This window comes from Melopsittacus undulatus, chromosome 7 (genome assembly GCF_012275295.1).
Source record: "Melopsittacus undulatus isolate bMelUnd1 chromosome 7, bMelUnd1.mat.Z, whole genome shotgun sequence".
Lineage (NCBI taxonomy): Eukaryota > Metazoa > Chordata > Aves > Psittaciformes > Psittaculidae > Melopsittacus > Melopsittacus undulatus.
Window position 1 is genome coordinate 1,887,653 of NC_047533.1, and position 141,869 is coordinate 2,029,521.

At 48.5% G+C, this 141,869-nt stretch overlaps 2 protein-coding genes and 1 long non-coding RNA gene across 4 annotated transcripts; all 3 read left to right on the plus strand.

Annotated features, from left to right (window-relative positions):
• Positions 1 to 2,429: 2,429 nt before the first annotated feature.
• LOC117436540 (uncharacterized) lies at positions 2,430 to 17,692 on the plus strand. The gene is made up of 3 exons (XR_004549876.1): positions 2,430 to 2,470; positions 15,953 to 16,148; positions 17,411 to 17,692. It is a non-coding gene; the product is annotated as an uncharacterized lncRNA (long non-coding RNA).
• Positions 17,693 to 29,628: 11,936 nt separating this feature from the next.
• Positions 29,629 to 63,986, plus strand: ALMS1 (ALMS1 centrosome and basal body associated protein). 2 transcript variants are annotated; one of them, XM_034065052.1, is made up of 13 exons: positions 29,629 to 30,234; positions 31,033 to 31,163; positions 38,384 to 40,115; positions 40,575 to 40,700; positions 42,822 to 42,989; positions 47,470 to 48,437; positions 50,714 to 50,825; positions 51,942 to 52,196; positions 53,797 to 54,041; positions 55,210 to 55,393; positions 55,591 to 55,654; positions 58,998 to 59,097; positions 63,531 to 63,986. In XM_034065052.1, exons 1-13 carry the CDS (start codon positions 29,670 to 29,672, stop codon positions 63,573 to 63,575), a joined length of 4,695 nt encoding a protein of 1,564 aa, XP_033920943.1. In that variant the 5' UTR covers positions 29,629 to 29,669; the 3' UTR covers positions 63,576 to 63,986. The 2 variants fall into 2 exon arrangements, with proteins under 2 accessions (XP_033920943.1, XP_033920942.1); XM_034065051.1 differs by having other exon boundaries at positions 29,630 to 30,234; positions 47,470 to 48,647.
• Positions 63,987 to 71,156: 7,170 nt separating this feature from the next.
• On the plus strand, positions 71,157 to 100,544 carry ADAM33 (ADAM metallopeptidase domain 33). The gene is made up of 24 exons (XM_034064955.1): positions 71,157 to 71,314; positions 73,883 to 73,965; positions 80,358 to 80,428; positions 83,000 to 83,075; positions 83,709 to 83,785; positions 84,108 to 84,294; positions 84,656 to 84,721; positions 84,826 to 84,897; positions 85,654 to 85,820; positions 85,933 to 86,017; positions 86,685 to 86,827; positions 89,072 to 89,249; positions 89,580 to 89,669; positions 89,851 to 90,046; positions 90,951 to 91,059; positions 91,546 to 91,750; positions 93,005 to 93,082; positions 94,266 to 94,374; positions 94,694 to 94,841; positions 95,561 to 95,651; positions 96,629 to 96,859; positions 97,144 to 97,307; positions 98,002 to 98,019; positions 99,410 to 100,544. Exons 1-24 carry the CDS (start codon positions 71,194 to 71,196, stop codon positions 99,459 to 99,461), a joined length of 2,817 nt encoding a protein of 938 aa, XP_033920846.1. The 5' UTR covers positions 71,157 to 71,193; the 3' UTR covers positions 99,462 to 100,544.
• Positions 100,545 to 141,869: the final 41,325 nt, after the last annotated feature.

Consider the following 141,869-nt stretch of genomic DNA (forward strand, 5'->3'; position numbering starts at 1 on the left):
GAATGACTGAATTCCTGTATTGTGTGACAAGAGGGGCCCTTCAGTCACTCGCAGCTGAGAAAGGCTAATGTCACAGATGACATTTGGGACTGTTATTAGTGCTACGGGCTCAATCCTGCTCCCTGCGCTGCTGTAATGAGGGAGAAATGGCAGTGAAATCAAGCAGGCTATTCCTTGTGTTTCCCAGGGAAAGCAAACATGGAATCTCTGCTTCTTGCAGCGATATTTCCTTTCCCATTCCTCTTCCTCACCCCATCACCCAGGCACACACCCCCTATGTGCTTCTTTCTTAAGCCTCACTCCTGAGTTATGAGGTGTTGATTTTGAGGCTGTGCATAAACCATCAGTCTAATTCCAACACATTTAATTGCATCTGTAACAGGAGATGGGTTTGGATCTGAAGCTGCATTTTCTTGTCAGAGCTTTAATTATTTGAAGGAATGTTTTGCCTTGACGTACTTCAGCATTCCCATGTATCCACTGTGGAATTAACACCCCATTCAGTGTGGAATTAATGCAGACAAAAATGAACATGCACGCTGCCTTTTGGGAGATGTTACGTTGGATACATGGCTGATAACAGCTACGAGGGGAATAAATAACTCCAGAGCCAGAAAACGTTATGGAGGAGCTTTTATTTGTTAGTGTGCTTCAGCTTCTCCCTTTTTCATTGGCTTCTATGGACAGTCTGGAGCTATATCCACATGGACAGCTGGACGTATTGCTCATGCCAACCGCACAGAAGCTTAATTGCTTTTGAGAAGGAGCTCAATAACTTTATGAATGATTAAATGGCATCCTGCCTGTGCAACACAGGTTGTGAAGCTGCAGTACCTGACCATGGGGACTCCTCTCACTCCTCTGTAGCTCTTGAGGTGTAGGGAAGGACTGTCAGCTCCCCACCAGATCAATGAGCTGCATCTTGTGCTGCTCCAGCTTCGACTGTCACCAGCTCTTAGTGCTGTAGAGGAAGGTAAGTACATCAAATACAGCTGGAAGGTTGTGGTTTTAAGGGGAATTCCTTCCTCACCCTTGTTGACAGGTAGTGAAACATAAAGCGTTAGCACTGAATGCCACGGAGGGGGCATTATGGCTGTGTTAGGGGAAAAGCAGAGCTCCTCCTTCCTCCATGGCACCCAAAGGGAAGCAGTGGATGAGTGCAGGGTGTCCAGACCCAGGCATAAAGGGGTCCTTCAGAGGCTCATCTCATCCCCAAAACTGGGGCCTGCCCTTTGCCAGTCCAACTGGGAAAACAGTCCCTGGCAAAGCAGCACTGACAGAACACCAGTGTGGTGGAGAGGTCTGAGTAAGGTGAATGGGCTTCTCACTGGGAATTGCACAGTATTCCTTGGTAATGCCAACACTATAGAATCCCAGACCAGTTCAGGCTGGAAGGGACCTTAAAGCTCATCCAGTTCCATGGCCACGGACCCCTTCCACTGGAGCGGCTGCTCCAAGCCCCTGTGTCCAACCTGGCCTTGAGCACTGCCAGGGATGGGGCAGCCACAGCTTCTCTGGGCACCCTGTGCCAGCGCCTCAGCACCCTCACAGGGAACAGCTTCTGCCCTTTATCTAAGGATAAGACCCTGCAGAAGGAGCACTTCCCTTCATCAGGGTTACAAGATAGGACAATGGGTAATGGGTTATGGCGTAAATGGGACAGATTCATGTCCGATCTAAGGAAGTTCTTCCCTGTGAGGGTACTGAGGTGCTGGCACACGTTGGAACTGGATGATCTTACGGTCCTTTCCAACCCAAACCCATCTAGGACCCTGTGCTCACCTCACTATCGCCAGGTATATCCCCTCCATGAGCACACCGGCACGCAGGAGCAGGGAACACCACCCTTTACCACAGCAAAAGCACGCAGCCATCACACCCCTTTGAAACCCCTTTGAAACCCCTTATTCACATCCATCCCCGCTCACTGCGCAGCCGCTTCCACATCACCCTGACCCAGCGGATAGCTCCGAGGCCGGCTTCGGTGTGGAGACCCCATTCCCATTCCCATTCCCATTCCTATCCCCATTCCCATTCCCATTCCCATCCCCATCCCCATTCCTATTCCCATTCCCATTCCCATTTCCATTTCCATTCCCATTCCTATCCCCATTCCCATTCCCGTCCTATTCCTATTCTATTCTATTCCATCCCCATCCCCATCCCCATCCCCATCCCCATCCCCATTCCCCTCACGCTCCGCTGAACATCCGGGCACTCTCCCCCCCTTTGCGCGCCAAAATGAAGCCCCGCCCCCCCCTCAGCCCCGCCCCATCCACCAACTGCCGCTCGGGGCGCCACTGCGCATGCGCGGGGGCGGGAGGGGAACAGGGACCCGGCAGTGAGTCCCTAACAACGGGGCGCGTTGCTAGGGTGGCGGCGCATGCGCGCAAGGGCGGGGCGGGCTCGGCGTGAGGAGAGCCAGGGCGGGCGGGTTGAGGCTATGGAGGCCCGGGAGGAGCGGGTGCCTGTGAGTATGGAGGCCGAGGAGGGCATGGGGCAGGCGGGGTTCGGGGGTAACGTGTCAGAGAGGTGCTGGCAGCTCTGAGGAGCCCTTCACGCCGTGTCTGGCCTGGAGGAGTGGAGGGGTTCAGTTGTGTTTATGCTCTCAGCGGGAGTGTGGTGGAAATTGAGCAGGTTGTGCTGTGGGAAGGGGCTGTGGATGGTGGTTGTTGCGCCTCACAGAAGGGGATGAAACTGACCAGAGCCCTCTTCTTATCTGCTGGAGAAAAGGAGGGAAGTGACCGGCTGGATTCCTAGCCATTCCCTGTGTTATCCTCTGGGAGAAGGGTGGATGTAACCGGTCTGCTTCCTTATCTCCTCATGGGAGGAGGGGGTGTGTGGCTGTCCTGTTTCCTTTGTGCCTTATTCTGCCCTGGAGAGGGTTAGAGACCAAGGCAGGGGTGCAGCAGGCTTGGTCTGTAACCCTGTTGGCAACTCGGAGCCACTGGGACTGGAGTGCCTCGGTGGAGCCATTTATCTCCTAAGGCTCATACCTGCCTGTGCTGGAGATGGGGAAGAGGACAGCCATGGTGAGCCTGTGTGTCCCAGTGCATCCTACCGCGTCCTCGAGTTAGTGTCTTCCTGACTTTGTCCCTTCTGAAAGCAGTGGGAAGCTTCTTCCCTGTGGTGTTTCACTGTTCTGGCATCTGCAGTGTGCTGCTTTTCTCATGGTGGTTTCCAGAGGTGCACAGGGCTTGTAGCAGCTGCACAAGTTCTCACTCTTGCTCAGGCTGAGAGAGCTGGGCTGGGGCAGCCTGGACAAGAGAAGGCTCCTGAAGGGGAGAGCCCAGAGCAGCTCCAGTGCCTAAAGGGGCTGCAGGAAAGCTGGAGAGGGGCTTGGGACAAGGGCCTGTAGGGACAGGCCAAGGGGAATGGCTTGAACCTGCCCAAGAGAGGGGAGACTGAGCTGAACTCTTAGGCAGAAGCTGTTCCCTGGGAGGGTGCTGAGGCGCTGGCACAGGGTGCCCAGAGAAGCTGTGGCTGCCCCATCCCTGGCAGTGCTCAAGGCCAGGTTGGACACAGGGGCTTGGAGCAGCTGCTCCAGTGGAAGGGGTCCCTGCCCGTGGCAGGGGTTGGAGCTGGAGGAGCTTTAAGCTCCCTTCCAACCCAAACCAATCTGGGATTCTATGAAGCTGTTGGGAAGCATATTTGTGCAGGGTATTTTAAGAGCTGGTGATGGACACTTGGGTCTGGAGATGTTTATGGGTGTCAGTTCTGCATTAGGAAGCGTGTAAGAGGAGAACCCAGAATGAGTAGTTATGAGATGGTGCTCACTCCAAACCTCCCTCTCAGAGCTCGGAACTTGGATGCACGACAGCCACGTGGTAACCCTTGGTAGATGCCATATCAGCCTTTATTTATGTTCCTGGGAAAAACCATGGATGGCTGCAGGCTTCAATCTTAACAGGAAAAATAATAGAAACTGAACCAAAGAATGGAAACAGACATGTGAGTAAATATGACATGTTAAAGGCAAGTCTGGAAATAATGAATGTGTGAATGTGGGAACTCTGAGTAGTCTTAGTTCAGTTTCCAAAAGTCTTCTGCTGAAGGACCTTCACCATGTGTTTTCAGGCAGGCTGATTTGCAGGGAATAGAAGGCCAGGCTCTTTTGCTAATGTGTGTATTTTGTATCTAAGTGGAAAATAAGTTGATTTGAGTGCTGACATACAGGCCAGTTTCACACTTCATGTTTCAAAGTTGTATATGATGTTATAGACTGGTGTCTTTGCCTCTTGCTTCTTACCTTAAAGCTCATCCAGTTCCAACCCCCTGCCGCGGGCAGGGACACCTTCCACTAGACCAGTTGCTCCAAGCCCCATCCAGCCTGGCCTTGAACGCTGCCAGGGATGGGGTATCTATCACAGGCCTGTTGTTTTGATCCTTTTTAGGTGTCAGTTTGGCTGTTTCACAGTGGCCGTTGGTTGCTTCCTTGTCTGTGTTTTGTGCTGTGGTTAATTGCTGCTCTGACAACCAGAGCTCAGCTCTGGGAATACCCGATGGAGCTGAGCCAAGCTTGCTGCTGATGTGCTGCTGTTCTTCTGGGTCAAGGGGATGCAGGTGCAGACAGATAGTAGGCCAAACAGTCTTATTCCTGTTGTAGTATGGCTCCTCTTACACCTTTAGTGCCTATTTCTACTGCAAGAGACTATTTTAGCTCTAATTTCAATTGAGAAAGAGAGAATAACACTGAAACATGATGTTTGTATTTTGTGCCATGCAATGCTGTGGTTTCATGAGTGCCTCATAAATCAGTGAACCTCAGCTCACCTGTGGAAAGATGTGACCTGTGTGCTGTGCTTGGCTAAGATGTTATTGCCTCTGTGTAGTTTTGTCACATATTACAACAGCTAGGCCATGGACTGTGTAATTATGCTTAAAATTGCCTTAAGAAACATCTACTTAACTCTTACCTCAAGTTTGTGCTTACTGAAAAGAGACTGGGATATCTTCCTGCCAAAGTGCCATTGATGATAACTTAGAGGCATTATGGAACTTATGGCATCAGAGTGAAAAGTAATTCTTTAACCAGCACAGTGATACTTTGCACTGTGTGTGCTCTTTCTTGTTTTATCAGTGAAAATACTTTGTCTGTTCCCTCTTTCAGGTTATTTTTGATTACGAGGATGACAGGAGTCCTGTAAACTTAATGATCCTGCATTTAGCTAAGCATTAAGTATTACAAATAAGATACAAGAGGATCAAGGCTTTGGTTCCCATTCTTCAATGCTGCAAATTGCCATCTGCATCCCAGGAAGTCAATAATAGAACTTTTTCTATCTCCTTTTTCTTTTTCAAAGCTAAGTAGAAGCATCAAAGTATGTACTGACAGAGGCACCTTTTATTTCAGTGCTAGTTTAGTGTGGAGAAGAGAAAGGAATGAGCATTTTCTTAAAGCTCAGAGGACAGCACAACACAATTACAGCTCTTGGAACTAGGATCAAAACAAACTAACAAAAAATGATTCAAAATCTGCTTTTCCAGTGGCCCAAACATGAGCATGTAAAGGAGTAGCTGACCTTCTCATTACATAAAGCGCTCAGGAGCACTGTTAAGTGCTTCTGTTGGAGTTAGGATTTGGACAGCAAGCAATTAAGGGTTCTTTTTGCCCAGGAATGGGAAAAAAATGGCCAAGCTACCTTATGTGAAGCTGAATTTTGTCTTTATTTGCAATAAGCAGAGAAGAGCTTGTTGCCTGTGGGAAAGTGAAGTTGTCATTATTAGCTGTTAGGCTGCTGAGGTGGCTGTAGCAGTGGTTGCACGTTGGGAATTTAGTATGTTCTTGTAACTGCAAATTAGGCTTTCATCTACACTGCCTTTCCCAGGAGAGACTGGGCTAGATGATCTGTGAGGTCCCCTCTGACTGAGCTGCTCTACGAAACCCAAACTAATTAGTTCTGAATTAACAGCAAGAGTTACCAGGAAATAGGATAAACCTGTAGTTTCATTTTGATCTTCCTCTTTACTCTGCATGCCTGGTAGAAGAGCTTGTAGGTGAGTAGTGCCTAGTGTGGTGGAAGCTTATGGAAGTGGCTGTTTAGGTAAGATGGACATACATAACCCATATGGCTGGATGGGATGTATCTGATGGAGTGGTTGAGCTGGCTGGTGGCCCCTTTCTATCATCTTTGGAAGGTTGTGATGACTGGGAGGAGGTTGTAATAACTGCAGGAAGGTTGATGTTATACCCTTTTTCAAGAAGGGCAGGTAAGAGGACCTGAAGAACTACTGTCCAGTTTGACCAGTCAGATGATCAAAATCCAACTGGTGGTGTTCCTCTGGAGGTCAGTCCTTAGGCTAATGCTGTGTCACATCACCACTGGTGTCCTTGGTGGATGGGGGATGCACTCAGTGGATGACACCACATTGGAGGGAGTGGATGATACATTGGAGGGTGGTGCTGCCATGCAGAGGGACCTTGGCAAGATGGATTAATGGCCCAGGAGCAATCTCATGAGGTTCAGCTATGAAAAAATACAGAGGATTTTTCCCATGAAAGAGCATCCCTGGACATCAGCACTGACTGGTGGCCCTTTAGAGAAGAGCCTGAAGGTCTGTGGGCAGCAAGTTGAATGTTAGGTGACAGAGCACTCTACAATGAAAGCTATCCATGCATTGGACTGCATTAATGGAAGCATAATTAACAGCTGAGGGAACTGAATATTCCCTCCTCTGGGCCACAGCTGGATCTTCTCTCTTCTTCTGGGCTGCCAGTACAAGCAAGAGGTCAGCACTGTGGATTGAGACTGGTGGAGGCCACCAAGATGGTCAGGCTGGAGCATGTGGTGTGTGAAGAGAAGCTGCAGAGGTTGGGTTTGTCTGTCTGGAAGGAGGAGGATGAAGGTGAGGGTCTGGTAATGGTGCTTTTCTGATGGAAGAGGGATTTAGGAGAGGCAAAGGACTCTTGGAGATGCACAGTGACAGGACAAGCAGCACTGGCGATGTGTTACAGTAAGGAGAAGTTCTAACTGGAGATAGGGAAATTCTTTTATATGAAGAAGATGGTGAAGTGCTGGACCAGGACTCCACAAAGGTGATGGAGCCTTCATGCTTAGAAATAGAAGCTGAGAGGATGAGGCCAGAGGAATCTGATCTAGCCTGGAAGTTAGTCCTGCCTTGAGGAGCAGGTTGGCTTAGGTGACATCCAGAGGTCCCTTAACTTCAGTTATACCCTGATTACCTGAATAAAACTTCTGATTCAGGCATTAGTATGTATTACAGTAATCAGCTTTCAGATTGCGTTCAGTGCCCATGGCTGGGGTGTGGCTGAACAGAGTGCTGCCAGCCTTGGTAGCCCTGCATTCTTGGGAGAGTCATTGCAGATCAGCAGTGATGAATTTTCCATGTGTTTTGAGACATTCCATAGAGGTAATCCCAGAGTGGTTTGGGTGGGAATGGACCTTAAAGCTCATCCAGTTCTAACCCCTGCCAGGGGCAGGGACCCCTTCCACTGGAGCAGCTGCTCCAAGCCCCTGTGTCCAACCTGGCCTTGAGCACTGCCAGGGATGGGGCAGCTACAGCTTCTCTGGGCACCCTGTGCCAGCACCTCAGCACCCTCCCAGGGAGGAGTTTCTGCCTAAGAGCTCAGCTCAATCTATTGATGTTAGAAAGTTGACAGTGGAAACTACTATTTTTGATAGATTCCAAGTTGTGTGACAGCAGCATTTGCACTGTCAGTGTCTATTGTGTAAATATAAATTCAGTGTTTATTGTGTAACAAAGCAACCAAACCCAAAAACTAAATTTTATTGTCTAAAATCACCTTTCTAGAATGATTTCAGCCTACCCCACACAGTTTATTGTGTGCTGAAGCAGGGTTGATTCAGACTATAAAGCTACGATACATGGAGTTGTTGGGTTATTGTGAGATGCAGTTGCACTGATGTAGCATGAAGGGAATTCTGAGCCTGCATATAGCCTCTGAAATGCCTTTTTTTGCACAGCATTCACTTTGCTTTTCCTCAGCCCTTCATTACAAGCCAATAAGTGCTCCATGAAATGAGCAGGTGGATATAAAACTGTGACCTACATTGTCTCTGTTCTGGCACAATAGTTCCTTTAATCCTCAGGGACAGGGTGGCTGACTCCATGGTTTAGCTGTAAAGATGCACTTGTTTCTCCCTATTTGCTCTTCCTCTGCATTGGGGCAGTCATTGCCCTGCAGTGTTGCTGACTCCAAGTGGCATGAGGCTCACACTGCACTGTCAGTACATGCAGGTGAGAGTGCAAGCTCACACCTTGGCTTCCTTCTTCCTCAGCCTTCCCACATTGGGGTAAGACCCACGATACAGGCTGAAAACCTTAATTTAGGTTTTGTGACAGCTTTTATAGCTTTTAAAAAGTCATTATCCAGTAATGTTTGAACATAAGCCAATGGACAAAGCAAAACTAGAACCATTTGGAGGGTAGTATGAGTTGTATAGCTCCGAAGGAACCTCTAGTGAGAGGATTTCAGTGGTACATCCTTTGGGTCCAGTTACAAGCAAATGTGCCTGGGATTTGTAGGATGGAGACTTCTCTGTGTCTGTATTTAATTGTACATACAGACAATCAAATTCATCCTTGTCTGAAATAGAAGTTTAATTATTCATTAATTGTGGGTTTTCTGTTGTATGCTTCTTTATCCACTAGGAGTAGAACATGAAAGCTCAGAAATGGAAGGATTTAGAACAAACTATTTGAAAACACTTGAAATAGAGAAAGAAAATACCCAGCGGGACTGTTACAAACAGCTTAATTCAAGCCTGGTTTATGGCCACCTTTGAGAGTCAGTGATCCAGTAGCTGAAGAGGTGGTGAAGTATGATGGTATCATGGCCTCACAAGTGTTTTTGATCTTGGGATGAACTAAGAAAATACGCAGCATGTTTGGAAGGCATTTCAGGTGCAGCTTTTGATGATTTTTCCTGGCTTCTTCCTGTTACGTGATTCATCAATGGAAATACTTGGTTAGTAGATGGTGAGACCTAATGAATAAGTCAATAAAGCTGTGCTAAATGGTCAGAATGGGGATTGTTCTTAGCAGATGGGGAAAAATAAGTCCTGGAGTTAGCAAGATGAAATGCAGCAAAGGCAAGATCGGAGTAGGATCCACCTGCATTGTTAGTGATCACCTTAATTTGATACAAGTGCTTCCTAAGGTGTAAAGAGTTGGTCCTGAGCTCTGCTGCCTGTTTTCCAGCTGCATGTTCAGATGGGTAAGGGAAGTGAAACACTGATTTATACTGAATTAGCCATGAACCTCAGATTTTTATTATTTTGTTTTAGGAGGGAGAAATGAGACAAAATGAAGTATTTGAAAGAAATTAGTGTATTTCATAGAATCCCAGACTGGTTTGTGTTGGAAGGGACCTTAAATCCCATCCAGCTCCAACCCCTGCCACGGGCAGGGACCCCTTCCACTGGAGCAGCTGCTCCAAGCCCCTGTGTCCAACCTGGCCTTGAGCACTGCCAGGGATGGGGCAGCCACAGCTTCTCTGGGCACCCTGTGCCAGCGCCTCAGCACCCTCCCAGGGAACAGCTTCTGCCTAAGAGCTCAGCTCAGTCTCCCCTCTCTTGGGCAGGTTAAAACCATTCCCCTTGGCCTGTCCCTACATCCCCAAATGTATGATGTTTTGAGAAGGTCACACTTTTAGAACTGTTTATCTAGGGAGTTCTTTCCCATATTGGGGCTGTTCAGCCTGGAGAAGAGAAGCTGCGTGGAGACCTTATAGCAGCCTTCCAGTATCTGAAGGGGGCTGACAGGGATGCTGGGGAGGGACTATTCATTAGGGACTGTAGTGACAGGACAAGGGGTAATGGGTTGAAACTTAATCAGGGGAAGTTTAGATTGGATATAAGGAAGAAATTCTTTACTGTGAGGGTGCTGAGGCACTGGAATGGGTTGCCCAGGGAAGTTGTGAATGCAGCATCCCTGGCAGTGTTCAAGGCCAGGTTGGACAGAGCCTTGGGCACCATGGTTTAGTGTGAGCCCGCCCATGATGGGGAGGCTGGAACTGGATGATCTTAAGGTCCTTTCCAACCCTAACTCTTCTATGATTCTGTGATTGATTCTATATAATGGGACTTTCATGGTTGGACCTGATAATCTTAAAGGTTTTTACTAACCTAGTTGACTCTATGATTTGTATCTCTCTAGATCTTTTTCTTTGTGGTTAGAATCACAGGCTGGTTTGGGTTGTAAGGGACCTTCCAAGATCATCCAGTTCCATCCCCCTGCCACAGGCAGGGACACCTTTCACTAGACCAGGTTGCTCAACACAAGACCTGTCTTTTTGTTGTGCTGCCTTTCCTTATGTGACATTTTAACTATGATATTTCCATTGCTGCGTGGGTCAGAACACAGTAAGGAACGCTGAGTCTGGCTACTCACGTTTCAAACCTGAGAAGCATTCCTCTTTCTTTCTATGAAATGTAGCATCAATTAATACCCAACAGGAATTGCTGTTGCTACCATTTAAGTTAATAGCACTGTGTTGTGTGGGGGTGGTTGTAGTTGTTCAGCTTTATTTTTGTCTTTTCCTCTCATTATGGATTTAGCAGCAAAATCTATCTTTGATATATTGGATCTCAGGAAGAAAAACCTTGGTAAATGTTCTTCATTTGAGTTTAATTACATGGAAGCCCTCAGAGATGATTATACTAATTTACTAAACCCTAACGTGTTGCTTGCAACTGCTTTATGTACCATGGTGCACACAGTCCTAATATGTAGTAGATTTCTTCCTTTATGCTGATTCCTTAATACTGCTCTTTGCTATGAGGATTAAGCAGGAAATAACGAAGCTGAACATGCTGCTGTTTGTTTGCTTCCTTCCCCTGCAAACCCCCAGGTCCCAGTGGCTTGGTTCTCTTGGAAAAGGAGAGATTCTTTCTGGTGTTTGGTTAATGTGCATCAGGTTCATTTCAAGAGCAATGCTAAATCCATGAGGAAGCAGGAGAAGCTGCCGCTGAGGAGTGTGTGGGCCTGAAGCACTGCCACTTCTGGGGCATTTGTTATGTGAAAACGTAAACCAAACTTGGGTGGTAGCAGGAGAATCTGACTTGTGTGGGAAGTATTTGACTTCAGGAACCGATCATCTTTCCGTAAGGTCCTCCTGTTACCTGGGTAGCTCAAGCTGCACCAGCACCTCACCAACCTCACAGGGAAGAGCTTCTCAATCTCCCTTTTGATAGGGGTCTATAGGGACAGACCAAGGGGAATGGCTTGAACCTGCTCGAGGGGAGATTAAGATGAGCTCTTAGGCAGAAGCTCTTCCCTGGGAGGGTGCTGAGTGCCCAGAGAAGCTGTGGCTGCCCCATCCCTGGCAGTGTTCAAGGCCAGGTTGGACACAGGGGCTTGGAGCAGCTGCTCCAGTGGAAGGGGTCCCTGCCCATGGCAGGGGTTGGAGCTGGATGAGCTTTAATGTCCCTTCCAGCGCAAACCATTCTATTATCTGATTTCATGCTCTCATTCATGCTTTAATCTCCTTGGCTCATGATGCTGTAGTTGTTCTTTTTGACGTTCTCTCACAACTTGCAGGCAAAGACAGATGAGATTTTAGAGCATCAAGTAAGACACGTGCCACTATGGGCTGATCGGAGTACTCAGCGGATGAGCTGTGCTGCTGATCTGCTGTGTTGTTGAACACTAGGGGAACTTGGTGTACAACAGGAAGATAAATATTTATCAGGCACACTCTAAAGTCATGGTGTGAATCAGTGCTGATAAAACATTTTGGGGCCTTTGCATGGAAGGTGCTACTTGAATGATCTCAGCAATAGTAGTAGTACTACAATTCCTTCCTGCTCTTTTGGGCGACCGAGTATCTCAGCCTTTGGTAGCACTGGATATAACTGTACTCTGAATCTTCTGGAATGTTGCTATTTGTAGTAATTGCATCATAACTCATTAGAATTCCTTCTGGATAATTCTGCATATGGTACACTTCTGGCTCTGTTCCCCCAAATAAGTCTTGTCAAACCTATTTGAAATTCTAATGGGAGATTAGAATGGGAGATTTAGTGTGAGGTGTCCCTGCCCATGGCAAGGGGTTTGGAACTGGATGATCTTAAGGTCCTTTCCAACCTTAATTATTCTATGATTCTATGAATGGGGTTTAAACACTGAGTGTTCAGGGAGTATTGGGGAGGGGGAAGTACTTCTGGGATGAAAACTTCCCCAGAGTGGAGCTCACTTGGACTTTATCCTTCTGTACCCCCCTTGGAGCCCCATTTGCCTAAGGCTTGGGGAACCCTCCAAGGAATTTTCTTTCTGACTCCAGCTGAGAGTGAATTGTGCTTTTCTTATTCATTCTATCATCAAAGATTTTGGTAAAAGATTAACATATGAAGCTACAGGTAGAACGAATCTGTTCAGATGATATATTTTTCATGTTATTTGAATATACCATACCAGATGCATTGAAACTGTATGAAAAAAAAGGGTCAAATGGAAAGCTTGGCTTTAAGGTTTAATGATATTATTATCTTTAGGTAGCCGGTTTCTCTCTGAAAGCAGATTAATCAGGAAACTTTGGGAACTGAGGAATTCTCTTCATGCCAAGTGCTCCTCTCCATGCTGGTGGCTAGAGTGAGGGAATGCTGTGATGCCAGTGCTGCAGCACAGAAAAGGGATTATAACTGAAGTGGTTGACAGGTACACGAGTAACTAAATGCTTTGGAGAGAAATATCTGACCACAGGCTGAAGAAGGTCGATATAAAAAGGGGAGACTGAAGAGTAACCTGCACATAACATGCACAGTTGGCTTGTGTAGTGTTTTGTTCATTGTGTGCATCTTGAATGCTGTCATTACTCATCCCTTCTGATACCCTCTACACCACCCACTCCATCAGCTCGGCTCAGTGTATCTAAATACAATCAGTACCTGTTTTTGGAATGGCTTTTCTAATCACACCCAGTCCTTTACCCAACTGTTCATTTCCAGCTGGATTAATAAAATTGCCCTTTTCTGAAGATGCACATTGTAAATCCAAATATTCTATAACAGGCCTTAATTAAATTACCAAACAGCTACTGGAAAGCTTTTACCTTTCGAGCTATTGTCACACATATTTTAGTGCTCCTTCTTTTAGTTGATTAGTGTGAACAACAGGAGCCAGGGGAATGCAAGAGGGATTGAATATATGCATACAGGCTGCCATTATTATGTTGAGTCCCTCTACAAAGCCCAAACAAACTTATTTTGTGCAGGGAATTAATTGAGATGAGTAGGTTCTGCCTGGTTGAGCCCCAGTTTCACCGGTGTGATTTGTACAGGATCAATAATGAACATTTTCCTTTTGAGTGCTACAGCTCTTCTCAACTTGGACAAAAATACTCATGAATTCCAGGTAATGTACTTGACATTGACCTCTATGAACAGTTCTGTTGTGTGCTTGTTTCAGTGATGCTGTTTGGTGGAAGGATTTATGGTGGCAAATGGTGCTGAAATTCTGGAAGTTTGGGTGAGCAGCAGCTTAGGGAGGGGATCCTGCCCCTCTGCTGTGCTCTGGGGAGACCCCCCCTGCAGCCCTCCTCCAGCTCTGGGGCAGCAGCACAAGAGGGACGTGGAGCTGCTGGAGAGAGGCCAGAGGAGGCCATGGAGCTGCTGCGAGGGCTGGAGCAGCTCTGCTCTGGAGCCATGCTGAGAGAGCTGGGCTGGGGCAGCCTGGACAAGAGAAGGCTCCTGAAGGGGAGAGCCCAGGGCAGCTCCAGTGCCTAAAGGGGCTGCAGGAAAGCTGGAGAGGGGCTTGGGACAAGGGCCTGGAGGGACAGGCCAAGGGGAATGGCTTTAAACTGAGAGGAGATTATGTAATCCATTCTGTGATTCTATGAAAACTGAATCCCCAGTTGTTCAATGATTGTTTTTTGTTGTTTTTCTGTTTTCAGGCTATAATCCTCAGATATACACTAGTATAAACCTAGTGTAGTATTTTCATCACAACACTATCTTTGAGCTAGTTTCCATTTGTAATTTGCTGTAACCCTGGTCCTGCTACTGCCTCTTAAGAGTTTTCAGATCTGTCTACTTCAAAATAGAATCATAGAATGGTTTGGGTTGGAAAAGACTTTAAGATCATCCAGTTCCAGCCCCCAATTTGGATGTTAGTACAGAGTTATGCTCTAATCTGTGTGAGCTCTGATTCCTTTCAGACCTTGGTTTTAATGACGTGTTCAGTGTGTGATTAAGGAAATCTGTACTTGCCTCAGGATACAGTCATAGAATCATAGAATCATAGAATAGTTAGGATTGGAAAGCAACTTAAGATCATCCAGTTCCAACCCCCCTGCCATGGGCAGGGACACCCCACACTAAACCATATCACCCAAGGCTTCATCCAACCTGGTCTTGAACACTGCCAGGGATGAAATCAGCTAGATTGCAAAAGACCTTTAAGATCATCAAGTCCAACCATAGTCACACTTCTGTCTGCTGGATGTGCTGCCAAGTATTTGATTACCCTGAGAATTGCATAAGATCACAATTGTTTTGAAAGAACTTAATTGATAAAAACTTGTATTTCCAAATTGTCGTGGTTTAAGCCCAGTCAGCCATGCAGCTCACTCCCCCCTCTTCTACCCCCCCACCCTGCTCCCAGAGAGATGGGGAGGAGAATCAAAAGGATGTAACTCCCATGGGTTGAGATAAGAACAGTCCAGTAACTAAGGTATAACTCAAACCACTGCTGCTACCACCAATAATGACAATGATAGGGGAAATAACAAGGGAAGAGAATACAGCTGCTCGCCACCCGCCGACCGATACCCAGCCCGAACGAGCAGTGATCTGACCCTTCCTTGTAACTGTCCCCAGTTTCTATACCAGGCATGACGTGCTATGGTATGGAATACCTCTTTGGCTAGTTTGGGTCAGGTGTCCTGTCTCTGCTTCCTCCTGGCTTCCCCTCCTCTCTGGTAGAGCATGAGACTCAAAGTCTTTGGTCTGACTAAACATGACTTAGCAACAACTAAAACCATTGGTGTTATCAGCGCTGTTCCCAGGCTGAAAGTCAAAACCACAGCACTGCACTGCTACTAAGGAGAAGAATGACTGCTGCTGTTGAACCCAGGACACAAAATGATGAGAAGAATCTTGTGCAAAACATATGGTTCATATCAAGTTTCTGATGTGAAAAGTAACATTTGGTAACTTAATGGTGCTTTAAAAGGTAGAAAAGCTTGCAGCTATTAAGTAGCAATGATGCTGTACTACTATCAACTCAGTGGGATGCTTTCTTGCTTATATTAGCATATAATTATAGATACTGATAATGATGGGTTGTTTTATTGATCTTCTCAATTCTCTGCACTGAAAGCTGGTCTGTGCCTCTTCTGTAATTAAAGTTTAGCTGGTTTAATTACTTCCCAGTGATCCCAATGCTAATTCTTTAATGAATAATGTGAACCAAAGATGCTCCTTTCCATTTGAGCATGAACTGGAAGTCTGTCTTTAAATATAGTAACCAATTGGCTTGGATTCTTGAGCATTGTTTGTGTGAACTCAGTATCCTGTAACTAGAAACTTCACTTAGAGACAAATCAAACTCTTGTGCATGTTAATCCCCATTTGTACAATGCAAACCATCTTTACCAGTTAGTGTCTGGAGCTGGACTGAACCAGTAACCTGCTGAAGTGTTTGTCCGGGTCAGGATTCCTCTTTCTAAGTGGGAGATTTCATTCTATTTTGGCACAAGTCATCTGCAGTGGCAGGATCTGGAGCTTGAGTTTCAAAGTGATGGGAGGCTAGTGGTCAGATAGTGGCAACTCGGGTGGTAGTGGGAACTGAGTCTGGACTTCAGCAGTTCATAGTGCATCATATTCTTTTGCATTAAAATCTGAGTATATATGAAATAAAATATGATTTAGAAGCAATACTTCCATTGTTTCACAACTTCATCCTTTGGAAATGTGTCTTATAAAGCTTTCTTCATGCCTGAGCACTTCTGTTTTCTCCTACCTGTCCTTAGGGAATTGAGTCATGGTATCAGCTCCCTGCAGAAGTGGATGTCAGCCGGTTAACTGCTGCCTCAGAGACCAAGCTTGGCCTGACTGGTGATAGAAACGACTTGACAGAGTTCCCTACCCTGGAGGAAGGAGTGTTGCCTTCAGCAGAAGTATCTAGAAGGCAGTCTCCTGGAGATACAGCACATGGCTTACAAATGGGTATGGTCAAAGCTGCCTTGGTTTAACTGCTGAATGATTAGGATTATACTATTAAATCAGTCCCTAACATGGATTTGGCTTGTTTTAGTGAGAACTGGTGATGACAAAACGTATTCTGTGTAATTTGGGTGGGGGCAGTCCCAGGCACAGCTACAGGTTGGGCAGAGAAGTGATTCATAGCAGCCTGAGGAGAAGGACTTACGGGTGCTGGGTGGTAGAAAGCTCCCCATGACCTGGCTTCAGTGTGCACTTGAGCCCAGAACCCCCTCTGTGTGCTGGGCTGCACCCCCAGAGTGTGAGCAGCAGCTCAGGGAGGGGATTCTCCCATTTTGCTGGGCTCTGGGGAGACTCCATTTGCAACACTGTGTGCAATTCTGGTGTCCCCAACATAAGAAGGACATGGAACTGTTGGAGCAAGTCCAGAGGAGGCCATGAGGATGATTGGGGCTGGAGCAGCTCCTGTATGGAGACAGGCTGAGAGAGTTGGGGCTGTTCAGCCTGGAGAAGAGAAGCTGCATGGAGACCTCAGAGCAGCTTCCAGTGTCTGAAGGGGGCTGCAAGGATGCTGGGGAGGGACTGTTCATTAGGGACTGTAGTGATAGGACAAGGGGTGATGGGTTCAAACTGAAACAGGGGAAGTTCAGGTTGGAGATAAGGAAGATGTTGTTCCTGGGGAGGGTGCTGAGGCGCCTGCACAGGCTGCCCAGAGAAGCTGTGGCTGCCCCATCCCTGGCAGTGTTCAAGGCCAGGTTGGACACAGGGGCTTGGAGCAGCTGCTCCAGTGGAAGGGGTCCCTGCCCGTGGCAGGGGTTGGAGCTGGAGGAGCTTTAAGGTCCCTTCCAGCACAAACCAATAAAAATGCCTTGATATTTGTTAAGGTTTGTGTTTTAAATGCAACTGGAATTAAAGAGAGAGCAACAGGCTTTTTAATATGATACAAAGATGTAAGAACTTTCTCAACTGCTGCTATTTCATTTGTTGCTCTCTAGAGAGTGTGCCAATAGCTACAGGCTTTTTGTAGATGCGCTTAAAATTCTAGCTATGGGAGGCAAGGTGAGGGAAGGGAGAAACAGAAGCTATAATACTAATTTATTCCTTCTCCTCCTCAAAAGTGTTTTGAATTTCATTTGGGGGATGGAGGGGAGAGAATCATAATGACAGTTGTATCGGAATCGCTCCTGCTCTCCTGTGGAACAGATTGACAAAGCCAAGAAGGTTTTGTTTTTGTTTTGCCTTCCTTTTTTATCTCCCACAAATGGCAGCTTGACTCTGGCATTCAGACTTGTCAGCAGGCTGGAAGATGAAGTAGCATGCCCAGCTTTGCTTGTGCAGGGAATTCAACTGTGAGGAAGCTTCTGACCTTCAGAGCGACAGCGGGAAGAGTCACTGTTTTGACACGAGATGCTCGAGAAGTGCTGTACTGACGTCACTCGTTGCTTTAAGCATCCAGCACCTGCTTCTCTGCCTGCAAAACCTGGGTTATGTCTGAGCAAAATGAGCCCCTAAATCATAGAAAGCATCCAGAATGTGATAGCCCTGATCTTTCTGCCTCCTGAATAAAAGAAGTTATGGGAAACATGAGTTCGTGTGCTGTAAGAATCAAAAAAATGAGAGGATGTAGAGTATGTGATATGGTTGGAGTTGTATTTTAGAATGATAGAATCTATACTGGTTTGGGTTGGAAGGGAGCTTAAAGCTCCTCCAGCTCCAGCCCCTGCCCCGGGCAGTGACCCCTTCCACTGGAGCAGCTGCTCCAAGCCCCTGTGTCCAACCTGGCCTTGAGCACTGCCAGGGATGGGGCAGCCACAGCTTCTCTGGGCACCCTGTGCCAGCGCCTCAGCACCCTCCCAGGGAACAGCTTCTGCCTAAGAGCTCAGCTCAGTCTCCCCTCTCTTGGGCAGGTTCAAGCCATTCCCCTTGGCCTGTCCCTCCAGGCCCTTGTCCCAAGCCCCTCTCCAGCTTTCCTGCAGCCGTTTTAGGCACTGGAGCTGCTCTAAGGTCTCCTCAGGGCTGCTCTATCCAGTCTCCCCCAGCCTGTGTTTGTGCAGGGGGTTGCCCTGACCCAGAGGCAGGACCTTACTCTTGGCCCTGTTGAAGTCCAGAAGGTTCACATGGTCCCATCTCTCCCCCCTGTCCAGGTTCACTCTGGAATTTTCTATATATAAAAATATATATGTTATCTATTTTAAATATTGAATTCCATGAGGATGCTTTTTCAGGTCATCGCAGCGGAGGCAAGCTGGAAGAGAGGGTTTCCACTGAGGATGTGTCAGCAATGAACCTTGACTATTCCCTTCTTTTTTTTCTGTTCCCTTTTTTTCTCCTCACTCTTCTTTCTTGGCCTTGTCACTCATCTGCTGTTTCAAGGCAATGATTACACCCACAGTTCTCCAACTGGAAACCTCTGGGGAAGGCAGGCAACTGTCAGCCTGAGGCAGATTTGCATGGCAAAGCCAGAATGTTCTTTGGAGAAGCCAGGGGAGCAACCCTGCGTGGAGTGGAGGTTTGTCTCAGTCTATCTGAGGAGCTAAAATCTGCTACTGCAAGGAAGAGCCTGGCTTTGCCTTGTCCTGCAGACATACTCCTGCAGCAGCCCCTCTGCCAAACCCACTGTGAATCAGTGCAGTGGAATCAGCTTGCTGTTTCTGGGATCCCAGGCTGGTTTGGGTTGGAAAGGACCTTAAGATCATCATTTAGTTCTAACCTGCTGCCATAGGCGGGGACACCTTCCACTGTGCTGTGATTCCAGGTGAGAAAAGTGCCCTATGTCAATGGTCTGTGCAGTGAGACTGGCAAATATCAGCCTCATCCAGGTGTTTTCCCTGTAAGACCTCGGGAATTTCTGAAGTTTCCCATAGGGAAGAGCCAAGAGCACCCTTGAAGGGCCTCCCTAAATGCAGTGAGGATTTCCTGTTTATAATCCTACTTAAGGAATCATTTTTCATCTAGTTCAGTGCTGGGTTGACTTTTTTAACACAGATGCTGAGTGGTACTTATGTGTTTGTTGATAACATCTTTAGAGCATTGATTTATCAGCCAAATGGTGTGACTTCCATTGTGTGTGTGTCTATAAATGTGTGTGTGCACGTTTATTTCACCAATATATGTGGAGATGCATTAAATTCTTTAGCAAGATATATTCTGGATAGCATTTGACAGCTTTGTTTCAATTACATGTAGTTCCCTCCCTCAGTCTGTTTTGTTTCTTCATTTACAAAGGCAGCACCCCCAGAATTACTGTGTGGAAAAGCTTTTCCTTTAATCACTCCTGATTTAGTGTAGCTTTAAAGCACATTCTCATTCAGAGGGAAGAAGTTAAGCTGAAAATGAGCAAGGTTGATTTTCCCCTTCTATTACATGAATACAAGTGAGATACTGGTTCTGCAAACACAAAGGATAACATAGTGCGAGATGAAAAGTGTGATTTGATAACAGCCATTGCTGTTGCCTCTGTTCACTAATACCATCTGAACTGTAAAACCAGATCTGGGAGGGAAATAAAGTCCATCTGCCACAGTTAGGATAGTTTAGGTCCAGCTTTCTTAATGCTTCTTAAAATACGTGTTCTTGTGTCTCTCATGTGATTCTTTATCCAAGATGGATCTACTTGGTATTTTCAAGTGAAACATCAGAGAACTGTCTGAGTAAATGCACACTGAACAGAATAAGTGCATTGGAAATAGTCTGCTCCCAGTGCGTAGCTGGGAATAAGGAATGGAACGTGCAACCTTGATCTGGTTCTAGGTATCAGCCACTGGGAACAACCCTCTTTGTGTCCTGTGAAGTATGCATGAAATAACACTTGGATATAGCAGTGAATTAGATCAGTCTCTTCTTCCCTGATTTTAAATCCCGAGTTAAATTATGGTTAAAGGCACAGAAGTACCTGAGTCTGGTGCATTTGATCCCAATCTTGGTTGTGCTCCACAATATAACAGAGCCCTGAGGTGCTGTTAGATTATAAATGAGACATCTCTGACCTTGTTCCTTATTTTCTTGCCTCCCTCTATGCTGATGTTGCCATTTTCTCTACTTTTTTTACCCTTCCATGTATGTTAGAGTTATTTTTTCATCTAGCCTTACACAGATGCTTGTCAGTCTATACTTGAGCCTCTTCTGAATGGCTTCTCTTGTCAGAGAGTAGCTGTTTGTGCCTATTTCTTTAGATATATATCATTTCCTTTCCTATAACCTTGCAAAAAGCAGGTGGCTTTTATTACTTTTCACTCCTGTTTGGTATTGCAAATCCAGCCTGGTTTGTGTTGGAAGGGACTTTAAAGCTCCTCCAGCTCCAACCCCTGCCATGGGCAGGGACCCCTTCCACTGGAGCAGTTGCTCCAAGCCCCTGTGTCCAACCTGGCCTTGAGCACTGCCAGGGATGGGGCAGCCACAGCTTCTCTGGGCACCCTGTGCCAGCGCCTCAGCACCCTCCCAGGGAACAGCTTCTGCCTAAGAGCTCAGCTCAGTCTCCCCTCTCTTGGGCAGGTTCAAGCCATTCCCCTTGGCCTGTCCCTCCAGGCCCTTGTCCCAAGCCCCTCTCCAGCTTTCCTGCAGCCCCTTTAGGCACTGGAGCTGCTCTCAGGTCTCCCCAGAGCACAGCAGAGGGGCAGGATCCCCTCCCTGAGCTGCTGCTCACACTCTGGGGGTGCAGCCCAGCACATGGGGGGGTTCTGGGCTGGTTAAGATGGAAGTACAGTGCAGTGGTGACTGGTGCAGGCATTTATCTGGTAAACCGGGAGGAGATTTTGCCTTTAAAGAGGTGCTGGATAAACAAAGACTCCTCACTTCAGTTGCTGTAGCATGTTTGTGCCATCTGTACTACAGATGCTTCCTCTAGGATGCGTTAAGTTGACCATGTGGTGGAGACAGCTGCCGAGGTAGAAGGGGATCTCTGAAACTATAGCAGTCCTATTACTTTTGTAGCTGCTGCTGAGGTGGGAGTAGAGGACATCCAGATTTTGAGCCAGCTTTGCTGTGTGATGTAGGATTATTCCTATCTATGTAATTATTCTCTCACAACACAGTGATCTAAAGTCATTATGAAAACATTCATTGGAGATATTAAATTAAAAGTGAATCAGATATTTTGTCTTATGCTTGGGTACCACTCATCAGATGATGCAGTAGAGGCCGTAGAAAGCCTGAGGATAAAGCTGATGTGATGTAAACTTGATTTTTGTATGTAATAGTCTTATCTGATGTGATTATGGCTCTGTAAGTGATGCAGAGTATGGCTGGTCTGAGATGCTTGAAAACTAATGAACCTAAGTTAAATGAATGGAGATTCTGGTTCCCCAAGTCATATTCTTGACCACAAATAGCTTATTTTGCTTTAAAAATAAAGCTTAGTTAATAAAGTATTGGAGGTAATTTTCTTCTGCATCCATCAAGTGTGCCTGTAGGCATTTACACTGATCAGGTCCCCAGTTTATAGTTGCTTTTATTCTTGTGGTATAAAACACTTCCATTTATACACAGTGAACTGAAAGTGCCAGCTCCCTCCAGGAACAAGGGAATATGATAGAAACTAAGATTTATTGCTGGTGTGGTACTACTGTTATGGTGATGACTGAGTTTTATTATTTATGTCTTGAAACCCTAAAGAAAAAACCTTATGTAGCTTTTGCCATAATCAGAATCTATGGAAAAATGGAGACTGGGAAAGGCATTACTGGGGGTTCTTGGTTTTGAAAGCAGTGAGTGGGGTAGAAGCCCTGTGGCTGTAGAGTCTGCATGGAAATCCCCAGATGAGTGAGTGGAGAAGGACAGGGATGTGCACAAGGAGAAGTTTAAGGTTAAGAGAGTGAGTTGGAGATGTCAGTTTGAGACTAACAAGAAGAAACCTGAATTTGGTAAGAAAAAGCTGGATTTACTCTAGGAGGGAACATGCCTCAGTAGGGGATCTAAGCGATGGGATTACATCATTTTCACTGCACTTGGCACGGGTTTGGGTTCTGAAGGCTGGATTAGTTGGCAGAGCAGTTTAAAGAGGGATTGCCTGGCAAGCTTTTATTGCTGTGTCCTTGTTGTTTTGAACAGATACTCCGGGCACTCAGTTCTCTCCCTGTCTTCCACGGCTGACGTATTTAACACAAGGCCAAAGATGTTCAGGTGTGACACTTCTCCAGCAATCAGAAATGGATTTTATGCCCTTAAGGTAGGATAAAGTTACCTGGTGTCGTGCCCAAACACAAACCTTACTCCCTCAGGGGCCATAAATTTTCCTACACTTGATAAATAATTACAGTTTTATGGTTACACAAATAAGACAAACGTGGTTTACCCTTTGTGTAGAGAGGAGGCATTGTCAGACTTCAACTCATCATCTTATTTTGCCTTCAAGAGAGTTTGAACAAGGGAAAACCGAACTTGTCATCCTAAAGCATCTGATGAACATGGGAGAATGAGGAACTCCACCCCCAAAGGCATCTCTTTAGACTCTGATATAAACTTCATCACATCTTGCGAGCAAAAATCAGATAAAACTTGTATTTCCAACTATAAATATATGTAATGATATTGTGGTTTCTATATACCAGAGTAATTGATGTGATATGTAGTTGAAAATATATCTTTTTATATAAAATATGAGTACATAAAGAAATGGCTATATCACTAAAAGTCTTCATCCAAACCTTCACTTCAGGGTGTGACACATGATGCCTTTTGTGCAAGAAATCCTCTGCCTTTTATTAAAAAGAGGAAGAAAGGAATATATCTGTATAAACACACAGATTTCCAGTGTCACTGATGTTTAGGCTTCCTTCTATTTTCCTCTGGGCTGTGGCAGGAGACAGGTTCAGTTCCTAAAGTCATACCCTGTGACTTCACTTTGTGCATCAAAACTTGGTTCCACCTGAGCTGGTGATCTGCTTGCATGGAGAATTACCCATTTGAGTTTGATGTTCCTGTTCATATAAGATAACCATTAACTCAAAATCCACTATAGAAATAGTAGAAGTCTGTGTGCATCCAAGGCCTGGCTTGTTTTATGTCCTTCAAAGAACTCATTGATACAATGAAACTGAAGTACGTGATTTATATTAAATAGAAATTACACACAAACTGCTATCTGTGTGAGGAGCTCCTGTGTTTTATATAACCAATAAACATCCTGTTAAGCTTCAGTCCTTAATGGGTTGAAAGTATTAACGTACTAAGTAGAAACTGATGTTATTTTCAAGCCTTTGTTTTATATGGCAGCAGGGCTTTTGGATATTGTTTGGACTCTCTATGTTCCTTCCCATTTCAGCCTGTTGAGGGGATGTGTTTCTGTGTGTGTTGCTAAAGCCCAGTTATTCCAGTGAAGTTCTACTTTTGCCTCGTATTAAAACAGAGAATGTTGGATATTGAAGTGAAAAATATGATCAGAAATTCACTTACTCTTCTTGCCTCTTGCAGAGGAGTCCCTGATGTTTCTGGTGTGTCTGAGGAGCATTTAAAGCCATCCTACATCCTTGAAGCTCTGTCACTGATGGACACAGAATCCCCCTCCAATGCACCCAGTGACTGCTTCCCTCTATCTCAGCATCCTCTTCCACTTGAACACATGGAGCCTCATGATGACAGTTGTGGTGATGGTTTGGCTCAGGAAACCTCTTCTTCTGAACAACCACCTGTGAGCAAGGAGGCAAATGAAGATGTTAAACCTGGTACTCATGAGGAGGCATTGATGCCCCAAACAAGTTTAGCAAACTCCACTTCAAAGGTGATGCCAACAAAGGCAAATAGACTGCACCAAATGGCAGCTTCTCTTGCAGCTCAGATCTGCAGTATCTCTGTAAAAGAGGAACATTTCTCCCATGACAGCAATGCAGCAACTATTGGTTCGGAGCTTGCAGAGAAAGAAAAAGGGTTACTGAGGAATAATGAGCTCTCATCTTCAGAAAGCTCCTCTTGTAAAACAGCACTGACAAAGGACTCGGAAAAGAATGAGAGAGAGATGCAAAAAGATGAGGTAAAAAGGGCTGAGAGTGAGTCAGAAGGGTGCATGAGGCAGCTGCACAAAGAGGAGAAGGTTCCTGAGCTGAACTTATCTATTAATTTAGCTGATGATTTGAGGAAAGACAACTGTAAAAATTCAGATGCTCAACATGCTTGTTCTGCAAAGGCTTCTGAAGCAGGCAAAGGAATGTCAAAGGAAAATGGAGTGGAATTAAATGGCTCTGAAAGCTTGAAGGTAGTGGCTGTTACTGAGGAGCTCCAGGGAGCTCTCCTAAATCATCAGCAGAAGCAACCATCTCCTGCAGTGAGGTTTGAGAAAGAGGAGTTTATCCCTGCTGTGACAACCACCAGTGACTGTGCACCTGAACAGCTGCTTGTGACTGACACAGGAGCTGCTTCCCCATTCAGTGAGGAGGCCTCAGTGGAAGCAGAACCTGGAGGAAGCAGGAGTGCATTAACTGTCTCAGACTTCTCCATAGAGAGGGGCCATAAAGTAACAGACATTTCCCCTTCCTTTAACCTTGTGAGTGATGGCTCATTCTCTGTCCACCTTCCTCATCCAAGCTATCAATCTACTCCAGGGATACTTCTAAAGAAAAAAACGAAGGCAGAACTTGATGCCCTTATGATCAAGTCAGATATTCAGGTTTCTCCTTCCTGCTTAAATGAAGAAACTTCAGAGAACTCCTCTGCTGTCACACCTGCATCTGATGAGAAGCAACAGTCACTCCAGGGTGCTCAGAAAGCAAGCAGTGAACATTTGGAGTCCTTAAAACTGACACATCCGCACACTGGAAGGATTCAGGCTCTCCCACCACTTAGTTTCATGGAGAAGGTAGGGGCTTGGAACGTGAGCCAGCCAGAGGAAGCATCTGATGTGGTGACTTCATGTGAAGTTTCTCCAGGTGGAATTTCTCCCAGGAAAGCCTTCAGGGCAATTGCCAGTTCTTCAAACAGGATGTTATCAATGCAACGAAGTGATGGAGACCCCAAAGATGATGTTGCTGCTTCCTCCAGAGTGACAGGTTCCTTGGAAAGTTTGCATTTCCACACTAAAAACGTACTCCTTGCTTACCCTCTGACCAGGTCTCAGTCTGACAACGCAGTAAATGTGTCCAGCAGGAATGCATCCTTGGTTGAAGTTCCTCTTCCAGCAGACTCAAGAGAGGCAGTGCAGCCTCTAGAAGACAAAAGTAATGTTTTAGGAGTGTCTGAAAACAGTTTAGGAAGCTCCATGATCCAAAAGATTACAGCTGACATGGTTGATGGATCTAGCAGTAAAGATGCACAAGATAACAGTACAGAGCAAAGCTCAGACCCAGATGTTCTTACTTGCAGTGAAGGAGTTGCTCAGCTCCTTAGAGACAATGGTAACTCTTCAACTGATGACCACGAGAATTGTGATGCTCTGGAAAACCAGTCTCACAACTTAAATCTTCCTGTTGGCCATGTCAGTGTGGACAATTTGGGTGATATTTCCCCAGATAGCTTCAATCTTCCCATTAGTTCTGGGGAAGGGAGCTCCAGGGGCTCGGGCTCTGCAAGGAGCTCTTCAGGAGGTTCCAGGCACTTCTTCACCAGTGCAGATAATAACTTCATCCCTGTTGGAGCAACGTTGGAAACGCCTGAGGAAGAAGAGCTTAATATTGAGGAAAGGATCCCAGTAAGTTGGTTCCTAACAAAGAATTGTAACTCTTCTTTGCCTTTTGATTGTGAAGAGATCAACGTGCACTTGTCTGTCATAAAGTAGGACTTAAGTGTAGAGGTACCATAGGAACGTGACACAAGCATGCTTATGTATAGTTTGTGATGCTCATCAGGTTAGGAACTTGTCGTGGTTCATAGAGCCATGGTTTGTGTTGGAAGGGACCTTAAAGCTCATCCAGTTCCAACCCCCTTGCACTAGAGCAGGTTGCTCCAAGCCCTATCCAACCTGGCATAATGCAGGAGAAGTGTAGATTGGTGGTGAAGGGTGATGGAACACAAAGGACACAAGAACAAGACATGATAATCAAAAGTGCACTCTTTTGGATGAAACTCATCCAGGAATTGGTTATGACTCTTTTAGCAGAGCATTGATAAGCAATTTCTGGTCTTCCAGAGTCTTTCCAAAGCTCAGGTTATAATTATCCAGCCATGAGGTTGAGGCTCAACTGCTGACTAAGGAAACACTGGGCTGCAGAAGAGCTGAACTTCACCCACCCACGATCTGCAGTAATAGCAAACCCACCACAGGATCCTGGCAAATCAAACTGCTTTTTTCTTCTATAAATACTCCCTTTGCATGTTCACTTTGTTCCTGTATCCAAGGCATAAATTCCCGATCCTTTATATATTGCTTATAAAGGCTTTTGGAAGCCTCTGAATCCATTTCCTCCTTTAAATCTCACTTAATGAAGATTCCTTCCCTTCTTTTCCCATTTCATGCTGGTGGCTGGGATTGGAGGGCAGGTTCTGGGAGCCATGTGAACTGTGCTAATGGGTGCTGGGTGTTAGGGGAAAATGAGATGCAGATTTATGTTAATGATAAACGTGTAATTATCTTCTGAGTAAGTGGCTGTTGCTCTCACAAGATGACTCCTGTAATGATTAGGGCTTTGGAGCTGGGGTTTAGAGCACTCTTCACTTGGTTGTCTGGGCAAATATGTGGTGAAACAAATACAAATATTGTAGGGAGGATGCTGTCAGTAACATGGATGAGATATAAAGGTTGTCTGTTACCTTCTTTATGACAATAATCAGGCCTGTTCTCCAGCACTGGGTCTGAGGAATTCTGCTCTTAGAAATCACTGACCAGGTAAAGGAGATTGGGTCAATTGTATGGTTGTTATATGTAGGGTGTTATAAATAGTAAGAAATGAGACTCTGCATGCAGCATTGTGTGCAGTTCTGGTGGCCCCCACATAAAAAGGACATGGAACTGTTGGAACAAGTCCAGAGGAGGCCACGAGGATGCTCAGGGGCTGGAGCAGCTCCTGTATGAAGACAGGCTGAGAAAGTTGGGGCTGTTCAGCCTGGAGAAGAGAAGCTGCGTGGAGACCTCAGAGCAGCTTCCAGTGTCTGAAGGGGACTACAGGGATGCTGGTGAGGGACTGTTCATTAGGGACTGTAGTGACAAGACAAGGGGTAACAGGTTGAAACTGGAACAGGGGAAGTTTAGATGGGATATAAGGAAGAAATTCTTTACTGTGAGGGTGCTGAGGCACTGGAATGGGTTGCCCAGGGAGGTTGTGAATGCTCCATTCCTGACAGTGTTGAAGGCCAGGTTGGATGAAGCCTTGGGTGCCATGGTTTAGTGTGAGGTGTCCCTGCCCATGGCAGTGGGGTTGGAACTGGATCTTAAGGTCCTTTCCAACACAAACCATTCTATGATTCCATGTTTCTATGAAAGAACTGTTGGTGAGTGCAAGCACAAGCTATCCCCATCAGAGTACTTCTTACAACTTACGGCTGAACTGCTTTCAGACAGAACTGAATGAAGAATAGATACAGGATACATCAGTTATCTGCTGGGCTGCACAATGGTTTGTGACTTGTCTGCTAGGTAGACTTAGTCATATTAGGTAGAAAACAGGCAAGTTGTTTGCATTTGTGATGATGCAGAAAATATGCAGCTTCAGAATCTGATTTTCTGTCAAGAATGCCATTATCTCACTAATTTCTTCTTTTGCCAGATATATCTTCACAACCTTGGCATTCATCAGTCACCTGGAACTATACTGAGGCCATTTGTGCCCCGAGGGCCCATCAGGGAAGTTGAATTGTCCCCTTCAGAGCTTAGAACACTGAAGGACTCTACTGACACACTGGCATGGTCTGCTCCACAGCCACAAGGTATGGGGACGGAGGGACTTGCATTGTGCAAGGCTTTGAGAGCACAGAACTTCAGGCTCACGTGGGTCACGTGTGATGCTCTCTTTGATTCATACGAGTTGAGCTTCTCCCGTTGTGCATGGGAAGTGGTTGACGTTGGAAAAAGGAAGCATTAAAACCATGGGAAACACACCTGCTCTCTAAGGGCTCAAGGCTGTGTGTCATCTTCTAGCAATGTGGTGACATTTTATTGTGTTTTATCTTTATTTCTCTTTTATAAGAGTTCCTAAGAAGGAAATGGTTTCTCTTCAGCCCTCACAGCAGCTCCATGGCCTCCTCTGGCCTCTTTCCATCAGCTCCACGTCCCTCTGGTGCTGCTGCCCCAGAGCTGGAGCAGGGCTGCAGGGGGGGTCTCCCCAGAGCACAGCAGAGGGGCAGGATCCCCTCCCTGAGCTGCTGCTCACGCTCTGGGGGTGCAGCCCAGCACATGGGGGGGTTCTGGGCTCAAGCGCTCACTGAACTGGGTCATGGGGAGCTCGCTAACCAGTGATGGGAAAGAAGCTTATCCATAGCATGTCCTTCACCTGTTTTCAGAAGGATATATTGGGAATACTGCGCTTTTTTAATGCAAAAGCTCATTTGGACATTCAGGCACCACTATGTTATGTACCTGAGAGCATGTATTTAAAATATAGTCTAAGCATTTATTTAAAAGCAGGTTATCCAAGTCCTGTTCTGTAGTTCTCTTGATATTTATCCCAGGTAGTTTGAGAGATTTTCAGTAGCCAGTTGTCATGGAAGTCTTAGTTCATGTCTCATTCCAAAACCAGTTTCCTAAGTGTTTTCCAATGTGTGGATTCTTCCCTCCCTTTCCCATCCCTCCAGTACAAGATGATGTAGCTGTTTCTGGAGCCCCAAACTTACCGACTCTTGTGTTTCTCTGTAGGTAAATTGCTGTCAGCAGTTGAAATCACTCAGACAAGTTTCAGCTTCAGCACCTCCGCTCTCAGTGTGTCTGTACCAACGCATCCAGAGGTTGGCTTTGATGCTCTGTCACCCCGTGAACTCTCTCCCTGCTTCTCAGGATCTCTTGGAGACAGCCCAGTGAGTCAGTGCAGTGTTTCACGCCATCATCTGGAGACAATGGCTCCTGAGGCAGAGTCTTCGGCTGTCTCCAAAGCATCAGAAGCAAAGCAGGAGCTGCAGAGTGTTTCACCTCACTGCCATGCTGACAGGGAGAGTCCCAGCCTTGCTGCAGAGAGCATTCATGATCTGCTAGCTAAAAATGAGCCCAAAGATGCAAACAGCAACCCGCAGAGATGGGCTGCTGGTGCTTTGGCTGCACTTAAAGGGGAAGTGGAAGTTGACGGAGGATCACAAACATCAAGTGTAGGTAATAAGAGAAGTAAGGATCAAGAAGCTTGTCCTTTGATGGGATTGGCTGCATTTCAAGAAATACAGAAGCTTTTGGCAGAGGCAGAGGATATAGCTGGCAGGTGGAATGAGCCTGTCTTCTCCACTGGCTCTTGCAGAGAAACTGGGGAGTCCTCCCCAGTGCTCAACAGAAAGGAGGATGGCTCTGAAGATTCTAGGGTAGGGAAAGACAGAATCCCTGAGTTCCACAAGATACTGTCGCAGGATGAGGCTATGACCCAAAGAAGTAGTCCAGAAGAGGGGTTGGTAGTAAACCCTCTGGATTGTAACACATGTAATTCAAGATGGGAAAACTCTTTTGGTGTCAGTGTGCACAATAGTGAAGAGGTGATGAAGGAAATGACCACAATGCTTAAGACAGGAAAATCTGTTGGAAGATCTGAGCCTGAAGGCTGTAGCAGTGTAACAACAGACAGAAACCAGCCTGGGTTTGTGGGTCTTGCACAAAGCAGTGGAAGCAGTGAAGTCAGCACTGGAACAACTTCGGAATCAGGGAATCCTTCTTCCTCAGAGCCCCCAGACAGTGTCACTGATGCCCCAGGAGGGTTCCAGAGCACCCTGTCTAATGCTGGTGTAGCTGGAAGCAAGGCAGGAGGCACCCGAGGGAGTGAAGACAGCAGCAGTGGAGATTCCCTCGCTGCCCATGTCAGGAGCCTCCTGATGAGGAATCCTCCTTCCTCGGAGCCTTTAGGCAGCAGCACCAATGTCCCAGGAGGCTTCCAGAGCACGTTGTCCAGTGCTGGTACAGCTGGAAGCAAGGCAGGAGGCATGAGAGCGAGTGACAACAGCAGCAGTGGAGATTCCCTAGCTGCCCATGTCAAAAAGCTCCTGAGGAATGGATCACCTCTGACACAAACTGTGATGAGTGCAGATGAAGAGGAGCGGAAAGCACGAGGTAAGGAAATGTCTCAGTTGTGTTTTATCAAGTGTTATGTTTGAATGGCACATCTTTAGTTTGGTGCATGTTGAAGGGATGGCTTGGAAGTGGTTGCCCAGAGAAGCTGTGGCTGCCCCATCCCTGGCAGTGCTCAAGGCCAGGTTGGACACAGGGGCTTGGAGCAGCTGCTCCAGTGGAAGGGGTCCCTGCCCGTGCCAGGGCTTGGAGCTGGATGAGCTTGAAGGTCCCTTCCAACCCAAATCACTCTGTGAGACTGTGATGACTTTGAAGTGAAGGGGTATGGATGTAAGACAACTTGAATCTGTTCCCCTGATTTTAGAGGTACTTCTATTACATTTATTAATGATAAATTTAAAGGGACAGGGCTTAAATGATCGATGTTTTATAGTCATCTTGTGTAGTATGATGGAACTGGGGTAGAAGTGAACTCCTCCAGTTTGAATGCCTTCTTTTGCCTAACATTGGTGCAAAAGTGTTTTGTCCACATAGGTATCATCCATGTGCTATGTTACAGATTTGGGAAGGGACTGTGTGATAGAGTGGTGACTGGAGTCTGACACTGTAAAGAGGATGGAACCAGGTGATGGGTCCTGGATCCATCTTTCCAAAGAAATATTCAACAGACTCATTTAAAGTTGTATCCCTGGTCAGTCCATGAGCTCTATTCTTTGTTCCCTCAGGCATGCTAGCTATGAACACATAGCAAAGTTTGTGTTTTAAGGTATAGAACTGTTACCATACGTGATGTGACAGAATGGAAAGGGACCTGCTCTCTGTTTCCTGTTCTTTGTGTAGCCTGGGTGAAGCTAAAACTGGCCAGTCGCTCCCAGGAGTCTGTGGCAGACCTGAACCAAGAGGATCAGCAAAGGATCCAGGAAATAAAGGCAGAGCTGCTTCGGAGTGCCAGGAAATCTGCACGTGCCAAGGTACAAGCCAGCTGCTCTGGGGAAAACAGCTGAAGTGGGGGATAAATGCTGCTGTCGTGATGTGATCTTAAAATGATGAGTTATATCCCTGGAGTACTTTGGAGGATTGGTGTCTACAGAGGGAGGGGGGGATGCAAACACTTGAGAGCTCTGGTTAGTGGAGCTGCTTGTTTTGGCTTAGCCAGTTCCTATGTATGTTTTGGGACCAGCCATGGCACGTGTTTTCCCCCAGCTGATAGTTGGGGATCTTGGGTGAGGGGGTGGTTTGAGGTGTTGGAGGGTGACACACAACTAAGATGATCTGAAAGAAGGTGTGAAGGGCAGAGATGTGGTCAGGGATGGAGCAAGGCCAGAGGAGGCCATGGAGCTGCTGTGAGGGCTGGAGCAGCTCTGCTCTGGAGCCAGGCTGAGAGAGCTGGGCTGGGGCAGCCTGGACAAGAGAAGGCTCCTGAAGGGGAGACCTGAGAGCAGCTCCAGTGCCTAAAGGGGCTGCAGGAAAGCTGGAGAGGGGCTTGGGACAAGGGCCTGGAGGGACAGGCCAAGGGGAATGGCTTGAACCTGCCCAAGAGAGGGGAGACTGAGCTGAGCTCTTAGACAGAAGCTGTTCCCTGGGAGGGTGCTGAGGCGCTGGCACAGGGTGCCCAGAGAAGCTGTGGCTGCCCCATCCCTGGCAGTGCTCAAGGCCAGGTTGGACACAGGGGCTTGGAGCAGCTGCTCCAGTGGAAGGGGTCCCTGCCCGGGGCAGGGGTTGGAGCTGGAGGAGCTTTAAGCTCCCCTCCAACCCAAACCAGTCTGGGATGCTTTGGTGATGTGATGGGACCATTGGTGTTACTGAGGTTAGAAGGTGCACACAGCTCATTGCTCTTAGCAGGCCCACGTCCTTCTTTCTGAAATGAAGACTAGTGTTTTAGGAGCAGTCTGTGTTTGTGTTCATAGTTTCCTGGGCATGAATTGTCTTGGTCATAGAGACATCAACTTCCAAACACCGTCGGACCAAACTGCTCAGTTCTTCACAATTTGATGTATTATTTGACAGGGAAGCAGGCAGAAAGCCATATTTCAACAGTTCTGTTTAGTTTCAGAAATTCAGACAGAAAACCAAATCACAAATGCATTTTTGCTTCAATCTCCTTGTCAAAAACTAGAGGCCTGAAGCCATTTTTCCTCCCCAGCCTTTGTTAGATCACAGCTTTGTCCCTGACATGAACTTAAGACTGTTTTACCTTCATGTGATTGTGTCACATCTGAATTGCTTTATCCCAAATGAGAATAAGCAAATATCAATCAGAGTTTTGGACACCAAGATTCCAAGAAATGGCTTTAAGTCAACCACAACATTCTCTGCTTTGAGCTTGGAGATACATTTACTCTACAATGGCTTTGAGGTAAAGCGTGGGGTTGAATCTGTAGCATGAAGGTCTATGGGGTGTTTTTTTGGTAGACTTCAGCTAAATGTATTTATTTTCCTCCCTTTTTCCTCTCTTTTCCTGCATTTTCAGTTTCCTCTCAAGCCAAACAACACATCACAGCAAAATACACATTATTGACGACGATTTAAGGGGGTAAAAATTGCACCACTTTTGTTGCTGTCACAATCATTGCTGTTCATGTAATGGATCTTGTTCTGTACCATACCTGTTGAATTCACAGAGCAAACCCGTGCGCTGCCTTCAAACCCAGAACAAAGATGCTGGAACGATATTTCCCTTCTGCTAAATTAGAAAGGCTGAGGAAGACAAACTGTTCCCAAGCACTCGAGCAACCAATTCTTTCATCAGACCATCATCTTTATTTAGTGCTTCTGATGCAGGCATGAGATGAATGTTCTTTTTGGAAAGATTAGACTCTGCCTCTCATTTCTCTAGGTGACAACTCAAGGAATATAACGTACACTGCGAGATGTTCTTGTTTCCTGCAGGATGCATGTGAAGCTTCTCTCTTAAAGAAAGCCAAGGCACTGAAGGAGTAGGATAGTTTGGGAGGGTTCTTCTCGGTGATCTTCTGCGTTTCAAGGTTGTTCCATGTTTTGAGGTAGTCAAGGAGCTTCTTTGATAGATGTTTGTCACTGGGGATGTGTTAACAGATGCGCAGAAAGAGAAGCATCATAATGATTTCTCAACTTCTAGCTGAGTGTTTAAGGAGGTGATTGGGACATACGCACATAACTGGGCCCCAAACATGTACTGAAGGGCTCCGCTGAACAGCGGCCCAAAGTATTCACTAGGGAAACTGAATGTTGAAGGCTTTAAGATCTCAATTTTTAAGCTCCCCATGACCCAGCTTCAGTGAGTGCTGGAGCCCAGAACCCCCCCGTGTGCTGGGCTGCACCCCCAGAGCGTGAGCAGCAGCTCAGGGAGGGGATCCTGCCCCTCTGCTGTGCTCTGGGGAGACCCCCCCTGCAGCCCTGCTCCAGCTCTGGGGCAGCAGCACAAGAGGGACGTGGAGCTGCTGGAGAGAGGCCAGAGGAGGCCATGGAGCTGCTGCGAGGGCTGGAGCAGCTCTGCTCTGGAGCCAGGCTGAGGGAGCTGGGCTGGGGCAGCCTGGACAAGAGAAGGCTCCTGAAGGGGAGACCTGAGAGCAGCTCCAGTGCCTAAAGGGGCTGCAGGAAAGCTGGAGAGGGGCTTGGGACAAGGGCCTGTAGGGACAGGCCAAGGGGAATGGCTTGAACCTGCCCAAGAGAGGGGAGACTGAGCTGAGCTCTGAGGCAGAAGCTGTTCCCTGTGAGGGTGCTGAGGCGCTGGCACAGGGTGCCCAGAGAAGCTGTGGCTGCCCCATCCCTGGCAGTGCTCAAGGCCAGGTTGGACACAGGGGCTTGGAGCAGCTGCTCCAGTGGAAGGGGTCCCTGCCCGTGGCAGGGGTTGGAGCTGGAGAAGCTTTAAGGTCCCTCTAGCCCAAAACCAGTCTGGGATTCTATGGTTAATTAGTGGAAATGCTTTGTAAAGGGGCCTAAGAAATGTGACATTTCAGATTGGTCCATGAAGCTTAGGATGGACTGGTGGCTCTCTCCTGTAAACTTGTTTGTGATGGAGACAAAGGATTGCCAGGATGTTACTATAGACAGGTCACTGTTTGGTCAATAATTCTTACACCTGTGGTGATGCTGGTGTGGTTGTGGAGATCTGGTTTTGCCTGAGCAGGTAAGTTCCCAATACTTACTACCCTGATAGGCTGAGTAGTTTTACCATAGGGATGGCTGCTGCTTTCCAGAATGAGCCACGAACCACATACGATATTTGTTGGGACTTGAGGAAAAACAAATGAAAAGCCAATCCTAAGCTCCAGAACTCAGTCCTGTTGCTCTTCCATTGAAATCATGAGGCTCTTTCCAGATCAGAAGAACTTTTAGCATAACAGGGAAAAGCCAAAGACTTGTAGGTCTAATTTCCATTCCAGGAGCATTGTCTTTCACATTTAACCTTCTTCTTGTGCTGTGTACATTTGCTTTGGTCCCTAGTTAAGATTGAGGGGGTTTGAGTTGCTCTTAGAAGTAAATCCAGTTTCAAAGTGTTAAACCCATGAATTTTCCTTCTCAATAGAGGACCTTTTTCCTTCCCCTTTATTTTCATGGATGCCAAATAGCCACCTCTTGTCTGAGAGCATTCCGCCTTTGTCTACTGGATTCTCCCAGATTATGCTGTATTTTTCCACTCCTTGTACTTTCTCACTTTTTCAGGAAGTTCACTGAGTTGTAGCTCTAAATTTGCACTGCAATCTCTTGTGGATCATATGCCATATAGATCTTTTTTGGAAAGATGACACATAACAAGCACAATAAAACATGTGAAAGGCTTGGGAAGAGGAGTTTATAGCAACTTCTGTGCTTGCTCTCAGGAGTAGGAGTTGCTTGGTATTACTTAGAATCAGAATCATGGAATGGTTTGGGTTGGAAGGGACCTTAATGCTCATCCAGTCCCAACCTCCTGCCATGGGCAGGGACCCCTTCCACTGGAGCAGCTGCTCCAAGCCCCTGTGTCCAACCTGGCCTTGAGCACTGCCAGGGATGGGGCAGCCACAGCTTCTCTGGGCACCCTGTGCCAGCACCTCAGCACCCTCAAAGCTCACTCATGGCCTCACTACTTCAGGCCATCAAATTGGTGTGTGGGTTGGGGAAGAGAGCAGCCTTACCCTGGCACAGGCCTGCTCTGTGTTCTTCTACAGTCCCTTCTTGTCCCTCTTGCCTGGAGGAACCAAGGTATCTAAACTAGTTTAGTTCTGCCTCAACAAGGTAAGACTGTAGAAAAATACTGCTTGGGAATAATAACCCAGACCTTGCTGAAATCGTTCCCTACTAATGACATCTGGGATGTAAAAAGGATGGAAAATTGGTTGTGGAATACTTGTTTATACTTTGATTTACACCAAGAATGTTGTTGACTGAGTTTTCTATTTCCAAACTCCAACTAGCTGCTGAGCTATAATCATCCAAGGACCTGTGAAATATACTCTGCTGTTTCCACAGTTATTCCACTCAGTAGGAATATATAAATATAGCCAAGATTTGCATCCTTATCATTTTCCAAAGAAGCTTATCTGGCCCATCTCCATGGTACTGCATTTATCTGAGATTTGCTCTCTGCAATTCAAGTATCATGATTTTTAATGGCACTTACATTAAGGAAGGGCAGACAGTGATAAGTTAATGATGTCCATACTTAAATCCTCTCTAAAGAAGGCTGGTGGCTTGCAGTTTCACATTCACTAACACAAACTCTTATGATTTGAGTGTAAGGTTTGAATGCTGATAAATTGATTTGCCTTTTGTCCTGTCCATTCCCAGTGGTCACTAACAGTGATGCTGCTTCTGAAGCTAAACTGACACATCACAAAGAGTCGGGGTGGAATAACGTAAGAGGGAGCTGCTTCCTGCATGGTGTGGTTTGTGTCAGCACTGGGACTGTGTGAGACCTGGTTTAGTTAGTGCCCACCTAAGTGAGGGCCATCTCAGTGTGTACATAAATGTTCCCTTCCCTAGAATCAATACAGCTGCTTCTAAAGGTTTCAGCTCTCTTGTTCTTGCCCCTTGTTGGAGGTGCAGTGTTAAAGGACCAGGTGAGTAGTTGTCTTAATGTGCTTTAGGGTACAATCTGTTGCAGTTTACAGTGAATGGTAACTTCAGGTTTTCCTAGTTGTACTTGCAGGGCTTTCTCTTTGTGTTCTTAGAGTGACAGCTTTCTGCATGCACCTGGGAGTGTGGTGTTTTATTCACCTGTGGTTCATTCACTTGTTTGTGGTGTGATCTTTAATCTCTTAATCTTCTCTTCCAAACTACCTTTTCCATATGTGAGTCGGGTAAGTTGCTGCATGGATCAACTCTCAGCATTTGGAGCTTCTGATGTAATGAGAAAAGTCTTAGAAGCAAGGTCCTCTCCATCCCTACCACCTGATCCTTCCACATGCACAGGGAGTTGCAGAAAGTAGGGAAATCATGAAATCCCAACCTGGTTTGTGCTGAAGGGACCTTAAATCACATCCAGTTCCAACCCCTGCCACGGGCAGGGACCCCTTCCACTGGAGCAGCTGCTCCAAGCCCCTGTGTCCAACCTGGCCTTGAGCACTGCCAGGGATGGGGCAGCCACAGCTTCTCTGGACACCCTGTGCCAGCGCCTCAGCACCCTCACAGGGAAGAGCTTGTGCCTAAGAGCTCAGCTCAGTCTCCCCTCTCTTGGGCAGGTTCAAGCCATTCCCCTTGGCCTGTCCCTACAGGCCCTTGTCCCAAGCCCCTCTCCAGCTTTCTTGTAGCCTCTTTAGGCACTGGAGCTGCCCTAACGTCTCACTGGAGCCTCTCTCCAGAGCAGAACAGTTTAAGGCACAGCATTTAAACTGCTGTGTAAAACACATGCCAGAGATGCCTGAATCCGTGTAGTCAAATAGTGGAGTCCTTAATATAGTGATCCTGATACTGAAGGGATGATACAGATGTGGGACAATTTGTATGGTTGGACAGCCATGTAAATTTAGCCTAGTTTTAAAGAGCCTTTATGAACATAGACAACTGACAGTGAACTTCATTGGTTTTGTGGGATTAGTGTGTTATGTGGGACTTCTCTATAATACCTTCTCTTTCTTGCAGCATTGTCACCAGCACTGTGAGCAATAAAAATCCTCTTTGTGGCAAACATACCTGTTTTGATGGGAGAATGACATGATCTGGAAAGTTCTGACAAGTTCTCACTGACCTTAAAGAGCAAATCAAAGCTCTGATGATTTTCAGTCACTTTCTCATTACTGTCAGCAATGGGCTGGGACCATAAAAATAAAGAGGTTTATTGCAGCTATTGTCTAGGGGGGAAATTGGCTTCTTTCAAGGCAAAGAGAAATATCAGTTATGGGAAATGAAAGCTTTTCTAATTAAGTATTTTCTCATTAATATAAAGAGCAGCTTTCTTTTCTTCCCTGTTTCTCTCATATAACTGTGTTCCTTTCATTTTGTTCTCCTTCATAACCACTAAAGTCAAACAACTCAAATGCAAGGGAAACCCTTTCTCTCAAGTTGTGTTTCATACAGTGAGAGTTATGGCAAAGCAAAGTGTCAGCTGTAGAAGCATCTCCATAACCCTAAAATGTCCCATAAAGCAGCGCTTTAATAGTGTGGAGTTTGTTTGGATTCATCCCGACCAGAAGAGTTTTGGTGTGTGTCTGCTACCGGATGGCTTGGTGGTCACCAGAACTTAACATTATGTACTTAGTTAAGGTTTGAGTACTTACAACTGGAAGTAAACGTGGCTTTCTGTGTGTTTCTATGGAGCTGTGAAGGGGATTCTTTTCATCAGTAATGCATAGATCACAAGTAGTTGACTTGTATGTGAGTTCTCCATCCTTGGACATTTTTGACACTTGATGGGCAATCACCCTTGATGAGGGTGCTGAGGCACTGGCACAGGGTGCCCAGAGAAGCTGTGGCTGCCCCATCCCTGGCAGTGCTCAAGGCCAGGTTGGACACAGGGGCTTGGAGCAGCTGCTCTAGTGGAAGGGGTCCCTGCCCGTGGCAGGGGTTGGAGCTGGAGGAGCTTGAAGGTCCCTTCCAACCCAAACCTGCCTGGGATTCTATGATTCTATGCTCAGGTCCATTACCAGATGAGTTCCAGGGAAAGCGTGTGCTCACATGTGGTGACAGACTCTTGATTACTGACAGCACGAGTCCCCTGAATTCCACCATCCAGATGTGGGCAGGGGCAAGGAGTTACCCCCATAACCTACATGAATTCCTCTCTGTTTTTCAGGCTCCATGGGTCTGTGGTTTGGAAGCTGCTTCTGAGTACAGTCCTAATGGGGAACAGGACATTGAGCGTTTCAAAGTTCCAAGTGACAGAAGATTTCAGACTGACAAGCACAGACAATCCATCAGGACTGAGGAGCTTTTAGAGTCAAGCTTGCTGCAAGCTGTGCCATTGCATCAAGCTGATCCTTCTGATTGTTGCCTGCTGAAGGATACACACATTAAATCCTTGAGGATTGTTCAAACACCTGTCTTCAACCAACATCAAACAGGTCCAAGTGGTCATTCTGGTGCTGCTGCTGAGCTTCACCCACCATTGCAGATTGACACGTGTGCAATGAGGTCTGCAGCTGCTTTTGATGCACAAACAGAAGCCCATTTGCTGTCTCAGAAGAAGCTGTCAATGGAAAAGTGTTCTGAAGATCTGGCCAAGCAAATCACTTCTATCACCTTTTCATCCCGAAAACGTTTGCACTCACCATTGACTTCCATGGCACTCAGCAGCAGCTTTACTAGAGATGGTTTTGATGGGGTAATGCCTTTGGAGGTTGACTCTGCTGGCACTGAGGAGCACAGCCATGAGAAACAACACTGGGAGAGATCAAAGAGCTCTCCTCCAAGCCCAATGCTTGCTGGCTCAGTGTCTAGTAAGACTGCTTATACTGCTGAGAAAGACAGGATTCCTCATGTCTCTGCTGACAGTAACAGTGTTGGAGCTCCTCAAGAGACAGACTGGTTGTCAGATCAGGATTCAGAAAGCATCCATATTGATAAAAGACAGACCCTTAGTGCAAGGAATTCTGATGTTCTGCCTCAAGATGTGATTGACTCAGGCAGGCAAAGTTCCAGACTCCTTGGGCTTGGCTATGAGAGGAGATATGGTCAAGAAATGAATAGATTTAGTGAACCATGTTCCATAAGCTCTTACCAGGAGGAGAAAAGCAGCCCAGCTGGCCATGTCCAGTTCTATGAGAGCTTAAAAGGTTCAGGTCCAGCTCTACAAGCTGATCTGATGAAGGGCCGTGTTAAACTGTCAGCAGAAGAGAAGAGAAGTCCTTCTGATAAAGTACCCCTCATTCAGAAAGTGAGAGACCCAGTCGATGCATCTCACCACTCATCTACAGGTGAGATTATATCCACCACATCTGTATCTCCTTCCTCACCAACCAAGAAAGTATTGTCTTGTGTCCACATAACTCTTTCCTCAAAGTGTAATAACTTGGAGCTGCAAAGGGATGTAAATACTGAAAATGAGATAAGAGTATGGGATAAACCTGAAGTTAAGACTCAACAATTGTCTTTTAAAGCTCCAGAAGCTTCAGTAGAAGCTGTTTCTAAATTGTCATCTGCTGATCAAATATCTTCATCTTTCCCCATGCCTGTGTCTTCAGCAGATCCCTGCCTCATCCTCCCCTCTGTCACCAGCACAGCAGGGCAAGAGCTGCCTCCACAGGGCAGTGAGAGACCACAGGTCACTGTTCCAGGTTCAGGGCAATGTCATCTGAAGAATACCTTCAACTCTGTAGCTCCTGCAAGCACTGTGAAAAGCACTTGTGATGCTGCCACTCAGATAACAACAGAGAGTCCTGTAAAAACCACCTTTTCAGCAGAGATTTATGTTAATTCACAAGACAGTGGAAATGATGTTCACCAACCACCTCTCCAGAAAGAACATGAGCTTCCCAACAACGCAGCTTCATCTCTTGACAAGGTGTCCTCTTTTGCAAAGCAGGGTGGTGAGTACATGTGCCTTATGTAGATCTATCAAAGTCTGAGATATTGGAAGGGGCTTGGAGCAAGCTGCTCCAGTGGAAGGTGTCCCTGCCTGTGGAACTGAGAACTGGTTGGAACTGGATGAGCTTTAAGGTCCCTTCCAACCAAAACCATTCTGTGATTCTATGTTGGTACCTGAGTTGGTCCTTTTACATCAGTGTTTATCACCCTAGTCACAGATTGAACATTGAATAGGTCAGTAAGCTGGTTTTGATAGCAACAGTCAACCTTCTAACCACTGGGTGGGTATTAAATAATGAAATTAAATGAATTAAATAGCTAATAATGGCAATGTACTTTCCTAAAGAACAGGAGATTTCTTCAGCAGTCTCCTTGGGTCCTGATTAGTTGCTTTTATCTTCAGTTGCATTTAAGGATTAAAGCCTGACTTGTAGTAATAGCTTTGTCTCCCATGCCCACAGATCAGCCCTTATTGCTGCCATATAAACCTTCTGGAAGCACTGGGATGTATTACGTTCCTTATCTAAAGGCAGTATCCAAAATGTCTCCAGTTGGATCAGAAACCAGCATGGAGAGTTCTCACTCAGGTATGTGTTTCCTAGTATCATTTACCTGTAATTATCTTAAGTCTTCCAAGTGCAAACTGATGATCGTAGCTCCTGAATCAAAATACATCTATTTCATGTGCAGAAGTGTCTCAGTGGAGCTCAGAACTCCTCTGTCCTACCAGTTTAGAGTAAGTGCATTGATTTTAACAGCAGAATGTCTTTGTTCATGTTCACACTGCTTTATAACACAGAGCTCTACAAGTCCTGACTGGAGGCTATGGTTTCACTTGCTTTGATGAAAGGGATGGTAGTACTTCATTCTGGCACTGAAAAGAAACATGGCTTCATGTTCTACAGCTTGATAATTCTTTACTTTCTCCTGGGAATGACTATTCAGCTTGGACTCTTTCACATCTCTGCCAGTTCTTCTTTTTAGTTCCCTTATTTATGGGCATTTTCCTCCCTTTTTATTAATTTACCATGTGTGCTCTCTGAAATAGCTGCATAATACAATATGCATTTCAGAGAACAGCTCTCTCAGTACTGCATTTTCCCTCCCTGTTAGGGGATTTCAGTGTAGAAAGCTTTTCTACAAACAGTATAACTCATAACTGTGATTTCAGGTACACATTCACCTCTTCCCCACATCCTCCCAGTAAAAAGAACTTCTCTTTTACTGGAAGAAAGGGTACTCAGTGATTCATCAGCTTCTTTTGCTTTGCCTGCTGTCTGTTATTTGTCAGTTCTCTCCTATACATGCAGAATGCATCACTTGAGCATTATAGGTCTTACTTCCACGTTGCTTTCAGTCAGAGCTGTTTGACATCCAGACGTATTTATAGACAAAACTAATACTGCAGAGATACCCAGTTCCTGCCAGATGTGACCTAAAGAAGTAGCTTGATACCACAGTGACAGTAAGTGCACAGGTTAGCCATTATAACCACAAATTATGCTTGTAACTACATCTATCTCCTGTTTATGTTTATTATAGAATCACAGAATGGTTTGTGCTGGAAGGGCCCTTAGAGCTCATCCAGTTACAATCCCCCTGCCATGGCCAGTGACACCTTCCACTACACCAGGTTGCTCCAAGTGCCATCCAACCTGGCCTTGAACACTTGGACACCTGAACACTTTACCACTCCCTCTGTTGTGAGATGCTCAAAAATAAGAGAAACAAATGTGGTGTGAGTCTGTTGTTTTGCAGAAACTGTGCTGCTAGATGTAGAATTTCAATATGCATAAGAGGCAATGCAAGGTTCTAGAAAACATACAGCAGAATTTAAACATGTATTTTGTCTTTTAAACTCCCTGCTGCAGTTGGGATTCTCAGCTCATGACTGGTAGCTGATGGTAACTGAGTTAAGCTCACTGAAGTAGCCAGGTGGTGTTGACAAGGAGGATAAATCAGTTTGGGACCATTTTAGGAGACAGCAGTATGATAGTGAGAGCTCTGTTGCTGGTGGCTTGAATTCTTGTTTAGAGGTTATGCAGCCCTCCTGTAGTCTTCCACTTTTCCTCCATTGTTATTCTGAGCCCAGAAAATGGATATATACATCAGCCAGAGAAAATGTCTGGAATTTTAATGTGAGCAGGAGGGAATTTGGACATTTTAAGTCCTGTATCTGCTGTTCCAGCACACCGTCTAATACTCATTTTCTTGTGTTCTGTGCTCATCAATTGAACAGGTGAAATGTATCACCTCTTAGGAAAAAAACTTATAATAAATGGCTTGAATAATAGCATGGTTTGGGTTGGAAGAGACCTTAAAGCTCCTCCAGCTCCAACCCCTGCCATGGGCAGGGACCCCTTGGCTTGCTCCAAGCCCCTGTGTCCAACCTGGCCTTGAGCACTGCCAGGGATGGGGCAGCCACAGCTTCTCTGGGCACCCTGTGCCAGCGCCTCAGCACCCTCCCAGGGAACAGCTTCTGCCTAAGAGCTCAGCTCAGTCTCCCCTGGGGCAGGTTCAAGCTGTTGTCACAAAACACCATGGAAATCAGTGTGTCACAGTACCTGTTGCTTCTGTATTACTCACTAAGGATCACAACTGTTGGCTGGTGAACATCCTGGTGCTACTACTCGGATAACAGGCTCTATTAGACCATGTCTTTTTCCTGCTTCCTGTTTTTACTCACAGTCACTGCTCTTTCTCTGCAGGTTCAAATGATGCTCTTCCTCCAAGATTTCAGGCATGTGTGCTTGGTTTAAAGGATGATAATCCTGACACTATGGATCTCAATCATCAAGGAAGAATCTACAGTAAGAGGGCCAAGCCCAAGCTGGCCTGGGCTGAGGACCAAATGATGTCACCAGATGATCCCCCAGGTAGTTAAAGTGTGTTTAATGTTACATGTGTTTTCATATACATGAAAGAATGTAGAGCAGAAGAATTACATTTCATCATCCCTGACTGTATTCTCATGATATGCTGATGGTAGCCTAAAGATGCTGAATGTGACTCAGTTTTCTCTTCCCCAGCTTTCTGCTTCTCCCTGACTCCCCAAATATTTGGACATTAGTATTTGCAGGCATTCCTGTGGCCCCAGGGCTTACTGTGGCCTTTGTAAGACATTTTTGGGGTTTGGTGGGGTGTTGGCTGGTTCTTTTTTGGGTTGTAAAGAGCAGTCTGTTTAAAGTAAGTGTGAAAAGGACGCTTTTTTTAGGAAATAACAGGAATTCCCTGGTATATAAAACCAGGATATATATATATAGCATTTGTCTATCCTGTTTATAGGATAGATACAAAATTTCTATAGGATAGATAGGGTTTGTTTATCCTATTTGTAGGATATAGATAGGATTTGTCTGTGTATTGAATCACAGAACCATGGGATGGTTTGGATTGGAAGGGATCTTAAAGCTCCTCCAGCTCCAACCCCTGCCACGGGCAGGGACCCCTTCCACTGGAGCAGCTGCTCCAAGCCCCTGTGTCCAACCTGGCCTTGAGCACTGCCAGGGATGGGGCAGCCACAGCTTCTCTGGGCACCCTGTGCCAGCGCCTCAGCACCCTCCCAGGGAACAGCTTCTGCCTAAGAGCTCAGCTCAGTCTGCCCTCTCTGGGGCAGGTTCAAGCCATTCCCCTTGGCCTGTCCCTACAGGGTTGGGGTTGTGTTCTTGCCCACAAATACACTGATGTGATGTCTTGTAAAGTGTCTCTGTAATGTATTTAGCTGAGTTTTAATGTGATTTGTCTGATGTTTCTGTCTTCCTGTACTACATTGACCTCGTTGGATGGTGATCCTGATGGATGAAGGTCAGGGTTACTACGATAGTAGCCTACTTAAAGGCTTTACTTGTTAAGAATGCTGACAGAATGGAATCACATTGAGCTAACTGACGATGTGGACACTGTATCTCCTGAGAACAGCTGTAATTAGTCCTGATGGCTCCTTTTTTGTACAGAACCTCATTCCAGGATTGCGAGTGGCTGATAAACTTCCTTGAGTAGGGATGAGGACTGTGGTGTTTGAGAATTACCTCTTGTTCTTGGACAGAGGTAACTGTGAACTGAAGGTTGCTGAGTGGTTGATTCTCTCCTAAATGCAGTTATTAATTCCTCAGGGAAACTGTCTGTGGCATGATCCAGTGTTTCTGAGCATGTGCTGTAGTAAACAGGGAGCAAATTACGAGGAGGTAATACTACAACTGTGGCTTTATTGAGGGATGGGACTGAAACATGACCAGGGTAATGGGTTCTGGATTATGGAGTTCATGCTCTCTTCTATACAGTCACATACAAAGGGGTTTGGGGAGGCCATTTATTATTCTTAGCATCAGGTAAACTTATTACATGGAGAACACTGAATGAAACAGATTTTTACTGAGTGCCTCACTGTGGCTATTGTTGCCCTTTTAAAGCAGGTACCTCGATAGGTAAGGTCACTGCACCCATGTACTGATAGAGATTCCTTCTGATGGTTTGAATTCTTCCCTTTGAAAGGGGTTTTCTTTAAAGCTTTTCTCTTGAGAATGGAAAGATTTTAGTATTTCCAGCAAATAATGTAAAAAGACCAAAGTGAACTTCATTATTTTATGTTCATTTTGCTGTTTTGGTGAGTGTACCCGTCACCAACAGTTGAATTAGTGCGACGGTGAAGACAATATTGTTATAACCCAGGTTTTCTAATGGAAGAAATAATTCTCTGCGAGCACTTATAAAATACAAGGATACAGAAATCACAGAATCAGCTAGGTTGGAAAAGACCTTTCAGGCCATCAAGTCCAAGCATAAAATAAGTGGAATAAGGTACTAAAATGCAACAAGAATCCGCAACAACAAACAAAGCATCATGTTGGAGCACAGATCAATGGATACATCTCTCTAAATAGCCTGGATAAAAAAGAAAGGGGACCACAAGTGTTAATATAAGATCATCTAATAGTATTTTTCAGTAGCTGGGATGGTCCAAAGACACAGCCAAGAAAGGAACTGTGAGTAGAAGAGCCTTGTATTAAAGCAGCCTCTACAGTTGAAGTTTTAAGGAAGCTTTCTGAAGACTTGAGTGTCTAAAATCTTCCCTGACTTCTTCAACTGTATTTTTAGATGGTCTAATAAAAGATTACCTCTACCCACAGAGTTTGTCTGGAGCTTAAAATCCTGCAAGTTTATGGGGTTATTTTCATGTTTCTCCCTACAAACTTATTTTTATGTTTTGCCTCTTTGCATTCCTTCCATTTTGTTGGGAATGTTAAAAAAATAGAGAAATGGCAAAAATTCTGCAGAGTATTCCCAAGCCTGAGCTCATTTGTCAGGAGGCCATAGAGGAATCTTCTTTGCATCATTGTGTAAACACTGACCTTGTATGGGCAGACAAAGTCCTCCAGTTTCAGGGTTAGTGAGGCTGGGTCTGGTTATGCTCTTCATGATCTTGGCATTACACTAAAGTGTCTCTGTGTTGGGAAGGGAAAAGATGTTTAGAAATATAAGGAAACAAGTAATTGATCACAGAATCCCAGCCTGGTTTGGGTTGGAAGGGAGCTTAAATCCCATCCAGCTCCAACCCCTGCCATGGGCAGGGACCCCTTCCACTGGAGCAGCTGCTCCAAGCCCCTGTGTCCAACCTGGCCTTGAGCACTGCCAGGGATGGGGCAGCCACAGCTTCTCTGGGCACCCTGTGCCAGCGCCTCAGCACCCTCCCAGGGAACAGCTTGTGCCTAAGAGCTCAGCTCAGTCTCCCCTCTCTTGGGCAGGTTCAAGCCATTCCCCTTGGCCTGTCCCTACAGGCCCTTGTCCCAAGCCCCTCTCCAGCTTTCCTGCAGCCCCTTTAGGCACTGGAGCTGCTCTGGGCTCTCCCCTTGAGGAGCCTTCTCTTGTCCAGGCTGCCCCAGCCCAGCTCTCTCAGCCTGGCTCCAGAGCAGAGCTGCTCCAGCCCTCGCAGCAGCTCCATGGCCTCCTCTGGACCCACTCCACCAACTCCACATCCCTCTTGAGCATTCTGATGTTATTAAGTAAAAGGGCAGTGTATGAGGCAGTGTTAACAGTGTGCATTCACTCAGCTGCAGCCGTTCTCAGCTTTTCTTGTCTCACTTTCCCACGTGGCAATGAGGTTTTGTAAAACCATGGCTCCTGGTGAGGTAGGTTGGTCTTTTCCTTCTGGCTCCATGTGGGATTTGCCATCCTTCGGCTGAATCGGTGGCAGAGCTGTCTCAAATGAAAAGGTGCTTTCCATTTCTGTGTCATCAGTAGCTCACAGTCAGGGAAATAAGACTGTTTAAAACCTAACAGGGAAACAAACCTGGGAGGAAAGTTGGAGACCTGGATGAAAACCAGCGTGAGCGTGATCCCTGCCATTAATGGAGCCTGGTACACACTTGCTGACAGCTCTCATAACCTTGTCACTGCTGTTACCATTAGTAAATAGACTGCTCTTTGTATTAACTTTTCAATCTATAGTAAAGCTGTTAGTACTCTATGAAGCATCTTTAAATCACATACTTGGCTCAAATGGCATGGGATGTCTTTCAGTAAGCACAGAGACTTAGAAGTTCTGGTGGTAGCATCTATAATCTCTACTTTCTACCTGCATGGTTCACTATAGGGTTCAGTCCAGTATACAACAAACATAACTTAAAACATGTTTTTACCTTTTAAATGTGATTTTTAATAGTCTATTAGAAATTATTTCAGAATTATTTAGGAGTACATTCCTGTTAGCACATGCTGCATACTGATTTCATGTATATCTACTAGAAATGAGTTTATAATTGCATTTTCTTTCTTATTTCAGATAATAGCATATGCTGGGTGGATTTCACAGCTGCCTTGAGCTAGAATGCGTCCTCTGGGCTTGCAAGCAAAGCAGGGCTAGATCTTGGCATGTGTTGTCTGAAATGGTTCAAGGAGCTATGGAGGAAGTGGTATTGGTAGTACTCTATTTATAGTGCTTTACCAAGTTAGTCAAGAGAGAACATACAGGTGTAGCCTAAGAGGACATTGTGCTCCATGGGCATTTGTCTGAAAAGGGGCAGAATGAGCTGTGGCTGCCTGTCAGGAGTTCCCACAGATCAAGTTTTGGTCAAGGAAATTACCTGTGGTATAACTGGATTCCTCCTTCAGATTCAGTTGGATAGAATATTCTCTTGGATTCTGTGTTACAGGTGGTATAAAATATTGTTTATGTACTTCTAATAGTGCTGAAACTTCATTTCTAAGTTTGTTGCATTTGGGAATGGGTGCAGTGATCCCTGCTTTTATCCTTTGAAGTGACTGGGAATTGTTAGGATGAAAATCAGCCTGGTTAAGATTTGCCATTTGCTGTTTGCTTCACTGAAAAGAAACAGATTCAAGTGTTTTCTTCTCTTCTAGAGCACACAGAGCCTGTGAAAACCACTCATTCAGCCTCCAAATCTGCACGGTTCTACCTTCACCATCCAGTGCCCGCCTGTGAGAGCTACATCCTGTCTAACAGTGAGCTGTCAGAAGCCAGTTCTGGTGCTGGACCTGCCAGACCTTCCTCAAGTGCTGTCCTGCAGAAGAGGAGGAAACCACATGGTCATCACGGTGGTTTCTCTGCTCGTCATAAAAAAGATGGTGAACGTGAATTCTTTCCACTCACTGCAGAAGCAGATAACAGCAGGAATGAGGATCTAGACATTAGCACATCTTTGGGGAATGAGACATCATGGAGGGAGCTCCTTCACCGCACTAGAAGAGAAGCAGAGCAAAAAGCAGCTAGAACTTACCCTTTGCCACATAGCCAAACAACTCACCTCAATGAGGATAGGGAGAAAGACCTGGCACAGAGACAGAGAACCCATTCCAATGGTAGCTTAGATGAACTCTGGGTTAAGTTTTTGGAGTGCCAGAAGAGACATCAGCACCATAGTTCTAGGAGTAATGGTGAGCTGACCTTGGTGGAACGCCTGGATCGACTGGCCAGGGTCCTTCAGAATCCCCTCAAGCACACACTGATACCAGCAACATCCAACAAGAGTGTTTCTGAGAAGAGAATGAAGGGAAGAGAGCAGGAGAAAAGAAGAGTGGTGGAAAAAAGCATGTCTGAAAGTACCTCAGAGCCTGATGCAACACATGTTGAAGGAAGACCACGCATCACCCATGACAAAAATAGCTTTGTTGAGCTGAGGAAAAACAGGTCAGGAGAGAAAATCATCTGCCACATGAAGAACGCTTTGGAGCAGCAGTACTTGGAAACTCCAAGTGACACCTCCTCAGAAGCAAGGCTTAGTGGAGATCATGGCACCACGATCACTTCCACCACCTCAGAGGCAGATACAGTGACCCAAACAGAGATGGAGACTGTCACTCAGACTGAGGTGAGCAGCTCCATTTCCACCATCGATACCGCCAGGCTGATCAGGGCTTTTGGCCATGAAAGAGTTGAGGTGTCCCCAAGGCTCTCCCAGCTTTATCATACCATCAACCACCAGAGAAGTCGCTCTGAGAAGTGGGACAAGGGCAAAGCAGTGGGTGTGGAGTATCCAAAGGTGACTTCTGAGAGGCACAAGAAGAGGAAAGAGATCCAGGTATGTGGTCAAAAGACAATGTGAACTCATCTTTACATGAACTTCTCAACTGTTGTGTAGTGGGAGACTTGGTTATCTGGGGAGTTGTTTTAACTTCTCAGAGTGGTGTTTGTATCACAGCCTCCTATCTTTGGTCTAAGTAGCCCAAACAAGTCTTTCTGCCTTCCCAGGAGTGAAGTTGAGGTCAAACTATAGAATCCTAGAATAGTTTGTGTTGGAAAGGACCTTAAGATCATCCAGTTCCAATCCCCTGCCATGGGCAGGGACACCTCACATTAGCCTATGCTGGCCACACTGCCAGGGATGGAGCATTCACCACTTCTCTGGGCACCCTGTGTCAGCACCTCACCACCCTCACAGTAAAGAACATCTTCCTTCTATCTAACCCAAACTTGCCCTGTTTCAGTTTGAACCCATCACTCCTTGTCCTATCCCTACAGTCCCTGATGAAGAGTCTCTGTCCAGCATCCTTGTAGCCCCTTTCAGACACTGGAAGCTGCTCTGAGGTCTCCACTCAGCTTCTCCTCTCCAGGCTGAACAGCCCCAACTGTCCTAAACTCTTCTTTCTTTCCCTTGAAAGGTCCCTTTCAACCCAAAGCATTCTGTGATTCTGTGATGTTGGTGATTCCTGTGATGCTTGGCTCAACAGGAATCAATAGTTATTTAGTTGTAGTTACAAATATCCGTGATTAAAGATTGCTGTTTACTTCCACTGAAAGCTCATCTCATAGACCACTGTACCATTCTTTTAGGCAAATGCTGCATTTAGAGCTCAGTTTCTGACAGCCTATTGTCAGCTCAGCTTCCCAAAACCTCCGTTACAGCTTGCTTTATTTATAGATGCTGAACCCATCATCCCAGAAGGATTTTTATCTATTCCAGTTTCTGTTATTTCTAAAGCACTCTTCATGCTGCCATCTGGTAGCAGGTACAAAGCTAAAGGTTGAGCTATTCAACTGCTGAAGGGCTTTGAAAGCACTGTGCTGAATATCTGAGTCCAAATAGAATCTGTGTGTGTGTATTCAGCACTGAATGGCTGTTCAGATTTATTTCTGAGGGCTGATATGCATGTAAATAGGTTATCTGGGTGTGTTTTTCCATGCTTTCCTACTCTTTTTCCCTGTTGCTGAGCACGTACTCAAATGTGCTTCTGTTCTCAGAATGACACAGATCTACTACATCTGTCTAGTGCACCCTACTAGTGCTAGAACAGTTATCTGAAACTAAACCCCCTGTTCTTTACCAGGGCAGGAGAGGACAAATTGCCTCCTTTTAATGCTGAAACAAACCCCTGTGTAGCATTGAAGTGCTGCTAGCAGAGGTTCAATCAGAAGGTAATAAAAAAGGCCTCTGTTCATTTCCATGTGATGAGTTACTAACAGGATACTAATTGCTGTGCTCAAGGAATGGGAAAGTTAATCTGTTTCATAATTAAACCCTACATCCAGTGGAGTTGAAGAGGTGGGACTGTGCTGCACTGTTGGCTTTGGAGCCTGGGGCAGCACTCACAGTTAATGGCTGTTAATAAAACACTCTAAAACAGAGAACCAAAAAGCCTCTGGATTAGATTAGTATGGTGTTACCCATAGAGTTTGTTCCTTGTGAAATGGCTGTGAAGTGGGAACATGTCCCTGCTCATGGCAGGGGGGTTGGACGAGATGATCTTTGAAGGTCCCTTCCAACCCAAACTGTTCTATGATTCGATGTTATACAGTTTAAATTCATGTAATGGGTTTAAACTGAAACAGGGGAAATTCAGCTTGGATATAAGGAAGCTGTTCCCTGGGAGGGTGCTGAGGCGCTGGCACAGGGTGCCCAGAGAAGCTGTGGCTGCCCCATCCCTGGCAGTGCTCAAGGCCAGGTTGGACACAGGGGCTTGGAGCAGCTGCTCCAGTGGAAGGGGTCCCTGGCCATGGCAGGGGTTGGAACTGGATGAGCTTTAAGGGTTCCTTCCAACCCAAACCACTTTGTAATTCTATACTTCCTTTTGCTGTTTAAAACCCACTTTCTGTTCATTTTGGTTGATATTCCATCAATTCCTGTTCTCTTGCATGTTGTTTTTCTAGACTGCCATCTCCCTTTCATCAGATTCAACTTCTATAAGCAGCACGTGGGGACCCAGCGCTGCTCTTAGTAACAAGCGGCGGATACGGATGCTCAACAAAGGTATCCAAGCAGGTGAGTTGTTGAATTCCAGGCTTTTTGTACTTGCTTCTGCCTTTGATCTCTTTGGAAACCATCCTCCAGTGCCTGGTGCATGTTTCTGGTGATGGGTACGTACAAATACCATTCTTCAGGTGCCTTTAGAGAAAGATGTTGTGTTGTAATCTAAATAAGCCATTTCGTTTTATTCCCTGGGCTGCTTTAGTAGCCAGTTTTCTCACTTAGCAGTTTATTAACCCAAACTCCTGACCCATTTCAATAGCAAAGGTGGACCAAGTGTATGTTTTCTATATTATTTTCTCCACAAGACATCTGTTACACACAGAATGTGTTTGTGGGCATATGCTATTTCTGTAAGCAACTGCAGTGTTTCTTATTCTTCTTGGTGATATTTTAGTTGTTACATTCTATTTAAAACATAAACTGATCCTGGCCTGGTGCAGTGCTGCATTTGGGTGTTTCTGGTGGCAATTACCAGTTTCTTTGTTGCTTTCATTTACACACCAACATCCCGTCATCAGATTGAGCAATAGCTTTGTTCTATTCATCATACACATCCATTAGTGATTTATTACTGCTTCCTTTCCCCCATGTGCGTGTGGATTGAATCAGAAGAGTCTTTCCATGGCTTGTTTTCAAGATCGTGTTACAACATTTTCCATGTTAGTTGACACCTTTCCACTTTATATGCTTGTGTTAAGTATTTGTGGTGGTGTTTCTCTTCAATATTTGTAGTGCTGTGGGCAAACCAACCTTCTGTAGCTAAAACACAGTTTTGATGGGACACATTGGGTAAACTAATGCAGTTCTAATAGCCCAGAATACAGAGCTGCATGTTGACCTCCCACTGTGTCTTTGTGCAGCAGATGTGAAGTCGACTCATAGAGTCACAGAGTAGCTTGGGTTGGAGGGGACCTAAAGCTCGTGCAGGTCCAATCCCAACCCCCTGCTATGGGCAGGGACCCCTTCCACTGGAGCAGCTGCTCCAAGCCCCTGTGTCCAACCTGGCCTTGAGCACTGCCAGGGATGGGGCAGCCACAGCTGCTCTGGGCACCCTGTGCCAGCGCCTCAGCACCCTCCCAGGGAACAGCTTCTTAATATCTGACGTTTCTGTTTCATGTTCAACTACAGGGGACTTGGAGATCATCAGCAGCGCAACGAAGAAGAACACTCGCGATGTTGGGGTGACTTTTCCTACCCCGAGATCAAACCAGCCCAAAGAACAGCCGCAGGAACCCTGGCGCTGTGCTGATGGTAATTTGGGAGAGTCAGATGGTGTGGTCACAGCTCAGCAGGCAGCAGGAAGCAAGGGGAAGCAGAAGGGAGAGCCAGGCAATGTTTTCCTGGAGAAAAGGACAAAAAGGAGCAGGCAGCATTTACCACAAGGTCAGTCCAACATACACTGTATCTGCATGCTAGGAGAGTTGTACAGCTCAACAGCAACCAGCAAAAGCTGTGAGGCAGGGTAGTCTGTCCCTAGTACAGCCAGTCCTTATTCTGGTTTTATTAAACAACACCACTGTACCAAGTGCATTATTATAATGGTATTTTCAATCAAGCTGTTAGAGGCCACCTGGCCAGTAAAAGTAATAAAGAATGAGCAGTACCAAAGATAAGGAAAGATGAGTGAGATGGGAATCATGCAGATACTCAAGCTTGATTTTCAAGCTATAAAAGGTTCTATTAACCTCTGAGTAGTCATTTAGTGTTTCATGTCCTGAGGCTTCAAGGGACAAGCATGTTTTTGGAAGTACTTGAAGCAAGACTGTGGTACCAGAACTAGTCTCATCCCCCTGTTTCAGCTGGAGCTGCGTTTTCCGGCTGATGCTGTAGCCTCCTCATGGCTTTTTCTTCCTTTCCCCTTTTAAATTTACTGTCAGTTTTCACAATGTCATAACTAAATGTTTAAAAATATTTTCCTTAGTCATCACTGTTGTTGGTGTAGGGACAAATCATTCTCTTTCATACTGGTTTCATTTAGTACACTTAGAATATCCGCATGGAGTACAAGCTGGTGTATTCAAATCCCATTATGTGTGTAAACTGCGAGTAATCTAATTCTTGCATACACATTTAACATTTAGAAGATGTAAAGCATGTCATTTCCAAAAACACCTATAAAAACCCATAAGGCTTAGGGCAACAGAGAGGCTCTCAAAAATGTCTAATTGCTGATGAACAGCCTTTGTATAGAGAGCAACTTGCAAACTAAACCGTTTTGGGCTTTCCCAAAGTGGTGTTTTCTGGCACTTGGCAAAGGAATGCTTTTCAAACTGCCCAAGTTGTCTGTTACAGAGTCCCACTGTTGTTAAGCTGAAGTACTCACTGCAGTAGTGTTAGGCACTGACTGGATTTAGCTAAAACCTTGGCTGTTGTGGTTTAAACCCAGCCAGTAGCTTAAGTACCACAAAGCTACTTATTCACTGTCCCCCTGGTGGGATGGGGCAGAGAATCAGAAGAGTAAAAGTGAGAAAACTCACCAGCTGAAATAAAGACTGTTTCATAAGCAAAGCAAACCATGGAATGCATTCACTGCTTCCCATCACAGGCAGGTGTGCAGCCATCCTCAGGACAGAAGGGCTTCATCACCTATAATGGTAACTTGGGAACACAAACAGCATCACTCCTAACATCCCACTGTTCCTCCTTCTTCCCCCAGCTTTATATGCTGAGCATGATGCCATATGATCTAAATATCCCTTGGGTCATGGCTGTGTTGCCTCCCAACTCTTTGTGTCCCCCCAGCCTACTTGCTGGTGATGGGGAGTGAGGAACAGAAAAGGCCTTGACCCTGTGTAAGGCTGCTCAGCAATAACTAAAACATCCCTGGGTTATCAACACTGTTTCCAGCACAAATCCAACACACAGCTCCCATACTAACTACTGGGAAGGAAATTAATTGTACTCCAGCCAAACCAGGTAGGGATGGAAAATAGGCACATGTATTGTCCACAAAGCTTTATTCTCTTCTGTGGTCTTTCAACAGGGATTTCATGGTTTGTCCAGGCAGGAGACTTGAAATCTGACTCTAGGAAAGAAAACTATTCCAATCACTTTGCTGGTCCTGGTCCATCCTGGTTTGAGCCATTCACCAGCACAAAGCCTTGGAGAGAGCCTCTCCGTGAGAAGAACTGGCAAGAGCAACAGCAGAGCAATGTGGTTCAGGCAGGAATTCCAGGAGGAGACCCTCAGAACAGGTCCACATGGCCCTATGTGAAGCTTACTCTGCAGGTAAAGGCACCACACTGGAAAGATGCTGGGATCTCAGTGGGATTTCAGGAGTTAGGCTGAATCTTGTGGAAACACTTGGTGTCCCTGCCCCTGCAAGGGGTTTGGAACTGGATGAGCTTTAAGGTCTCTTCCAACCCAAACCCTCCTGTTATTCTATGATGCTTTTTTAATTATTTCACCATTAAAATAATTTATACCCATTGGAAAATCAAGATATTCATAAGTCCTTTTTGCCAGTGGTAATCTGGCTTTCTGGAATATACTGTTGGAGCCATGGAGCTGCTGCGAGGGCTGGAGCAGCTCTGCTCTGGAGCCAGGCTGAGAGAGCTGGGCTGGGGCAGCCTGGACAAGAGAAGGCTCCTCAAGGGGAGAGCCCAGAGCAGCTCCAGTGCCTAAAGGGGCTGCAGGAAAGCTGGAGAGGGGCTTGGGACAAGGGCCTGTAGGGACAGGCCAAGGGGAATGGCTTGAACCTGCCCAAGAGAGGGGAGACTGAGCTGAGCTCTGAGGCAGAAGCTGTTCCCTGGGAGGGTGCTGAGGCGCTGGCACAGGGTGCCCAGAGAAGCTGTGGCTGCCCCATCCCTGGCAGTGCTCAAGGCCAGGTTGGACACAGGGGCTTGGAGCAGCTGCTCCAGTGGAAGGGGTCCCTGCCCGTGGCAGGGGTTGCAGCTGAATGAGCTTTAAGGTCCCTTCCAAGCCAAACCATTCTATGGTCTGTTCATGTGCTTAGAAACTGCCCTGTGAGGGAAACTGAAGTGTGGCAAACAGAGATATGGGGAGATTGCTTTCAGAAGCCCCCTTCTGATCCAAACCAAATTGCTAATGTTGATTTGCCACTGATTTAGTACTGATTTCAGTAATAAGTTACTGAATCTCCTGTCCTGGGGGATTAACTTTGAGGGTTTTTTGAGAGGAGGTTTGAGTCCCTTTTATTGATTATTTTAGCATTTTCTCTTCTTTCTGCCTAGTTCTTTGTCAATAGGCAGAAAATGAGTTTGTTAAAGGTCTCTGAGGATCTACCCAGCATTAGAGCTACAAGTTTATTGTGTTTTATAGCAGATAACACTTCGTTAGGCTTTTTCTCCATGCTTTGGTGATGGTGTTAGATACCTTCCAGCTTTGAGGTGACATCTGCCCACCTGAGGCTTTCCCTTGTCTCATGCCATCTTAGGAGGCTCTTGCAGTGCATCGCCCCGACTTCATCTCCCGGTCTGGAGAGCGTGTGAAGCATCTGAAGCTGGTCATGGAGGAGAGGAAGATACAGAGCGTGCTGCAGTCCCAACGGGAGGAGCTGTTTAACCCTCCAGAGAAAAGAAGGGGCTACAGGCATGCAAGTGACCTGCTGGCTGACAGAGGTACCTCCATGCTTCTGCTTTGTACCTTCTGCAGGAGCTAATGCCTCTGCATTAAACTTCAGTGTGTGTATTTTAAATGAAAGTGTTACAATTCCTTAACTATAAGAATCCATAACTTCTACAGGAGTCATATTCCTGCAGGAGTGTTCTTTGTGAGATTTGTTCATCATTTTCCTCTCTCAAAACTTTCCTTTTAGGTATCCTCATTAGAGAAAAGAGAAGAACAATTCCAAGGAGTGAAATGGTTCAGAGATCTAAAAGGTGAGGTTAAGAACGTGTTGGTTTGGGTGGCCTCTTCATCAGGTTTGGTTTGGTTTGGTAGTGTCTTCATCAGGGACTGTAGTGATAGGACATGGGGCAATGGGTTCAAACTGAAACAGGGGAGATTTAGGTTGGATATAAGGAAGAAATTCCTACTGTGAAGATGCTGAGGCCCTGGGGTACCCAGAGAAGCTCTGGCTGCCCCATCCCTGGCAGTGTTCAAGGCCAGGTTGGACACAGGGGCTTGGAGCAGCTGCTCCAGTGGAAGGGATCCTATAGAAAGGCCTGAACTGTCTTCACACTGTGCTTCAAAAAGCTTTGTGGGAGGGCACAGTGGGCTCTGGAAAGGGTACTTACAAGCTTAGTGCTCACTATGCTATTGCTGCAGCAAGGGCCAACATCTGGGTTTTGCATCGTAGAGTGGTCAGAAAACTTCCAGCTTCATTTTCCTTTTTACTGTGAATTGCTCCTTAAACTCACTGACGGTGGGTGCTGTACAGGACATGGGGATTATTGCTCTTCAGGGGTTTATGGTAACTGCTTTCTGCTCTTATTAAGGTGTTTCTCTAATTGCAGAAACAAGCTATTATCACTTATGTCCTCTTCAAACTGCATAACCAAGATGGGATACTGCTTCAAGTGCCCTGTTTCTAAATTGATTTATATAAATGGAAGTAGAGCTGCACTTGGGTCTTAAAAAGGAGTTTTTAATAACAAAGACCCAAGCAGATTGTGTGCTGGGGAAGAGAAAGCCATCAGCAGTAAAGGAAGAATAAGGTGACCTCAGAGCAGCTTCCAGTATCTGAAGAGGGCTACAAGGATGCTGGAGAGGGACTCTTCATCAGGGACTGTAGCAATAGGACAAGGGGTGATGGGTTCAGACTGAAACAGGGGAAGTTCAGGTTAGATCTAAGGAAGAAGTTACCTACTGAGGCACTGGCACAGGGTTCCCAGAGAAGCTGTGGCTGCCTCATCCCTGGCAGTGCTCAAGGCCAGGTTGGACACAGGGGCTTGGAGCAGCTGCTCCAGTGGAAGGGGTCCCTGCCTGTGGCAGGGGTTGGAGCTGGATGAGCTTTAAGGTCCTTTCCAACCCAAACCAGTCTGTGTTTCTGTGATTCTATACATAAGTGATCTGGGTAGCGAGGTGGATGAACTGGATCTGAAGTCCAAGGACTGGGTCTGAGGGATAACTCAGCTTTTTCCGTGCAAGATGTAGGCATCTTCTCAGAGGTGTGTGAAGAGAAGCTGCAGTTTCCCCGGCTGGGGAGGAGGAGGGTGAAGGTGAAGATCTGGCAGCAGTGATTCCCTCCAAGAAGAGGTGTTTAGCAAGGCAGAGGAGAACTCTTCTTGGAGGTACATGGTGATAGGACAAGTAGTACTGGTGATGTGTTACAGTAAAGAGAAGTTCTAATTGGAGACAGGGAAATCAGTTCTTCACAAGGAGTGTGGTGATGTGCTGGACCACAACCCCACAGAACAGGTGGAGCCTGCATCCTTGGAAACAGTCACAAGTTAATAGGATGAGGCCTGAGGAACCTTATCTGGATGGGATGTTAACCCTGCTTCAAGCAGGAGGTTGGATTTTGTGACCTCCAGAGGTCCATAACTTCAGTTACACCCTGGTTTATGAACTGTCTATTGGAATTCACAATACATAAAATAAGCCCCTATGATGAGAGAGTCCAGGATGTTTTATTTCAATAGCCTTTTGCATTTAAAAACACTTTCAGGATGTCTGTAGAGAGCTGGCAGAAGTGATGACCATGTTACATCAGTTCCCTAAGGAACCCCACATGTTTTAGCTGAAGTAGCAGGATTCAGGTGCAGGTCACTTGGACTGGGAGGTGGATGGAGCTGAACTCGTATATTTTAGGAAACCCTGATTTCACAATACCCCAAATGAACAGGATTTCTATGGAGACTGGTTCAGGCAGTCTCACTTGGTGACTTGTTCTTGCTGCTGTCACGCTCCAGCTCTCAGTTGGAGCTGAGACGTAATTCATTCTGTACCATTCTTCCCAAATCCACACCTCTAATGAGAGCAGAAGCTTTGTCTTGTTCTGCAAGGGTATAAATGGAATTTCTCATGGTGAATTACCTACAGGCAGTGAAAACAAGTTTCAGTTCATTTACTGCATTGCCTGCTTCTTGCTCTAAACATCCTTATGGTGGGGTGAGTTGTGAGGGGTTCTTGATCCTTCTCCCCTAGAACGGTGAAAGCCTTTAGGGAATGGTGAGATGGCATTAAAGCAACACCACAAATAATGTATCCAGAACAAGCTGGAGGTTTTTGTTCTATTTGCTGATTATCAAAGCAGCATCTTAAGAAATGGGTTATTATAAGCTGAGTCTTGCTTTAAATATTACAGGACTGACATTTTTGGACATCATTCATTTCCACCTCCTGCAAAGCACAGTGTTTTTAAAGCTGCATGTTTCTTGGCAACCACTGCCATGAAATGAGGGAAGCTTTATGATCTTGAAGGAAGATTTGGGGAAGGCAGTGGGAGCAATGCAGTGCCATCCTCACCCTCAGGTCCCTCCTTCACGTGGTAGCCCATGAACCAGACTGGAATGACACAGCTTTTATTCATAGAATCATAGGATGGTTTAGGTTGGAAGGGGCCTTAAAGCCATGAGCAGGGATCCCTTCCACTTGCTCCAAGCCCTGTCCAACCTGGCCTTGAACACTGCTAGGGATGGGACAGTCAGTTCTAAGCATTCCTTGATGTTTGGCTCTGGAACAGGAGGAGTTCAGTGCTGGAAAAGACAAAGCCTTCACCTAAACAGGGCAGCATTGCTGAATTCTGAAAATAGAGCTAAAATCAGGTTATTCATTGTGATAATGGTGTTGCTGTTGATGGATGAACATGTTGCTCAGGATCAGTATAACCAGGAGCAAAGCAAGAGCTGTTCTGTGCTACAGATACTGAAGCTCTACATGGGTAATCATACAAAATGTATGATCATTGTCATGTTATATATGCTGCTTTTAGGAAGTACTGCTTGTGGTAGAAAGACACTATGGGATGTGGGAATTTCCAGTATCACGACTGCTACGTATTCCAGTTGAGCAGCCTGCTCCAGTGGAAGGTGTCCCTGCCTGTGACAGGGGGTTGGAACTGGAGCAGCTTTAAGGTCCCTTCCAACCCAAACCATTCCATGGTTTTCCCTGTGTGACACTAGTAAACCCCCAAATAAATATTTGTATGATGTGGATGATCAAGAACCTAGAACAGAATGTGATGATAAAACAGAGGCTGGTTTAATTTATATATATATATATGTATATATATCAGTAAGTTCCTTTAAAGTCAATATTTCTGCCCTGTTCACACTGCAGGATCTATGAGCAGCTGCCAGAGGTGCAGAAGAAGCGAGAGGAAGAGAAGAGGAAAATGGAATACAGCTCCTATCGCCTGAAGGCCCAGCTTTACAAAACAGTAGGTGTTCTGCTCAAGTATTTACACTGGAGTCTTCTAGACCTTTCTTTCAGCTCACAAACATTACAGAGCTATTTGCTACATCTTAATTCTGTGGTGTTGCTTTTCAGCTTCTAGGTGGTTAGGATGTATTGGTGTTGAATCAGGGTCAAAGCAATCAAGCTCAACACAACTTGGTACCTAAAATCCCCCTGAAATCCTTTCCATACACAGGGTGTATGGAGAAAAGACAAGGAAGCCTGGTCCTGATTAAAGGGTACAAAAAAGGTCGGGTCGAGAGTCTTGAGGGCAGCACAGAGGGATCGTGGAGCATGTTTAAAGAAGGATCCTGCTTCCTTGAGCTGAAGGTTGCTGGTTTTGCTCTGATGTGTAAGTTAAATCCACCTACAGCAGGAGCACAGTTCACAGCTAACTTCACAGCCGTGGCTAACAAAGCCTGAGCTGTCATTCCTAATTCTGATCCAGTGCAGAACTGGCAGTCCTGGTGGGAATTTGTTCACTTTGGGGCCTGTGGATTTCACCATGAAGTGTTCATGCAGCTCGTGGTGTGATCTTACCACACTGGCACTGATCAGCCCAGGATCTCCTCTGCCTGGCAAGTATAGAATAAAGCAGTTTAAGCTTTATAACCTTATTCAAGCTAACTTTGAACCACAAACATTTATCCAGCAGTTCCAGGGTAATCTCTATAGTGGGATCTCACCCCACAACCAGCAGCAGAGCAAGGGTGTGGGGTGAGCACTCCATGGTTTTGGTGAGCAGGAGAAGCAAAGAGCAGGGCCCATTTTGCTGGGTTACTCCTGGCCTCTGCTGCATCCTGCCTCATACTGCCATGAAGCAGAGAGAGCCCTGCTTCTGTCCCAGCTAAACTGCAGCTGCTGCTCTTCCTCCCTGGTTGTCCAGGCTGTGGAACACGTGCTTTGTGTCTGTGTGTCTGATTAATGACAGAAGGATTGAAGAACCCTGTGCTAGAGACTCATGGGGGTTAAGCACAACCAATATCAAGGAAGAATCTTCTCTCCCTGGGTCCTCCCATGTGCACACATCTCTTTATCTACTACTTCTGTGTATCAAGCAGTATCACGTTATACACAGTGATGTGATAAGTGCCCTGATAAAACAGAGGAGGCCCATTTGTTCCTTCCGAGAAGTGCATCTCCAAAACTGACCCGTGTATCACTTTCTGAGCTGTTCCAGGCATCCATATGCTTAAGCTTTCTCTTATGGCTTTTGTTAATGACCTAAAGATGAGAACCAACAGTTTGCAATGCACACACTGAGGTTCTAACCTGACTTATCTTCTGGCTTTTTAACTAGCCCATCCACCCTAAAAAGTGGCCTTACAGCATGCAATAAACTGCATTATAAACCTCAGTGGTTAAAGGACAGACATTAAAAACCAAACCTGATTTCTTTTTCCTCTGGATCTTAAGCTGCACTTCATTTTTAGCATTGCAATGCTTTCCTGGCTGAGACGTCCTGCCAGAGCTGGGATAATGGGGTTAGTTATTTGTTGGGACCAAATTGGATTTGTAAAGCCAGGGATTGTAACACAATGCATTATCCAGAATACCTAATCTGATTATGGGCATTTACCACTAGAATGACTTGATTTTGATGCTCTGCTTCTGCAGGGTATATTCAGGAGGTGTTTCTTTCACTGGTCTGAGCATCTCAGATGCTGTAAAGTCTTAAGGGTTAACGAATGCTGGCAGGCATTGACTTGAAGTAGCATAGTCAGCTGGAATCAGGAGTTTTGTGTGTAAGTATGGTTTTGATTGGAAGAGGGCTGGTGATTCAGTGCAGTAAATATTGTAATCCCTTTGTCTGATGCAGAATAGTTGTAGTGAGTAGCTGCAAATGCAGTGAATGGGCTGCTTAGAATTTGGTTAATGTATTGCTGAGAGCATCAGTTTCGAAGCAGATCTGATTGTGCAGGAAAGAAAGGACCACAGATTTTGTGGAATGATTCCAAAGATGCCACCGAGTAGTAGGAGAAGAAAAGAGCTGCTACAAAAGCTGGATAAAAACGTGTATTCCAGGGTGGTGTCGTTGTAATGATGTGTAGTGCTGTACCCAAACTGTGGGCTGAGTATCTCTTAGCGGCAAGTTGGGGAACTGCTGATGTAGAACAGCAGGTCCATCCTCTGGGCTGGATCTGGCTGCTGTTTTAATTGCAGTCACCTAGAGGAGTCCTGCTGTGCCTTATCCAAACCTAGCAGGGGACAGGGTCTTCCAAGATCATTTGGTGTATTCTGAGTCTCATGTTCTCTGACTCTCACTACTCCTCTCTTTCACTCTCAGGTCAGTGCTTAGTGGCATGAGCTGTCCTTACTGAAACTTCTCTGTGACAGGGGCTTGGAACTGGATCATCTTTAAGGTCCCTTCCAACCCAAACCATTCCATGAATCTATGATCCTTGGTCCTTCACGACAGGCTGGCATTTTCCCATCTCCGTGGTGGGGAAAGGATGTAGTTGTGTCCCAGGCACTCCAGAGTGCCCCTTAGCAGGTTGAACTGCTGTGAAAGTGTGTGCTCAGACATCCTGTGCTGGAGTGCCCGAGGCTGCACTCGCATGTGCTTGGCTGACTTTCTGCTGTGAAAACGTTCATACCTGGCAGAGGAGCACTGAGGAAACAGCTGGGGAGGTGGGGATGTCTATCTGCCTTAGTGAAGGAGGATCTGAGCCCTTGTTCTGTTCCTGAGGCTTTTCCATTAGATTCAGTGAGTTTGTCAGTTCTGTAAACAGGGAGCATGGGAGAAGGCTCCCTAAGGGTGATAGCAAAGCTCTGTGCTTGCCTTTACCCCTTAAAAACCCAAGATATCAGCATTCAGCCACATCAACCCTTATTTTATTCATGGCTGTCCTTTAGAGCCTATTCTAGACAGGAGCCACAAGGTGTCAGTACCCCAAAGGGAAAAGCCCAGGCTTCTAGAGGTGTGGAGCTGAATTGAGCTCTGCTTCCTGCTTTACAGTGTTTCCTCATGTCAGTGTTTGTTTTTCATCCCCTTGACTACACGTTCCCCCCTGTCAGCAACATGTTGGGGTTTACTGAATCTGTAGTGGCTTCCTGGAGAGGAAAGGGGTGAGATAGAATCTGATTCTAGCAGGTTTGCTTATTAGACTGCAAAGAAGATTATGAGCTAGAAGGACTGATGGGAGGTTTTGTAGCATGAGAGGTTTTGAGCCCTTTTGAGCCTTTGTGAAGTACTGGGGACAGATTCCGTACTGCAGTTTGTGTGTCTATATACTAGTGTATGTACTATGTACATACTGCATACTCTGCATGTGTGTGTGTGTACAGAAGAGCTCAGCTGCCTGTTGCATTCATCTCCGTGATGCAAAAAGTCCCATCAGGTAGTGGCTGTGATTCCCCAGGCTGTGAGTAATACATAGAATCATAGAATCATAGAATAGTTCAGGTTGGAAAGGACCTTAAGATCATCCAGTTCCAACCCCCCTGCCAAGGGCAGGGACACCTCACACTAAACCATGGCACCCAAGGCTTCATCCAACCTGGCCTTGAACACCGCCAGGGATGGAGCATTCACAACCTCCCTGGCCAACCCATTCCAGTGCCTCAGCACCCTCACAGTAAAGAATTTCTTCCTTATATCCAATCTAAACTTCCCCTGTTTAAGTTTCAACCCCTTGCCCCTTGTCCTGTCACTACCCAAAGCTCTTACTTTATCTTTCACTTCTCTAAAACCACTCCATATGTATTCCATGTTTCAAAACATCACTGAGCTGTTGGCTGATCTAACAGAATGATGTTGGTGTCATTGCCTCATGGAGTTCAGCCAGGCCAAGTGCAAGGTCCTGCCCCTGGGTGGGGGCAATCCCAAGCACAAACACAGACCGGGGGATGGAGCAGCCCTAAAGAGAAGGACTTGGGGGTGCTGGGTGAGGAGCAGCTCCCCATGACCCAGCTTCAGTGAGTGCTTGAGCCCACAGCCCCCCCATGTTCTGGGCTGCACCCCCAGAGTGTGAGCAGCAGCTCAGGGAGGGGATCCTGCCCCTCTGCTGTGTTCTGGGGAGACCCCCCCTGCAGCCCTGCTCCAGCTCTGGGGCAGCAGCACAAGAGGGACGTGGAGCTGCTGGAGAGAGGCCAGAGGAGGCCATGGAGCTGCTGCGAGGGCTGGAGCAGCTCTGCTCTGGAGCCAGGCTGAGAGAGCTGGGCTGGGGCAGCCTGGACAAGAGAAGGCTCCTGAAGGGGAGACCCCAGAGCAGCTGAAGTAGTGAAGGGCAAGACGTGCATTAGGGTTACTTAGGGGAAGAGTCTGTCAGCAAATGTCAGGGTGCGTTCTGACTTTCAAGACTTGTTTCTGACCATCTGACACTGGTATGTTCTACAGAAAACTTTCCATCATCTGCATTGATTTTAATGCTTAGAGGATTAATACTCCTCTCTCACTTTGGTTTTATCTTTCAGAAGATCACCAACCGTGTCTTGGGGAGGAAGGTGCCTTGGAACTGATAAAGATCTCTTCAAATGAAGTTATCTGCTGCTTGGTAACCTTGCAGCAGGCAGGAGATTGTGATGTGCCAGAAACAAAGCAGTGTGCAGAGGATGCTGTGTGGTATTCAGTGGCAGTGTTTTTGTACTAATATAATCTCTCTGTATTTAAGAATCAGTGATTTGCTGTGAATGGCAGGTTTTAAAATAAAGGACTGTTTTTATAGTGATGTGCACTTCGGAAATGAGCACAGTTTGAAACTGCTCGGCTCACAATGTGTTTAGAACTGATTGTAAAGCAGTTTTATATATATTTATTTCAAATTGGTTTTCACAATTTTGTAGGGTTTTTATTTCCTCTCTCAATGTAGAAAACACACTTGTAATGTTTTGTACTGAAAAGCCCCTTAAATAAACGACAGAGGATCTATTTGTAGCAATCGTGAATGTATCTTTGCTGTCATATGGGCAACATCTGGGCTGGAACCACCTCTTATTCTTAAGGAAAGCTTAAAGGTAACTGTAACAGCTGCTTAAAGTGGGCATGAAACTGAAAGGGTGGAAGGTTCAGGACTTTACTGCCCTTTCACTTGGTTTTCTGTCTTTCTGTATGAACTAGGAAGGTCTGATCAGAGAAGATGTTTTCTGATGATGGGGAGCTTTAAACCTCGCCTAGGAGAGTCCCCTTTGCCTCATTCCATGTTTGCATTCTGACAGTATTCTTGTTGTACACTTAACTAGCATCTTAGGGGCAGAAGATGATGTATAAAGATTGTGCTTCTCGGTGACAGCAGCCTGAAGTCTCCGTTTCAGTTGCTTATCACAATGACTGCATCTGATGTATAAACAGGAAAAAGACATCTAAGGAAAACCAAGTGGGTGCGAACAGTGGTTTCCTATTTCTGCACTGCAGTTCACTTCAGGGACCAGCTGTGCACCAGTGGTGCACCCAGTTCTGTGCAGGGGAGGCACAGCTGACTTCTTATGTTCACTGAGGATGTCACAGAGCTTCTTGTTTCACCCCTTGGCAAACAGTGGTGGCTATGGTCCAGCCCTGCCAGTCACCCCTCTCATTCACATTGGGATGTAAGGCATCAAGTCTTTAAATGATGGGAAATAATATGACTCCCTTAAAGATTAATAGAACCACACTAGATTATACTAGACAATGATTTGGCAGAGTAGTGTTTGAACTGTGGCCTGTGCTGATGGTGCCATGTGGTATTAAAGCTGCTCTTATATTCCAGGTCAGAGGTAAGTGTAAGATTCATATTTCATATGGGAGAGCAAAACCCCCAAGTACCACAAACCCATGATCTAACTGCCAGAAGGCCATAGCTACTCTGGTCTTAGAAATCTGAAGTTGAAAGTGGAGCTTGAAACTAATACAGCATCACATGGCTGTGATAGATCAGCTCAGGGAATGGCTTAGCTCTTTAGACCTCCTCTCAAACTCTGGTTTTACCTACTTGCTCCTTTCACTCTCTTGTCCTTTGGATGCAAGTCAATGCTTTGCCTTTCAGAGGCTCTGCTGGGGCTAGAAAGCAGCTGTGCTGAAGCAGAAGGTGCTAAAACCTGGTGGTGCTGAGATTTCTCCTGCAGATTCTCTGATACCCATATGAATAGACCGGTTCCTTGCTTCAAGAAATCCAGTTGTGTTGGAGTCCTGACAAGATCCTGCCTCACTGAATGCCTGTTTAAAGCCAGTTAGCTGCTTAAATATGCTTTTAAGCTTTCAGCTGATGAAAAACCAGAGCTTAAGGGCCCTGCCGATGCCTCAGGGGATGCCTGGAAGTCTTCTTACAGGCAGATAACACAGTTCTGATGGTTGTTTGCATTGAAATGTCTGTCCTGTGCCTGTTGCTCCCTAACAACCGCAGAGAGGCCACTCATCAAGCTCATTGCAGATGAAAGAAAGGCAGAGGCAATCCATTTGCACTCCTTGAGCACCATCCTCAGCTGAGGAGGGAACTATTCACTGTAAGCCCTTCCAAAACAAAGAGCTGCTTCGGGTTATTTAATGTTTTACCTTGCTTAACAATGTGCACCGAGTACCGAAGTTACCCAACAGCCATTCTGTGAGTTAAGAGGTGCAGCTTGAGAGAGCTTTAGCAGCAAGTAATTCCTCCCTTGGTGATAATACTGTAGCCTTCTCCCTTCCTGAGGGTGGAAGTGTTTGCTCCTGTTAAGGGTTTTCTGCTCAGGCATGCTTTAGTAGATCAGTATGTGATGTGGAGATTGGGCTCGGATGTTTTACACTGGTCTGGGGCCTCACAAAGAGTTTACCCTCTGCTTTCTGCGATGTAAAGCAAATATTCTCTTTGCACACAGGGAAGAAGAGAGTTTTCTAGAGGAACAACGTGAGATTATTTGACTTGTCTCCCCAGAAGAATGAGCAATTCCAGAGGAAATCAAGGGAACATCAGGCCAGGTTTAAAGGATGCAGCTCTCAGCCCTGTGTTCTCCATCCTCCTCTGGATCTCTTCACGAGGGATGCTAGCGGAGCTGACTCACCCCCATTCCTCGTCATCATCAGGTCAGATAAAGCTCCTGCTGGCTGCAAAGCCTCCACTGTTTATAGTTCTATGGAAGGAGACTGTTGACATTTGGAGTCAGTGGTTCCAACTCTCAAAACCTCTTTCCAAAAACCCAGGAAATTGTGCTTTTCTTGTGTGGATTCCAGCCTGGAGTCATCTCTTCTTCGTCTACTGCTGCACAAAGACTTTTAGGGTAAATCTGATGATCTTTGGAAGCTTAAAGAGGGCAGAGCTATTCCTTTTAACCCTTTTGGTCTTGGTTAAGCAGAAATGGTCATTCATTCGTACCTTGTTCATTATCAAGTAAATGCAGTAACAGCTCTTTGGCTTTGAATCGCCTCTAGATGTGCTGTCTGCAAAGTGGACTTGAGGTGAGAAGTGCGGTGGATGCGTGGGTAGAGGTGGACAAGGTGAGGAAACAGTGGTGAAAAGGGGTGTGAAAAGCCACCTAATGCTTTGAAAAGTTCCTCATTTTCAAAGAAGAGGCTTATTTACCCTTCAGAAGCACCTTTCGTTTCCTCTTTCATGACCATTTCCACTAATTCTACATTTGGTGCTGTAAATCCCATCCTGATTGACCTTTTATAATGGCATAGCAAGTCCTGTGGTTCTTGGTGGGTGTTTCTGGAGCACTCTCTATGGGGAACTGTCCTCAAGCAAGAGATCTACCCCATCAGGCAGTGATGGGGCTCAAATGGATGTTGTTTGGGACATGTACTTTCATCTCTGGTAGCTGGAAGCGTTGCCATGGAAGCCAGTTGCAAGGATGATGCCATCCAAAGGGATGTTGAAAGGCTGGAGAGCTGGTGTGAACCTCATGAAGTTCAACAAGGCCAAGTGCAAGGTCCTGCATATGGACTGGGGCAATCCCAAGCACTGGCACAGGGTGCCCAGAGAAGCTGTGGCTGCCCCATCCCTGGCAGTGTTCAAGGCCAGGTTGGACACAGGGGCTTGGAGCAGCTGCTCCAGTGGAAGGGGTCCCTGCCCATGGCCATGGAACTGGATGAGCTTTAAAGTCCCTTCCAACCCAAACCATTCCCTGATTTTGTGAACTTGGAAGTTCACCGCAGAATGTAGTCATGTCACTGTACATGGTTCAGTATGGCCTGCTCCAGAGGGGCTGATTCCTGGAAGACTGCTTCCCAGAAGGAATTCTGCTGTCTGTCAGTGGTAAATCTGTCAGTGGTGGTGCCTATAGGAGAACACAACTAAATGAAGAGGAGTCTTTCAGTCATTGCCCTGTTCTGTGCAAAAGCCAGGTGAGCTGATCTCTTCCACTTAGCCATCCTGGTTTATAACTCACTCTTCCTGAAACAATGAACCTAACATAGGAATTACTTCCCTATAATCCAGATCAAACTTTATAGAATCATGGAATAGTTAGGGTTGGAAAGGACCTTCAGATCATCCCATTCCAATCCCCAACTTTAATCCAATAAAGATGATCTTAATAGATCCCTTCCTTTAGGCTGTGTTTCTTGGTTGGTCAGCTTGGAAGTGTGACATGGAGCCCTTGGACATGTTCATCGTGGCCTTGGGGAAGGAATTCTCCCGAGCTGCTGTAAATGGAAAAGCTGGGATTCGTTCACACAGGCAAGGTTTGAAAGTTCAATTTATATTGCTCTTTTCCTCCCTCCATCAGCAGATAAAGGCAATTCTCGGAGCCAAATTGGACCCTGCGGGAGGGTGAATGGCCTCTGCGTGACAAATGAGAGCCGTGTTGATTAATACACTTCTGGAAGGCACCCAAATTCCATGCTGATGAGGACAGTTGGGAGAGGTCTTGACAGGGTTGAAGAGCTTGAATGCAATCTCATTTGATCCATGCTCTGTTGCTTTCTAGCTTTATCAGGAGCTACTTCATGATGGAAAAGAATCCAGCTCGTCTTCCCAGAGCTGTGTTGGATCCGTACATCCCAGGAATCATTGGGATCTGACTTGCTGGCCTCTGCCAGCTCCCATTGAGTCATCTGATGAGTAGCCAGCCTCAAGCTGCCTTCAGAGAGGAATAAGTCACTTGGACTCCGAGGTAACCAATTGGATGTGGAGGAAGCAGCATGCCAGCTGCATGATGGGGCTTGAGATGAGTTCCTGTGGTTGTATCCAGGTTGTGTAGTCATTGTAACAGGACATTTAGTCTAAGGAGGCTCTTTTGGGGGTTCTATCAGGGCAGAAGTCCCTATGAACATCATAGAGCTGTCATCCTACCTTCCAACTGTCCTTGTCCTTCACAGGACTCATAACAGGCTCAGAGCAATGGCGTTTGTGGTATAAGATTCAACGTGTGGGTACCCACAACCTTCCTGGGCGCCTGTGGACTCCATGAGCCAGTGGCCACCTCCATGGCTATGAACAGTGAGTGCCTGGAATGCCCTGGAAATAGACACCGAGGGCTCTCCCTGTGCTTAATTCCGCAGCTCCTTCAGCACTACTCACACGTGCTGCTCTTGGCTCACTCCGGACACACGCATCCTGGCTCGGTGCTCAGCTGCCAGGCTGTGACCCAGCTGCAGACCACGGCAGCTTCTGAAGGCTTTTGTCAGCAGAGGTATCAAGTGCTGGGGGCTGTGGTGAGGGGGGGAACGCCTGTTCCTGTGCACAAAAAGGCCTTTTGTAACTTGGTCTGGAAAACCACCAGGCATTGGGGGGGCCACGCACGTCTCTGCAGCCAACAGCTACACTCAGGTTCCCTGTGCTGGTGGGAGGCAGAGGGAGTTCTGCCTTCAACTGGAATCGGACTGGTTTGTGTTGGAAGGGAGCTTAAATCCCATCCAGCTCCAACCCCTGCCACGGGCAGGGACCCCTTCCACTGGAGCAGCTGCTCCAAGCCCCTGTGTCCAACCTGGCCTTGAGCACTGCCAGGGATGGGGCAGCCACAGCTTCTCTGGGCACCCTGTGCCAGCGCCTCAGCACCCTCCCAGGGAAGAGCTTCTGCCTAAGAGCTCAGCTCAGTCTCCCCTCTCTTGGGCAGGTTCAAGCCATTCCCCTTGGCCTGTCCCTCCAGGCCCTTGTCCCAAGCCCCTCTCCAGCTTTCCTGCAGCCCCTTTAGGCACTGGAGCTGCTCTGGGGTCTCCCCTTCAGGAGCCTTCTCTTGTCCAGGCTGCCCCAGCCCAGCTCTCTCAGCCTGGCTCCAGTTCAGAGCTGCTCCAGCCCTCGCAGCAGCTCCATGGCCTCCTCTGGCCTCTCTCCAGCAGCTCCACGTCCCTCTTGTGCTGCTGCCCTCTTGTCCTCTTGTTGCAGGACTCCATCCCCAAGTGCTGCTCTCAGCACTTTGCACTGGTTGAGAAAGTGGAGGAATGAGTTAAAACCATCCCATAACAGGCAGTAATGAGCTGCTGGGGGATGAATGGAGTCTGTTGGCTGCCCTGGGCTTCCTCTGGCTCCTGGTCCCTGCTCCATCCCACCCCTGGCTCACCCCTCCACAACAGTCCCTGCCACCAACAGCCCTTCCTTGGAAAGACATTGGCAGGGCCCTGCAGCTCTTCATGGCCTCATCCCTCTGGACCTTGCTGTGCTGGGATCTCTCCCGAGCTGTGTGCCAGGCTACTGCTGTACAGCACTGCTGAACCTCTGCCTGACCTGCACAGGACCAGCTATGTCCTCTCTCAGTGCCCTTCCATAGGTTTAGTCTTTGGAGTCACTTTCTCTTTGGCAGCATTTATCCCCTCATGGAAGCAGTGGGACCTGCACAGCACCTCCATGGTGAGCTCCAGGAGGAGATGGGCTTCAGGGAGTCCTTCCTGGTGCTCTGCAGAGCTCGACTCAGGGCCAAAGATGCTTAGAAGAGCTTGTGGTGACAGTGAGGTGCTGCTAAATGGCATTAAGGCACCTCAGGAACACTTGGGCTAATGGGGGAAGCCTCACTGATGCTGTCCAGATGTTTGCATCTGCTAGTTGCATCCGAGTGCCCTGTTACCAGGACCTCAGCCCATGGTTGAGTGCCAGGAGGGCTCTGGCTGTGCTGCTGAGGTTGGCTTTATGCATGTTTTGTGCTGGAGAGGGGCTTTGGACAAGGGCCTGTGGGGGCAGGACACAGGGAATGGCTTTAACCTGCCAGAGGGGAGACTGAGATTAGGAAAGTCCCCTATCCTGTCCTATCCTATCCTATCCTATCCTATCCTATCCTATCCTATCCTATCCTATCCTATCCTATCCTATCCTATCCCTTCCTCTCCCAAAGTGCAGGGGTCCCCAGAGGTCCCTGGAGCCTGTTGGGTGAGGGTGGTCATCTCTAGAGTAAAATCATGTGCAAAGCTTTAATTATGAACATTAATCAGTGTTATTAGTAGGACTTTAATAGCGATTGCGGAATCCTGATGGGAAGAGGAGTGGGTGACCCCAGAAAAGGACTTAAAGGGCTGAAATGGAGCAGAGAAAGTGGCATCTGTGTGTGTCCATGTGTGTCTGTATGTGTGTCTCTGACTGACTCTGTGTGCATCCATGTGCATCCGTGTCTCTGTGTGTTCATGTGTACCCTGTCTGTGTGACTGTGTCTCTGCGCATCCCCATGTCCCTGTGCTGTGTTCCTGTGTCCCTGTCTCTCTGTGACTCTGACTGTGTCCATGTCCCTATATCTACGTGTCTGTATGTCCACGTGTCCCCTCTCCCTGCGTGTCCATGTGTACACGGCACCACCGCAGCCCCCCTCTCTCAGCCGAACCTCCCTCCTCATTGATACCCCCATAGCACGAATCACACCAACATTAACCCCATCCCCTCCAGCTCCCGATGCCCGCAGCCGGCTCCCGATGCCCGCAGCCTCCTCCCGATGCCCGCAGCCTCCTCCCTGCCCCTCTCCCTTCGGGGTTAGCGGATGCGGGTCCCCAAACCCCTTTCCCCTCTTCCCCATCCCTCTTGTCCCGCTCCGGGGGGAGCCCTGGAGCCGCTCTCGCCTCCGCTCATGGTTCTCATTACGCGGCCGGGCTGGGCCAAGAACCGCAGCAATAAATAACGGCGAACAATGCCGGCCCCCCCCTCCCTCCGTCCCTCCCTCCCTGCCTCCCTCCGCCGCCCGCCCCAGCAGCCTCCAGCCGCCGCTCGGGCACGGGGGCTCCGGCCCGGGGCGGGCGGCCGGCGCCACGGTGACGGCCGCAGGCAGCGGCATGGCCGGGCCCGGCGCCCCCCGCTTCGGGGACAGGGGTTTGGGGAGCCCCGGCTCCGTCCTGGTGTTGTTGGTGCTACCGGTGCTGCTGCTCGGCCCGGCGGGGGCCTCGGGACCCGCAGGTAAGGGCATGGGGGGGGTGCATGGATGTGGAGAGGATGGAAGGGGGGGGTCCTTTATTGTGCCCCCTAAATCCTCCCTGGGCTGCCCCGTCCCGTTCCAGCGCTGTGCTTTGACTCTATATGGTCCGGTCGGGATGGGAGGGATGGGAGCGGCTCCTCGCCCCCGGAAGATGGGGACCCCCCGTGTCCCCCTCCCGAGAGTCCCCAGCTATAGATCTGGCTGCGGGCAGTGGCACTTTGAAAGGCTCTGGTGGTGCTTGGGCTGCTGATGTGTGTTTTGGGGTGAAACACGGCTTTTTGTGCTGTGGAGGGAATAACACTGTTCCCCCCCCATGTTCCTATCGCTTGGGGGTGCCAGGTTGGGGTTATCCCCTTGTAGCCTCTCTTCTCCATCCCTAATTCCATCCCCAGTCCCACCACGAAGCTGGGGCTGATGCTTCTCCATGCAAAGCACCCTTTTCATGATGGTTGGTTTGCACTTCCCTGCTCCGGCTCAAAGTCAGTTTTCCAGCTACTCCAGCATAGACTCGTGCGAGCAGGGAGGGTGGTGAGAGCCAGGATCTGTTTGGATAAAGCAGAGAGGAGGAACGGATGGGAATGGTGCCCGCTTCTCGGGGCTCCGGCATCCTCCGAATGCAACAGTGCAAACATCCCAAGCGCCAAAGCAATGCTGTTCCCGACACAGAAAGGGCTGGGAATGAGAGTTTTCCAGGAAATACAAGGAGGAGGGGGTGGGAGACCCCCTCTGCTTCGTGTTTGGGTTTGTTTGACTTAGTTAAGGCCTTATCCCATGCTCCGAGTGGCTTTGATTCCCAGCAAAAAGCTCCATCCAAACCAGCAAGGAAATACAAGAGGCAAGAGGATTTTAGGACGTGGCTCGAAGCCCAGCCCAGTAATTCCTGCCCCTCATGTCCCATCCTCTCCCTGGACAGCGTGGGAGAACGACGGGATCTGCAGCAGGGAAAATAGGATTTGGGATTTCTTCTCTCCCCTCCCATTTTGTGTAATGGGAAGGCAGCAAATCCCACTGGAGCTGAGCCTCATTGCAGCTGTGCCTCAGTTTCCCCATCAGTAAATGGGGGTGGCTGTGGCCGGAGGGGTTGGAGGCCCCTCATGCCTGCTGTCGGGAGAAGGGACCTGGGATGGTGCCACCACCTTATCTGCAGTTATTCCTGGAATCTGATGGCATGTTATATATAAGGAAAGCTGATTAAATGCCACTGGGCGATAGTGGCAGGCACGTCGTGGGGTACCTCGGTCACGTTAAACACTCCATCTGCAATTCCTGCCCTACAAATCCAGCCATGTTCCAGTGCCTAAAGGGGCTGCAGGAAAGCTGGAGAGGGGCTTGGGACAAGGGCCTGGAGGGACAGGCCAAGGGGAATGGCTTGAACCTGCCCAAGAGAGGGGAGACTGAGCTGAGCTCTGAGGCAGAAGCTGTTCCCTGGGAGGGTGCTGAGGCGCTGGCACAGGGTGCCCAGAGAAGCTGTGGCTGCCCCATCCCTGGCAGTGCTCAAGGCCAGGTTGGACACAGGGGCTTGGAACAGCTGCTCCAGTGGAAGGGGTCCCTGCCCATGGAGCTGGATGGGATTTAATGTCCCTTCAACCCAAACCAGGCTGGGGTTCTGTGCTTAAGCCAAATCCCCCCCAGATCATTGCACAGGGAACCAAAACAAGCACATAAAATGATGAAGCCCTAAGCCCTGTTATTCCACTCCCTTAGTAAATAACTTCACCCTTTGCTGGGGAAGAGGATTCGATCCAAGTGTCCACTGACAACATTTGGCTTGGCGCAAGGGTCCAACCAGGGACGGTTTTGCTCGACCTCATCTCCCTGCAGCATCCCTTCTGTTGTTGTCCAGCCTTCAGTAGCTGCTCCCTCTGCTGCAATCCAATACAGCCACATTGTTTAGGAAAGAAAAAACCCTCTTAGAAAGCCTGTCTGTGTCTGATGGAGCCAAGGAATTGCTTGTTCTGCTCTGCCCGGGGGAGCTGGGATGGCTCAAGACAAACCCATGATGTGCTGCTGCTATTTTAGCTCCTCAGCTGCCTGCCTGAGCCCAGCACTGGTTGGGTAGATGATGGTTTGAGTTCTGGGGGGGGTCAAACTGTGTTTCCTCACCCCGTAAATGATGATCAATGGGGTGAAGTCATAAAGGAAAAGAGCTGCAATATAAAAGCTTTTGTGTAATTTGGGAGTGATGGAACAGGGGGAGGATGTGCTGCCACCCTGCCCCTTGCTCTGCGGTGCTTGGTGTGCTTTGCCTGCATTGGTTGGGGGTGGCAAAGGGTTAGGGTTAGCATCCATGTGCTGGCTGCTTCTCAGGGTTTAGGGGCATTTAGGGCACTGGTTTGGGATCTGGGTGGGCAGAAATGCTTCTGAGGGCTTCCAGGATGAGGATGCTGGTGTGGGGAGAGGGTGATGCTTTGGCTTCAACCTGGTGTCCATGTCCATGCTGGAGTCCTCAGCTCTGTTCCTTAACCCTCTGGAGGTGTCTATGGAGCAGCTCCTGCGCTCAGGGTCTGGCATGGTCTGTTCATGTGCTCACCAGGTCTTCTCCTTCCCAGGGCCACCACCCCATGGCGAGCGGGTCACCCCCCACTGGGTCCTTAGGGGCCGGACCAGACGAGCCATCAGCCTGGGTGAGAAGGTAAGAGCAGAGATGGTTCCTCTGCACTGCCCTGTGCGGATGGGTCCTGTGCATGGAGCTCTGCATGGTGGGACTCAGATGGAGGTGCTGGGTTTGTATGAGCAGGATGCTGGGCTGGGGCAGCCTGGACAAGAGAAGGCTCATCAAGGGGAGACCCCAGAGCAGCTCCAGTACCTAAAGGGGCTGCAGGAAAGCTGGAGAGGGGCTTGGGACAAGGGCCTGTAGGGACAGGCCAAGGGGAATGGCTTGAACCTGCCCAAGAGAGGGGAGACTGAGCTGAGCTCTGAGGCAGAAGCTGTTCCCTGGGAGGGTGCTGAGGCGCTGGCACAGGGTGCCCAGAGAAGCTGTGGCTGCCCCATCCCTGGCAGTGCTCAAGGCCAGGTTGGACACAGGGGCTTGGAGCAGCTGCTCCAGTGGAAGGGGTCCCTGCCCATGGCAGGGGTTGGAGCTGGAGGAGCTTTAAGGTCCCTTCCAACACAAACCAGGCCCGGATTCCGTGTTGTGTTGGCAGGATCCAGTTAGATGTGTTTGTAACCATTGGGCAGGAGGGAAGATGAGTGACATCTACAAGGAGGGATGAAAGGGGCTGGGGGGTTTAGAGAGAGGAGATGCAGATGATCTGTCAGACTGATGGCTTGGCCAGGGTTGAGGGACCAACAGCATTAGCTAAAGGATTTGAGTGTGATGTCCTTGGGAATGCTGCAGAGAAGCTGGGTGCAGGCTGTGGGAATGGGATGCCATCTCTTCCCAGGATGTCTCTTCTGGCTGTCACCTTCCCCACCACCTCCCCATCTCCACATCTCTCTTCTGAGATGCTCTGGTGCCCCTGGTCTGGGTTTGGTGCTTGGCTCTGGGTCCACCAGCTCCAGAGCTGCCCATTGCACCTGATCCCTGCACCCTGCAGCAAGGAGGTGATGGGGCTGCGGTCTCCTTTGGGATGAATCCAGTCACTTCCCAGCACAATGATCACCAATGGGATGGTCGCAGGATCCTCCTTTGTGTTGGGGCTGAGCAGATTCACTGCTGGGAATACTCAGTGCTGGGAATTGCCCTTCTCTGGTAGCTGAAATATCCCATCACATTGGGGATGCTGTGCTCAGCCTTCAGCAATGTCCCCTCCCCTCTAGCATCCCCATGTTGGTGTATATACGGGTTGGAAGACACTCGGGATAGGGATCACATAGCAGCAGGAGGTGTATTTACACTCCCAGTGTCCAAATGGTGCCGGGTGGGTGCAGACCATGGGCATTTTGGGAATCACTCCGGGAATCCTGGGCTGGGATGGCTGGGCAGGACCTGGAGCACTTCCTGGTGCCTGCTTTGCATCCCCTGGCTCCAGCAGCCTGGAACAAGGAGGCTCCTGTTCCTCGGAGCAGGGGAAAGGAGGGGAGAGGAAGGTCACAGGAGGGGAGGCTTCAAGCAGGCAGGATGGTGGCAACCAAAGGATGGGGTAAGGGAAGAGCTTATGGACACAGCCCCAGACCAATCCATTCTGTCCTTGTGCTGCTGCTGGGGGTGTCTTTAGGATCTCTTTAATCCCCCCCATTCCCATCCTGTCTCCTCCTGCTCTCCAGCAAAGATCCTGGAAAGAAACAGGGCTGTGTGGTTGCTGTCAGCAATCCAGGCTGGGCTTCCCGGGTGGGATTCTGCCAGGAGACAGCATCCCAGCGCATGGAATGATGGATGGCTTGTGACAGCCCCAATGCTCCTTCATCCCTTCCCTGCAGGAGGGATGCTGCGCGCTGGCCCATGCCATGGTCCATGGGGATGTCGCTGTGCCTCCTTTCCTTCCTCCCAATGGGACGAGGAGGAGGATGGTGATGGTGGCCCTGTGGTCCCATCGTGTGCGGGCTGGCACAGCACTGCCTCCCCCCTCGACACCCTCCTCTCCCCTATTGTTCGAGGCTGAGCTCCCTGCAGGCTCCTTGGCTCCCAGCACACATGGAAGTGATTTGGGAGAGGCCACGGAGGAGGTCGTGGGGACCCTGATTGCAAACAGCTCCCTTCTTGCTGCTGGCTTGGGGTGGGATCCTGCCCCCCTGCATCCTCCTCCTGCATTGGGATGCAAAGGGAAGGATGTGGAGTGCTGACCAGGGGCTTTTCCAGCCCTCCAGAGATGGGCATGGAGGTTGTGCCCAGCACCTTGGCTTGGGTGTCCTTCCAGCATCCAGCCTTAAAGCACCGAAGTCCTTTGGGATCCACCAGCCTGCTTGTCCCTGCCCATGGCAGGGATTGGAGCTGGATGAGCTTTAAGGTCCCTTCCAACCCAAACCGCTCTGGGATCCTATGGTTCTATGATAAATAACCCCCGGGGAGCATCACACACATGTGGGATCCCAGCCCAGCTCCGCAGGAGGAAGGGAGGAGAGGACTCCCATGGTTTGGGTGGGCTGCAGGTGCCGAGGACACGTTCTCCTGCCATCTGTTTCCTGCAGGGAAGCCCTTTTCCCCTCGCAAGGTGTGGCAGTGCTGAGCAAACCCCGATGCGGTCCCTGAGCCAAGTTGGCTTTGGAACAACCACATTCCTGCCTCTGCCCTCGATTCCCCCTGCTCCCGTGGAGCTGGCTGCTCCTGGGATGCTTTTCCAGTGAGCAGCTGGAGCCAGAGGCTTGTCCTTGAGCTCTTGGATCCCGATCCCGGTGTGCACACAGTACAAGCTGTGTTACAGCATCCCGGAATCCCAGCCTGGTTTGTGTTGGAAGGACCTTAAAGCTCCTCCAGCTCCAACCCCTGCCATGGGCAGGGACCCCTTCCACTGGAGCAGCTGCTCCAAGCCCCATCCAACCTTGCTCCAAGCCCCATCCAACCTTGCTCTTCCAACCCAAACTGTGCCGCTTGGATCCAGCTGCCTGGGGAGGACCTGGCTCATCCATGGATGCTCCAGCTGCAAAACCCATCTCCAGATCCTCTGGGGAGCATCTCCTGGTAACTCCAGACCCCCTCTTCCTCTTTACACCCAGGCCTGCATGGGCTTGCTTAGGAAATGAGGGCTTATGGGACCGAGCAGATGGCTGGGCTGTGATTTGAATGTGGCTTTAGGCTTAACTCGTGATGTCCCAAGGAGCTCAGTGCTCCCTGAGCCTGCTCCTAAGGGCTGCAGGGCAATGGGAGCTTTCCAGCAAGGATGGAGGAGGGAAGCAGAGACCATTCCCCCTTGCAGAGCAGCACAACCCCTTGGCCTCGGCTGTGGTTTGTGTGGTCAGTGCATTGAAACAGGAAAACAGACTCAGGCTCAGCCCAATGGGTCTCTGGGCTGTTCCAGGCTGGGTCAAGGCCAGGGCACATTCATCCCAGCTGTATTCCAGCCCCTGGTGGGACTGGGCTTTGCTGGGATGCTCTGGAGAGAGGCTGCCACATCCACATCCAGCCAGGGCTGAGCTCTGGTTCCCTGCAGCCAATGGTGGGGACCAGTGCATCTCTTTGGGGCTGCTGGAGAAAGGAGGTGGTGTTTGGGTAGGGGGGATGAAGGAGCTGGAGCCCAGGATGATGTGGGAACCTGGGATGATGCTGAAGCTAAGGAGGGTGATGGAGTTTGGGATGATGATGGAGCCTGGATAGCGATGGAGCTTGGGGTGATGATGGAGCCTGGGATGGTGATGGAGCCTGGGATGGTGATGGAGCCTTGGGTAGCGATGGAACTTGGGGTGATGCTGAAGCCTGGGGTAGTGATGGAACTTTGGGTGATGCGGGAGCCCAGAATGATGCTGGAGCCCAGGAACGTGCTGATCCCTGCTTATTCCTGATGCACAACCTCTTGGCCAGCAGCTTTTGGGGAACCAAGCACCCACCAGTGATGCTTAAAGGCAAAATTATCCATGTTTAACTCATGCAATGGCCTTTCCTGGCCTTAAAGTGAGGCTGTTTGACTCCTTCCTGGCACGAGTGATTCCTGCATCCTCCTTCTCCCTCTTTTCCTGCTATTCATGCTCTCCACCACCTCTCCCTGTGCTCATAGGGGAAACTGAGGCACAGGGAAGAGGGAAAGGTTCACTTCACTGAACACGAATGGGGTTGAACACAGACCCCATTAGAAGCAGTTAGTTAGAAGCAGTTTGTTTTCCAGCCTTTGGCAGTTTGGGATATGGGCCGGTGCTTGCACAGGGAGCTGGGAATGCCGGGATAACCCCATACACACACATATCCCTTTAAGACAGCAGCTGGGAAACAGCATTTTGCCAGTAAAGGCCCTTAAGTCGAGGCAAGGAGTAATTGCTTGGGAATTCAAACCCGGATAGGAGCCGGCAGGGATTGGGAAGGAGGAGGAGGAGGAGGAGATGGGCTGTGGGGAGCTGGTGTTTGGGACATCAGAGAGGGGAGCAGGAGGCCTGAAGGAAGGGGGGGAAAGAAGGGAATCGGCAGGAAAAGCATCCCATGGCCCAGGCCATGTTTGGCCACAGAGGGATGTTTGGATAAGATCATGTTCTAAAAATACATCCCGTTCCCACCACGGCTGCAGGAGGGAGCACCCAGGGCCCCTGGATGGGATCCAGGACTGGGGCTGCCATCCCCACAGTCAATCTGAGCTGCTTAATGGGGTGTATCCATGTCTAGAGCTCGGTTTGGGGGGGATGTGGAGGAGGATCCGTCCTGGGAGCATGAACCCCATGTCCTAGGGTGCAGCAGGGGTGGTACCCGGCTGCTTGACACCCCAGGATCCTCCATCCAGTGATGCTGCTCTTTATAACCATGATGGTCCCCAGGCTGGAGGTCCCCAGTCTCTCCCCAGTACCCACAGGGATGAGGACTGGGTTGTAAAGCCTTCCATCCCCATAGGGATGAGCAGGGGCAGCAGGATTTGACCTCTGGTTTAGCCCAAGCTCTGAATCACCCAACTTCACCCCCACCCTGCTGCATTCCTGCAGAGCCCTGTGATGTTCCAAGCAGCCAAAGCCAGAGCCTTGTGGAAGCAGCTCCTTTCCCTCTGGAGCTGGGAAAACCTCCCCAGCTCCCAGCCAGGGCCCTGCAATGGATACGGAGCACTGAGGGCTGGCAGCTCCCTGCATCCGTCATGGATGGGGAGGGATCCAGGGAGGGAGATGGAGCCAGCCACACCAGCTGGGCCATGAACAGGGTGATGCTGCAGTGTCCTGGAGGTGGGGAAGGGACATGGGGACATCGTAGGAGGGCTCTTGGGCTCCAGCCCATCCTGTCACATGCTGGTGTGGATCCCGGCTTTAGGCTCCTATTTAACACCCTCCAAAGCGAGGGAGTGAGTAAAACCACCGGCATCCTGGGGAAGCTGAGTCAACCATTTCCTCCTGGTGTTAACAGTGGTGTGGTTATCCGGTGCCTGGGTTGTATCCATACCCACACAAGGGTGCACGGGAGGGGCTGAGCCCCCCAGAGATCTCATTCTGCAGGGATGAGGCTCTTCCCACTGGCTCCGGATCTCTGGTGGGATGGAGCACACAGAGACCGTGCTTGGGATGCTCGTGTGATGCTCCCAACCTGTATTCCACATAGAATTGGGGATGGTTTGGGTTGGAAGGGACCTTAAGCCTCCTCCAGCTCCAACCCCTGCCATGGGCAGGGACCCCTTCCACTGGAGCAGCTGCTCCAAGCCCCTGTGTCCAACCTGGCCTTGAGCACTGCCAGGGATGGGGCAGCCACAGCTTCTCTGGGCACCCTGTGCCAGCGCCTCAGCACCCTCCCAGGGAACAGCTTCTGCCTAAGAGCTCAGCTCAGTCTCCTCTCTCTTGGGCAGGTTCAAGCCATTCCCCTTGGCCTGGCCCTACAGGCCCTTGTCCATAGCCCCCCATCCTTTCTCTCTTGCTGCCTTTCCCTGGGGTTGGGATTTTCTGTCTCACCCCCATCCTTGCAGGGTGAATCTCAGTGTGAATCCTCTTTTACCCTCTATTAGGCTGGGAGTTCATGGGCAAATCAAACAGGGAGGTTTATTTCTCACCTTCCAGAGGTTTGAAGCAGGATATGGAGTATGTGGAGCAATTCCACAAGGAAGAGGCAGGAATGCACCCTGAGCTGGGGAGGAGGATGCTGGGGACAGGGATGTCCCCTGCAGAGTGGCTGAGGATGCTTGGGGACCTCTGATCCCCATGTCCCCACTGATGCTCTGTGGCAGGCAGCTCCCACTGCATTATCCCAACTGGAAAAGCAGCTCCTGCTTTTCCCAGGAGCCACCTGCTCTAGTGTGAGGTGTCCCTGTCCACGGCAGGGGGTTGGAGCTGGGTGATCTCAAGGTCCTTTCCAACCCAAACCAGTCTGGGATTCTATGATGATGCTCGAAATCCATTGCACCCACTGCCCTCTGTGTTGCTAATGGAGCAGTAGGTCCTACAATAACAAGGCAGGCAGTGGGATGGGTAAGCACTGAGGTGGCTGCATCCCAAGGCTCTGCCTTTCCTAATCCCATTCCTCCTTTGCTTCCTCCATAGGTGCCTGCCCGGGCAAAGGTGGCTGTGAAGGCTGAGGGCAAAGAGCTCATCCTGGTGCTGGAGAGGAACCAGTAAGTACTGGGGCTTAGGAAGGGGCACTGGGTGTCCCTGGCATGGTCCTGCATGGAGTGGTTGTATCCTGGCCTCTTTTCCATAGCGGAAGCACAGCCCCATGTAGCTTCCTGCCTGCTGCAGCTGATAGGGCTGTTTGGGCTGGAATGCTCCTTTTTCCACTGCCCACACCTATGTGGTGCAAGAAACAGTCTATGGCACCCAAAACATAGCACCTAAGAGCTTCCATGTTATCCATGACACCCAAGGCAATCCATAATGGCACCCAGGGTAGTCCACAGCACCCAAACACCAAGGCTGGCTGTGTCTACTGGGGAGACCAGTAGAACCTTGGCTATCTAAATTGCTGTCTTGTGCCAGCTGCCAGGTCTACCTTATCCCTACTGGTTTATGGGCCAGTGGGGCCATGTTAGACCTCAGGTCTTCTTTCTTCTGGTACTAAGAGACATTGTTGGCCTCCAAAACCATCCTGGTGGTGCTTTTCCCTCCTTCCTTGTGCTGGAGAAGAGGACACATCTTGCCCTTTGTTCCTTGGGTCTCCTGGTTTTTGGTCTGCCCTGGAGAAGATACCCCAATGACCTGAGCCACGCTGGGACTTGCTGTGCCCATGGATGTGCCTTGCTGTGTTTCCATATACAGAATCAGCTCAACCTTCCCATATCCCCCTCCTCAGGCATAGGATGGAGGCTTTGTCCTCTCCACTGCCCTCAACTAACCCATCCCCATCCCTGTCCCCATCCTGCCCATGTGCCTTGCCTGGCTGCCCATGGATCCCTTTCCAGGAACCCGTCTGAGCTCCCATCTCCTCCCTGGGCTGTAAATGGAGTTCCTGGTGCCACACACCCGCTCCCAGTTGGGCTGGGGAGCTGGGACCATTCCCAAAGCGGCATTCCTGGGGCTGGGCTGGCTGCAGAGGCCGGAGGGGTTATTCTGGGTTTGTTTGCTTCTGCTGCAGAAGGAAGGCTCTGGGATGGGGCCAAAGCCCAGGGATGGAGGGCAGGGGCAGGCACAGCCCTGCCCTGGGGGGCTGAGCCCCTGCGTGCACCGGGTGCTGCCCATGGGGACCTGCCTGGCCCCACCGTGGCTGCAAGCTCATGGTGGGAGCCCATCACCCCGGCATCTGGGCGAGGGTGTGTGAGTTTGGGGGTGTGGAAACTGCCAGCATCCTCTTTTCCTCTTTTTTATCTTTTTTTCCTTTTTCTTTCTTTTTTCTTTTTTCCCTTTTTCCTTCTTTTTTTCCCTCTTTTTCTCTTTTTTTTCTCTTTTTTCCCTCTTTTTCCCCTCTTTTTTCCTCTTTTTCTCTTTTTTCCCTCCTTTTCTCATTTTTCCCTCCTTTTCCCCTCTTTTTCTCTCCTTTCTCTTTATTTTTTCCCTTTCTCTTTTTTCCTTTTCTCTCTTTCTCTTTTTTCCTTTTTTCTTTCTATTTTCTTTTTTCTCATTTTTCTTTCTTTTTTTTCCTTTTTTTCTTTGTTCTCTTTTTCCTCTTTTTTTCTTTTTTTCTTTTCTCCCTCCTTTGTCTTTTCCCCCTTTTTTTTCCTTTTTTCTTTTTTGTTCTTTTTATTTTTTTCCCTTTTCTCTTTTTCTCCTTATTTCTCTTTTTTCCCTTTTTATCCCTTTTTTTCCCTTTTTTCCCCCCTCTCTCTTCTGACTTTTTTCTCCTCTCTCCTTCCTCTCCCACCTCCCCCAGGATCACTTCACTCCCAATCCCCTGTCTGCTCCACAGCCCCAGTCACCCCCTGACTGTGAGCTGGGCTCCTGCTCTTCCCTGTGGCAGGAATCATTTGTCACCATGGGATGTGGCTGTGTCCCAGGCCTGGGGACCAGCCTGGGTGGGATGCAGCAGCTGGGACACACGGGGACCCCCTGCCTGTTGCTGGGTGTTGTGTCAGAAGCATCACCCCCTGTGCTGTCAGTGGGGTGAAGAGATGTGACCGGGGCTGGAGGGGGTGTTGGGGACCCCAAACCTCCCACATCCCCAGCTGGACCCTGAGCACGGGGTTCATCCCTTCTTCTCCCAGATGGATGCTTCTCATAGGGACTTTGGTATTCCCAAGGAAGGATTGGTCCCTGTGGAGAAGCCGTCCACCTCCTGAGCTAAGTCTTGGTGGTGACCCCACCATAGAACCATAGAATCAACCACTTCAGAAACAACCTTAGAGATCATCAAGGCCAAACTTTACCCCATCACTAACCCACAGCACTGAGGGCCTCATCTACATGGGCTTTGAACCCTACCAGAGGGCTCAGGAGCTGGACCCCAGTGCAGGTCCCCATCCCAGAGCAGCAGGACACCAAACCAGTGGGCAGCCCCTTTGCGATGCAAAGGGAGACATTGGACTGTGCTTCATGTCCCCACTGGCCATGGGCAACCATTGGCTGAGGACCAGCCCTGACTCAACGGTGATGGCTGATGTGCTGTTAGCTCTGCAATGGGGTCTGTGAAGGGGAGCCATGCAGGTGGCTCAGCACCACTGATGGTTGCCTGGGTTCAGGCACAGGGACTTGATGTGTTCCTATGCTGGGACACCCAGAACACCTTGAGAGCCCTAACCCTTCTCTTCTCTCCACAGGCTGTTGGCTCCGGGCTACACCGAGACTCACTACACCATGGATGGACAGCCTGTGACAGTGTCCCCTAATCACACGGTGGGTGCTGGGGCATGGGCAAAGCTCACCTCCTGTTTTGGGGTCCCTTGTGAAGGAGCCAGAGCCTCAGTGGGCCGGGAAGGGGTGTTTTGACTGGCAGCATCACTGGTGCAGGAGGAGCACAGCAACACGTGGCTCCTGTAGCTCTTGGCTGTGGTACAGGGCAAATAAACACAGGCAGCGCCGGCTCTTCCCGACGTTCCCCATGGTCATCTGTCACCCAGGAATGGGTGTCTGTGTCCTGGGCTGAACCGATGGAGCCGGCGGCTTCCCGGCTGCATCCCTCCTGTTCCACAGTGCAGAGGGACACGGCTTGCATGGGAAGGTGAAATGGGATGAGCACATGGGGTAGTTACTGCCCAGCCCTGTGTGGAGGCCTCCATCACAAGAGGGATGTGGAGCTGTTGGAGTGAGGCCATGGAGCTGCTGCGAGGGCTGGAGCAGCTCTGCTCTGGAGCCAGGCTGAGAGAGCTGGGCTGGGGCAGCCTGGACAAGAGAAGGCTCCTCAAGGGGAGACCCCAGAGCAGCTCCAGTGCCTAAAGGGGCTGCAGAAAAGCTGGAGAGGGGCTTGGGAGCTCATGGCTTTAAGGTCCCTTCCAACCCAACCACTCTGTAATTCCATGATCCCTCCAGGACCACTGCTACTACCACGGGCATGTCCGGGGCTACAGCGGCTCCTGGGTTGTCCTCAGTACCTGCTCAGGAATAAGGTATGGAAACATGCATGTGGGGGCCTTGTGAGGCTATGGGGGGGGATGGATCCAGCTATCCCTTCCATTCTGCAGGGACTCCCTTGGGTACCCACAAACAGCATCCATAGTCCTGCAAGAACAGCTTTGGATGCTTCATGGGGCTGCTTTCCCCACTGCTCCTTTTCTCCCATCCTTGAGGTGTCCAAGAGACACACATCTCTTGTCTCTGCCCCTACCCCATGTATGGACAAGCTGTAATGGGTTCATGGGTCCTCCTCACAGGCTGGTGAACCAGACTGAAAGCACCACAGGAGTCCTCAAGGGCTCTTCTCCATTGCAGGGGCCTCATAGTGCTGAGCAGCAACACCAGCTACTACCTGAAACCCTTGGGGACCCCCAAGCCAGGCCACCACATCATCCACCGAGCAGAGCACTTGCCCATCCGAGGTGGGACCTGTGGCCACGGTGATGACCTCGGGAGCACCATTGCTGACATTGCTCAGCTCTTCCAGCCTGTGCCTCGCCGGGTAAATCCATCCTGGAGTCCATGGGAGGGATGAAGGGATGGGAATGGGGCTGTCTGCACCCTGATACATACCCGTGGTGGGATGCCCATCACCCTGGCATCTGGGCAGATGGGGTCAGTGTGAGTTTGGGCAGGGTTTATGGGTTGGGTACCAGCGCTGTGTCTGTAGTGTGGGACGTGATGTGAGGTGATACTGGGAGTTGCACTGTAGCCACTTGGCTTTTCCTTGTCTCCTCATGCCTCAGTTTCCCCTCTCAGTTGTCCTTCCTGAGCAGCTCTGCAGGGACTGGGAAGCCTGAGATGCCCAGAGCCATGGGCTGCCTGCTCCTTCACTCCTCTGAGCATCACTGTCTGTCTTGCAGGCCAAGAGAGATGCCTGGAGGACCATGAAGTACATGGAGCTCTTCATCGTTGCTGATCACACACTGGTGAGTGGGGTAGGGAGCAGAACCATGATCCCATGACAGTCCCTCCTCTGCCTCCCTTCCTGCTCTTCCTCCAGTGACCCTTTCCCATCCCCATCTCTCTGCAGTACAGGAACCAGCACCTCAACCTGGGCCACACCAAGCAACGCATTGTGGAGATAGCAAACTACGTGGACAAGGTACTGGTTAGTGAGCAGGACCTGCTGCTCCTTTGGGACCAGCTCCATCATTCCCAGTGCATGTGAAAGCACCAGCCTGGTGGTGGCCTTAGGGACTGGCCCCATGTCACTGGGGTGAGGAGTTTAGATGGCGGATGTGAGCAGGGTACCTTGCTGTGGTGATGGGGATCGATGCTGGCATCCTTGACACCAGGAGGGGCACATGTAGGTGTTGTTAGCTGATGGATGGCTTTGTGCCACCATGATTTGGAGGTGCAATTGGGACAAGCATCTCCACAGGTCACCCAACTGGAGGGAAATAGTCATAGAGTCATAGAATGGTTTGGGTTGGAAAGGACCTTAAGATCATCCAGTTCCAACCCCCTGCCATGGGCAGGGACACCTCACACTAAACCATGGTACCCAAGGCTCTGTCCAATCTGGCCTTGAACACTGCCAGGGATGGAGCATTCACAACCTCTCTGGGCAACCCATTCCAGTGCCTCAGCACCCTCACAGTAAAGAACTTCCTCCTTTTATCTAACCTAAATCCCCCGTGGGTCTGAACCCATCACCCCTTGTCCTATCACTCCATCCCCTGACGAAGAGTCCCTCTCCAGCATCCCTGTAGCCCCCTTCAGACACTGGAAGCTGCTCTGAGGTCCCCATGCAGCTTCTCTTCTCCAGGCTGAACAGCCCCAATGTTCTCAGCCTGTTTTAACCACGCAGACCCCACAGCCGTTCCCCATCCCATCCATCCCTGTCCTCTCCCTGCAGTTTTACAGGTCACTGAACATCAAAGTGGCCCTGATCGGGCTGGAGGTGTGGACAGAACGGGACCAGTGCACTGTGACCAGCGATGCCAACGCCACGCTCTGGTCCTTCCTGCAGTGGAAGAAGTCACTGAGGGCACGCAAGAAGCATGACAATGCCCAGCTGCTGACGTGAGCATCCCTATGGACCTGGGAACACCGGGATGAGGGCTCCTAGCTTGGACCAGGGTCTCCAAACCACCCCTGGGGTGCTATTGACCCCTTTGTTCCTCTTTCTATGCAGAGGGAAGACGTTCAGGGGGACAACCATTGGCATGGCCCCGCTGGAGGGGATGTGCAGCATGGATAACTCCGGAGGTGTCAGCATGGTAAGAGGGGCATGGGGGTCTTCACTGCTGCTCCCAGGCTGGGGGATCACATTGTCATTCCATCTTACTGGAGTTCTTAACTTGGAGGACCAGGATCTGAGGTTGGGCCTGGGATATAGCCTGAGAGCAAACAATGATGCTGGTAGCCCCTTACCCCTCTCAGATGTTGGCCAAGTGAGAAAGGGATGGTTTAAAGGTCTCTTGCCCCATGTACACCCTCAGCTTGCAGCTTGCAGCAGCATTGGGATCTTCTGTATTGCTTTTGCCCCTCATATTGAATAGCCCTGCTTGTACTCCATGGTTTTGTAGGATCATCTCTGCCCCAGATACCTCTTAATGCTCCTCCTGATGGGGTGATGGTGGCACTGATGACCTGTTGTCCCTGGGCAGGGTGGTGATGTGGGGCAATGAGGTATTTGCTTTCTGGGATGCACATTCCAAGGCTCCAGGTTCTCTGTAATTGGCTGCAGCCAAATAACTTCCCAACAGTCCCATGCAGGACTTGGAGGAGACCAAGCCCCACTTCTGCCATGAATCCTCCTCCATCCCCATCTGTCCCTCCCATTAGATGCAGCTGCCATGGGATCCATCCCAGGGATGCTGCGGTCCCTCCATCACCCCAGACCCATTCCCTGCTGCGGGATGACCCCTCTCTATCACTGTACAGGACCACTCGGAGCAGCCCATTGGAGCAGCTGCCACCATGGCCCATGAGATCGGCCACAACTTCGGCATGAGCCACGACAGCTCCGGCTGCTGCGTGGAGGCCACCCCGGAGCAAGGCGGCTGTGTCATGGCAGCGGCCACTGGGTAAGTGGGGATGGGATCATGGGATCATGGGATCATCCAGGCTGGAGAAGCCCTTTAAGCTCATCCAATCCAACCATTCCCAGCCCTGCCAAGGCCAGCACTAACCCATGGCACTGAGGCCTCGTCTCCAGCTGTGTGAACACTTGCAGGGCCGGTGCCTGCAGCCCTGCCCTGGGCAGCCTGTTCCAATGCCTGAGCACCCTGTGGGGCAGGAATTGTTCCTCAGCTCCATCTAAACCTGCCCTGGTGCAGCTTGAGGCTGGTTCCTCTTGTCCCATCCCTTGTTCCTTGGGAGCAGAGCCCAGCCCCTCCTGGCTCCATCCTCCTCTCAGGCACTTGGAGGGAGCCATCAGGTCCCCCCTGAGCCTTCTCTTCTCCATCTGAACCCTCCAGCCCTCTGATTCATCCCAAATTGTATGAAATTCGAGTGGTTGGTGCCACTTTCCCTTCCAAAGTCCTTCTCCTGTTGGATTTTCCATCTCCTGACAATTCCTCCCCACTTTTTCCCTGCAGAAAAGCAGGGATTTATTCCCCTTTATTTGAACCCACCAGCTCTTCCCAGTAATAAATAACAGTCAAACCCCCCCACTATGGTTTCAGGTTGTCCTCTGGTTGTTTCCTCCTGGCTCTCAGGGCTGTCACACCGTGGCACTGTCTCATGGGGGTTAGTCTCTACATGGGTGGCTTGTGCTGGGGAAAAGCCCTGGCTTTTCAGCACAATGAAGTTGTACACTTGTTTAATGATCCTAAATGTGTTATAGTAACTATATGTATTATATAGTTATTGATATAAAAATATACTCACAGTATTATATATGTTATATTATATGTTATTATATATGTTATATATTACATATATTTCATGCATTATATGCTATATATTATACATTATATACCATACTTTATATATTATATATTATATATTAGACATTAGACTTATATATTATATATTATATGTTATATATTATATATTATATATATATTATACATTATACATATGATATATGATACAAGATATATTATATATCCTTATTAATGACTGCCACCCACCCACCGGAGCTGGATGCAGATGCAGCAGTGCACAGCAGTAGCAGATGCTGCAGCTGAGCTGTGCCCCTGCTCACCCCCCAGCCAAAGCTTTCTGAGCTGACATCCTCCCTGACTCATTTCTTCCTCCTTATTTCTGCTGAAATAAGTCGTTTTTTTCCCCACAAGGGCAGGAAACACGTTTTTGTCTTCAACCTGTCCCTGTTTGCACATCCGTGTATCAGCTCCTTGGGTGTGTTTTTGCTCACCCATCCATAACCTGCTTGGACTTAGAGCTTAAGAGACTTCCCTAGACTTCAAATATAGCTTTAGAAAAAGCCCTTTATGTCATCTCAGAAGTGAGATGTCCCATATGAAATAAACCTCTTGTTTTCAGTGATAGGAGGAAATGAAACCAGCTCTGAAGCAGGTGCCCAGCCCTTACTCTCTGCTTCCTCTTAATAACAGCACACAGAGAAAGCCACAGACTTGTGTAAAGACACAGAAGGAGCATGCTCAGGGCTCCAGAAAATCACTGTTCCTCTTCAGCTCCATATGGGAAAGGCCAGTTGGGCTGGGAGAGAAATGACCTCATGTGTTGTAGGCTCTGATTTTAGTTCAAGCCTTATGACTGATTGAATTTGAGGCTTTTATTTATGTTCCTTTCCCATATTTCTTTGGTTTTCCTAAACTGCTTCTGTCCATCTCCTCCTCAGAGGTATTTAAATAGCCCCAAATGGGTATTTCCCATCAGTGATGACACACACACGTTTAGCAGACATCCTGAGCAGTCCATCACTGCAGATGTGCTCTGTGGTTAGGATGGGGGGGGTTCTGTGGTGTCCCACATACAGGGGACCAATGCACAAGCTGTTACCTACATGGTAAGCATGGGTGCCCTGGGCTTTGAGGTGCAGGCCATGGGGTCTCCAGTCTCCAACAGGTTTCTTGCTGTGAAGGGTTGATGCTCTGGGGTTGCTGTAGAGCAGCTCTGGTTGTCCACCCATCCTAACACAAAGGATGCTTGGGTTCAGTGGTGTCCTCTGGTTGTGCTGGTGCTCAGCTGGGTGGGAGATGTTCATGGTCTCGATGTACAGTGCTGGGTTCTGCTCTTGGATGGGTTTGTACCAGTTTGCCCATGTCCTTATTTCCCAGTTCTGACTGTGCTTTTCCACCTTCTCCTGGTCCCCCCATCCCTCCCCTTCTATCCCCTTGCAGACACCCTTTCCCTCGCGTGTTCAGCTCCTGCAGCAAGAGGCAGCTGGAGAGCTACTTCCAGAAGGGAGGTGGGATGTGCCTCTTCAACCTGCCTGACACCAAGGACCTGGTGGTGGGAAGGAAATGTGGCAATGGCTTTCTGGAGGAAGGAGAAGACTGTGACTGTGGGGAGGTGGAGGTATGGGGCTGGGTTAGCATTGCTCTCCTGCACAGGCTTCTGCAGCTCCGCTCAAGGTAGTAGGACATGGACCATGTATTTCCAAGGGAAAGGGGTTTGCTGGTCCATCCCAAGGGTTCTTCCCTATTTCCCATTCCTAAACCCATTTAACTGCTCCTGGGTTTCATCTTGACTTTGCCCTCATGTGCTCAGTTCTTCCTCACACCCCTGTGCCTCAGTTTCCCCAAAAGGAAGAGCAATGCTGTGGTGGGTGAAGGATGGATTGGGGGCAGCAATGGGAATGGGATGCAATCACTGACCATGGTGATGTCTTCTTCTCCCCCCCTACAGGAGTGCACCAACCCATGCTGCAATGCCCACAACTGCACACTGAAGGAGGGGGCCCAGTGTGCCCATGGTGACTGCTGCCAGAGCTGCAAGGTAAGACCTGCACCGTGTCCCCCCCATGGGATGAGCAGGGAGATGCAGCCCCCATCATTCCCAGCCCAGGAAATTGGCCTTGTGTCTTGACAACCCCATATAGTCCCACAGAGGACATTATAGATGGTTTATGGTTCCAAGATGTGCTCAGTGCTGATGTTTCTCTCTCCTCCCATGGCAGCTGAAGGTGGCTGGGACAATCTGCAGGGATGCAGCAGGATCCTGTGACCTCCCTGAATACTGCACTGGTGCCTCACCCTACTGCCCAGCCAACGTGTACCTGCTGGATGGCTCATCCTGTGCCTATGGAGAGGCTTACTGCAACAATGGCATGTGCATGACCCACCACCACCAGTGTGTCCAGCTCTGGGGACCAGGTGAGTCCCACCAGCCCCAGCCCTGCCTCCTGACCCCCTGCTCTGGAGCAAGAGCAAGCTGGTCTTTAAACAACCTGCTCCAGTGGAAGGGGTCCCTGCCCATGGCAGGGGTTGGAACTGGAGGAGCTTTAAGGTCCCTTCCAGCCCAAACCAGCCTGGGATGCTATGATTCTCTGCTGCACATGATCCCCATGCTGTGCATGACTCCATATGCTGCAAGTGACCTCCCTGCTGTAGTGCAACCCATAGACTACCTAAGGCTTCAGCAGTGTGTGCAGCTTGTACCCTACATAGACTGTGAGTCCTTGCTTTAGTTAGCCCATATTCTACTTATGGCCCCCGCATTGCCTACAGACCTTATACTGTGTATAGCCCAGAGGTGATGGGGCTCATAACCTGTTCATAGTCACAGAATCATACAATGGTTTGGGTTGGAAAGGACCTTAAGATCATCCAGTTCCAACCCCCCTGCCATGGACAGAGACATCTCCCACATGGCCAGATGCTTTGTGTGGTTGTTACACACTTCATATATATGTAAATGCACACACATTATGTGGCTGCAGACCATATACAGCTGCATACAGCCCCAACTCCACATGCAGTCCATAGCTCATAGTCTCCATGTGACCTGGCAGTGTTCAAGGCCAGGTTGGAAGGGACTTGGAGCAACCTGCTCTAGTGGAAGGTGTCCCTGCCTGTGATAGGATGAGCTTTGAGGTCCCTTCCAATGCAAACCATTCTGTGAGTCTGATTTCATCCCTCCTGTGCTGTTCTTGGCCTGGCACCAGGAAGCTTTTCCATGATGCTTTCTCCATAAGCATCCAGCTGCTGCTCCCAGTTTTGGTATTTCTCCCCATTGACTGCTTCCTTCATTCCATGTGGACCTTTCCTCCCTCTGCAGGTGCCTGGCCAGCCCCAGATGCCTGCTTCCAGGATGTGAACATGGCTGGCAACACCTATGGCAACTGTGGCAAAGACAGCCAAGGGCGCTATGTGAAATGCGACAAGAGGTGGGTGCAGCTCTGGCACCCATGGGTGCCCCATCATCTCCTCCTGCACTCTGTGAAGGGACTGGCAGGGTCCTACCTCAGCCTCCCGGCATCAGCTCCAGTTTGGACCTGAGGAAGCCACCAGGTCCTTCCTGGGCTCCATCCCTGCAGGGAAGTTGTCCCACCACACATCACCTCCCAGCCTGGCCTGAAGGGAAAACCAAAGCCAGCATCAGCAGGATGCTGTTTAGGAACCATGTGCTCCCAGTATTCCCAGTTTGACCAGGGATGTTAGTGGGATCCCCCTGACTGTTCCCTCCAGCATTTCCCTGTGCTGTCCATGATTTATCTAAGTCCTTTCTGAACCTGCTGAGCATCTCTTGTCACAACCTAGCATGGACATAAAGTCAGAGGGAGAGGAGCCAGCAGGCAGTGGGGCAGATGGGGCAGGGGGGTGAGGTGGTTGGTACCCACATCCATCCTCACCTCACTGTGTCCTGCTCCTAGGGATGCCATGTGTGGCAAGATCCAGTGCCAGAGCTCAGCTAAGAAGCCTCAGGGGACCAACACTGTGTCCATTGACACCACCATCCGCTTCAATGGGCGGGAGGTGAAGTGCCGTGGTACCTACATGTACACTGCGAAGGATGACGAGGAAGACCTCTCTGACCCCGGGTTGGTGATGACAGGGACTAAATGTGGAGATGGGATGGTGAGTACCTCTTCCTAAGGCTCAGCTCTCCTACAGAATAACATCTCCTTGGCTGTTATCCCAGCTCCAATGTGGATATTGGCTCTTCTCTGCATTGCAGCTGGTCCATGGGATGTGGTTTCCTCCATGCTTGCAGACATCTCCCTGGTGATATCTCACCAGGGGCATTTCCACACATCACCAGATGCTTGTGTGTAGGCCACCAAATTCTCCTCTCTGGTCTCCATGCTTCTTTGCTGATTTCATGCATAGTGGAGTGACCCCAACAAGAGTTGCATGCCCCAAGGCTTGATGGATGAGGATTCCTTCTGTGGATGAATTGTTTCCCAGGAGAAGTCTTAGGGAATGTGTGTTAGGGAAGTATTAAGGATCAAGACGGGAGATCCAAACAGATGCTGCTAACTGAGCATTACTCTTTTCCAGCCCCTACATCTCCAAGTACTTTACAAAGGCTCAGTTCAGCTGAGAAAGGGCAGAAGCCTGGTAGACCGCATGGTAGCAGGGATGTGCGCCAGATAGCGTTGGCCATGGGGATGTGCCCTTTGCTGTTTGGCATTCTAATTGTGAAATCTTCACCCCAGTTTGGGGTGGAAAGCCAAAATGTCAACATTTTAAAGAGAAATGATGGTTGGGTTTGAAATCCAGTGTCGTTTTGTCTTGGATGGTGCCTGTGTTTTAGGGCCAGATGGGAAATGCCATCTCCAGGAGCTGCCAGAGGGGTTGTCAAGGGAAGGGGTTGGAATGGTGGTGGCTGGTCTCATTGGGCCATCCTGGATGAGGGAATGGCAGAGGTTCCCTGGGATGTGGAAAACTGGAGTGAAATGCGCTGACTTGGCACAGTGTGATTTAACCAACCTGCATTTTGGATGCTAGAGAGGGATTGTTCATTGGACATGAGGTGATGGGTTCAAACTGGAACAGGGGAAGTTCGTGTTAGAGATAAGGAAGAAGTTCTTTATGGTGAGGGTGCTGAGGCGCTGGCACAGGGTGCCCAGAGAAGCTGTGGCTGCCCCATCCCTGGCAGTGCTCAAGGCCAGGTTGGACACAGGGGCTTGGAGCAGCTGCTCCAGTGGAAGGGGTCCCTGCCCGTGGCAGGGGTTGGAGCTGGAGGAGCTTTAAGGTCCCTTCCAACCCAAACCAGGCTGGGATTCTACATTTCCCAATGGACAGCATCCTTCCAGAGCATTCCCAGCTGTAGATCCCCGTCCCTCTCCCGGCCCTTCCTCTAACCACAGTTTCTTGGCTGTCCCTCAGGTTTGCAAGGATCGCCGGTGCCAAAATGCCTCCCTTTTTGAGCTGGAAAAGTGCGTTTCCCAGTGCAACGGCCATGGGGTGAGTTACTTCTGAGCAGGCTCCTGGGCTCAGACACATTCTGAACCAAAACCAAGTGTCTCCCATAGGGATGAGCCTTGCAATGCAATGGGCATCTGCTTGTCATAGTTGTCTCATGCATCAGCTACGGGTGAGGCTGAGCTCAGATCATTGCTCACCCGTGTCCCAGTTAGAGGAAGAAGATCATTTGTGATGTAAGGACCATCTGCAAAACTTGGATCCAGCTTGAAGTGCAGGGTGTTCAGAGCCCGGAGCAGGTGCCTGTTCCCTCTGAGAGCAAAGCAAGGGTTGGAAACACAACAGGGACTGCAAAAGAGGGAAGTGGTTTAGTGAATAGGAAGAACTGCTATTGTCCAATGTGGAAACCTGCAGAGGTTTGACCTCTGCGGAAGGCTTTGCAAATCAGACAACAAGAAGCTGTGTAGAAGAGTCACTGCTGGATTATGAAACAGGATACGTAAACCACCCAAATTTACCCTTCCATTCTGCTCTTGGGTTGGATCCTCTGCGTTAGAAATGCTGTGGTGTACTGGGAAAGACCCTGTTCAACAAACCCCTGGCTAATGTAAAGTATGAAGGCCATACAGCTTGTGCAGCCCAGCAGTGTGAAAGCTGAATGTGTGAGATACCAACCTTCAGCTGGGAGATGAAAGTACCAGCAAGGAAATAATCTCTGTACATCACAGTCACAGATGTGAGGGCAACACAGGCACGATCCAGGTGCTGTTCAAAGAGTGAATATTGGCAGGGGTTAAGCTCCTTCAGCCTAGACTGCTGCCATTGCTGTCTGCTGTCATCCCCATCACACAGAGCATCATTCCCAACACAAGAGGGACGTGGAGCTGCTGGAGAGAGGCCAGAGGAGGCCATGGAGCTGCTGCGAGGGCTGGAGCAGCTCTGCTCTGGAGCCAGGCTGAGAGAGCTGGGCTGGGGCAGCCTGGACAAGAGAAGGCTCCTCAAGGGGAGAGCCCAGAGCAGCTGCAGTGCCTAAAGGGGCTGCAGGAAAGCTGGAGAGGGGCTTGGGACAAGGGATGCAGGGACAGGCCAAGGGGGAGGTTGAGATGAAAACTTAGGAACTTTGGAACTGGATGAGCTTTAAGGTCCTTTCCAACACAAACCAGTCTGGGATTCTGGGATTCCCACACCCCTCCTGTAATCTCCAACCCCCCTTCTCTCTCTGCAGGTCTGCAACAGCAACAAGAACTGTCACTGTGATGCTGGCTGGGCTCCCCCCTACTGTGAGAAACCAGGCTTGGGTGGCAGCGTGGACAGTGGTCCTGTGCAGCGCGACAGTGAGTTCCATCTCCATCCCATGCCTTGTGACACTGGTGGGGCTGGAGCAATGCCATGAGAGGGGGAAACAGTGTGACACAGCTGCTAACAGCTCTGCTTCAGAATGGGCTGCATTGGGTCCATTCAGACTCACAGCCTGTGCCCAGCTTGGTGGCCACCCATCAGATGGTTCTGCTCCCTTCTTGGTGGTTGATCAGCAACGATGTCTCTAGTCTGGATGGCTGAGGATGGGCAGATGGGACCAGTGTTCCCATAGAGTGAAGCCAGAGGCTGTTTGCTCTCCCAGCCCCACACTTATCTTTGTGCTTTCCCTGCCAGATCACGAAGCCATCCTCATAACCCTCCTGTTCATCTTCCTGCTCTTCCTCCTGGCCCTGATGATCATCATCTACTGGTACCGGCGAGAGAACTCACTCCTGAACAAATGGATAAAGGAGATAAGGAGGAGGAGCCAGGAGACGTATAGGTGAGTGATGCCTCCTAAACCCCTTCTCTCTCAAGGACCCAGTGAGACACAGAAACCTTCTTTTCTTGCCACTGTTGGCAACCAGGCTGGCAGGAATGGGTGTGGAGAGCTGCTGGTGCACAGGGTCTGTTTCAAGGTGATGTGGGACCTGGTTTGAGACATGAAGAGCTCTCTCCTGGGAAAATCCGAAGGTCTCAGCTCTTCCCAGAGCAAAGGACAGGGATGGTGCCTCGGTCAGGACAGCCCCAGAGAGGGATGATGAAGGTGGCCTGGTACCAAGAAGCTTTCTCTCCATTTACTCCTAGGAGACTGCAAGAACAGGGATGGCTTTAAGTTTAAATACTCTCATTTGAGCAACCTGGTCTTTTAAACAACCTGCTCTAGTGGAAGGTGTCCCTGCCTGTGACAGGGGCTGGAACTGGAAGGGTGTTAAGCTCCCTTCAATCCAAACCACTCTATGCTTGTTTCCCCTTGCAGTACAGGTACAGACACACACATACCTCAAAACCCCTGTAACAGTCCAACAAAACCAACCAGCCACCTTCATCACCGTCATCATCCCAAGACAGATTTGTCATCCCTGCTCACCCAGTGCTTATCCCTCAGTGCCATGGGGTAGTGGTGGCCTTGGCAGTGCTGGGATGCGGTTGGATTTAATGATCTTAAAGGTCTCTTCCAACTCAGTTGATTCTGTGATCCTGATTTGTGATCCCGAGCAGGAATAAAACCATGGGGCGGAAGTCAACCAGTGGCCACTCCAAAGCTGCCTTCACCTTGAGGAACATGTCCACCTCCAGCCACACTAGTAAAGTAAGTAATAACTCACCTGCCAGGTTTGCTTGCCCTCCCTGGCACTTTATACTTGTGGGGATCACATCTACCTCTAGCAACTGGGCAAGGAACTGATGCTCCTTGATGGTTGTGCATTGGGTCTACACTGTGAGTCCTCGATCAGTGGTACGCATCCCTCCTTAAGCTTGGGATCTGCCTGTTCAGAAAGACCCTGGTGATTGCCAAGAGCCTCAACTGGGAAGTTGCCCATCACCACAGCAGAGCCTAACAGGGGCTGTGCTCTCCCTGTGATGACCTCATGCTGGGTTTCCCGGAGCAGGTTTTTCTGCTGTGGTTGTGTCAGCTCTGGTGAGACTCGGATGGGTAATTCCAGGGCTGAATTTGGGGAAGAATTGAGGTTTATTTAGCACACTGTGGTTGAGAGCAGGGCAGATCTCTCTTCATTATGGACTGTAGCGGTAGGACAAGGGGTAATGGGTTCAGACTGAAACAAGGGAAGTTTAGATTGGATATAAGGCAGAAGCTCTTCCCTGTGAGGGTGCTGAGGCACTGGCATAGGGTGCCCAGAGAAGTGGTGAATACTCCATCCCTGGCAGTGCTCAAGGCCAGGTTGGACAGAGCCTTGGGTGCCATGGTTTAGTGTGAGGTGTCCCTGCCCATGGCAGGGGATGGGACCTGGATGATCTCAAGGTCCTTTCCAACCCAAACCATTCTGTGATTCTGTTTGTGGAAGTGGATTCAGCAGAGCTGACCCTGCTCCAGGTCTGAGACCAGCATCTTTCCCATCCCTGTGTGCTCTCATATGGCTATCAGGAGCAAACACGTTCAGCTTTTGGGTTGGATGGTAAAAGCAGTGATCCCAGGAAGCGCAATAAATACCCAGTGCTCCTCCTGCTGCTCCTTATGCTCAGATTCTGGGGTCCATCTGCTTTCCATCACCCAGGAAATCTCACCTAAGGATTCTCTCCATTCTTCTCCTTGTCTCATCCCTGCAGGCCCCACGGACCACGTTCCCCCCCAGACCCAGCTCTCAGCCCGTCAACATCGTCCACCCTCTTCGCCCAGCTCCTCACTCCATCCCTCCACGTCCAAGAGACCCCAAACCTGCCAGGCCACCACCTCCAGCCTGCAGATCACCCATGGTGCCCACCAAAGCAGCTGTGTCCCAGGCTAAGCTGCCACCTCCAAAGAGACCTCTTCCCTGCAGCCCCGTGAGGACCCCACTGGTGAGCTTTGGCTGTGCTTTCCTTCTGGACTCATAGGAATTCCATGGGTTCTGGCTGTCTGTGGCTCTTTTGGGTTGGGTATTATTAAGGAGCTGTCATGCCAACCCTAAGAGGTGAACCTGTCATGATAATGAAGGAAGCTCATTGGATAAAGAGAATGTTTTAAGGTGCTTTGGAGATGCTTCGAAGCATCTCAGCTCTGCAGCAGGGCACAGAGGTTTGTAGGAGGTCACTGGATGCTCCTCTAAGGATGTTGTCTCTCCACATGCACTTTGTGATCCCAGGTCGCCCCAAAGCATCAACCACCCCGTCGGCCGTTGCCTGGAAGTCCTCTTCTGGCCAAAGAGCTGCCTCCTGCACATGGACAGACCCTGCTGGTCATGGTCCCTCCTACCAACTTCAAGGTGTCGGGTACAAGTGCCACGAGCCACCCCACGAGGCCATTAAAGTAAGTTGAGCTGAAGGTGGACACAATGGGGTGTATTGTGGGTCATGTCTGAATGGGACATCCCCAATGCCACTGTGGTGTGCTCTGCTCTGGCCCTTATGGTGTCTTCACTGTGAACTGGGTTTCTCCTGTTTCTCCCCCAGGCTGGTGTGTGCAGAACAGGGTGCTGAGGAGCAGGAGGATGTTCTGTGCTCTGGGGTGTGTGGGTTTGTTCTCTGGACCTACAAAGCCCACCAAATTCAGGGGAACTGGCCTGTAGGCTATAGTAGATCTTTGCTGTGGGGCATTTGTGAGCAAAGGTTGGAGACAACCCAAATTCTACCTGGGGAGTAGCTACAAACAAAGCATTTATCTAGATGGGGATGCTGTGTGTATAAACAGTCCTGTACCCATTCTCCTTCCTGCATGGTGCAGAAGAACCTGCCCACCCAAGCAAGGTACCTGCAGCTGCCCATTATCAGCACCCATGCCCCCAGTGGGCAGGACCCCACAGTGTTTGGCCATGGTTGATCAACGATGACCAAGGTTGGGACTTTGGGTCTTGTAAGGTCCTGATGGGTTAAAGGAGATGCTGTCCTTTGGGGTGCACACGGCATCTCATCCCAGAGCATGGAGGGAGCTGTTGGTGTTCTGCTGGGGGGCACTGGGATGAAGGGATAGACACTGATGCTCTCTTTATCTTTCCTCTCTGCAGGCCGATGCCACCTCAAAGGTGAGTCACAGACACCCTGCAGGGCCATGGGGACTGCTGGCTGGGGGATGGCCTTTGGTTAAGCAGTGGAATGGGAGCCAGGATGCTGGGAATAAACACCCACCTTCCCAGAGGCTCCTCGATGAGCAGGACATAGCCCTGCTTGGTACCCCAAAAGAGATCCAAGGAATGGAGGGTTTTCCAGTTTGGAGCTGGGAGATTAAGCCCAAGTCTTTTACAGCATCACTATAACCTTCAGCTCTCCTCTTGTGTACTGCTAAATCCTCTGGATATGGTCAGTGGAGCCTCAGGGCGTTGTGCTTGCATCCACTCCTGTCAGCCAGGCTTGTGGGCTATATGGAGAGCAAGCAGTGTGCTGAACTGGAGCTGACCCTCATCTCCAGACAATCTTAATGACTGCTTTGACCCTCCTACACTATTTTAGGTTCAGTTGTGACCACAGAGGCTGAACATGCCCTGGCATTTCTCAGTGTAACTCAATCCCTGTAGCTCAGCTCTTCCCATAGATAAAACAGGCCTGTTCTGCGGTCCCAGAAGGGAAAGGCTTGGCACATCCTGGCAGCCAAACTTAGCTCCCATTCCCAAAGGGTGTAGTTTTGTCCTTGCTGCCCACTGGAATGTCCTTGTCTGTTCTCCCTAGAAATAGTGCCCATGCCAGGAAGTGTAGGCTGGCAGGGCCAGACTTGGGCCATAGAGCAGGGCATACCCATGTCCTGGTCCGTATTCACTACCTGACATGCTAGGAGAGGGCCAGGGAACTGTTGTTTTCCCTGGATGGATGAGGGCAGAGAGTTCATGAATTCCCATAGACTGTAAGGTCCATCTCAGGTTGTTGGCTTGGTGATGTCTCTTGGTAGTGCTGTAACAATAGGACAAGGGGGAATGGGTTTAAGCTTAAGAAGTTCAGATTAGACAGGGCTTGGAGCAGCTGCTCCAGTGGAAGGGGTCCCTGCCCATGGCAGGGGTTGGAGCTGGATGAGCTCTAAGGTCCCTTCCAACCCAAACCATTCTATGGTTCTGATTCTAGGCCACCTTGCCTGAACATGGGAAGCCAAGAGCCATAAGCCCTTTGGGGACACCAGTCCCACAGCTAATGGGTCCCAGTTCTCACTGCTGGCTACTGCCTGGTGTCACCATGTGCTTTGGTGGACTCTGTCCTATCAGGGTTTTGAGGGCAGGCCAAAGGAAAACACTTAAAACCAATACAATTTGGGGTTGTATCTTTGAGAGAGGATGTGGGTGACCATGACAGTCTTAGGTCCTCTCTGGTCTCAGGGACAGCAGATGTTCTGTCTTCCCTGATCTGTGGAAGGATGCTTGTGGTGGAGGTGATGGGTGCTTGTTCTCTGCACTCAAATGGGTTCTCCCCTTTCTCTTCTCCTCACTCCAGGCCAGTCCCAGCCATCAAAGTCCAATCAACCTCCTTCCCCTTGAAGAAGTGACAACCCAAGGACACCTTAAGCGCATCCTTCCTGAGCTGGCTCTCCTGACTTGCACTGCTGCTGGCGACAGGGGTCTTCCATTCCTCTCTTGTTTTATTTGTCTTTTGATACCAGAGGACTATTTTTATAAGACAGAATATGTATTCAGCACAAAAACTGTAATTTTGGTGGGGGGAGGAGAGGGGAAATTGGTACCATGATGTAACTCAAGGGTTGGGGTGGGTTGGTGGTGGGGTTATATCATGATGGAGACCCCACCACAGCTCTGGCCAACTTACCCCCCAGCTTTAGTTACTTCTTGACATTGCACATGGGCTGGGATGGGGTGAACATCCAACACTGACAACAGTGGCAGCAAAAGCCTTGTAATATCCTTCTAGCTACCTCCTCCTTCTCCTCCAGGCCTGGTGAGTCCCCACCATCACCTGTGCCACCAGAGTTCAACACTGGGAGACATTTGCATTAGAGCAAAGTGATTTCCAGTTTGGGCTGTGCCATATGATGTGCTGGGACAATTCCATGAAGGATCCACGTTCTCGGGCTCCTCTCGGCCTCCTACCTGCTTGCACAAGGAACAACAGTGACAATGCTGGGGTCGTACCTGGATGGAGAAGCTGTATGAGAAGTGGTTCCGTGTCCAAAGTACTGGTGGCAGCTGGTTACCAGGGTGCTTTCAAGGGGCTCAGGAGCCCCCCATAAGCATTGCATCCTCCCTGCCCATGGGGCAAGCCAAGCAGTGGCTCTGTGAGCTGCTCACACTCCACTCTCCAAAAGGGGAAGGAGCCACAAGCCGGGAACAAGAGCAGGGAGACCTCCTGCCCATGCCATTGGCTTGCCAAAAGGCCTTGGCCAAGCCGTTGCATTTCTCTGTGCCTCAGTTTCCCCCCTTGACTTTAATGGGGGGGTGATACCTACCTCACAGGGGCGTTGTGAGGTTTAACAAACTCATATCTTGAAAGGGCTTTTACAATCCTCAGATGAAAGGTGCTGTTGACCTGCACAGTTTTCTACCGTGCCACTTTCCTATGACTTGACATGCGGCTCTGTCAGGGGCTGAAGTGAGAACAAAGCCTTTGTACAGTCCCCTGGCTCCTCTGTCTCTTTTCTCGCTCAGAGCTTCCCCCAGCCTCTAGACACCAAGGTCTTTGGGTATCCAACCACACTGGTGCACACAGACCCCTGGAACAGCTTCTATTAGCCCTTAAACATGGGATCATTGGTCCATGTGTCAGCTACCCTGGGGTATATCCCTTCTGACCTGGGATAGATCTTCCTGGGATGTGTCCGACCAATGTAAAGGTGGTTCAGGCTCAGGGACAGCCCTCAGGAAACTGTTCTGGTGTTTCCTGATGCCCAGTGTTAAACAATGGGCTGTTAATTGCAGGATGTGGTTATGGCCACCTTAACCCAATCTGCCCTAACCCTTATGATCAGGCTTTGTTTCAAAGTCTTTGGTCGTGCACAAGAGTCTTCCTTGAAGCATCTCTGGTACCTCCATGTCTTGGAGGTTGGTGGATATCCAGGCTGGATCTAGGGTCCAGCATCTGCTCTGATAGCAAGTTACAGAATCAGTCATTGGGGTTGAAAGGGACCTCTTGAGATCCTCTTCAGATGACCTCCAGAGGAGAGTATAAATGAACTGGTCCCTAAACCTTCCCAAGGTCCCAGTGTTTTTAGTGATCTTCCAAGGAATTCTGACATGGTCAGACTTGAGGAAGAGCCTATGGAGCTCCTGGAGAAGGGAAACCTTGCTCCTTGCCTGTAAATGTCCTCCCTTTTACAGTCCAGTATAGGTTTAGTGTGAGGTGTCTCTGCCCATGGCAGGGGGGTTGGAACTGGATGATCTTAAGGTCCTTTCCAACCCTAACTATTCTATGATTCTATAGGTGTTAGCAGAGGGTTAAAGACTTGGAGAGGGTTTGGAGAAGTCACTGATGATGAAGTGGTTGGAAGAAACTTCCCAATGATTTGGGCCATTTAACTTAATGACAAAGTGAGGGATGAGAGCACAGCAGTCAAAAACCCACCTTACTGTGACACCAGCAACTGAACGACCACATGAAGCTGATGCAATGTCCCTGGGCTTGGATTTGTGCCCATTGCTGTCACCTACCTGGCTATCACACTTCCTTCCATCTCCTGTTCCCTATGGGGAGTGATGGGAAGTCTGCCCTTTACAGCTGTCCAGGAGCAGGGCAAGGACATGCACATTTGAGGCTAAATTTGAGGTATCCAGGCTAGAAAGGAATGGATAGAACCCCAGTTTCTGATGTTGGGGGTCTCAAAGATGCACTGCTTTAATCGCTGTCCCTGGAAGTGTTCAAAAGCCATATAGATGAGGCCCTCAGTGCCATGGGTTAGTGGTGGCCTTGGTAGTGTGGGGGTAAATGTTGGGCTGGATCTTCTCCAACTGAGTCGATTCTGTGATTCTATTCCAAGGCTCTGCTCAGCAGCACAATGAGCACTCAGAGACAGTTTTGCCACTCTCAAAGCCCCTTTCCCTGCCTGGGAGATGTCCTTATGTGGGTTTTCCTTAGGGCAGATTGGCTTTGCTATGGTGCAGAAGGAGCCATCGCATCCCATTTCCCCAGGCAGAGCAGCAGTGCTGAGAAGAGCCCTCCCAGTCCACAGGCCCAGGCCAGCTCTGCCCTTGAGCTGCAAGCTGGCTCCCTGCTTGGAGCAGAGGCTGGAATTTAGTGGTGAAGAGTGATGATCTGTTTGCTGGCTTTGTCTAACCTGAGATGGTCACAGGGAGTGCAGGTGGATGATGTCCGTCCTGATGTATCCACAAATGTGTGGGGTCCATGGGATGTGTGGTACTTGAGACCATGGAGCTGCTGCGAGGGCTGGAGCAGCTCTGCTCTGGAGCCAGGCTGAGAGAGCTGGGCTGGGGCAGCCTGGACAAGAGAAGGCTCCTCAAGGGGAGACCCCAGAGCAGCTCCAGTGCCTAAAGGGGCTGCAGGAAAGCTGGAGAGGGGCTTGGGACAAGGGCCTGTAGGGCCAGGCCAAGAGGAATGGCTTGAACCTGCCCAAGAGAGGGGAGACTGAGCTGAGCTCTGAGGCAGAAGCTGTTCCCTGGGAGGGTGCTGAGGCGCTGGCACAGGGTGCCCAGAGAAGCTGTGGCTGCCCCATCCCTGGCAGTGCTCAAGGCCAGGTTGGACACAGGGGCTTGGAGCAGCTGCTCCAGTGGAAGGTGTCCCTGCCCGTGGCAGGGGTTGGGGCTGGAGGAGCTTTAAGTCCCTTGCATCCCAAACCAGGCTGGGATTCTGTCGTTCTATGAATGCAATGAATGCAGGGCAGGCTCGTCGGTGTCCAGCCCGCACTAGATGGCAGCAGATGACCATGAAATCATCTGCTCAGCCTCGCTGCTGGGTTCTTGCTGGGTTTATAGGGACCAGATCCTCAAGTCCTTGACCTTTCTCCCCTGCTCCATCTGCAAATCCATTAAAAGGATGAGCTGGGCCTGAGAGCTCCCGAGTGCCTCTCATGAGCTTGCAGCTCATCCTTTCCCCATTATAAAGAGGTTTGCTGCCTTTGGCTACCTTTGGATAGAGACAGTAGGAGAGCTGAAAAACCACAGCCTTTCACCGTACCACATCTTCAGCATCAAAGGTACATTCCTGGCTGATGGACAGCATGTGCTTGGTGAAGGGAAAAGGGGAAAGCTCCCATGGTCGTGGTGCTGTGCTTCAGTTCCCTTCAGTATGTGAAATGGAGCCATTGTCCCTCATCTGTCCCAGTTGTGTCCCATCCTGCCCAGTCACCCTGGGGAGCAGGATGCACAGCAAGAGGCCAGGTCTTGCCCCCAAGCAGCTCCATGGGGTTCTGGCCTCTGCAGGGTTTCCAAGGGATGAAGTGGGACATGAGGAAGAGCTGAGCAATGGAAGGGACAGGGAATTGTGCCCAGTGATTGAATGGCTTCCAATGAGCTTCAGATAGTGGGTGGCTTTTCTGGATCACCCTATGGAAGTCACTTCGGGACACAAAGCATCCTCCTCGGCTCCCTGGACCGAGTTTGCTGTGGGTGTCATGGCACCAGGCAGGCTCTGCCCCTGGGATGCAGCACGAGGTGACACATACAATGTGTAAAACCATCTTCCTTTTGTTTCTGTCACCTAAAGCTGCATCCTGAGGTGGGAGAGATGAGGGGGACGGACACCTGGACCGGGATCACACAGCTTCAGGCTGGGATACACATGCATGGAGCCAAAGGGAAAAGGGGAACGAAGGCAGTGGGGCGGTTAATGAAGAAGAGGCTCCTGCAGCCAAGGAAGTTGAACCATTCATCATCTTCCAGGGCCTTTTCTTTCCTGTTGCTGCATTTGTCTTTGGCAGAAGACAGTTCCTCTCTCCACCTGCTCCTGCCGTTCAGGGGCTGATATCTCTCTCCTTGGAGCCAGGAATGGTCCCATGACTAATGGAAGTATAAAGCACCGCTTGATTTTAATTCACTACATCAGCATCTCTATACACAGAGAGGTGGAAATACATCTGTAATATCATCCACACGCACGCTGAAAGCTGGGGTCCTGTTGAGTGCTGTCACTGAAGCGTTGCCTGAAGCCAATGGCTTATCTCTCTCATTTCCAAGTATTGCTTAAAGGGAAGTGTCTTTCAAGTCCCATTGCTCTGCAGTACAAAGCAGGTTGGAGATGGAGCACACTTGTGGCAGTGGTGCCAAAGCAGGATGCAGATCTCCCTCTGCAGTTTTCCACTTTAAATCCTTGCTTGGAGAAGCAAATGAAGAAATCAGAGCAAATATGGACAATATTTGGGGCTGAAGAGAAGCCTGCTCTGTGGTGATGGGGCAGCTGGTGCAAAGACACTGCTTCTGCCATCCACCATGGTCTGAAGAGCATCGGTGAGAGGAGGAATGAAGAAGGAGCTGCTCTGGCCTGATTAGCAAAGACAAACCAAGTCACTGCCTTGAGAAACACATCCCAAGGCTCTTGCTGGCCTCCATACAGTGGTCACTGATGATGTGCTATGAGATGTTTGCACAGGACAGTCATGATTTGCCTGACCCTACACTAGGGAGTGAATGGGGCTGGCAGTGTCCAGGAGAATGGCTGAGCTTACTGTCACCATCTAAGCCCAGACTGAAGGTCAGGATGTTGCTCACCAACCTTTGTACTTAGACAAGGAAAGCTGGTGGGCTTCTTGCCCTGGGATAGAAGGAGGTTTATTGCTATTGCAAATATTGCACTCAAAGGTGCTTTAAATAGGTTTAAGATGATTTTTTTTGTCATAAAAAGCTAATTTTATCTTTACAGGGTTTGCATAGAAATAGATAAAGAAGCTCTTTCAGTCCCAAGTAACCTGTGACAGAGGGGCTTCATGCACTTTGTAATCCCCAGGCTTGCCAAGCAAGGAGCTTTGGTCATGGCTTTGCTCATAGATTAAAATGTGCTTGGGCATGTTTTGGGCTCCTGAGGCCAATGGCACAGAGCAGTCTCCATCTGTGTTATTAAACTCTCCTATCTTCAAAACAAAGTGGCCATCAGCAAACCGTCTGCAGGGATGATTTATGGGCCACATAAGTGGCTGACCCATGCAAGAATCAGAGCATTGTGCTAAGGCCAAATGTGTGTCAGGATGGACTGAGCTTGAGTTCAGGCCACTCCTCAGTTATGAGTTCAGACACAACCCTTGGGACCAGGCTGAGGAAGAATGGATTTCATCTCTGTGGCTCTCCTCAGCCAAGGATGGTCCATTTTTCTCTCCTGCTTCTAGCTGTGGTTGGTAAAGAATGGGGGAAGGCAAAAGAAGAGAGTCCTTAAGTCATAGACAACATCAGTGCAAAAGAACTGATCTAAGATGTGCTTTGAAACGACCAGATGATGGTGCCAACATCCACTCCCATCGTGAGAAGCCAGTTAATCCTGTGGTCAGTGATGTATATGAGGAACAAGGAAACGTTCGGCCCTTGTTAAGTCCCTTCTCATTTACGGTCACCATTCCCAGCTGGATCCACTTGATACAGCTTTTGGTCTCGTTTTCAAGCATGGTGTGAATTTACCCTTTTGGATTCATAGTGAGCTTCTGCTGACATGAAAAAGGGCAGAAAGCACAAGGGAAAGGCAAGAGCCTATAGCTGCAGGACAGGACTTACCATGGTAGGAAATAGAGGGTCTCTAGAAACAGAGGGTCTCTAGAGCCTCTTGATGGGTGGCTCCATGAAGACTCCTTCTGTGCGAAGCTATCCAGCCATAGGTGTATGTGTTGAAGCAGGATCTGAGATGAGAATATACATCAGGTCAAACAGACAGGACAGGATGTACAGATACCATCCAGGCAACGTGCGATAGAAGGTACATGGTGACCATGGGCCAGAGTCCAACCTGCCAAGCCATTCATGGCTTTGCTTGGTGGATCCAAACTGAGCCCCATTTGGGATGAGCAGCTTAATTTCCTCCTGGGTATAAAAAGGAAGGTGGATTTTCCAACTGGTTTGTATTCTGCTTCATTTTGTTGGCTTTTCTTCACCTTCTTGCCCTTTCCAGGAAGAAAAACCATGACTGCAAGGCAAATTTTAGCCATTCTTTGAGTTTCAAATCGTTCCTGGTGTGAATTGTTCACCACATTCTCCCCAGCAGAGTCTTTCCCAGGAGGGTTTTGAGTGTGTAAAGCTTTGTATTACAAGCATCGTCCATTCTTGTGCCTTGTCTCTACAGGACTCTGTTCTCAGGCACTTTATCATCATCACTTTGGTCTTTGCATGTTCTTTAGTTTACAACAGCAGTGAAAACAGCTCAGTTCTTTTTGATGTTCCCTTGCATGGAGATCTCTTTTATTTTCCTTCCTCTTTTAGAGCAGAAGCAGAAGAAACTCAGTTTAAACAAGGCTCAGAAAGCTCTCAAAGCACAGTCTTCATCAAGTCAGCTTTGCCTTCAGTGTTCCTCTAGCTGATATCCAAACTGCCCCCCAAACCTGGCTGTTAATGACAAAAGAAAATCAATGATGACACACTCTGAAACCCTTGGCATGAAGGACATGAAGGACAATTCAATCCATGGATGATGTGCACAATCCTCCAAAAACCCCAACAGACACTTGGCTTCATCGAACTTCAAACCCCACATTGGTTTTTGGGGTGGGAAATGCTCTTTTCTGCTCTGTCCCGTTAGAGAGCAGACCCTGGGGTATAACTGAACTGAGCTTTGTTCTGCCTTCAGCAGGAGGTCAGGATCTTCTCCAGGACCTGCAGAGCTGTGACTGCCATCCCAGACATCCAGATGATGCTGTCCCTTTCCTGTGGCAGGGATTGAGGATGAAGAGCGCAGGTACAATCGGCATGACTGCCCTTTTGGATGTCCATGTGGAATCTCCAACACTTTGGATAAGAGCTTGGTGTAAAAAGAGCTTTGAGACTTAGTGGCCCTTTTTTCCCTGTTAAATTGGTAGCTTCACACCTCGTTTGAGCTGTGCTACCTGGACCCTTTCAACCTGCAGAGAGCAGAGGCCCTTGGAGGTCTCTCAAGTAGACCTGGTGTCTCCTTGAGAACTAGGCAATGACCATGGGGTTGCTGGCAACCACCCCAGGGCAATCCCTGCCTCTGATGGGCATCCCCAGGTGCTGTGAAGCTCTCTCTGTGATGAGCTGAGGCACTCTCTTGGCTTGCAGAACGTGGATTTCATCCATGCTCAGGAATCACAGAGGTGCCACTTGGAAAGGACCTGGAGCATCGGCTCAGAGCCTTTCCTCATCTTCTTCCCAGGAAAAGGCTGGTGGTGATGGCATTTACATTGGGTCAGCTCTAACATCCCTGCTTCAACAAGGGAGTCTTATAAACCAGGTGAGTGCTGGAGAGACAAGTCCTGTGCTAAGAGCCAGTCCCTCCTTGAGAGACTCCTTCAGTCTGTCCCCTATGTGGCAGCTGTACGTACATGTATGTGGGTTACACCATCTCCTATGGTTTGGTTGTTGCTTTTTTACTACCACTGATCTGCAAACCACACCAGGACTCTGCCAAACACCGACCCAGCCCCAAGGCCTTCAGTATGTAGCACATCACCAGCTTTGCCTCCATCCACCTCCAAAACCCATGGCAGGGGGGTTGGAACTAGATGATCTTGAGGTCCTTTCCAATCCTAACTATTCTATGATTCTATGAAAACAGCATCAGGCTCCAATTCTTCATGACCCCGGGGCTGACTAAGCCTTTGTCCCAGTTATTTCCCCTCCTTACAAGCACCCAACAGGGGTTATTGCAGTTAGGACCCTGCTTGCTTACTCTGTCAATGAAGGAGTGATGCGAGGTGGACTCTATTTCTCCTTGATCCCTAATGACCAGCAGAGCTCAGCCTGGAGTGAAAGCAGGAGATGGTTGCTCTGCAGCAGAATACCAATTCTGATGATTACACGCTGCACCGTCACCCATCACAATAACAGGGGCAGCTGATGGATTCGGTAGCACCGGGTGCTTTAGCGTTCTGCCTTGTTTTGCCTCCTGTCATTTCATGGTGCTAATGGCTTCTCCGTGATTTGTTAGATTACATGACCTCAAGGACATCCAGCTCCCTCCTTCTTTCCTCTTCCCTCCTTCTCTCCCTGCATGTGTGGACGTGCGCTTCTGTTTTAATAGGATCTAAATGATACATCTCTGCTTTGGACAGGGTTCAGGAAAGCCATTGCAAGGACAGCAAAACCACGAGCATCTTAGGAATGATTTCAGCTCTCTTGGTAATCTGGTGACTTGTTGCGGTGATGAAGATGAGGGGCTATTGATTCATAGAATCATGGAATCATAGAAGAGTTAGGGTTGGAAAGGACCTCAAGATCATCCCCTGCCATGGGCAGGGACACCTCACACTAAACCATGACACCCAAGGCTTCATCCAGCCTGGCCTTGAACACTGCCAGGGATGGAGCATTCACAACCTCCCTGGGCAACCCATTCCAGTGCCTCAGCACCCTCACAGTGAAGAGTTTCTTCCTTATATCCAGTCTAAACATTCCCTGTTTCAGTTTTAACCTGTTACCCCTTGTCCTATCACTGCAGTCCCTAATGAAGAGTCCCACCCCAGCAACCCTATAGGCCCCCTTCAGATACTGGAAGGCTGCTATGTGCTGAACTGGCTTGGCACATTGGCAGGGATGAGAATGAACCACTGCTGAGCTGTTATGTCCGATGGTACCAAGTAGGACCAGGAATGAAGGAGCTGCTCTGGGGGTTGGGGGTGTCATATAAATACTTGACCTCAAGTATTAGACTTTATGGTCTATGACCTTAATACGTAAAGACCTCTGGTCTTAAGCCATAGAGCTTACTTCACCAGCAGCAGTTTGTGGGACCAGAGATGGTGCCTGGGTTGGGGAAGGCAAGGTCTTCCTAGTTCCCAGCATCATAAACATGTCCTAGCTACATCCACTTGTCCATGTAGGAACAAGACCTGGGCATGCATTGTGCCACCTCACAGCCCTGCCTTGCTTTCCAAGCATGGAAAAGCCTCTTGCATGGCTCAGAGGAGAATCCTGTGAGTACAGTCTGAGGAATGGCAGAGGAAGACCCCAGTTAGGGCAAGGCCAGCGGGTACCTTGGCTGTGTAGGTGCAAGCAGAATGGACCCTCCAGCCACAGAGCATCCTTTGTGCTTGTGCTGCCTCCAGGGCATCTCCTGCAAAGGAGCATGAGAAATAGAAATAGGGTCTGTGGTACCTTGGAGGTGGTTCTGAAGCCCATTTTGAAGCTGCAGGACCCAAGTTCTCTGCTGGGATGACACCATGGCAGCAAACAGTTTTACTCTAGGACCAGTCTGAATGGGTGGGTTTATGAACTGGTGCAGCACAGCCTCCATGTGAAAATCAAGGGAATTTGGGCAAACCATGGAGCTGGACCATGGTACAGACAGCTATCGAAGGGAATCTGGCTCTTGTCACATCCCTGCTGACCCATGTGGCTTGGCCTCACCATACTCTCACCCTCCTGCCCCAAAGGGAATCCAGCATCAGCTGTGCCTCTTCACTCCATTTGGGTTGACCAAGAAGAATGGTGGCTCCTTTTCTCCTGCTGCTCTGCCCAAATTTTACCTCTCCTTCTGAAACCAAGTTTGGCCCATCTCTTCTGAAGGAACCTGGGTATCACCCATTGTAGGAATTGCTGTTCAGCACACACTAAAAAGACTAATCAGAGAATCATTTAGGTTGGAAAAGACCTTTAAGATCATCAAGTCCAACCTTTAGAGAGTCATTATCCATTGAGAAGCTGATGTCTCCCGACTCCAGTCATCTGGGTCTTATGTTGATGCCCTGGAGTAACTCATGTGTTCCCTATGTGCTGCTCCAGGAGGATGCAGGTGTCTTGCATGACTTTGGGCATCCTGGATGCTTCACTTCAGGTAACTAAACTGAGCCTTTGGTCTCCATTGGCTGTGACAGGAACACAGACACCTACACTTAGACATTGAAATTTATGTGTTCCCATATATCGGTTAATCTTGCCTAGGGATTCAGTGTAGCTGTTAATAATAAGTGTCTAGCAGGGCAGGAGGGAAGTGCCTCAATTATTAGGCTTATTCAGCCTTGAAATACATCACTGCTGCTCTCATGGGCACCTGAAGTGATGGAGGTGCTTGCAGGATGTCTCAGGAGATGCTGGACCCTGTAGGTTAGTTATGGGGCATATTGCCTTGAGTATCTTGAATGGGATGAAGCACAGATGAGACCTTACAGCTGGCATGGAAGCAGCAAGGGGAGGAGATGGAGATCTCATGGCTGGGCTTTGTCCTGTCCAAAGGTGGACAAGGCACATGCTTGAGGGGCTGGCTGGGAAGTTGTAACTGCAGCAAAGAGAAGTGGTCCCCCCCTGCAGACCTGCCCCATTGCAGTGGACCAGCCCCAGCCCCTGGTCTCCCTTTTCCATACAAGAAGCATCAAATCCCAGCCTGGTTTGTGTTGGAAGGGACCTTAAAGCTCCTCCAGCTCCAATCCCTGCCATGGGCAGGGACCCCTTCCACTGGAGCAGCTGCTCCAAGCCCCTGTGTCCAACCTGGCCTTGAGCCCTGCCAGGGATGGGGCAGCCACAGCTTCTCTGGCACCCTGTGCCAGCGCCTCAGCACCCTCACAGGGAACAGCTTGTTCCTTATATCCAATCTAAACTTCCCCTGTTTCAGTTTGAACCCATTACCCCTTGTCCTATCACTGCAGTCCCTAATGAACAGTCCCTCCCCAGCATCCTTGTAGCCCCCTTCAGACACTGGAAGCTGCTCTGAGGTCTCCATTCAGCTTCTCTTCTCCAGGCTGAACAGCCCCAATGTTCTCAGCCTGTTTTGTATGTGGTGTATTCCCATTGCCTTTGCAGCAGGACTCACTTCACTCCCGCTCCCATTTTATCCTCCCTTTGCTCCCAGCCTTGCAAGAGGAATTATTCAGTGGTGAACACTTGCAGGCAGCTCTTCTCCAGCTTGGGCAGCTCAGTCCAACAACAACAGCCCCATGTTGTTCCCTCCTGTGGTGTGGGGCTTTTCCCTTCCCCTTTTGTCTTTAACTTCCAGATTCCCCTTCAGCCTCAGCACTGAAAGATCCCTGTTCTCCGTCCTTATCTGCAAGGTGAAAGGAGGGAGAAGCCGTCTCCTGCCTTTGGGAAGATAAGTCACGTTGGAGTCTTCCTCTTTAGAAAACTCTCTAATGCCATTTATCAATTAATTACTGGGTTGCATTTATGCCCATTAATTCCCCCTGCTGTCTTTCATGTTTGGGAAGGTCTGTGATGCTCAGGATCTAATTGTCTTGCTCTTACACTGCTTTCTTTCTCATTTTCAAGTTAAGTGGATACCAGTGCTTTCTATAGCTGCTCTTTTCATTCCCTGCAGCTTTCTCTGCCCCCCTCCTTTTCCCTTCCACCCCTGTTGTGCTCAAAGAGGATTTGACCGGGTTTGAGGAGGGAGTGGATTAAACTGTGTGGCCCAAGCCTGAAATCCTAATTCTGCTCATGAATCAATTGTTGCTGGAGCCAGGAAAAACATTTTCACTTGGAACCTTTTCCAGTGCAAGATCCACTCTCAGGTCACCTGCAACATGCTGTGGTTTGATATCAATCCAGGTTCGTTGTTTGGGTTGAAATAACCAAACCAGACCATTCTGGAAAGCAAAAGCTTCAATTTACTGCTTTCCCCCCCCTCCAACCAGTTAGATGTCTCTGTTTGAAACAATATCTCACTCGCTTCATTCAGCTTAAAACACACAAGTATTTATTTTAAATGGGAAGATGTTCCCAAGTAAACAAAATGGGCTTATTTCCTTCAGATGATTTGCCAGTGGAAAATTGCAAAGTATACCTTCCACACAGGCCCAATGGGATGCTTTCCTTCTGTTCAATCACTAAATGATGGGGCTTTACTCACCATCCCACAATCGCCATTCCCAATGTCACCCAGAAGAGCAGAAATGATGTCGTTTCAGCCCTGTTTCAGCAGGGAAGGGGTTTGTAATCCTTTGGTGTTAACTAAGGCAGCTTTTTAGGGGCTTGAACAGGATCAGTGCCCTGGGGAAGGGGTTTGGTACCGAACAGCAAGAGCTCCGTGTTTCTGGACCCTTTTCCCCATCACATTGAAAGCCAATTAGGAGAAAACTTTCTGTAATCACCCCCAGCTTTGGTCAGAAAGAAGAAGGATGTGATTTTTCTAATGCCTCCAAACCCCATTGGTTCCTACTGAGAGACAGATGTGTCTGGTGGGCCCAGATGTGGTTGTGCCCAAGCTGGTGGGGTTAAAGCCATGGGAGTTCTCCTATTGCCATCTGCCTTTGGAGACCAGGAGATGGGCTATGTAAGGAGAGGGTTTTCTCTCAGGGTGTGTTCACCCAAGCCCATGTGTTGGACGTTGCTTTTGTTGCCTCCAGCAGGTCATGAACCTATTGATGTTGAACACCCTGGCAGTGTTCATGCACACAGGGGCTTGGAGCAGCTGCTCAAGTGGAAGGGGTCCCTATCCATGGCAGGGGTTGGGGCTGGATGAGCTTTAAGCTCCCTTCCAACCCAAACCATTCCATGTGTCCCTGATTGTAAGTCATTGCCAACACACTTCCAGCTTCATGGCTGGTACTGGATTCCTCCCTTGTGTTGCTTGATGAATGGAGACCTTTGGAGGACTCAAGCCAAAGCATCCCATAAACATCATCCTATTACTAGTTTTCCTTATGGAGAAACTGATAGGATGAGGAGCTAAAGCTGGTCCTTGCTCTGTGCCTCCTTGCTAAGTGATGGTCAGCTTCTGGTTGCATTTCAACCATCTTCCTGTTCATTTGTGGAGAATTGGAGCATTTTGTTAAGCTGTGACTGCAACTGGGAGAGTTCAGCACTCTTTGAACAGGAAAACCAAACCCAACAGCATCTGTTCCTGCTCTGAATTGGGGGGAAGTATGAGAACAGGGGTGTTAAATGGTGACAGCTCAGTTCCTGCAGGGTGGAGAGTGAAAGATGAAGTAACTCTGGCACCACATGGTCACACTGCCCATAGAACCATTAAATACCCTTCATTGTCTTTGGCTTCTCATGCCAGGGTGGAGCAAAGAGTGGACACAGCAGATAAAGCCAGTTCTTAACATGGGAAAATGGCATTCCTTGTTCTGCGGGATGTATGGAAAATGGGATGGAAACCAAACAGGACCAAGTCCTAGAGGTAGTATGGAGAATATACATACATTTCCTTCTATTTTATACCTCCTGGTGGTGGTAGAAGGGAGAGATGCCTGTGGGATACCTGTGTGATGAGGACAAGGTGAACCTACCAGGGCACAAGTGGATGCAACTTCTAAACCCTCTGGCCTCTTTGAGGTATATGAAAGAAGACAAGAAAGGATCAAACACCTGCAGTTTTCAACCCTTTCTTTGTGAATCCTCAATGTGCTACAATAAAAAGGCAAACCCATAAAGCCCTCCCTATTGACCCTATCTTTCTTGGGCATCACGACCAGGATCCATAGAAAATCATGGGTCCCTGGGAATCTGTAGGCTGGAAACCTCTGGAGGATGGAGAAAGAGGGATGAAGGGAATCTTGTGGGGCAGATGGTGGAAGGAGAAGACTAGATGTGATAAGAGGAGCAGCTGCAGCACGTGTTAAGCTTTAGCAAAGCATTTTTCCTTAATGGCTGACAGGACCTTAAATAAATCACCTGGAATGCTGGAAAGAAGCAGGATTGAGTTCTGCCTTGCTCAGAGCAGGAGAGATTCATGATGCACGGGCAGGTGAATGCTATTTACACGGTGGGTTAAGTGCTCTCCACCCACTGAGGCTGATGAGATGCAGCTGGCAAAGGGGAAGTGAATGGGGAATTATGGTGAAGGTCCTTTGGTGTCAGCATCAGCAAAGAGGTAGAGGAGCAGGTTAGTGAGGGAGATCCTCAGCCCCTACAAACATGGGATAAGGGGTCACCATTCCAGCTTGAACCATCCCTTGGTGTTTTCTATGTGCATGTGAGGGTTGTGTTCCTGAGTCAGGACTTCTTATAGCTGGAATCATGACAAGTGCCCAGCCTGGAGGGTTAGAGAAAGGTGAAGAGGCACCATGCAGGGTTTCCTCTTGCCATGCATTAAGCCATAGCAAAGCCCCATGCAGGGTTTCCTCTTGCCATGCATCAAGCCATAGCAAAGCCCCTTTCCCAGCTGGCTGGCAGGATGGTCCTACTAATCCATCCCTCTCACTCTGTCACAACCCCAGCTTTAGGCTGCATGAAGGTCCTACCTTCACTGCCCAGCACCCCTAAAGTGAGATGTAAGTGTGGCAAGGATGGTTATCTGTCTTAGGAAGCTGGGGAAGGTCAGGTACCACCTTTGCCTGCTTCCATCACCTCATTACCTGGACTTTAATCTTTTCCAGACCCTCAACCACCAGTTCCTTCTTCCCTCCAGGTGGAAAGGCCAGAAAGCAAACCCCATCCTTCATGCTGCCCCATTGCCATTCATGTTTTGCAGCAGCAGCTGTGGTCCAGCTTTACTGCACAAACCTTTGCTTGCTTTCCTCTTCTCATTCACAACACCCCCTCTCTGCACCCCCTGCCCTTCCTCCTTCTCCTCCTCTTCCTCTGTCCATTTACCAGTGCCAAGCCAGAAGCCTGATGGCCAAAGTGACATCCAAATTTTCCCCTTGGCAAGGGAACTGCCAAGGATCTGGGTTGTGTGAGGATGTGCACAGCAAGAAAGGGGAAGGAAGGATGGGATCTGCTTTGTAAAGCTGAGTTTTATCTGCCTGGGAATGTGCTGGTTTGTGGTTCTCTCTGGACTGGATGGCAGCAGGTTTGGTGATGGATGCTCATCTCGGGGGGATCAGTATTGCCCCTGGATTCACCATGTCCTCCAAGGAGATGCTGCAGATGCAGCTGTGCTCCAGCCCTATGTGTGATCCCCATAGGGAAGTGGTTTGTGGGGTCCTGAGGGCCCTGCATGGGTGCTCTTACAGTGTGTGGATGAGAGGCTGTCCCCTTGTCTGCAGCAGTGCCAAAGGGGATGCAGTGATTCATGCACTCTCCCCTTACCAGACAGCCACAGTGGGCAGCATTCCTCTCCATTCCCTGTGCATGATACTCTCTATGTCCACCTTCAATAACTCACAGGGTGGCTCCACAATTCCAGTACCAGTGGAATCTCTATGTGTGAACAGGGGAAGATGGAATGAATGTGTAATTGGGCTTAATCTTTCCACACTCAAGGAAGCAACAAAAACATCTCTCTTGGTCTATTTAGTCCAAACACGGCAACATCATTGCTCTGCTGCTCAGGAACAATAAAGATGCAAATAAAGTCAACATCTCCCAGGCTTTTGCCAGGATGGTTACTGGGGAGAATATTATTGTGCTGTGATTACTGTGTATGAAATCCAGTATCAGTGCTTGTGTGAGGCTTTGCTTCATGGAGATGCTGAACTGAACTGGAATGAAAATGAGAGCCAGCAGCTCTGCTGCTTGGCCTCCATGCAATGACTTGTGGTTTAGCTCTGGAGGCAGAGCTGGGTCTTTCACAGGGCTGGAGGTAAGGAGGAGTTCAATGTGTGGTTTGTGCTGTGTGGCTTTTGCATGTGTGTCTGGGGTAGAAGGGTGATGCATGTGATGGTGAATGGATGTATGATGTAGACTGGAGGGAAAGCAATTAATAGTCAATCTCCTTGGCTGCACTGGGATGAAGTTTAACATGTACTGTTCATAGGGTGACCTGGGATTGTCACTTCGTGCAACCATAGAACCAAGTTGGGAAAGACCTTCAAGGTCATTGAGTACAATGTTATCCCAGCACTGCCAAGTCCATCACTTCATCCCCTTCCCCTCCATTTCCTAGGGATGGGGAGTCTCATATGCTTTGAGATTAAAAGTAAATGCATCCTCTTCACCTCATTACCCTGAGCTGGGGACATACCTAAGGCAGGTCTATGCTGCAAACGGGAGTATGACATGGGTAAGGGTAAGGTTTGTCCATTCCTGCATGCTGGAGGAGCTTAGCTGCAGCAGGAGGGAGAGAGGATGGGATCTTAGCCTGAGAAACAAGTAATGGAGCAAGTTACAGCATTCCTGAGCTGCATCCAGATTTTCCTTTTACTGGTGGGGTGGGAATTTCTAGGACCTAATTTTCCCTTTGGCAATCCTTGAGACATGGTGTTCTGGGGACTTGTTGGAAAACAGTGATCTCTGTTCTCTTCTGTTATAGGGATATATAGCAGTTAAGCTTCCCTTTATCTGTTCTATATATATGTATATATGAAGAGATGTACATTTATACCTGCCTAATACAGAACCAGAGTGATGGGATAAACAACCTGAGCAGGGGAAGATGGGTTGTGTGGGATGGGGATGCATGAGGTGTCTGGGGTGGGAGGTCAACAGGATGGAGCTAGAATGTCAAAGGACCTTTAAACAAGAAAACCCAGAGCTTTTATGGACTGGGTGCTGAGTGAAGCAGTTTGGGGCAGGGAAAACACCACCATGAGGGTGATCTTGGTAAAGCAGGTTGCATTGCCAGCTCCAGCATCAATGTCTCCTACTGAAGCAAATGAGTTGTTGTATCCCAGGGAACAGTGTGTTGGTGGGTCCCAATGTGCTGGGAGGACCCAGGAGCTAGTGGTGTTTTTATCAGCACGGTGACTGTCAGCTCCCTCCCCTAAAGCATTTGCTACCCATCAACAACAGCCATGAACTGCTCATCCCAGAGCTGCCTTGTATGACTTTAATTACTTCTGATAGGAGACACTGACAGATATTTATCCCAAAAAAGAATCCATTGCTCCCGAATGAAATATTTAGCTGAGAAGTGACTGACATCTCTGATAAGGGAGTTGAAAAATACCAAGAACAGAGGTAAAATGATGCATGGTAACCAGCTATGTGGTACATGCGCGAGGTTCATATTCTGATGCCAGTGTGGGAGGTTTTCTCAGTGTTAGTGTACTTTAGCATGGGCTCATGGATAAACTGGGGTTTCCAAACACTTTCTCCTCAGAATAACACTGATACAAAAGCAAAATTAAACTTTCAATGGAAAACCTCAATGTTTGGCCAAAAAACATAGAGACAAAGCAAGACGTGCTCTTTGGTTGGGTTTGAGTTGGATTCTTCTGATCTTAATTGTTGCAAAGGGTTTTTGAGGGGAAAGTGAAAGGCAGAAGATTCGTATTTGAAATGCAAAAGAGTTTCCTTGGGTATTTCATTAATTCCCAGCACAAGAATAAGAAAAGATAAGATAGAAGATCTCTCCCCAGAAAACAAAGTTACAGCGAGACGTTCATTTCCAATCACTAATGTATTTGGATCTGAAACACTGTTTGGCTCCAACAGACAGATCCCGTGTCTGCTCCTTCCCCCCCTTGCTTCAGTTCATGTTTCTCTCTTTCCCTTTTGGGGCAGGAATTGCGTGATAAATGTTTTACTCGGTTATATCCCAAACCAATGAGTTCCAAAGGGATTGTTTGGTCTGCTTGGGTTGTTTCCCTTCTGCACGGCAGGAGCTAAAGGTTGTGCTGTGGCTTGTGTCTGCACTGAAGGCCAGTGAAAAAGGTCTTTAAAATCTGAAGGAAAAAACACTGTAATTGCCTACATCTCCTTTGACAAGAGGTTTTGGCTTCTTAGGTCACTTTTGTGCCTTGAACCCACAGCCTTTTGCTGCCTACCTGTTATAAATCACAACAGCCCCATTGGTGCAGCCCGTCTCAGATGGTTTGTACCTCTGGCATTGCTTTCTTGCCTGTTCTCTTACCAGTTCACGCTCCAGACTTTGTTTTTCCTTCCTTCCCCTCACTCCTCAGCCCTTTACTTCAACCATTTATCTCTCAGATGAAACCTTTGAGATGCTCTTTGAGAGAAATCACAGTCTGAGAGAGTCATTTGCTTCCAATGCCGTTGTAGAGATGCCTTCAAAGATGCTTGACAAATCACCTAAGTGAGACCTCTTGTTCCTGAGCTCACGCTGCTGTCTTTATTCAAGGCAGAGCTTGACCTGGCTTTTCCATTGTCCTCATGGCTTTCAGTGCTGTTTAACTCTCTGAATGCTATGGAGAGGTGTGAACTGAGAAGCAAAGCAGGTGGGTTATTGATTTCATTCTAAGCCTGATGTCCATCCTTGCAAGGAGCACAGATAGGGTTTGACAGTTTCCCACTGGCTCCAGGGTTACAAAACTCTCCAAAGATCAGGAAATGTTTACCCTCTTCCCCATTCCTTAACTCCCTATCACCCTTTGAGCCCCACAACACCTCTTCAGCCATCAATGGCTGATACTTCTTTCACTGTCCTGAAGGAGGAACAGTCCACTGTCCCTGGAGGTGTTTAAAGCACATACAGGGACATGGTTTAGGGTGGACTTGGCAGTGCTGAGTTAAGGTTGGACTCAATGATCTCAAAGGTCTTTTCCAACCGAAGCAGATCAATGATTCCAAAGTCTGCAGTGGGTACTCAGACCCTTGTATAACTACATTGAGGCATCTAAAGATGGGCATTGAGGTTGGTGCATGAAACCCCACCTGCAGTGAGTGGGATGTGAGCTGTACTTTACCATCCACACTCCCATCCTGAGCTGTAACTTGGCAATGCTTTTGCTAGGCAGGAAGTGAAGAAACACCCTCCCCATCATCTCCACCTTCCATTGCAGGCCATGGTGACTAACGGAGCTGGGAGCCTTCCAGAAAGCTTGGACACATCAAGCTCTTGCAACATACTTGAAAACAATGGAGCAATTGTGCTTTAATGAGGTACCACCCAGTAGGAACTGGTCTTGCACACGTTAATGTGCTGGTTTCAGCTGCTGGGAGCAGTTGTGGTTTGCTCACATTGAGCCATGGTGGACAGGCCTCTATAACTATGAAAAGCATCCTGGATTGTCTCAAGAGCCATTGGGGTGGAGAACTGGTTCCTTCAATCTCTGTAGAGCTTCCTAACACAAAGCACTGCAGTTACTTAGGGAGTCGCTTGAGTCCAGAGGGAATATGCATAGCTAAGCCTACATCATCTCACAGCATTCCAGGCAATTGGGGTCACTCCTGTAGATATCAAGGCAGGTTTAGGGATATCCCTGGCAGTGCTCAAGGCCAGGTTGGACACAGGGCTTGGAGCAGCTGCTCCAGTGGAAGGGGTCCCTGCCCATGGCAGGGGTTGGAGCTGGAGGAGCTTTAAGCTCCCTTCCAACCCAATCCCTTTGTGTCTCCCCCTATCCATTGTTCCATCTCATGACAAACCTCCCCTCCCCTTGCACAGCAGCAATGCCCACACTGGCAATGGCTATTTGCCCTCCAGCAATACTTGAGCAAAGCATCTTGAAATGGATGTCCTTATCTGGCGCCGGTTGTGTGCAGAAGGGAGCGCGTTCCTTGCTGCTAATTGCCAATGCTCTCTGCAATTTGTTGCACATTATTTCTTCTCCCTCCTCTAATTAACAATCGCTTTGTGTTCTCTCTGCTTGTTTTGTGCCTCTCACTCTATTTCCCCAGCTCAGCCTCTTTGCTGAGGCATCTTCCTCCCCCAGCATCATCTGCTTGCTCTCTTGGGGGCCTCTTTCCAGTCAAACTGCTGCTGTTTCCAGCACACCAAGTTTCTCTTTTTGTATCTACTTCACTTCTGTTGTTGTTGTCCTCTTCATTGTTTTTTCCCCAACTGTTTCTTTAACATTCTTTGCATTTCTGCTTCCAGAGTGTGCAGAAATTGTCCAATCCGCTCCAATTTGGACTTGGTTTTGCATGTCTAGAAATTGCCCTGAGTTTTCTGGGTTGTTTTATTCATATAGAGGCTTCCAGCTCGTTTCAGGTCATGGATGAGGTTGGCAAGTCCCAAGAGGCCTTGGACATGTAGTAGGAGTATCCAGAGGGTTGAATGGGCCATCCCTCTCCAAAGCTGTTGACATGACAACTTGAATATGGAGCCATTGGTTCAAAGAGCACATTGACCATTTGGAAAGCATTTAGAAAGATCCAAGTTGTGGCAAATTTGCTGTCAGGCAAAGCCATGGGTTGTATGTCAGTGTGGATTTCATTTCACTCTGCTCGTTGCTGGACAACTCAGAGGCAGAAATGAAGTGGGTTTGGCAAGCACGATGGCTTTCTCAGGTTATTAAAGCTCAGCAGTGCTCACACTAAGCTGTGATTTGGGTCAGACCTTGCTTGGGCAGCTGTGCTGGATATGGGCACAGGGAACTCAGCTATTCCTCAGTGGTGGCAGAGAGCCCTGGGCAGAGGATCCCTAACTCATCCCCAAGCTGCCTTCCCTAGGCTGTGGGAGATGTGCTTCAACCCTCAGGAGCAACAGCCCTTCCACGCTATGGTTCTAGGATTCTATGTAGTTGGCCATACAGTCATCTCTGACACATTCTGGTGTGAATGGGACCCCATGGGTCACACTTTAACTTCTTATCATAGAATCATAGCATAGTTCGGGTTGGAAGGGACTTTAAAGCTTAAAACATGGGCATTAAGTGTCAAATCATGGCTGTTGTCATCAAGGCAGTGATGTGATGCTTAAGGAGATCTATGCTTTCTGGGGGCTTTCTCTCTGCACAATGTCACCCCAGTTTCCCAGGGCACTACAGCAAAGGCTGTTTCTGCTGCTATAACATAAAATAAGTATGTTTTTAAACATTATTTTTCCCTTTTTCTTATCTCCATAGTACTCCAGGAGAGATCCAGCTCCAGATTCACAGCCTGTACTTGCAGATGTCTCCTAGGAGCAAGGCATGGGAGCTCATGCTGTGATTTGGTGGCAACAGTAAGTACAGTCCAAGGGTCTTAGAGAGCAGTTCTGCTCCCTATGGAGCACACAGGCTCAGCTGAATTGCTCTCCAAGCTCAAGTGTGTGTTTATTAGAGGCTTGACTGAGTTTCTTAAAGACAGATGTCTACTGGTATTTGGGATGTTCTGCCTTGTCCGAGATACAGGCGGTCTGTGTGGAGCGGGTCCGGCAATGGTTGCATGGGGATTGTAGATGATGGAAGACTTCATAGAATGGTTTGGGTTGGAAGGGACCTTAAAGTTTCTCCAGCTCCAACCCCTGCCACAGACAGGGACCCCTTCTACTGGAGCAGCTGCTCCAAGCCCCTGTGTCCAACCTGGCCTTGAGCACTGCTAGGGATGGGGCAGCCACAGCTTCTAAATCTCCCCTCTTCCACTTTATCCTCTCACCTTCACAGCCTCACTACAAACCTGATCTTCAGTGGGGAGGAGCAAAGCTGCTTATTACAAAGGAACCTGACCACCAACATGGTCTTTGACCTGTGGCTTCTACTGTGCACTCACTGATGGGGACCATTATGTACCCTGCCATGCTGTGGCAGTAATGAACTGTAGCAATCTAAGCACCTCCTTGCGTTTATGTCTAGCATTCCCATCTGCTCCTTTAAAATAATGCAATTTACCCTAATTTTTGGTGTCAAGGCATTTGGGTAGGGAAATTACATTCTGTCACCAAGGTGTCAGCCTTGTCTGGCTTTTAATGAAGCAATGACACCATGTGCAAGACAATAAATTAGGAGTTCCCATGTTCAAGCCCTGCCTCAAACCAGTGATGTTTCCTGCAGTCCTGGATTAAACAGTAGGTGACAGTCCTGCAGGAGCAGGGCAAATTCCTTGGGATTAAGAGTCACTGCACATGGCTGGGAACAGTGGGATACAAATATGCTCCGGTGCTGGCAGCAGGTCCCACTTGGATGGGTTTCTGGGAGTAAGTGGCTGGGATACTTGGAGAGGATTTATTCTTAACCTATGCAAGGAAAGAGGAAAAGAATAATTTAGGGATGTCTGAGCTAGGAGTGAATTCCCAAATCTTCAATGTGAGAAGACCTGGAAATGGCTAAACTCTTGGTTTCTAATGGCCATAGGCAGAATGGGAAGCCTAAGTGGAGCATTTAAGTAAGAACTCTTCTTTGGGCCTTAGCATTCAGGTTAAAAATAGGGGGTTGGAGTTAAGCCCCTCTCTTGTTGTAAGGACATCCTGAACCCGTGAAGTTGGAGCACGTGGGCTTTCCATCCCTGACCATGGGAAGGAGAGCTCCTGCAAAGCCACTATTCAAATAGGGGAAGAATAATAGTGTTTTTGTGGAAAGAGAAGGAATTCACTGCACTGAACTGCAATAGAAGTCACTGGCTCATATTTTGCCTGGCAACACAGTCCCAGATCTGGAGGAGAAAGCAAGCCCTGTATGCGAAATATGGAGCTATATTCAGCCCAGAGGCTTAACCAGTCTTGTCCCCTCCAGCACAGGGCCAGACCCATTGCTGAGCGCGCTGCTCACATCCATCTGCTGCTCTCAATGATGCTTTTAATGCAACTCCTTTTTCACAGAAAACAAACTGTGTCAAGCAGGAACATATGTTAAATAAAACCCTCTCGCCCAAATGGAGATTTAATGCATGTTTGGATACTGGGCCAGCTCCCTGCTGGCTGTGAATTGGCTTTGTCCCAATGGTTTTCTGCTGCTTTACACCAGAGAAGGATCTCACCCTTAATTACTCTTTGTTTTGGAGCTAATGGGCTTTGTATTGCAGAGTGGATGGACTGCATTTCCTATCAGGAACCCCCAGGCAACACTGAAGTGATCATTGGAATAGGGTTGGCTCCATGGCTGTGTGGCCATGAAGGTTGATTGTGCTGGAGTGCTGGAGAGGGCTTTTTGGGTCCCCCCATTTCAGGTTTGAGCCCTGAGTGTGTGTTGCACCCTTTCAATAGCCAAGGCTGCCTGCCCACTTTAACTCCTAAACCTCACCCAGGACTTAGTTTCATGGAAAAAGCTGGAATATCCATCCTAGAAAGTCCATTTCCTGTTGTTTGCTGCTGAGAAAGGATCCCATTTCCATCTCTCCTCCTCCCAGTTCTGTCTGAAAGCATCTTACCTCCAACCTATCACTCATATCACTGTTCACCTTGGAGAAGAGAAGGCTGCATGGAGACCTCAGAGCAGCATCCAGTACCTGAAGGGGACTATAAAGGATGCTGTGGAGGGACTCTTCATTAGGGACTGTAGTGATAGGACAAGGGGTAACGGATTCAAACTGAAACAGGGGAAGTTTAGATTGGAGATAAGGAAGAAATTCTTTACTGTGAGGGTGCTGAGGCACTGGAATGGGTTGCCCAGGGAGGTTGTGAATGCTCCATCCCTGGCAGTGTTCAAGGCCAGGTTGGATGAAGCCTTGGGTGCCATGGTTTAGTGTGAGGTGTCCCTGCCCATGGCAGGGGGTTGGAACTGGATGATCTTAAGGTCCTTTCTGACCCAAACCATTCTATGATTCCATGACTCTATAGCAGTATCACTGCCCCTGGGGGTCATGAGAAAAACAAGATGGAAAAGATTTCAGATGTCTCCACGAAATAACCCTGCAAATCACAGCAAGTATCTTCCTGCTTCTTTCGGTGTTTTCCTTATGACTATTCTAATATGGACCCCTTGAGGAAAACTGGAATAAAACATATGTACGTTACAGGGGCCTGGTGCATCGCCAGTGTTTAGCTTGCTCAATTAGCTGGAAAATTCAGCATTCACATGCAATTTCACCACTGAGGGGGAAAAACCATCCCTGTCAAGAGAGTAATACTGGTTAATATGAGTGCTAAAATAAGGCTGGTAAACAAATAGCGCATCTGCAAGGGGCAGGGGGCACTTCCTAGAGAGGAGAAATCTTCCATTACAAAGGGTTCAGTTTCCAAAAGGAAAGGCGTCCAGATGCAGAAGGGCTTCAGCTGGATGTGCATACATTAAAAATCCCAGCTTTCAGATAGAGCTTTATTGCTGTTTTGTAACTAACCCCTGGTTTTCAGCATCCAAAATCCAGCTATCTTGAATATCTGCTCTGCTGAGCTGAGCCCACCTCCTAACTGCTTCTGAATTGGAAATGCAAACCTAATTCACAAGGTGAAGGGTTTGGTTTGCAGCCACTGGGTTTCACAGGCTGCAATAAAGTCCTGTGTTGGATGCTTAGCTTTTATCCCACCCCTAGCTCCAAGAGTGGGCAGTGAATTTATCCCATCCCCAGCTCCAGAGTGGACAGTGTGAGGTCCCACAAACCTGTGGATCACTGATGTCCTCCAAGCCACTGTATTCCAGATCTACACTTCTGGGAGGCTTTCTCTCTGCACAATGTACCCCAGTTTCACTATAGAAAAGGCTGTTTCTGGTGCTGTCATGGAAGAAGTGTATTTCTAAACATTATCTTTTCCTTTTACTTATGCCAAAAGCACTCCAGGAGAGATTCAGCTCCAGATTCCAACCCTGGCTTTAGCTCTATACTTGCAGATGTCTCCTAGGAACAAGGCATGGGAGCTCATGCTGTGATTTGGTGGCAACAGTAAGTATAGTCCAAGGAGCTTGGAGAGCAATTCTGCTCCCTCTGGAGCAGACACAGGCTCAGCTGAATTGTTCTTCATGCTCAAATGTATATTTATTAGGGCTTTTGACTTGGTTTCTTAAAGATAGATTCTAATGCTGTGTGGGATGTTCAGTGTTATCTGTGATGTAGGGGTCTGCACAGAGTGTGTCCAGGGATGGCTGCATGGAAGACTTCATAGAATGGTTTGTGTTGAAAGGGACCTTAAAGCTCCTCCAGCTCCAACCCCTGCCACGGGCAGGGACCCCTTCCACTGCAGCAGCTGCTCCAAGCCCCTGTGTCCAACCTGGCCTTGAGCACTGCCAGGGATGGGGCAGCCACAGCTTCTCTGGGCACCCTGTGCCAGTGCCTCAGCACCCTCCCAGGGAACAGCTTCTGCCTAAGAGCTCAGCTCAGTCTCCCCTCTCTTGGGCAGGTTCAAGCCATTCCCCTTGGCCTGTCCCTACAGGCCCTTGTAACACGTATTGCATCTTGGTAGCATGGAGATCCTCTGGATAATCTACAGCATCTTTCATATCCTGTTCTATGCTATGATTCTATATGGTACATTCAGTCAACTGAATCAAGCACCAAGATCATGCAGAGATGCTCATATTTAGGTGTCTGAATCTGCGTATGCAGTCTCCCCCTCCAACGCATTGTGGTGTATTTGCAGGCACCAAGGTGCTGAGACCGTGGAATGACGAGAGAACTCCACAAGGAATTCTCGCTGCTCTCTGGCATTTCCACCCAGTGCTTTTATCCAGATGAATGGGGGAAGACACCGAAAAGCTGCAGGGCTCTGATGTGTAACAACCATAAGGGACCTTCTTGCATCACGGAGCAGCTGTGTGCAGCAGCTGTGTGGTGACAAAAGGCCATTTGAGTTCATAGCTGTTCCCATCTAAATGCAAATGCTGTCATGTTTATGGGCTGGCTACGGGAGGGTGCATCCCCTGGCTCAGTGCTTGGGGCATCCTGGATCACTGGTCCTTCCACACAGGTACATCCAGAATGAGTAAGCGGAGCATGGGACATTAACACAGTTGTTACACAGCTGTTCCCAACATCATATTCTCTATCATTTGTCTTCTCATTTGACTCCTGCTTTGGGGAGACTTCCCTAATTTCAGTGCCAAGAGACTGGAAAATGCCAAGGGGGAATTTGGCACTTAGACACACACCAAACCATAGGTGATTTGAGCCTTTGAGTCTGGCCTCATCAGCATCCCACGTTACTGCTTGGATAGGCCAGCTGGAATGGGGCTTGGAGCAGCCTGCTCTAGTGGAAGGTGTCCCTGCCAGTGGCAGGGGGTTGGAAGCAGATGATCTCAGTGTTCTTTTCAACCTGAACCATTCTATGACACACGCAGCATAGCCCATTCAATTGCTCACCAATGACAGAATTGAGATTGAGCAGAATACAGCCTGAAAAGCTTTCAACATACTTTGGAAAGACAAGAAAAGCTTTAGCATTGATTTTGGGCCTTATGAAAGAACCCCTCTGTAAAATACCATTTCAGTTACTCACCCACAACATCCATGAAACAATTCCACTATGGTGAGCTCAGAGCAGGCATTGCTCAGCAAAAAGGATCTTTACAATGGAAAGTGTTTGAATTCCCCTTGACTTGCTCATCCAAGGAGGCGGAGCAGGGGATGCTCAGTCCTGGGCACTTCAAGCCTGTGTTGGAGCAGAAACTCAGCAACCGTGGGCTTTACCCTGTTGTTTCCCATGATTCTGCATGGATATCATACACTGCCAAATTAATCTTTAGCTGCTTCCCTACTCAGCCTTGTCCTCCTGGTTGTTCTGGTTCTATCCACACATGGCTGCTTGTCTGTTGTCCAACAGTTTCATTGTCCTTGAAGAACTGGAGCAGAAGAATGTAGTTGTATGAGCCTGTTGTTCCCAGGATAAAATGGTACTTGCTTTGGTCCCAAAGGCTCACCTACCTGAGTCTTGCTCTGTGGGTCCTTCATTCCCTCAGCTGTGTTGTGGTACTACCAAGAGCCTTGGCACTGGAGTTCATCACCCTTCTGGTGTTATGCTTCCTCACCAGTTTGACATCTCTGACCTACATGCTCAAGGTCTCCTTGGTAAACAGAAGAGACAAAGATGACAACTGAGCTTTGGGGTATCTGGTTTGTCTATCTTTGCTGTTGATTTATTAAGGGGTGTCTTGTGTATAAGCAGAGATGCCATTCTTTACACAATCCCTTTTCCCTGTTTGTCAAACCAGCTCAGCCTTTTAATCATTCCTCTATCCACGACCAGAGCTTGGTAAGGAAGCTTTGAGTTATTTTCTTGCAAACAAGGAGACAAAGATAAGGCAGTCGTATATTTGGCTTGGTAAACACATGTTACCTCAGCAGGAAAATCAGCCCTGCAGACAGGACACAGGACTGCTCTAATAATCCATTGCTAATTCATCAGCATGGTTTCGCCTCCATAGGAATAATCAGCACACTCTGGAAAGGAGTTTATTAGTCAATCAGTCCCAGTGATTATATTTATCTTCAGAGCACATGCACAAAGTTGCTTTTTAATGGGCCTCTTTCAGCCCCTGCTGATAGTGGATGAAAAAGAGGAAAGATTCTGTTGGCACAAAGATGTGACCAGGTTTAATGGGATGGGGTCAGGTTGATGGGAGATGATTTTGCATTGGTCTAATTGGGTCCATTATTCTCCTGATAACAACCTGATCCTCCACTAACCTTTGTATTGGTTTATTATGGGCCACCAGGATTAAACATGGATGTTACCAAAAGAGCCCTTTCCTGGTGGGTTCCTGCAGCTGAGCATCCTCTCTACATGATTACGGAGCCTCAGCATCAATCCTTGGGGATCTTGGATGCTAAGTTTGCTTCAGCTGAGCCATTTAATGAGACTAAAAGGCTTTTTTCAGGGTCATCTTGTGATTCAGTCATCAAATCCTAACTGTGTTGGTCAGTTAACCAAGTGGTCCAGCATTGGCCTTGCAGGGCAGGGTATCTGTGGCCACAAAATGTGTGCAAGAAGAGAAGGGATCTGGAAGAAACAACCCAATAAAATAAAAGCTATAAATAAGGAATATCTCAGAGGAAAAGAATACATTGAAAGTCTCAGGTGGTATAATAAGTGTAACTGCATGTTCCAAGAGTAGCATCTATTGACAGAGGTGAGAAGCTGGCCCACGGTCTCTACTTGTCAGTATCGGTGTCATTATTGCTTGCTTTTAATTGCCTCTGACATTCAAGTTCCTTTTGAGGTGGCTGGTGTGGATCACTGGGAGAACAGGAGAATGTGTTGCCTGTTCTGATGGGAAATGTCAGCCATATAAGTTAACTTCTAAACAGTGCTCTAACAGAACTGCAAGGGCTGGGGCAACTTTGCATGTGAGCTTATTGGAGCCAGGGTGGCTGGGAAAAGCACAAAGGTGAGCTTAGTTGAGTCCCATTCTGAGGAAGTGGAAGGAGGGGATGAGACAGTTCCATCAGAGAAGATGTGTGTGGAACAATCTCCTTTGATAACTGGCACAATCTTTTAGCTCTCTGGGCCAGCTCATTCTCATAGTCCAGAGTGGTTTTAATATCCCATTATAATCTGAAGCACATTCAGCCATATGTAGATAGTGATGGGTGCTCTGTGCTAGGGGGAGAGAAGAGAAAGATCTCTCTATCTTGTCCTCTTTTTTATGCTTTCTTCCTCAGCATTGCATTGGCTCATGGTCAATGCACCAGGTGATGCTAGATGGACCTGTATGGTGGCTGAGATCTTCTGTATGGTGGGCCTGCGCTCATCAGGCTTGTTTCCAGCTCAGAGCATGGAAGGATTAGGTTTATCGCTCTGTGTACCCAGACTTGTAGGTGTCCTGTGTTCAACAGTAGCAGTCATTTTTCCCCTTCTTAGTAGCCTTTGCAGTGCTGTGGTTTTGACTTTCAGGCTGGGAACAGCACTGATAACACCGATGTTTTTAGTTGTTGCTCAGTCATGTTTAGTCTGATCAAGGACTTTGTGAGTCTCATGCTCTGCCAGGGAGGAGAAGAAGCCAGGAGGAAACAGAGACAGGACACCTGACCCAAACTAGCCAGAGGTATTCCATACCACAGCACGTCATGCCTGGTATAGAAACTGGGGGCAGTTACAAGGAAGGGCTAGATCACTCGGTCGGGCTGGGTATCGGTCGGCAGGTGGCGAGCGGTTGTATTCTCTTCCCTTGTTATTTCCCTTATCATTATCATTATTGGTGGTAGCAGCAGTGGTTTGTGTTATGCCTTAGTTACTGGACTGTTCTTATCTCAACCCATTGGAATCTCATTCTCTCGATTCTCCTCCCCATCCCTCCGGGAATGGGGAGGAAGAAGGGGGGACATTGAGCAAGGGCTGTGTGGTTCTGATTTACTGCTGAGCTTAAACCATGACAGTATGCATAGCCATAACTGAAGAGGGATTTAGCTGGGATACTGCCCCCTCTGCTACTGCTTCAGCTCACTGTGGAACTGATGGGCTTGAAGATATCACAGCTTGAAAAATGTCAGCCCCTGGTCCCTATTATTGTCACTATTTCCATCAACCACAGTTTGTACAAGTGGCGATACAGTCAAAGGATTTCCCTTCCAAGTCAAGTGCAGATATGATCATTTTGGATGGGATTCTTGCCTCCCCTAACCCTTTGTTTACCTAAAAGACTTCATGGGTTTACTCTGCCCTGACACCAGCTCAAAGCCCTGTCGTTGCCCAGGCATACAAGTCTTGCTCTAACTCTAACTCATTCATAGAATCACAGGAAGGTTTGGGTTGGAAGGGACCTTAAAGATCATCTATCATCATTGATAACGTTTAACCCAAGAAGCCTCATGGATCCTTTTTACAAGCAACATCAGCAGAAAAATATCCAATAAATAAAAAGCAACATCGAAAAGAACCCTCAAGAAAACAGAACGAAATATAACTATGCAAATAAATACCCTTTGCAATCTGGATGCTTTACAGTTTGGGAAATGTTCTGGATATATAATCCAAGCAGTTATATCGCCAAGGAAATGTCACATAAAACCAGAAGAATCATAGTTTAGATCTGGGAGATAAAAAAGGACAAGACAATCTAATCAGATGTGACAGATGCAGCCCAATTCAGCATAACAACCAGAGCCAATGGGGGTTTGCTTGCAGAATACACCCCTTGCTCCCTCCCAACCTTCTCCTTTTGTTCCAGTACACAGACCAGTGTTCATTTGAAGGGAAAATAAGTTGCATTTATAAAGCTCTTTGGAGGTGTCCTTATAAATCACTGTGATCTTGGGGCCTGGGGCTGGCCATCTAAAAGTGAGCACCTGGATTTTGCTTTTTATTGGCCCAAAACCCAAGCAGGATGGGAGGAATCCCTGCTTGGGATTGCTCCTGGGGTCATGGCAAGCAGATAGGACGTGACTAATCACAGCTCTGCCTAAAGTCATCATTACCACGTCCACTGTGAGGACCACCAGTGCCTGAATGTGTAACTGGGGACAGGCTGTGAGTTGAGCAGTGGCTCTCACCATCTGTAGGATGTTGTAAAAGCCATTTCCAAGCCTTGAGGTTTTATTTATCTTGCCTAATCTTAATAGTCTACACGTGGATCTGAAGTAGGATTTCCTTCTAGGCTCCATAAATGGGCAGTAGAGAGTGACTGGCACCTCTGGTAAGTGATTTACCTGTTCTTAGACAAGTCCTGGCCTGTTAGACTCAGTGAAAACCATCCTGGATGGGAACGCTACCCACTGCAACCAGTTCCTTTACCCACTGCAGATGGTTTACTGGAGGCTTCCAGCTCTTCATTACTTTAGAAACTGTATCAGCACCTTTTTTCCTGGTAGTTCTGGTCTTCACCAGCAAGAAAGAATCATAGGATGGGATGGGACCCCACCAGCCTGAGGAGGTGGAAGGCATCTGAACAGCATCGTTTTGCTAGATGAGTTGGAATGGAGCTCAACTTGGGCCAAGGAGCAATGCAAAAAGCTGTATGGGCAAAGTCAGACACTGTCCTTTGCCCATGTCATAGGCTGGGTACCATTCTGGCTACGCTGGGGGAGATGAAAACAGCAACACAGTCAGGAGAGGGATGGCAAAAAGGCTTTAATGCTCCAATGGATCAATTATGTGAAGGAGAACAGGGCCAGTCCCCCATGGCAATGTTACTCAATGCCCTTGCAGAGAGCAATGACCAGCCCTGGCCTCACCAACTTACTCCTGACCTAAGTAATTCACATCAGCAGTTGCTGAAACTCTCTCCAGGGTCTCTTCTTCATCACATTCCCTGCAGAGAGAAACTGATATTTGGACCCATCACTGGATCAGTTCATTTTGGGTTCATCCCTTTTCTCCCCACACTCTAGGAGATGAAGGTGTTATTACCCCCAGTGGTACAGAGCAACAGGACTGGGAGCTTGTCTTGAGGCCAGACATTTGATTTTTACCTTTATTTCCCCTCAGTTTGTTCCAATTAAGTATGTGAACCTCCTCTGGAAATCATCACCACCTATTTAATGGCTCATTGATTTTAGGGGCTGCTCTATTTTCTTTCTCTTCCTTTATATTTAACTGTACATGCTCATCACTATTGTTACTCTAATATCTAATTGTAGACACAGGAGGACATGCTCTTCAGTGGGAAAGCACCTGGCAGCACAGGATGGGGACTTGGTGCTCCCTTGGCATCTGCTCCCTGCAGACACGTTGAGGTCTATGAAGTTTCTTTCTTTGTTCCCCTTGTTAGAGAGAGAAGAGGATGTTGGTGAACTCTTCATCCTTGGGAAAGCACAATGGGATTCAGGAAAGGCCCTGAAAGGACAGAGCTTCCACCTCCTGATGTTTCTCATAGGAACTGCAAGGTGAGACGTGCTCCTTCCCTTGTCCTCTCTGGATTCCCAAGGTGACATTGCTCACTGCTGACTTTGCCAATGTCTATGGGGACCAGGGAAGGGTTCTGAGCTCTTCCACAGGACTGAGGAAGGACAAACTTGTGCACAGCAAACCAGCAGCCTGCGGCAGGGTGCTCAGTGCATCTCCATCCTGCAAAAGAAATGAAGGGACATTGGAAGTGTTCAAGGCCAGGTTGGATGGGGCTTGGAGCAGCTGCTCCAGTGGAAGGTGTCCCTGCCTGTGATGGGTTGGAGCTGGATGAGCTTTGAGGTCCCTTCCAACACAAACCACTCTGTTGAATCTGGTTCTATAAACCCAGGGAGCTTTGCAGTTTAATGTCCTTATGGTACTTCTGCAGCTGCCTCCATCCCTGGGTTTAGTGGATGCCCACATGCAGACTGTGGAGGTTCCTTGTTAGGTGAGGAAGGCACCGTCTCCCATCCCACTTAATGGAATAAGAGTGGATTTAGGCGAAAAGAACTAAACCCACCCAGAACAGGTTGTAAAGTCTTTCCCAGCACTGAGTAGTCCAGCATGGCTGATCCACTTCCATTTACCCTGCCCAGCAAAAGAGCAACCAGATGTAATTTCTTGTTTGGTTATTGTCCTGTTTCAACATGTAGCCTCAGGATCTTGTGATGCTGGACAAGTGATGCTGGATTGCTGCACTTAATGAGGGGCATCACAGAGCGTGCTCCAGCCACCCCTTGTCCTTCTTCTTTCATAACAGAACAACTTGAATTGCCAGCTCATTTCCATTTAACTCAGACTATCCACTTATTCATCTCTTTCTGCTTTTGCTTTCAATGTAAATGCCAGAACAAGATGCAGTGTCCCAGTTGTCCTACTGCTATATACAGATGTGATACTTGGCTCTTTCCTTGCAAAATCCCTGGTTTACGCACCCAAACCCCACACCACCTTCATCATCACATCATGAAGATGATGGGTGCTGAGGCACTAGAACAGGTTGACCAAAGAAGTGGTGAATGCTCCATCCCTGGCAGTGTTGATGGCCCTGTTGGACAGAGCCTTGGGTGACATGGTCAAGTGGAAGGTGTCCATGGCAAGGGGGCTGGAGCTGGATAATCTTAAGGTCCTTTCCAACCCAAACCATTCTATGATTCTATGAGCCTCTGTACTGATTGTACTTTGGACAGTATTATCATGCCCACTGACTGCTCATGTCCTTCTCATCTAGGCTGCCTTCTATCAGCAGATGTTCTACCAGTTTTGTTTCTCTTCTAATCTTCTTTGTCCTTAGGGCTTCTTTGTGGGTCACTGCTAGGAACAATGAGGGTGCACTGATACCTTGGGATCTTCCTTGAGAATGTTTTCCATCTGTTGGCACAAGATGAGGTCAGTCAAGGGCTTTGAATCCCTTTAATATGTGCCATGTTCATTTTAGATCATCCTACCTGTCCATCAAAGGGCTGTGGGGTAGAAAATCTGGTCTCTTGCAGGAGTACGTTAAATAGGCAGCATTGCTTTTAATAACTACAGTGCTAATGGAGGCTTCCCTTTGAGTCTTACACAGAGAGCTGCCAAAAGAGATGTGTCTCCATCAATTGGGTTTAATTTGTCTGCAGACAGTCTGACCACCCAGACTGCTGCATGAAATCACCCAAACAGAGCATAATCTGGAGCAAAGCCTTTCTCAAGCAGATCTGTCTTTCCAACCTCACCTCTCTCCTCCTTCTCCTTCTCCTTCATGTATTAGCCCAGCCATGAGCTCGGCCAGCCTACCATGAAGTCTTTGACATCTCATGCCATGAGCGTGCACAGCTTTTCCTGCCTTGGGTTGTTCCCTCTTGCTCTCCAAAGGCTGGTAACATCTTCAATAAGCAACCTGCAGCACCTAGCATTGCCTGCTGCACAGCAGTACATGAGTGTGTCAGGGTGAGATGTGATGGGAAGGTATCTGATCTGATGCTATGAACCATAGTATGGCTGCAGCACCTGGTTTCTGCCAGGAGGATTATGGTAAAGTTCCCAGCTCCACGATGCTCAGGGGGGTACAAAGAGCATCAGCTTTGATAGAGATTCCAGGGTGCCTGTGTTTTTCTGCAGCCCCATGTGCATCCATCCCTGGCAGGTGGGATGAGCAGCTCATGTGGACATCTGGGCACCAAAGTATTCATAATTTGATTTAGGACTATAATTAAATTGATATAAAAATACAATTACATGAGTGAAACGTGGCCTTTTGGGAGAAAGCATTGTGTGAGCATCTCCCATTTGGCCAGGTACTAACCAAAGGGTGGGTATAGATGCCATAATGCACATGAAAAAGGGAAAGGCACTGGGGCAATGTACTGAAGTTGTGTGTTTTAACTGGAACAATAAGTATTCCATATTCAAAGGCTTGTGACAAACCTATCTGCATATGGTCATGAGGCAGAGATCACCCACAGAAAAATGGGTGATCCAAAAGTTGTGTTGGACAGAAGCTTGTATTTGGACACAAGTTCTTTATGTCCAAAGTTTTACAACAGTCCCTCTATTGGCAATAATGTTTATCACAAATATTTCAGCAGATGATGCACTTTTAAAGTCCCAATTCCAGGAATTATGTAATTATGCTGTATTTTTTTATTCCTTCTCTAAAACTAATCTGTAAAAACTCCTGTAATTATGAAGGAAAGTTGAAAAGTAGGACTACAATACCTTAAACAGGAGCAGGCTGGTAAGAGGGACATATTCTGGGTGGGTAACAGAGCTTAACCTGATACTGGTGATTTGGGAGAGGAGGTTGGGTCATACTTGTTCTAGACTTAGAATCATAGAATCATGGGGTGGTTTGGGCTGGAAGGGACCTTAAAGCTCATCCAGCTCCAACCCCTGCCATGGGCAGGGACCCCTTCCACTGGAGCAGCTGCTCCAAGCCCCTGTGTCCAACCTGGCCTTGAGCACTGCCAGGGATGGGGCAGCCACAGCTTCTCTGGCCACCCTGTGTCAATGCTTCAGCAAATAGCTTCTGCCTTAGATCTAACCTGAGCTTCCCCTGTTTCAGTCTGAACCCATCACCCTTTGTTCTGTTACTATAGTCCCTGATGAAGAGTCCCTCTCCAGCATCCTTGTAGCCCTCTTCAGATACTGGAAGCTGCTCTGAGGTCACCTCATTCTTCCTTTACTGCTGATGGCTTTCTCTTCCCCAACACACAATCTGCTTGGGTCTTTGTTATTAAAACCTCCTTTTTAAGACCCAAGTGCAGCTCTACTTCCATTTATATAAATCAATTTAGAAACAGGGCACTTGAAGCAGTATCCCATCTTGGTTATGCAGTTTGAAGAGGACATAAGCGATAATAGCTTGTTTCTGCAATTAGAGAAACACCTTAATAAGAGCAGAAAGCAGTTACCATAAACCCCTGAAGAGCAATAATCCCTATGTCCTGTACAGCACCCACCATCAGTGATTTTAAGGAGCAATTCACAGTAAAAAGGTAAATGAAGCTGGAAAGGTTTTCTGACCACTCTACAATGCAAAACCCAGATGTTGCCCCTTGCTACAGCAATAGCATAGTGAGCCCTAAGCTTGTAAGTACCCTTTCCAGAGCCCACTGTGCCCTCCCACAAAGCTTTTTGAAGCACAGTGTGAAGACAGTTTAGGCCTTTCTATAAGACCTTCCCACCAACACAATTAAATCTGTGCTGGTCACTTTTTAGTTTCCATAGGCAGGAAAATGCCTGGAAATGTCACAGCAAAAAAGCATCAATTGGGGTGGTTTTTTGCCCTGGAAAGGAAGAGGGTTGGGAGGCAGGAGGTGGGACAGCTGCAGAATGAAGCCATTAATCTTTCAACAGGGGACAAAATAGGGATATTTGGCACCAAACATCTTTTTTAGAGGGTAATGGGAATAATGCTGCACTTTTCCTGCCTGTTTTGCCAGGTCTGCAACAGAGGTGAGAAGCAGCAAGGTGTGAGAGGAGCTTTGTGATCTGGTTTGCTGCCATTGTGGTAAAGGTACATGGTGCAGAAGTCAGTGGGATGGGGCAAAAACATCCCCCTCCTGTGTTTAGTGTCCCCAGTCAATTGTGATTGGTCCTGATGCCTCTCCTGCCTGTTTACCCATTGCTATGCAGCAGAGGGGACCCCATACCCTGGGCTCTGGACTGGGACACCCCATGGCTGAGTGCCATACACTTATTTAAAGGGTGGCCCACCTTCATCTCACATGGGTACAGGTGGGGCAGGATGCTTGGGCTCTCCATTCAATGGCCTAGAGTGATGCTTGATCAATGCCTATAGGGCTGATCAAACTGGTCTAGGTTTTCTCAGCTGTCACTGGCACATCTGATCTCTTACCAGCCAGGAGATAGGTACAGCCATGACCATATAGAACAATGGTCTCCAGGTGGATTGTGGAGCTTAGAAGAGCCTCTGAGTCTTTTGAGAACCATCCTCAGGCTATAGAATCATAAAATCACAGCATGGGTTGGAAGGACCCTTAAAGCTCATCCAGTTCTAACCCCCTGGCTCAGGCAGGGACACCTTCCATTAGAGCAGGCTGCTCCAAGCCCATCCAGCCTGGCCTTGAACACTGCAGGGATGGAGCATTTCTCACTTCTTTGGGCAATCTGTACCAGGGCCTCACCATCACCACAATCAAGAACCTCTTCCTTATATCTAACTTGAATCTTCCCTTGTCATGAAGCTTTCAGTTTGGTTGAAAATACTCTATAAATGGGATGTTTTTGTACTCTACCTCTTATGTCCTGTGGACATCAGACAGGACTCTTCTCTGGTGCTGCTCCCTGGCTATAATACCAATAGTGACAGCCTCAAAAGATACCCAAACCTGAAAACTTAAACAGTTCCTACAGAACAGCACTGTCTGCAGGATGCACGCACTTACACTGAGACAGAAAGGGGAGACGGGCAAATTGCACATGACAGAAGTTGTCACTTAGGGTAGGAATCATTTGTCCACATTTAGATTAATATGACCTACTTTCAGATGTCTACCTGCAGGAAGATGAATTGCAGCCCAGAAAGGCTGAGACAAAGGGATATGTGTGTTGTAAATATCTGGAGTTATCAGAGCTGCGAGACAGAAATGGAGGTGATAGAAGAACATGGAGCAGTGTTTCATAGCATACACATGGAGAGGTGCATTTACACATCAGGTGCCATCCTGTTTCCCTGTGTTTTGTGTCCCTATGGCCCCATGGGTGTACCTGCATCCACCACCCTGCAGCATAGATTTAGCTTTCTTTCAAGCCTTCCCTGACCCTGTTAATGCAATTTTTAGTGCCAAACTGGGTCCAGAAGACTCCTGGAGAGTTTTCCTGGCTTTCCACAGCAAGCTTTATGCTGGATCTGGAGCCTGGATGCTGCCTGCATCAGCAGATGCACCAGGGAGATGTGAGCTTGGTGATGTCTCACCTTCAGCCTCTTATCCTGCCACAAAAGCAAGACACTGGAGGACCATGGAGATAAAGGGCCCTCAGTCTGTGCTTTGTATGTACCTCCAACACAGTAAAACTCCCCAGGAGCTGCAGCTTAGTCCTCTCAGCAGGTCTTGGGCTGCAGCTCAGAGCGGCTAACTCATGATGACAACAATTGTCAGCTCCTATTAAGATCAGGATAAAGGCTTTATCAGGCAAATCGGTGTGGATGCTGCTGTCCTAATGTTATTTTAAGTCACTCTGTCTCCATTACAAGGAGATTTGTGGAAGACAAGGGGATATCCGTCCAAAGCTGAGCTGCTGGGATTGGGAGTCTGGCTGCTAATCCTCTTCTCACAAAGAAACCTCCCCTCTGTAGGAATCATGTCCTGCTTCTCAACAGTCTGTGTGATTACTCCAATTCTATTCAGTGGAAAGCATGTTTCAACACTTATTAAATTGCTGTTGCTCCCAGCAGGGGCTGGGAGCCTGTTCTATTGCATCCCAAGAAGCACAAATCTCCCCCTGCGTTGGTGATAGCTGGTATCTGATCAATAGCAATGCAATCTTCTCTGCTGTGTTGTAAAGGCGTTCAGTTGGGCTAAAAATCAGTCCAAGTCATTTGATTCCCTTGGAGGGATGCCCTCTTACACCACCTGAGGATCTGGTCTCCATATTCTCTTTAGTTTATACAATTCAGGCCTTTCAGACATTCATTTAATAGCAGGGAGAGAGCAGGAGTCTGAAATAGCTGGGTTGGGATATCTTTTGTTATTGCTGGTTTTGCAAGGGCTTCATAGGAAAAAGCACCACTGAACCAGCTGTAATGTGTGATACTGTCTCGAATCCTGATTTAGAATCCTGCCAACTACATCAATTTGTCACCAATCCTGATTTAGGATCCTGCTGACTGTACAGATTTGTTTCGGATGAGTGATTTAGATCGCTTAGAGAATCACTGTCAGAGGTATTAGCAAAAGGGGTTTTAATACGATGTTGTAAATGTGCTGAACAAAAGTTCCTTGGTGAGGTTCACTCTATTATTTACTACATGGAGGAAAACCACAGAAGAAAATTGAGTTGGAATTGAGCTAGAATGGTTTTTTTCCCCCTCTGATGCATCCTAGAGAGACCCCCCCTTCAGTCCAGTGTCCAGCTTTGGAGCAACAGCACAAGAAGGGCTTGGGACAAGGGCCTGTAGGGACAGGCCAAGGGGAATGGCTTGAACCTGCCCAAGAGAGGGGAGACTGAGCTGAGCTCTGAGGCAGAAGCTGTTCCCTGTGAGGGTGCTGAGGCGCTGGCACAGGGTGCCCAGAGAAGCTGTGGCTGCCCCATCCCTGGCAGTGCTCAAGGCCAGGTTGGACACAGGGGCTTGGAGCAGCTGCTCCAGTGGAAGGGGTCCCTGCCTGTGGCAGGGGTTGGAGCTGGAGGAGCTTTGAGGTCCCTTCCAACACAAACCAGGCTGGGATTCACATAGAGACCAAAGATACAAAGGTGTAAGGGAGACCCTCTCATTGAGAAATGAGGTTCAGAGCAAACCCACTTGTTTCCCAAACTCCCGAAGGAGCTGACTTTTGTCTAGATCCAATCTTAGTGTCAGACTTGGACAAATCTGTAATGGAATTGTCTATACAAAATTTGTAATAATTAACATTGAGTATTAGTTTCATCAGTGTTAATTCAGCACTTACCAAGCTTCTGTTCTGGCTCTCTCTGCCTTGGGTAAGCAAGGATTCCTTAGTTATAGAATCATAGAATCATAGAAGAGCTAATGTTGGAAAGCACCTTAAGATCATCCAGTTCCAACCCCCTGCCATGGGCAGAGACACCTCACACTAAAACATATCACCCAAGGCTTCATCCAACCTGGCCTTGAACACTGCCAGGGATGGAGCATTCACAACCTCCCTGGGCAACCCATTCCAGTGCCTCAGCACCCTCACAGGAAAGAATTTCTTCCTTATATCCAATCTAAACTTCCCCTGTTTAAGTTTGAACCCATTACCCCTTGTCCTATCACTACAGTCCCTAATGAACAGTCCCTCCCCAGCATCCTTATAGGCCCCCTTCAGATACTGGAAGCTGCTCTGAGGTCTCCATGCAGCCTTCTCTTCTCCAGGCTGAACAGCCCCAACTTTCTCAGCCTGTCTCCATACAGGAGCTGCTCCAGCCCCTGAGCATCCTCGTGGCCTCCTCTGGACTTGTTCCAACAGTTCCATGTCCTTTTCATGTTGAGGACACCAGAACTGCACACAATGCTCCAGGTGAGGTCTCACAGGAGCAGAGCAGAGGGGCAGGATCACCTCCTTTGACCTGCTGGTCACACTCCTCTTGATGCAGCCCAGGATACGGTTGGTTTCTGGACTCTGAGTGCACACTGCAGCCGGCTCATGTTCATAAGGACTCTCAAACCTTGACATTTATACCTGCCCATAGGGAGAGTCTCCTGCCATGCAGTTTAGGAGAGCTCAAATTGGACTGATCCAAAGATCTGTCATTGGTAAAGGATCTCTATATCTCAAGGAGCAACCTTGAGAGGTGTTCTGGCTCAAAGGGAGACTGCTTCCTGGCAGGGAGAACTTAAAGGAGGCTCACTTAGGCTGGCATATTTATGGGATAAAGAGGTTGGCTTGTGGTCAAATTGCATACAGTGGGACAGGTATGCATTGAGACTCCTTGTACCCACAACTTTCTTTGTTCCTTGATAAATGAGTCTTGGAAAAGCCACCCCCTATTCATATGATCGGTGTTCCAAGCATCAGCGTTCACTGGGTCACTGTGTTCCTTTGTGGGTTTCCTGGAAGAGGCTGCAGCTCTATCCTTTACCTCCTTTGGAGCCTGTACCAAACCACTGCTGCTTTGGTTAAGGGGTCAAGTGCATCCATCACAGACAACAGGGAAAGAAAGCCTTATTCTAAATAGCGTCCAACCATGTCTCCAGGCCTGTAGAGCTGCACTTTAACAATGGTTCCTCTGACAGTGGGTTGGTTGGGTGTTTGTGGTGCAAGAGAAGCTCAGTGCTGGCCTTTCTGGTGAGAACAAGTGTCCTGGCTTGTCCATAGCTTGTCTACCCACTGGATGAGCAAGATGGATGCTCTGTAATGGCTTGCAGGACAGGGTGAGCGTGAAGTATGCCCTCAAAGGCTGTCCAAGCTTCCAGCAATTTGGAGGTTAGGGAATATGCTGAGCTTGGTGATGTTCAAAGTGAAGATAGCCCAGCTTGCTGTGAGAAATGAAAGTGGGTAATGGCTTTGGCTCGTTCTGCTTCTGTCATCTGGGTGGCTCTCTGGGAACCTGTCACTCCAAGGAAGAAGGGATGGCTGATGCTGAGATGTCTGCAACATCCTTCTTAAAGCTGTTTCAGCAGCTTGGGGGGATTTCATGCTCACACAGAGGGCACAAACTAATAGGACTTTTCAGTAGCTGAGTAAGTGCAACAGCCACTGGGTAAACAGTGGCTCAGACCCATGGATCCATCTCCCCTTGTCCATCACAAGGATTTGCCAACTCCAAGCTGATGTGGTCAGCACCTCCAAGGAGGGATAGAGTCTGATAAACTCCTTTTGGGAAGCAGAATGCACAACAGATTTGGGATTTGAGGCCCATTAGGGACACAGGGTGAGTAGCTTGGGGATTCTCCTGAACCAAACATCTTCCTCTGATTCCAGGTATTCACAGCTGAAAATCCATCATCTCATGCATCACTAATACCTCCTTCCCCTGGTATGCTGATGTAGCAGTGGCATGGCACCTTGTCCTGCTTCCAACCCAGAGAGAACCAGTTGCTCCAGAGCCACGATGGATTAACCTGCATCTCCTTACACTGGGCTGTTTCTGCTGTCCTTTGCTGAGAGCTTTATCACTGCTGAGTTATATAGAGAACTAGTAGTGGCAAGGCATCACCGATAGCTTCATTCCGGGTGCCTACCTTCATTCTGCTGTTGAAGCTCTTACTGTGCTGAAGATGGGAAGGGCAGCTGGATTGGTTCTGACAGGAGCAGTTTTTCCTCTCTGTTCCCATTACAAATGCCCTGTTTCTTGGCATTTGACCATCTCAAAGAGTTAGTCTGGCTTTCAGCCTCTGTGTGCTGAGTATTGGGCTGCCCGTGGTAGGGAGAGCTGGGCTGCTGAATAAGGCAGAGCTGGAAATCCCATGCAGATGGATTAGAGGATGTTTCCATTAAAATCCTGCCTGCCTCTCCACTCTGCACCATCAATAGCACTGGTTTGAGTGGCAGGATACTGAGGGCTTAGGAGAAATGTTCAATAGACCTCAACAGAACTCCTAGCCCTGTTTATCAGAATGGGCAGCTGATGCACAAACCTGAAGTGCTGCATAAAGTTAGAATGGGTCGAAGAGGAGGGATTAGGGGGAGAAAACCAGCATCAGGCTTTCAGAACCATGCTTTTGTATGCACGGAGCATGGAAGACCCCAAAGCAAGCTGGTGTTTAGGACCTGGCAGAACAGGAAGGCAAAACACCATCAAAACAGCACTATGACAGTTTGAAATGGGGACTGGAGGTGGGATAAAGCTAGTGCTGGCAGGCTCTTTGGGCAGAGAGGGGCAAGCAGTGCTGCCAGCATGGACATCCACATCCTTCTTGGCTCAGGTTGCTAATACACATCCTGGCTTGCCATGAAAACCCATCCTGTGCTGCTGCCCAGCATGTGGCTGATACTTGGCTCCATGCACTGGGTAACTTTCTGACCCCAGCATGCTGCAAAGGAGCTAAGCCAACAGGCAGTTTTAGACCTGATAAAACACAGGTTAACTCCTTTAGAGGTTAGGAATAGAGCAGTGCCTGTAGATCTGACACAGGCTGGCTTGTAAGCATTACACAGGACTCCTTGTTTTCCCCTTCCACCTCTCTCCCAACAAAAATAAGACCTGACATAACCACCACCTATGGAAATAGTGCTAAAATGTAAAGCATAAGGCAAGGAAATGCTGCCTGCAAGGCTGGCTGTATAATCTGCATCCCCCCTCCATCATACACAGGATGCTAACCCAAATCCTGGTCACACACTGCTTTATCCATTTACTCCCTGTTGCAGAGTACCACAGCAAGAGAATTTCCAGAACAAAAGCCTTACCACAAACTAATGAATACAGGAAAGCAGTAGATATTCCCTTAACCTTATACTTGGAAATAACTGAACAATTTCTGTAGATGAGGTGAGTCCGGGGTAAAGCATCCTGTGTAGAAAATGTTAGACTAGCTGGATTCAGGTTTGCAGAGTTATAACTTACTGCAAATAAGCTCTTGTGTTAGAAAGTGATAGGTGGCCTGAGCCAGAGGTTTATACACTTGTTCTGTGTATAAAATCCGTGTTTATGTGGCACAGATCAGCTTCTTGAGCTCTCAACAGTTAAGTAATTA

Bases quoted from the DNA above. Each gene is read 5' to 3' on its own strand.
- ALMS1 (XM_034065051.1), top strand. From the start codon at position 29,670: ATGAAGGAAATGACCACAATGCTTAAGACAGGAAAATCTGTTGGAAGA. The intron at 52,197-53,796 runs GTCAGTCCAACA...GTCTTTCAACAG, and splicing joins CAGGCAGCATTTACCACAAG to GGATTTCATGGTTTGTCCAG. The intron at 55,655-58,997 runs GTGAGGTTAAGA...TTCACACTGCAG, and splicing joins ATGGTTCAGAGATCTAAAAG to GATCTATGAGCAGCTGCCAG.
- ADAM33 (XM_034064955.1), top strand. From the start codon at position 71,194: ATGGCCGGGCCCGGCGCCCCCCGCTTCGGGGACAGGGGTTTGGGGAGC. The intron at 89,250-89,579 runs GTATGGGGCTGG...CCCCCCCTACAG, and splicing joins GTGACTGTGGGGAGGTGGAG to GAGTGCACCAACCCATGCTG. The intron at 94,842-95,560 runs GTGAGTGATGCC...GATCCCGAGCAG, and splicing joins AGGAGCCAGGAGACGTATAG to GAATAAAACCATGGGGCGGA.